This window comes from Chenopodium album, chromosome 17, assembly GCF_948465745.1.
Source record: "Chenopodium album chromosome 17, dcCheAlbu1.1, whole genome shotgun sequence".
NCBI lineage: Eukaryota > Viridiplantae > Streptophyta > Magnoliopsida > Caryophyllales > Amaranthaceae > Chenopodium > Chenopodium album.
Genome location: NC_137850.1, coordinates 50,127,377 through 50,244,820, shown reverse-complemented (window position 1 = coordinate 50,244,820; position 117,444 = coordinate 50,127,377). Strand labels below are relative to the sequence as shown.

Below are 117,444 nucleotides of genomic sequence, written 5' to 3'. Positions count from 1 at the left end.
AGGTCCCATTATTTTTACCCGAAACAACAGCTATATGAATTGAGTAAGTTTGAATCTTGTATTAGTTGTGTACACGAGATAGGACCAGACGAGCCATCATATGATAAAATATACCTAAAGATGTGATTAGAGATTTATTGTTATATGTTTAATTTTCCATTTCAGAATCTCATTAGATGAGACTATCTCATCCTAGAAGTACCAAAGAAACTATATAATCCAAGTACTTTGTAAATTAAAAGCGGTGCATATTTGATCAAGTATACCTAATTATATGACCAAGTCATTGACATTAAGCAAGGCAAATAAACTTGAATGATCACTATGATACTGTCCAAATACAAAATGTTGGCTTTGATTGCATTAACTTGCATGCTTTGACATAAATTGGTAAATAACTTAATCAAATATTACGTTGAAAATGTGACTTGTGCATCCAAACACGTACGGAAGGGAATAATAATGAACGTATTGAAATTGTCAATTTCCTAAATAAATAGCATTATATCATCATTAAGTCTATTTTCCATTCTAATTAAAACTAATAAGCATCACTTAATGTAATGATTATGAATAAGTATAGTAGTCAAATTTCTAAAAAGTCCTAGTTTTTGGCCAATTACAAGCGTTGAAGTTAAATATTGCATGGTCTTAATCAATATTGCTTTAGTCTACGACCTTTCCTTCTTCATTTGTAAGCGAAGTTTGAAAAACAATTTTTTTTTTTTATTTTTTTTATTTTTTTATTTTTTTTTTTTTATAATTATTGTTGTTAATCTATGGATTGGAGGGAGGCTAATAAACATTAGACTCAGTCTCTTATGCTTCTTTAATCCATTGACTTGCTCATTGAACTAACACTGGTTTTCTTTCATATTTTCAAAGTTTCCATTTTGTCTGTTTTGTTTCATTTGAGAGTTCATTATTTAATTTGCATAGTAACTGGAATTTTAAGGAAGATATCCACCACATCATAATTCACAAAACAAATATCTTCTCGGTCGTGACTTTAATTGTTGTTAAAATTTGACTCCTTATCATATCATATATGGAGTGTATAATTAATTAACTACGAAGTACATGACTATATCCACCATCATGTGCTCTCCCTCTAAGTGAATTTAACCTAATTTGATATGCCTCTTTAGTCTATTATTGCATTCTTTGTTTTTAATATGATTGCAATACGTTTCATAAAAAGCATCTATTATACACAACTAGTATGATTTGTTCATTCGTGTTCAAATTATTTTAGCTAATTTATTTATTTATCTCATAATATCACATATGTCAATCTATCATACTGTTAATTATTAATATTACTACGCATTAGATGGTGTATTGATCGAATAATAGACTTTTTATTCTTTTGATGATTGCGAATAATAGACTTTTTATTCTTTTGATTGTTGCCTATAATTCAAGTGCATATCAAATGATGGAAATTGATGGAATTTTTTTGTTTGTTTTTAAGTGGGGGAGATCAATTGATGACAATGATGGACATTTGCAAGAGCAACTTTAAATATTGGTAAATGACTTGTAACCCATTGTCATTTGTTCCATCAAACATACCTACATACTTAGACTAGCTGTAACATTGATTATCATTTGGCTGAATCAAAACAGCCCCGACACAATGAAAATATGGTTAAAATCTTTGTCCATAAACAATCCAAAAGAATGCAAGCAATTTTGGTTCTTACTCACTTCACACTTACCTCCTTGTAAGTTTGAACAAATACCACCAATGAATTTGAAAGAAGAACTGAATTATGGAAAAGAGGGAGTAAGTTATTACGTTATTTTTCATATTATGAGAAAGAAAGTTATCTCATATGGCCACTAACTTAAATGGACTATCGAGAGAAGGGCAAGGTAATATTACCTCATGTTATGTCAATTGCTTGGTATGTTGGTTAAACCTTTATTACTGAATTGAACCCAACCAACGTACATGGACGCCATCACTAATAGATTTTTTTACTTTTGATGACTTAGGCCTTGTTTACTTCACCTTATTTTTACTTATTTCAGAAAGAATAAGTTCAGATCAGATCAGAAAAATAAATTTAGATCAGATCATTGTTTTATATGTAGTTTTTTATCGCTAAATATCTTTAATTTCGTAATGAAAAAAATTTATGAAAATTACACATTAATAAAATACACATTATTACGAATTTAACAAGATCCCACCTGATATATTTTTATCATATCATATTAGACCAGATCAGATCAGATCAGATAAGTTCAGATAAGCAAATATAAGACGAACTAAACAAGGCTTTACATGTTGCGTGTTTTATTTAAAATATTATTGTTATTATTCTAATTCAACATTTATGATTGTAGTAACATTATATTGTCTCAACTCCCAATCCTCATAATTTAATTAATAATGTGATATACTTTTACATAAATTGTGTTATAGTATGATAAAATCACAGTGTATTCTACGACCCCTCAACAAATTTTCTAATCAATGACATAAAAAGTACTATAAAATCCAGTCCTAAATCATTCTAGTTTTAAGAAGCAATACAATCATACAACAATACCAAGTGTCACATTTTTAAGATTAAAAAGGTTAATTCATACCCCTTATAGAGTCCGAGCATTAATTTCACTCTAAAAATATATATATAATAATATTGTATTAATCCATAACTCAAAATAAATAAATAACCAAAGTTAATACATACTTGCATATAAAAAAAACCATGAACTCCCAAAAAAAAGTACTTACAATTCTTTCAAAAAAAAAAAAAAAAAAGTACTTACAAAGACAGTAATTTGTGGGGATTCGGGATGGTATTCTTTTACATACTTAACAAGTAGTTACAAAGTTCAATCCCTAATTCCCCACTAATGACAGTAATACATACTTTATTTACAGAGTTCAATCCCTAATTCCCCACTAATGACAATTTATGGGGATACGGGATGGTATTCTTTTACCTTCCCCCCGCTCTTTAAATTGTCTAGTCCTTTAAGGCTTTAACCCTGACTGGGCTAATGCATGAAGGGTGCTAATGCATGAAGGGTTCTAACTCGATAGAACCCTTTTTCTTACTTAAAAAAAAAAAAAAAATTACTAATGGAGTAATTTAAATCCTAAATTCTTCCAAAGAAAACAGTAATTTTATACTCGTACGAGTACTGCTTTGTAAGTTGGTACATCACGAGTCCATGATTGCCCAAACATATTCTAGGGTTGTCCAACACCGAGTGGGCTCGTAACACCTAACAAGCACATAATCACATCTCTTTTTTCGTTGTTCCCTCCCAAACTCAAAACGACACCCATATCAACCAAAACGACACCTCTCCTTTTCCTCCACTCCAAGAAATTGGCAAAACCAAAAATCTCCTCAAAAAAAAAAAAAAAAAAAAAAAAATCACAGTAGTAACACATCACACCTTCCTCCCTGAAAAATTCCCAATCTCTCTCTTTCTCTCTCCTCTTTCTTCTTCTTCCTGTAAAATTTTAAAACCCCCTCTTTCTCTCTCTAGGGTTTGTTTCCATTTCTATCGATCGATTTCTCTCACTTTCTCCTCCTCACCTCCAATGTCATCAATGGCGGACGATTCAATCCCGCCGCCATCGCCACCACCGTCTACGGCGGCGTCGTTAGGGCAGTCGGTGATTCCGATTGTGAACAAGCTTCAAGATATTGCAGCACAGCTTGGAAGTAGTCCTGCGTTTGACTTGCCGCAAGTCGCCGTCGTTGGAAGCCAAAGTAGTGGTAAATCGAGCGTTCTAGAAGCGCTTGTTGGCCGCGATTTCTTGCCGCGAGGTTGCGATATTTGTACTCGTCGTCCGCTTGTGCTTCAGCTCTTGCAGACAAAGAGGAGTGATGAGGAGTGGGGAGAGTTCTTGCATCTTCCTGGAAAACGATTTTATGATTTCAATGATATTCGGAGGGAAATTCAGGTATATTTATGTTGCCTTTTGAATGATTTTAGTAAGATTTTTTGTTATTTTTTTTAGTGAGAATTGGATGCTTTGATTTTCATTTTAGCTATGTTTATGGAATGTGATTGGTAAATTATGTGTATAATGCGAGTTTGAATGCTTAATTTTTAAAACTGAAGTCGTTAGAATTGTGTGAGCAAGAGTTGAAATGCTGCATTATAATCTAATTTTCTTTGATTGATAACAATAATGGAAAATGATTGATAAATCATGTGTAGAGTGCGAATTTGAATGCTTAATTTCGAATTCGAAGGCATTAGAATTGTATGAGTAAGAGTTTAATCTGCATTATTTAATCTGATTTTCTTTGCCTATTTATTAGGACGAAATGAATGCAACTAATTCGTAAATTAGTGGTAGTATTTTAGTGGATAGGGTACGGTTATGTTTAATTGATGGTTGTTTCGAAGCAGGATTGCCTCTTTAGTGTTATTATTCTGTATAAATGTATGATTGGAAGAATACAAGTGCAATTAGATTTAACCTAGTGAAGTTTGAGGCTTCTTGATCATGTTACATTTAGTCCTTTGGTGCTTAGTAGAATGTTTAAATAAGTGTTGGGAGGTGTTTTACATATATATATATATATATATATATATATATATATATATATATATATATATATTAGCATGGTCAATCAAAGCTTTTAATGGTGGTAAACAACATAATGTGCTAAGGAGTTCAAACCTAGTGTTTTGCATAATGGTTAGTGACAGCAGCAAGTATGGATACTACGTTTAGGTGGAATGTACTTGGAAGTATGTATTCTATATGTGTGGTTGTGTGAAAGACTTTTGATGTGGTTTGAATGCAAGAACCAAGCGATGGACAGGTCCTAATAGACTGCACAATTTTAATTTTTAAAGGAATAAAAATTTATCAAATTTTGGATTTACGAGAGTATAAATCTAGGGTAACTTTATATCTTACTTATGAGCACAAAGCAAGACTAATTTAGAATCTATGATCAATGCTCACACACAAACCACAACCACTAATTCACCTTCAAAGATTAACACTAAATACTTAAAAAAATATTATCAGCTCTGAGAGAGTGGAAGTTGGAGATGTTGCTCAAGAGTTGTGCAATCTATGATCAATGTTCACACACAAAGTAAGACCACCTTTAACAGTTAACACTAAATAATTACTTACAATGAAATATGCATCAGCTCTCAGAGAGTGTAGTGTGGTTTTAGGATTCAGGATTTACTCCTTAAGTTATCTATACTGATTGGTAAAACCAAGTTTTCTTATAACTTTGAGGATGATAGTGAATAGTATAGGATGGAAGTAGTGGTAATTTGAATAATATTTAGTGGTATTAGGATTTAGTTCTTATGATCTCTGTTGATTGGGAAGAGGAATCAATTAGCTACTTGATTTGTTATACTAGAGGATTCTCACACTTTGGAGCTTCTACTTGCTAGAACATAACTCATGACTCCCTTGCTTAGGTTATAGGCTCAAGGGACCTCATGTAATTTTTTTTTTTAATTCATCCTTTATGAACACAAGTTAGTACTCAGTGTTGCAATTATGAACGGATCTATTGTAGTTAGTTGGTACATGCTGTGAACTGTTGCTGTATAAGTGAAGAAGAGTTTTATACTACTATTTTCACCCTCTTGTGCATCATATTTCTATCTCTCCTATATTAGTGTTTTTTTTTTCCTTGTTTGGATAACTATTTGTTGCCGGAGTGGCATTCACTTGCTAAAGGACCATTGAAAAAGGCTGGATTATCGATTTGGTAGGTTTTTGCACTGCCAAATGCACATTCATAATGATCAATGGTTTTCTTTCTTTTGTTCTGCCATTGAAATCATGCACGACTCAGTTTGCCTCTTTTTACATGGCACTAAGTCTTGATGTCTTGTAGATGAGACGTTCATTGGAGAGTCCTTGTCAATGCTTTCCCTTTAGTTCTTTGGATCTAAATTATTTGGTATATGCATGCGTCACTCATTTACAAAAGGGTGAATAGAGCAGATTGGGGGGGGGGTGGTGGAGGGTCAAAGCTGTTGGGTCCTCAAAGGAAATGTCAATTATATATAACAACAGCCAAAGATTTGGAAAAGAACTATTTGCTCATGTTTACCGAAGGGCTGATGTACAGAGCACTTGGCTACAAGCCTCTCATCTTACAAAATTCTTAGAAAATGGAACTTGCTATTTTAAACCGTGAAGTACTCTCGGTTAATTCCTTTTAAATGTATGATGAACATTGTCTTGGAAGTTTTAACGAACTTGTACAACTAGATTGGCCTGATTATGTTCCATTTTTTCTTCTGAATCTTCCTCCATGCTTCAGATTGATGCGATCAAAACTTAAGAATGACATTTTGTGAGACTTGAGCCAGTAGAGTTTTCTTGGTTTGATTTTTGAAATTATAGTTCTGTTGATGCATTTGTCTGCTGCATTGTGCGAGTTTTTTTAAGTAGAAAAGGAAAATGGTTAGTTTTAGAGTTCGTGGTTGTGCATTGTTGCGCACTTGCACTGTATGCTTCTGTGGCATTCTATCTGGAGTAGTGTATAAAAAGTTGCGCCTAGGCGCTAGGCGATTAGGGTAGAGCACCTATTTTGCTCTAGGTGAGGCACATTCAAAGAAGCGCACCAGAAGTGCACATAAGCAAATTTCTCTAGCTGTTATATACTGTGCGCCTCATTTCAAATTGGCGCACCAAAGCGCGCCCAAGGTGCACCTAGTCGCAGCAGGACCTTTACTGATTCAATGTGCCTTTAGCTTTTTTATACATTGATCAGGAGGACCAAGGTTATATCAAGTATATTTTCACCTCAAATACAGCATACTGACCTGAAAGAACCTCTATCTACTATACACTTGACCTTAGCTTTGATGTTTGAAGATAGTCATCTTGTTTGCAGTTGGTTTGTTTTGTGCTCCACAATCTAATATATGTTCACATGCAAATTCTTGATTAATTAGTTCGAAGAAAATTTTGGTTGGTATTACTATTTCACCTTGCTATGCTCTGTTTATAATCTCTACTTGTTTTAATACCATATGTGTGATACCTCTTTGAATTGGCCTATGGATCTAGTAGCATTAAAAATTTCTAATGACTAATTATTATTATATTGCAGGCTGAAACCGATAGAGAGGCTGGAGGAAACAAAGGTGTTGTTGACAAGCAGATTCGTCTGAAAATATTTTCACCAACTGTTCTTGATATTACTTTAGTAGATCTCCCGGGGATAACAAAAGTTCCAGTTGGTGATCAGCCATCTGACATTGAAGGACGGATAAGAACTATGATAATGTCCTACATCAAAATCCCTAGCTGCTTAATATTAGCGGTCACCCCTGCTAACTCTGATCTAGCAAATTCAGATGCCTTACAGATGGCTGGAATTGCAGATCCTGATGGTAAGTTAAGCAAATAAAAATTCTTGCTCAGTTTTTTTTTTTTAATTAATCAACTTGTTATTGTGCAACTATATTAATCGATTTTTATGGCTTATTATGGGCAGGATATCGAACAATTGGTGTAATCACAAAGGTGCATGGCATGTTAGCTAGTTTATTTTACGTTAAATGCTACTGTGGTTTCTGCTAAGATGTTGGACTCTTTTATGGTGTTTCAGCTAGACATTATGGACAGAGGCACAGATGCTCGCAATTTTCTGCTTGGAAAAGTTATACCGCTACGACTTGGTTATGTGGGTGTTGTGAATCGTAGTCAAGAGGTATACATTTTTTTTATAGAGTTTGATGGTTTTGACCATATTCTCAAAAAATTATGTTTTAAGAAATCTGGATGTTTGGTCCATTCATCTTGTCTTATAGAATTTCTATTTATTGTCAAATACTCCTTACGTTGGAGGATTAACTATTGGGTTCCTGGACTCTTAGCTTTTGGAATTTTATTGCATTTAATGAATTCTCAAAAATTATGTTGCAAGGATTTTTATTGCTTTTAGTGAATTTTAGGGGGTTTTTACAAATCAAGTTTTTATTTATTTATTTATTTATTTTTTTTATCATGTTTCACCTAAACCTGCTTTCGTTCCATTATGCTGTATCTTTGTTGAGTTGAATCAGAATTGTCTTTATTTCTCATATTAGTGGTAGATGGTGGATGATTTTGCCAATGAAATGATTCACTAGTGATTTGACGAGGAGCCAAAAGCAAACATATCCATTAAGTTCGACATTGACATAGTCATATCTTTGTAATTTACATGATGAAAAGGCTAAAGAACATAGCATGGTGTAGGGAGTTAGAATGTGATTGATGAACTTTTAGAAAATGGATGTATGGGGTGGTTAATAGGACTGAAGAGGAGGTTACATGAGAATTGTTTGTTTATTTTAGTTGTAAAAATAACTTACTGTCTGGACTCTTTAGAGAAGGTGAAGCTTACCATAGTCCTGTTCCCTCATGGTTGGGATTGCGCAGAACTTACAGCAAAGTAGTTTTGGTCATTGTCAGAGGAAAATGGTGGTGGTTGTAGCGTACTTGTGGAAATAACAGCTATCATGATAAAAGTATGGATAATAAATATAGAAATAATGATGATGCTTGATTGTAAGAACAAAAGACAGCATTTATATATAGTAAAATACAATGTATCAGATTATAAAAATATATAGAAGCAAAGATAGGCAAGGAAAGGCTTTAGTGATAAATGAAGCCATTATGAAGGCATAGGCAGGAAGCATTAGGAACCAAGCTATACACACATATCGGGCACCCATTGGTGGTAATGATGGGCAGCTGTCTTATGGAGTATATATCTGTGCCACTAAATGTTGTGTCAGCTGTGTGAAATACCAAACGACTTTTGTAATGGCTGCTAACAATGCACATGCATGAAATAACTTAATTGACAGCATGCATCTAAAATTCATCATTGTCCTTGTTGTTGATGACTTGAAACTTTATGGTTTGATTTATAAGGTTAGTTGAGTTTGTTGATTTGTATATGGTCTGTAATTGGTTCCAAAAGTAAGGAATATTTCTTTCTTTCCAGTCAGTTCTACTTCTATTGATAATGCCTGTTGCATTCAGGCATTACTGGAAGACTGACTTTAGTTGTTCCGTGTGTTTGGTCTTGCGTTATAAAAAGTTACATTGGATCTTGTAGAATAAAGAGATCTTTTTAATAGGTATTGAAACCATACATATTATATTTTTAATCACTCTGCTGTGTCTTATCAAAACAGGACATCGCGAATAATAGAAGCATAAAAGACGCCCTAGTGGCTGAGGAGAAGTTTTTCCGTAGCCGTCCAGTATAGTACCTCTAGCCTTTTGTGTTTTTAGCGTTTTATTTATTTAATTGAGTTATAGGTATATTTTGTTCCTGATCTTTCTTTTTGGGTTTCACTTGGGTTATGCAGGTGTACAATGATATTGCAGATCATTGTGGTGTTCCACAGCTAGCCAAAAAGTTGAACCAGGTGAGAACTATCTAGTGCTACTGTGTCGAATCTCTAATCTATTTGGGTTTATGGCCGAAGGTTAATTTTTTTTATTTTTTTATTTAATCATTTTGAAGATTCTAGTACGACACATCAAATCAGTTCTTCCTGGTCTGAAGGCGAATATTAGTGCTCAACTTGTATCTGTTGCTAAGGAGCATGCCAGCTATGGAGAAATTGTTGAATCTAAGGTATGATCATTGTGTATCCTGATTATCTGTTAGAAAAGCTGGAATATTCTCAATCACTTGGTTAGTTTGTTTAGAATTACGCAGGATGTCTTATAACATAGCATGGTTTGGACTTTGGAGTGCTGTTGAAATTTCTGCTTCAAATTAGCAGTTAGACTGAATGTTGTGGACCTATAAACTTGCATGTTGCTAACTTTTACTTATATGTCTTTGCTTTTCATTGCTGCTAGGCTGGTCAGGGTTCTCTCATCTTGAACATTCTATCTAAGTACTCAGAAGGTAGGTCTGCTATCTGTTTGTCTGTACATACATCTTATTTACTTTAGTGCTCATGGTTAATGCTTAATTGGTAAGATTTGTTTGGACAGCTTTTGCTTCTATGATAGAAGGGAAGAATGAAGAAATGTCAACATCTGAGTTGTCTGGTGGTGCAAGAATTCATTACATATTCCAATCAATATTTGTAAAGAGTTTAGAGGTTCAAAAACTGAGTTTACTCCTCCCTCTCTTTTTGGATTTCTGTTTCTATTGTTTTGTGTGTATTCTTGCTGTGATTACCTGTTAGAAAACTTATTTTTATCTCGTAATTTTAAGTAATAGAGTACTTTTATCAATTACTATTTTTCTTATTAATAACCTTTATTATAGGAGGTGGATCCTTGTGAGGATTTAAGTGACGATGACATCCGAACAGCTATTCAGAATGCAACTGGTCCTAAATCTGCATTATTTGTTCCCGAAGTAAGTTCTTTAATAATACCGAATTGAGGAGTTTTTTTTAATTATGTGTTTTGTTATTTGACTCCCCTTTAAGTGTTTTAGCGTCAAATTTTTTTTTTTTTTTTTTTTTTTTTGGCCTTAATATTTTTTGGATTTAACTGTTGGAAATTTAGGTACCATTTGAAGTTCTCATCAGAAAACAAATTGCCCGTTTATTAGATCCAAGTCACCAATGTGCGAGGTTTATATATGACGAATTGATAAAGGTAGTGAAGTTTTTCTGTATCGTCTGGCTTATAATAAATTTTCAGGTGCTAAAATGTTACAGAATATTCTTCATGTAGATGAGCCATCGCTGTCTGAATAGTGAATTGCAGCGCTTTCCTATACTTAGGAAGCGAATGGATGAAGTCATTAATAGCTTCCTGAGAGAAGGCCTCCACCCTGCTGAGGCAATGATTGGGCATATTATAGAAATGGAGGTAATTGCTGTTGAAAGAATGCCGATTAATCTTTAATTCATTGGGTATTTTCCTTTTTCATGTTTGTAGCTGTCTCTATTTGTATGTACTTCAATTTGTAATTTGTTGTGTAATACTATTAGTGACTTCACTTCCTGTAGTCCTTATTCTTACTTGTATTAGGTGATCTGTAAAGTGCGTTGCTTATTCACTCATGATTATCTGTTGAGAATAGGATTGCTTAATTGGAAGCTAGATTGGAGTCTTATTTGACTTGCTGAAGTTCCTACTTGCATTAGTGATTCACTGATTAACATGGCAACGCTGCATCATATAATGTGTTTGATCTAGACTTCTTGCTGAGTCATCCCCCCTCTCTCTCCTTCCTCGAGTTATGTCTATGCTGTTACTGTTGTTACATTATTAAGATAATATTGATGATTAACTGTATTAAATGTATAGCCATTATTTTCTGTTAAACGTATGGTAATATGTTTTATACATCTACGGTGTGATTTGCTAGTGGACTAGATCAAGCCCAAAAATTCCTTCTGGTTAGAATACTGAATTCTTGTTTAAATTTCATAGATGGACTACATAAATACTTCACATCCTAATTTTCTTGGTGGAGCCAAAGCTGTCGAGGTTGCTTCTCAACATATCAAGTCCTCAAGAAATTCAGTATCTATCCCAAAGCTAAAGGTAACTGTCAAGGCACAGTTAAGCAATGAGTTAATTTTTTAAATTTTTTTTTTTTTTTTTTTTACTTCATTACATAGTTGGTACATTTTGGCTGTCAGGATGGTGGGGATACAGATAAAGCACCTGCATCTGAAAGGACCATCAAAACACGGGCTATTCTTCCTCGAAATGCGAATGGAGTCGTGACAGAACAGGTATGAAAACTCAGACTTGATTATATCTGCAGGATAATAAGTTTCATTTCCCTTTATAGGTCATTTAATTATTGGAAATAAGACAGTGTCACTAACTGATTGGTTAGTATGTAGATTGAGTAGCAAGTACTATTTATTTACATGCTTGATGATTTTATTGCAAATTTTGTCTGATTGACAGAGCATTCGGTCTGTAGTTGACGGTGAAAAGCCTGCTCATCCTGGTAAGATTCTACCCATAATTGTTACATTAGATACTTCAACCTAGTCAAATTGAAATAAGACAATAGCTACCATGTTCAGAGGAAACCTTGGGTTTTGTGACTTTGATACATAGATAATGTCTGGACAGGAGGTGCAGCCAACTCTAGTTGGGGGATTTCATCAATTTTTGGTGCTACCGACAACCGCATGTCTTCTAAAGAAACCAACATTAACAAGTCAAGTGAGCCTGTTCATATCCTGGACCATGCCTTTTCGATGATACATTTGAAGGAAGTAAGTGTTTTGTAAATACTGATAATGCTCCCATCTTTGCTTTGCTTTGTCAGCTTTGAAGTAGTAATTTATTTTTCTGTCTTGAAGCCACCAGCAATACTAAGGCCTGCAGAGGCTTGTACAGAGAATGAAGCAATTGAAATTGCTGTCACCAAATTGTTGTTGAAGTCATATTATGACATCGTCAGGAAGAATGTGGAAGACTCTGTGCCTAAGGCTATCATGCACTTCCTGGTGAGATTTTGACTACCCTAAATAAATTTCCACCTAGAGCTGATCTTTAGTTTTGCCTTTTGCATCATCTCTATATGGTTGTAGATATGTAATTTTTATAAGTTTGTAGTCCGTATTTATTCTCTTAGCTATCTATGGCTTTATGCTTCATGCAAACTTTGTGAATATAGAGATATAGACATATATAGCTGTGATTTGGTAAGGATCTACCTCTAATCTAGTTTGTAAGTTTCCCTCCTGTTTGGTGTGTGGGAGCTTCAATCTTTAATCTATTAAGTGGAGAAGAGAAACAGGTGGATTACTGATTTGCTGTTTTTGTAGACTTTTATCTACTTCAGATGCCCTTGAAACTCCTGATTATACAATGGTTTGGTTTGGGCATTGGACTTCTGTTACTTTGTTTTAATGGTTTAGGAATTGACTCCTTTAAATGGTCTTGAAGCTGCTAACATATATGAGTTTCCTTCATCATGGTATCACATCGATGTGGTATATACCATCCATGTATGAACGTCATACTTTGGCATGTGGTTTCCTTCATCATGGTATGAACGTCATCGTTTCATCAAGGATAGTTTAAATCTATGTCTGGGAGTGCATTATTTCTCCTATAGTGCTTTGGTTGAAGAGTTATACCAGCATGAAAAAGAACACTCAGTGGCCTTGCTTCTATAACTCGGTCAAGTTGGAAAGTATAATTAATTTTCCCCGTTATACTTGTCGATCTCCATATTTTTTACATGAGTATTGACTGAGGCTTCTGCTGGCCTACTTTATGTTCTCTTCCAGAAAAAAAATATATAATTGAGAAAATTATAGCATGTTTGTTTATTTTGCAGTGACTTGAAATTTAATGTTTTGTAGTAGGTTAACAATTTGAAATATGAACAGGATGATAGATTGTAAAAGCTGTACTTCAGTCTGGCATTTCTGTTCTAATACGGTCTAGTTATACTTTGGCATAGTAACAAGTAACAGGTAGTGGTAAAATGGGTTATTGACTTATTGCTGTCATTATCTCTGTAGTTGATATATGATTTTGTTATATATTGTGCAGGTAAACCATACAAAACGAGAGCTTCACAACGTGTTTATTAAAAAGCTCTATAGGTAATATGAAGCTTCCACAAAATGTTTAAAGTTATTATTTATAGTACTATCTAACAAAAAGCATAAGATATATTTTCAATAAACCTGATGGCACTGCTTTTCCCATGATACAGGGAGAATCTTTTCGAGGAGATGTTGCAAGAACCTGACGAGGTTGCAACAAAAAGGAGGCAAACTCGAGAAAAATTACGCATTCTCAACCAGGCTTTCCGGGTAAGTTTCTGTAAACTTCGGAAAACCCTAAGAACTGTTACTCATTGCATATAATTTTTCCACTAAAATTTGGAGACTTCATCAATCTGCCTTTGATGAAGTTGGAATTTGCTTAATAAAATTCACTATGGATGTGTGTGATGTTTAGGAATTGTTGATATGTGGTTCAAATTTGAGTAATTACAGCATAATTTGTCTCTCTCTGTATGGAAACTTTGAATTAATGCTTATAAATAAAGAAATGGATTTTCCAAAAAAATGTGACTCAGTTTACAGTCCTGTCAGTCCAGTGCTTTGACAGAAGATTATTAAGTGGTATCGGTTTTTTTTTTTTTTAAAAAAAAAAATCCTGGAGGTGATCATCATAAATTGCACTTGAGAATTTTTGGTAGGCACACAAGAATTTTTCTTTTTTTTGGAGGTTATCATCATGAATTGAATTGTATGTTGTCCTTGCTCTGTATGTATGCCTTTTTTTGTTTTCATGTTTATTCATGGCTGCCAAAATGTAATCATCTATTTGTTTTTACCTGTTTGCTTATGGGTTCTTTGGTCTCCGGATACTAAATTTGCAAATTCTCGTTTGTCTTTACACCCACTTGGAGCTCGACGAATTTCTTCAGCTGTTAGTGTTGAGAGTGCAATTCTGTAGACTTCTAAGCATCATTTTTTGACTTGCATTCTTGTTTTTAAACTACAGGTACTTGATGAATTGCCACTAGAGGCAGATACAGTTGAGAAGGGATACAGTTTGGGTACTGATGCTACTGGTTTGCCAAAGTTTAATGGGCTCCCGTCATCTGCATACTCAAACAGCAGTCATTCAAGTGATTCCTATTCGGCCTCTCCTAAAACCCACAAGTCAAAAAAATCATCCCACTCAGGCGAACTACAGTCACCATTTTATGGTAATACTGATTCTAATGGTGGTGGTGGTGGTGGTGGACGTAATTCTCTACCTGGTTTGTATCCAACTGTCCATATGTAGTTATATGGTCAGTCTGCTCAATCATACCAATTTCATTCATTTCTATTGGTCTGTCCAGTATGTCCAGTATCATTGAATCTTCGGTGAAAGAATTTCATAAGAAGCCTTTGCACTGTTTTGTCAAGATTCATTTCAGTGATATTAAAAGTTGCATAAGTCATTGAGGTGATAAAATGAAATCCGCTGATTCGTGTAACATATATCTTATTTATACTTTTGGCCTATCAGTCAAACGTTTTTTGGTGCATTTAATTTTCCGTCATATAACACTTGTCTTAGCTAGTACGCCTGAAGTCGATTAGGTATAGTAGAGGGAATGTTTTACCTCTGTTCAGTTTTGCAATATAAATAATTTTTGTTTGTTTGCCATTGAAAGTAGATGATGGAAGTATAGATATATTGTATATTCGGAAGTCCTGTAACTGAACATATACTATTGCACTGAAGCTATTACACTTTATGGTCTTTACGATTCGTTTATTAGCTATTGTGTCTTCAAAATTTGCCTATTTTTTTTTAAAAAAACTTGTACAATCTCGGTAAATGTAATTTTTAAATCACTTTCAATCATCACTGAGATCCTTGATGCTGACCATTTCCTGGGGTACAACTGCTGACTAGTTCTGAGTATTGTGATGCGAGTGCGAAGGACTAGTTTATATAAACATATTGGAATTTTTATCCCTTCCACACCATGACACAACAGCCCACACCATGACTAGTTTATGCACGGATTTTAAAACCGAGTTCTATAATTAGATGCAGGCAACTTTACCTTAAATGGGTGCTTGTGAAGTCTAACACTTGGAGCATGCTTGGTTAGTGTACATTTTGGGTTGGAAACGGATTTGGATAAATCATTATTGTTACCGAATGTTTGGCAACAATTACCATTACCTAAGGGTAAGGGATTCCACCCATTTGTTACCTCTCCAAAACCCAAGGTTTCTCTCCTCAAACACAAAGTGATTTCTTTCCATAGCTAAACCAAACGAACGAAAAGGTAACAGTTACATGATTCCTTTCTCCCTTTTTATTTGTTTCCTTTCCACTCCGTTTCCATTGTTCTAACTGAACGCCCCCTTAATGTTTCATAACAATTCCCCAGTTCTGAAATCATTACCTGAGAATTCAATTGGCCAGTCCTAAGCTGGAACGATCATGTAGATAGAACAAGAAACTGTGCTATGTGTCTTGCATCAATGAGCGTCAATGACCAAGAAACACCTGAAGCGGAAAACTTTTACACAAACCTTTAGGCTCAGTATATGAAGGTTAAAATTGGTAAACAAGTAAATCTTTTGTTGTTCCATACAGCCTTAAATCTATTGTTTGTAATAAGGACAGGTAGTCCTCTTACAAACAACAGATTGGAAAATTTGCTTCACAAAATCCTGTAAGTTGATGAGGTGTTAATTACTAAATAATTACATGAAATAATTACATGTATCGACTACTTGTGCAGTGCTAGCCGTTGCAACCCAGATGAAAAATGTGTTCCCAATAAGTTTAAGTCAGTAGAAAGCTCCAATTGACTCGTCAAAGCCAGAAGGAATCTCAAACTCTGTTCCAGAACCATAGGTAACTTCTTCTATAGCTTCCTACAAAATAGAAGCAACTTCAGGTGGTCATTGATGGCCATGAAAACGCATAAACAACAATTCCAAAGAAGTGTATGGGAACAAAGGAGAAAGCACTGGACTTGCACTTAATACATCAGAAACAAAAATTACAGCACAAACACAAATTTCAGGACGTAAGTTTGGTTGAAAGCAAGGTTATCCAAACTTCCACTCTCATCAATATGGCCATACTGTTTCAGGACAAATTACAGCACAAACATAAATTTCAGGACGTTAAGTGCAAAGTCTAGGTTTAGTTCACATACTGTTTACATATTCAACCTTTGTTGTATGGAAACACCTTAAATCAATTAATTACTTCATCAAAAGTTCGAGTAGATCCAGTGATCAAAAAGTCACCAAAGCGTGGAAGGCTTTTAGTATCCACGTTACTAGGCCTTTTCTCCCAGTTCAAAAGTTTTTTTTGATAAGTTAGTAAATGTCAAAAAGGATAAACTTTTTCAGAAGAAACTAAACCTTTTCCCTTGTAAATAAACTTTTTACTTACTGAAAGTAATCCCTCCCTTTCAGAAGAAAAGGCATCCAAGCTTTCGATTATTCTTGTTTATTTATAATAACATATTTTATCAATATACTACTACGTATGCGGGAAAAATAAACAGTCAAGATTCAATCTTGAAACTGTGAGTGCCTTTACTTTAAAATAGTAGGGATTACTTCAGTATCTATTCTGTATCTGTATGAGGAAACCTACTTTTCAAGCTCTATTTTTCCTATAACAACTCCTAATTTTAGATTGCCACTTAGATCAATAAATATGCCAACAATTCAAAAACCTATTTGGCCACATGGGGCACATTCTTTTTTCATATCTATGCTTATGTAAATCTAACAGGCGGATAGGGGAAAAATAGTAATCCTACTAGATGATGACATCTGACAAACGTCCTTAGTATTTCATATTTGTCAAGGGAGTTATACCTTCCATATGCATTCAATCACAAACGTTATTGCATGTAAATTGAACTACCTGCTCAGTGACACTGACTGATGCATTTTGCAATGAGACAGCAGAATCATTTGTTACTGCTTCGTCATTCTCCAGCAAATCCTGTACAGAAACAGAAAGATGTTAGTACTTGTAAACACAATATCCAGACAGAACTCTAATAAACTATTCTATTCATGATACTGCTGCACACTGAAAAGGGGATTTTGGTTGATGATGTGGCCTAAACTCCTTTAATATAACCAAGATTAAGCTTTTCACTCATGTGAATATGGTAATCCAAACTAAACAAACAGAAGATAAAAATAGGACATTTTTTTTTGAGTTTTGACACACAAGATGATCTCGATGAAGCATGGTGATGATGTCATCAACTTGCAGGATGAGAGGATTAACTTGGGTTTAGAACCTAGAGTCAGACTTTCACTTGGTTACAGAATCAAAGCGAAAAGAATAGGGCTGGCATGAATCATTCATATTTCATACCTCTGATCATCTGTCAACAGCCTCTTTGCAGATGAACAGTTATAATTATAAAAACCTATTATATTCAAGTATCCAACCCAGAAAACCAGATTTTCATTTAAGAATTTGTACCTGTTCATCCTCCCTAGTCGAGGTTTTTCCTGATTCAGAAGTGAAAGGCTTTGCCTCCTCTGGCCTTTTCTGCAGTTAAATTGATATCAACGTGAACCATGAGTCTTTCAAGATACAGGGCTTTGTTAACACTTTTATATTTAGAAATGTGAACTTTTATCATATGTCCTAACAAGCAAATGACAATAGTTAGATTGGCCCTCTTATTGACTTATAACTCACTAAAGCCTTTAAACTAAATTAAAAAAAGTTAATCATTTTTACATATTAACAGTGTGTTACCTAACAGCAGTCTAAAACAACGAAATCAAACAGTTCTACCAGTACTTCAAACAAGCCAAGAGAATCAGCCAAGTTGGTTGCCAGCAAGAACTACTTGTGTGCTAGGACAAATTTGCTCCCTAACTACCAAATATTGACCTAATAATTAGATGCACATAGGGGGTGATCCTTAATAGTATAAATTGTAAAATGAGATATATTACCTGCGTTTCTTGATTGCCATAGGAACTGTCAGGCTCAATGGCCAGAGGCTTTACATCACTAGGAGTGTCCTGAAAATGCATCATGAAATCTAAATAAAGCATAATTACTTCCTCAACACAGGACAAAGGTGCAATAAAAAGAGCTACACATCTCAACAGAATCCATGTGGCAATAAACCCAGTACTGATACTGCGCTTTCAGGGCTATTTCTCCTCCAACTTACTCAAACAAGTTACAATAAAATAAAAAAAATAAAAAAAATAGAAGATAAATTAAGCAAAATAAGTTATTTTTAGAAAATGTTAAGCAAAAGCTCAATAATAATAAATAAAAAGTTACAAGTTCAGGAAAATATTTCAGAAATTAAAGCTATGGAGAACAAAGCCTCAATTTTACCACATCACTAGTCTTTCATATATCTAACAATCAATGCAGGAAAAATAAAAAAAAATTTACATTACTCCACATATAGAAAACTAAGTTCAATACTAAAGAAAATGTATAAGCTGCAGATTACATACCAGGTCACCCTGAAATGGTATAATCCTCCCTGCCTTTGAAAGATCTCTCAGTGTTCCCTAAACAGGCACAGATATCTCAAGCTCTTAATATCACTAATTCATGACAACAAGTCTTAAGCAGATTGATGGAATTAAAAATCCACCTTATTTGCCCACATAAGCCCACAAGCATTACAAAGGGTTCTTGGACCTGATGGGCCTCTACGCATAGCTGGTGTAGACTTTTCATTGGTTCCACAGTGCTGACAACTGCGTGGGCTGTTTGGAAATGCATGCCACGTCAGATCTATCACTTAATAATAGAATACTTCACACAGCATGAATATGTCATCTTTCAATAACTTGCAAAGCCCTTCCACCTCCCAGTCCCGCCCCCCCCCCCCCCCCCCCCCCCACCCACCCACCCACCCAAAAAAAAAAAGGGAAACGTGGTAGAGGTTGATTCAAACTTACACACATTCTGGAGGTGGTGTACCATCATTAGGATCCCAATTTACAGCAGCCAAGTTGTACTGATCCTTCAATGATACAAATTGTCCATTTTTCCGATGCATCCTATAGAGTATAAGATATTGTTGATTTATGTAGAAATTAGCATAACACCATATTTTCAAATCACAAAATGTGCTCCAACAAAGCTTTTAAAATTGCACAAACTTTATTAAAAATAATGCTTAACAATTATTTTAAATTGATAATCTTACTATCTTCTTCAACAGACACACCATATTCACATAGCCCAATTCATAAAACAGCATGATAACGTAAAGACACTTATTCAACCAAAAAAAATTCATTATTGTAAGGGTGTTAAAGGCCCAGGTTAATGCATCTCTCCTGTGAGGGAAAGGAAGGGGAATTTTTCCTGTACATACATCAACAACCAAGAAGCAACAATGGAGAGAAGATCCTAAGAAGAAAAGAACATCCCACGGTAAAGCCATACATTGAAAGAGTAAGCCAATTGACAATTTAGATATTCTAGAAAAGTTGAACCGACAGTTTCTTGTTGAATAGAAGGCCATACATATATATCTCCAATGTCATTCTTGCATGACAAAAAGCAAAACGTCCTCCAAAAATATACAGTAGGCATGTAGGTGCACGCCGCCTGCACTTACCAATAAAATGTTCAGCTCTGCGTGTATGACAAATAGAACCAAAACAATGATTCCAGGAGGAAACCACATCCAGACTTTCTATAATATACTTCATATGGAAATTTTAAAAGCAGCCATAATTTCAGTAATAATATTTAAACCAACTACCCACTTGTTACAAGCAACAACAAAACAAAATCTCTCAAGTGCAATAAGAAACAACAGAAACTTATGCTAGTCAAGGTTTCAGAGGGCAAGACGAAAAATGTTCTTGATACTTCAAAAAGGACACGAAAAGATCACCTTTGAGCAACTTCTTTCCGGCATATGTAGCGAATTTTCTTATCATAGCATCTTTCTTTCCTCTTTTCTCGAAATCTAACCAAAGACGCAATTCTATGAGAGATTTTTTGGCCACGTGAAGGATCACCTAGTGCCTGCATCATTTTGCAAGCATATAGCCTCAATTAAATTGATAGAATAACATATAATTAGCACATACATCGCTTCAATTATACCATATGATGCTGTTGGAGTAGAAATTCTGATGTAGGTAGACTGGTGGATGCGTCACGCCCTCCCAAGAGTAATAAAACAGCTTGCACCTGTCAAAAACCACAGTACAACATATAAATAACCATATGGAAGCCTACAAAAGAAGTGAAACACATGCTCAAAGTTGCAGGAAAAATCAACTTAAACAACTAAATTCAGTTTGTCAAGTAACAAATTACATCAAAACTATCCAGAAAATCACATGATCATAGCTTGAAAGTTGAATAGCTAATCTTACAAGTTCACATCAAAAATCATACCATCAACTTGAACTTCTTACAGTTTAACAGATATTCATGCAAAATCATTGCATAATATATACTGATATATTCCAGTATTTCTGATCAACACCTATATCTGATCATTATTACGAGTATTAACTATTATATCCTCTGTTATAATACAAAGAAAATGCAACATCATCTAATCTTTCCTTTGAAATCCGAGAATGTCTACTAAATGTCTATTATACACTCGAGCGTGTTACACCTACCTTCGGCTCTACCTAAATGAGCAAAAAATAGCCTCGGGTTTATTACACTCTAGGTACACCCCGGTGTATAATTGAAACAGTCTGTTGCATGTCCTTGAATCACTATTCTACAATTTGCTTCCAAAAACACAAAATCAAACCAAAAATCGAAAGAGGAGAGAGAAAATCACCTTATCAGGTGTAACAGCAGGGAAAACATACACTTCGCCTTCGAACGCGATTGTAAGCTCACTAGTTCTCCTCCGAATTAGCGGAGATGAAGATGAACACCTCACTGCAGCAGCAGCAGCAGCAGCAGCAGCAGAAGAAGAAGAAGCAGGTCTACTCGCATTACCAGGAATCGCTATGCTAACATGCGCATCTTCGCCGGCGCTATCACCTCCGGCGCTGAAATCGTCGTCGTCGTCGTCTTCCTCCATAATCGCAAGCTGATTTTGATCTTCGAATTGCTTCTTTGAAACCTCCATTACAACAACATTCGAAGAGCATAAATCTCTCTGTAAAACCCTAATTCTCAGGAATTTGGATTTTTTTAGGAAGACGAAGAAGAAGAGAGAGAAAGTAGAGAGAGAAGTAATGCTAAAAATGGATAATTATAAATAAATAAATGAAAAAAGGGGAAAATTAGATTTTGTGTTGCAGAGCAAAAAGTCGTTTATGAAGAGACCATTTTACAGGTTCTCAAACCTCAAGGGACAATTTTCTGATTTTTTTTTTTTTAATAATTTATTTTATGCTCCTTTATTTTTTTTTAAGTATTTTGTGTTTATTTGGGTGTTTCGGGCAGAAAGAAAGGATTGACTAAGCCTTTGACTCTTTTTTGTTTCAAACACAAAGAATTAATGCGAAAATTGAGAAATAAAATGGAATAAAAATTTGGTTGTAAGCTTGTATTTGTGGGCTTAACGAGTGTTAATAGAAGACATGGGGGTAGTATTTAAGCTTTTGAGGTGAGTTTCAATCATTGTATAAACAAATAAGGTTAAATATTTGACTTATTTAAAGCTATGTAATTTGTAAACTCATTTGAATTTGTAAGAAAAATAAAATTATTTAATCATATGATGATGAGGTAAAAAAAAATATACTAATTAATAAAATTTCCAACATTAAAGGAACTTAATTTTATATGTATAGCAAAATGTGAATGTTCACAATGAAACTTTAGTTTATTTATAATCCAAGTCACTAATGTGATTGGCAAATGATTCATTGAAGGGTAGCAAAATGTAAATGTTCACAATGAAACTTTAGTTTATTTATAATCCAAGTCACTAATGTGATTGGCAAATGATTCATTGAAGGGTTTAAGGATTTTTCAACTCCCACAAGTCCCTCCTCAATTCTTTAAGAAATTCCATTTAAACTGACAAGAAATAAGTTTCACCTTAACAATAGTTTTACATTGCATTTTTTTATTTTAACAAGTAAATTTCATCTTTTTCACATGAAATTATTTCCATCATACAACCATACGAATATGCCTAACATGCTACTCCTTAATACTTCTTCCGTTCTTTTTTTATTGCACCATGAGGGGTTTCGCGCTTGTCAATGCATTACTTTAATTATTAATATCTTCAATTATACTTTTGTAAAAATTATAAAAAATTGATATTTGAAAATTAGATTTCAAGACAAATCTAACTACATCCCACATGTCTATATTTTTTCTAATGGATAAATCACAAATGATGGTCTAAAAAGATTAAGTGAATAGTGTAAACGTACTTATGGTGCAATAAAAGAAAAACAGAGGAAGTATATATTAACATACTTCGTACGATTTAAGTGTTTTCATCTTATTTACATATTCGTATAATAATAAGCATTTAATATATGTAGCCCTTAGGGTTATATATAAGCATTTAAATACTTCCTAAAATGGAATTAAGATGGAAATTCATGACAAATCACGCGCATATCGATGTAATTAATGTTACTTTATCCTCAATATTTCCTTTTTTAGCTTCTTATTTATAATAATAATAATAATAATAATAATAATAATAATAATAATAATAATAATCTTCCTTAAATTTGTGCCAAAATCTGTCATATGACTTTCGGCATTTGACAATAACACGGTGACACATCACATAATAATCCTAATGTGGCATAAGCAATTATTGCAATTTGCAAGTAGTCTAATTATCAAAGGCCTAATTTGAACAGAAGTGGGGAAACACTTTTATTTGTAATAGGGCAGCTAACGCGCGCGATGTGCACGCATAGCTAGTCACATCTAGAAGTTCTTTCGGCTTGGGCTTAACATCACAAATTTAGTTGTTGACATAATTAATGACAAAAAAAAAAATATGTAAACAAATATGTTTATGGGTATAAATGTCCAAGACAACTAACATTAAAGCATGAGAACAAATAAGTACATAATTAAAAATTTTAGGGGTATAATTGTCCAAACACTATTCATTAAAAAACATTGTACATATTAATGAGGGTATGATTGGCATTACACTATTCATAAGAGTAATTTTCTACTTTTTATAAGGTAGGGATAAGTCCATTATTATCCTGTCTCTTCGGCCTCAGCTTTAGCTCTCACAGAACAAACAAAGAAAGAGAAAATCATCAGCCATGAATGTTGAAGAAGAAGTTGGGAAGCTTCAAGAAGAAATCAAACGCCTTGGTCAGATCCAAGAAGATGGATCTTATAAGGTCAATTCTTTCTCTAAATCTAACACATTTTTACAAATTTCTTGTTTTTGTATCCAATTTCACTGAAATTGAAAATTTTCATTTTTTAGCATGATCTGGATTTCTGGGTCAATCTAATTTTTCTGCCAAATTATCTGTATCAAAGTATAATTGATCTAATTTATTGATCCGGGTAATCTGACATTGCTTTATATTTTTTTCAATTTTGGATTTTGAAATCGTAGGATCTAATTTCAGTAATTGGACATTGTTTATTAATATTATCAAATTTGACAGTGAAATGAGCATACATATATTTTTGGAAATGTGCTAAGAAAGACCAACATTTTTGGATGACATTATATCTTTAGTATATGGTTGGTAAACTTACATAGTTAATCTTGTAATTATTGTGTAATGTGACTAATTTAATTTCATTATGTGAGATCACCGAGAATCTCCTGTCTTATGGATTGAAAGCTTTAATCACAACTTAATACAATGCGAAATGCTTGGAGTAACAAGACTAATCCCGGCGTTGTACTCCAAAATTACCCTCCAATTTAGTTTGGAAAATCGCAGTTACACATATCGACAATCAAAATATCGAAAAGATTGCATTTAGGTAGGACTAAAAAGTTCAGTCACCATGAGTGTTTTCGATTTTCAACATTGCTCGAAAGAGTGCACCCCAGAAGTCATTAGTCATCTGTTAGCTTGCTGAATGAGAGAACAAGAAATTAACTGATGTTCTACTGAATGTCAGGCAATACATTCTATGTAGTTTGTAGTCCACTTGTCCTACACTTAATCCTTAGCCTTCCTTTGAAATTTGCTCTATGTATTCACTGTTTTTTCTGCAAAATCAGGGCTGCTTGAATCTTATTTGATCCTTATATATATATAGGTCACCTTTGGTGTCCTATTTAATGATGATCGTTGCGCAAACATATTTGAAGCTCTCGTTGGAACACTAAGAGCTGCAAAGAAGAGGAAAATATTGACTTATGATGGAGAGCTGCTTCTACAAGGTGTCCATGACAATGCAATTATAACCATGAAACCTTCTGCAACAGTTCCTTCTTCTACTGACGTCGCAGAGAAGAGTTGATCAGCTTCATGTTTCGACTTCCTTTAATTCTATTGAGGACGAATCTTACGTGCTGTAATTCATTCTCTCATCTGTATGATTACTCTTTTTTCTCTTCCTTATATGTAATTTTGCGCTACTTGAGATGTATGTGTATCTGGGCTATTGAGATTTGCCTGAATGTGACGCTTTCTGCTAAACCTTTGCTGTAAATCTCTATATAGTTGGAACTTTGAGCTCTCATCTTTGTCATCAGCAAACCATCTGTTTACTGATAATACAAAGTTTCATACTATTGGCCCGTTTGGTATCCGATTATAAATAATGATAATGAGGATAAAGCTATACGAGTTGATCGAGACATCCCACACATTCTCTTTAATTTTGGAAAAAAATTACCAAAATTGTTTTAGAGAGGTGGACTTATGATCTTCCGTTTTAGACAATTTTCAACTCAGTCAGGCCCGAAAAGGAAAGAGGTCAGAATATTTGACCTCTTTCACATGGACCTCACAAAACCTTGGAAGGTCATTTGGGTGGTTTGTTAGAACTAGCTATATGCTAGTTCTTCAAAAAAAAAAAAAAAAAAAAAAAAATGGCAATAATGTGGGATGCAAATAATTGTAGAAAATAGGATTTACAACAGAGAATTTTAGTGCTCAGTCTCTATATACAGAGTACTTAGTACTATAATTAACACCATGTAAACTTTTATCCTTGTACCTTGCAAACGATGTAAACTTGTTTAATACATGGTCAGAAACTAAAAAGAGAAATAATTACAGCCTTTTGCAATTTCAACATGTACAATTTTCCGGATCCACTCTACAACGGCTACCAACTAAAAGTTAACCAAAAGTGAAGTAATTCACTCAGGATGACCCAGTAAGAATGAATGCATGGATGAGGCTTTGGGCTGCCTGTGTCTGATCAGGTGTCCCAGATATTACGACAGTCCTACTTTCTATTCCAGACACCGCTTCATGCACTATAACCTTAGCACCTGATATCTGAATTAGTCCGAGAATACCAAGTCAAAACAAGGTCAGGGCACACCACAAGAAAGGACCAGAAGTAAAAGAAATCATAAGTACAACAAAGGTATGCTAGTAATTGAATGGCTACACCAATTACAAATACCTGATTTCCACAGCATTATGGCCTTAACATATTACAGGCATATTATACTCCTAAACAAGCACATGTTGGTTTCTCACATTTACACAAATGAAAAGAATCGTGATCCAGTTTACTATATTTAGGAATCAAGAAAATTATTTGGGGGCAGCAGGAGTAAGAAGATCAGACTCACGGATATGAATACTACGTAAATAAAATTTTCACTATACCTGTCTTATACGAGTTAAATTGCTCCCATTCTCACTATAAACAGAGCTAATAGAGGTTTCAGGAACCACGATCTCCACTACTGTATTTGTAACAATAGCTGGACTGAGTGTCCTGAAACAAAAATGTTGGTTATTAGTAGTGAAAATACACAACACTAAAACATACTTGTATTAGTTAATACATTCTTTAATCACATGGCTGTTCATGCAATCAAATTCCCTATACTAAATATAAAGCATGCAGCTTTATGAATGCAATTTGCTAGATCAAATAAGTATATCAACATTGTCAAATCATGGAGCAAAAGCTTCATAGATATTGCTCCATTGTTTTATAAGCTGAACATATAATAATACACAACACCGAAGTACAAAAAAAATTTGTTACTTCCTCCATTTTTATAAGTATAACACTTCCTATAAACAACTTTTTTTTTCATTTATTTATTTATTTTATACTCCGTAGTATATATATATATATATATATATATATATATATATATATATATATATCCACCTATCATACCCACCTTCCTCTCACATCATTTCTAAATAAACTATTTAGCCACTCTTTATCTATAGATATATATTAAAAAGCGTTCCTAAAATCGTTTATGTGCCATGTCATTCCCCTCTCATGGGTTTCAAACACTAGACCTCAAAGAAACCAGATCTATTTCCTTACCATCTTAGCCAATAACAATTGATGTCATCTATACATATAAATATAACTATAAATGACATGCATAAATTAAAAAGAAAATATGAGATAAGCAGTTTGAAAAAAAAAATAAGAGAAATAAAATCAACATTTCACAAACAATAGAGTGTTAAAAATTATCTTTCTATATACTTTATCAATTAGTGACATTATTTTTAACAATTATGCATAACATACATAATCGCTCATAATATATTTCATTTTGTCAAAAAAGAAGATAATATATTTCATAAAAAAACAATTTAATCCAAGTGGTAACCTGGTGCAACGCCCGCACAACATACTAGTTTTCAATTAAAACAGAGTATAATATAGAAGATGAAATTAAAGCCATTATTTTCTCTTTAAAAAAAAAAAAAAAAAAAAAAAATTAAAGCCATTATTTGAGGTTTTTGATCTTCAAGAAATAATAATAATTGAAAAAAAAATCTAAAAAAAAAAAGCAATTTGTAATAATACACTACCAACCTGCCAAGTTGTACTCCGCTATTAGCAGAAGCCAATCCTCCGTCAAAAGTCACAAAATTCCTTGGATTTACGCCAGCAGGCTGTAATCACCACAACATCATTCAAAAGGGTATACAAAATACATCAGGGGGTGAGAGAGACAGAGAGGAGTTAGAAAATAAAAAGGAAAGAGGGGGTGGGGGGAGCAATCCCCTACCTCATTTGTCTGAAGGCCCGTTGAAGGTGAATAATGAGATATATTAGGACGTGGCAAAGGGCCGTATCCCTGACTTAAAGTAGCTTGTCCACCAATAGATTGATTTCTCCCAGAAGATTGGCGCAAACCAACTGTTGTCGCATCTTGGATTCTTCCAGAAATACTAGTATCTGATAATAATTTACCAGTCCCGCTTCCTGGAATGTTCATTGCTTTACTAGTGAATAGGTTATTTCGAAGCCTACTAGTTACATGATACAAGGCATCTTGTATGTTTACAAATTGCCCTGAGATCTGGCATTTAAGAAGGCAACAAGGGAAACAAGTATGAGAACATCAAAGTGTCTGAGGTTTCAAATTTAAAAGGGGAAAAGGCTATTATGATTTGTGAATAGAGATGTATTTGATCAACTTTGGACAGGCAGAAAAATAATACAAGCACTAGACATTAAGAGGAATTTCAACTAATACTATAGTTACGGATGAAAAAAGGAACATTACATTAAATTACACGAAGCACGTGAGAGCATAATATACCCTTTAAAAAAGAAACAGTTAAGAATAAAAAGGCAATTCTCAGTCAAGGAATAGAGAATGAGAGAATTAAAAACTTAATTGTAACACAAATCACATGACTTAGTATGACATTAAAGCTTGGAAGGGAACAAGAAAAGAATTAATATTACCTCAACTACTTCGCTATCCTGTGCAGCACACTTCGGCACCTGGTCACCATTATGTATACGAATGTAGGCTCCAGTTGCCTTTCTAATCTCAGAAATTATAGCACCTCCTTTACCCAATAAGCAACCAACTTGATTTGATGAGACTACAAGTCTTGCAGTGACTGCGGACCCCTTGTTCATGCCTGCCTCAAGTCCCCTCTCTGCCCCGGCTTCAACATACCTGGTATAGACCAGAACTACAGCACGCTGAGCAGGGGAATATCTTGAGTCAACATCCTACAAAGTTAATACAAGGAATTCAGTGAGTTAGCACATCCAAACACATAGTTTCCATGAACATTAAGCCAATTATAACCAGCAATCAACGCACCTCCATCGAATAAACAGTGACCAACCGCTCATTACAATTAGCAACATAAAGTCCAACATCTATACTAGCCCCTGACTCTTCTTGAAGCGCATGGATAATGGATCCTCCTCTTCCAATCACCCCACCAACTCTATCATTGGAACAAAGAATTTTAAATATGACTTCTTTTCTGGGGAATTTTGACTCTGAGGCTGGAGGCCTAACAGACTCCAATGCTGGCCTCACAGCAGGATTGAAAGTGGTAGTTGCCACAGATAATGGCATCTGCTGAAGAGAATGATCAGCTGAATATGAATTGGATTCCAAAGGTTTGTCCTCCTTGATGCTCGACTTTTCTATGTAGCATTCTTGCAATTGGCTACAAATACCAACAAGAGCCCTTTTAACAGCCATAACATCCCCCTCAATCTAGATCAAACAAGGATAGAAAGCAATAAATCAAAAGTCCATTCATCATAGCAACACTTAGCAAGTGTATTAGACCTTATTGCGTAATCAACATGAATTACACAATCTACATATATGGCTATATATAACACATTAATCACACTAAATCGATATAAATGACTTTTGATGTAGCTGGATTGGATCGTCACCTTCATCATTCGATAAAAATATCACCTTTTAATGATTGGCACGGATTATGAGTAATCTACCCACTCGGTAATTTAGGTTTTTTCCCCAATCACAACGCGTTACATCAATGCCACATCGAACACAGCATCGTTTTCATCAAATGACTTATATAATGGTTAATAAATAATTTACAAACTGTCCTCTATTGGATTTTTTTAAGATGAAATCTAGTCCTTAAAATAATAAAGTCACTTACTTTGTACACAAGTATGTCTTAATTTTAAATTATTGCATCATTACTTTAATCACATATAAAACAACACAAACAAAAAAACAAAACATCCAGCAAATTCAATAGTTAGTCAAATTAATCATCTTGATTAGATTAAAAAGACAGAGCAAAAAATAAAGCTACCTCAACAACTTCATCAGGAATAGAAACACCAGGGGGCAATTTATTCCCAACCAAAACCCTAATTTTCGCTCCACTCTCTCTCCTCAATTTCGCCACAGTTTTCCCGCCTTTTCCAATCACAGAACCCGCTTCATTCACCTCCACCAAAATCCTACAAATCACCACCGCATTACCCTCCCCAGAAACTTCTAGAACCTTCTCGAAAACTCGAACCGCCGCCTCTTGAAACGCCGAGACCTGAAATTCAACCTCCGCTGGAGAATTCGACAACTTCATCTTCTTGAATGGGACATTAGGAGCGACAATGACGATGACTTGGTGGTCGGAACCGAGTTGGAGAGAGTCATCAACTCGGATTTTGGAAGCGGTTTGGAGTTGCAGGTGTTTGATGGAAGAGCCGGATTTGCCGATGAAGGCGCCGACGGAGGAGTCGGGGCAGAGCATGCGGAGGGAGGCGTGGCCGGCGGGCGGTGGTTGCGGAGTGGCGCGGTTGGAGGCGGCGGCGGTAGCCATTGGAGGGGGTTTGGAAGGTTGAGTGGGAGAAGCAGTAACTGCCATGAATGAGGAAAATTGAAGTGGAAGAAGAAGAAGAAAAAAGAAGCGTGTTTTTGACTAAATTGACTGGTTATTCTCCTCTATGACTTGTTTCGTAGTTCCTTCCTTTGTTTTTATCTTTTTTCTTCTTTGTCTTTCTCACTTTCCTTCTTCAAAGGGGTGAGTTTTATCTTTTGACGTAGTCGTATCTTTCCTGATTTGTTTTTTGTGGGCGTATGTACGATTAGAAGTATCAATTCGAGCATTTAAGTCGGGTTATCTTTGTCTAAAAAAAAGTCTAAGACTTACTACTATTTGAGCTGTGCTAAATTATTACGTTTATAGAGTCAAAATATAAAGCATATATTTTTCGAATTGGTTTCGAGTTGGCCGGGGTGCATAGGTCATGAGTTAGGCACGACATTAAAAAAAATATATAAAAAAAAAATAAAAAAACGTAGTAAAAAAATTTAAAATAAAAACCTAATCCAATATTAGTATATCAGTTTGACATGGGACGAGTGACAAGCTAGTGAGCTGACTGTGTATTGACATAAGTTTAAAATTTTAACACAAGTTTAGCATAAGCATGAGATCATTTATGAAAACTACTCAAGAAGTTGACACATCACTTTTTCTTAGCTTATTTTGAGCACAAGTTGCTTGAACATAAGACGAGCTATCACGACACATCATTTTGAACCCAAACATAAGACACGCTAACATGACACATGAGTTTACATAATCCATCCCAAGGCCAACTTAGTTAATAGCGTTGAATGGATCGGATGTTCAAACAAATATAACACTACAAGTGATTACTATGAATTGAGCCGTTTAGATATCCAATTTTATATGGTGTATCAGATGTCTAATTTAATATCCAAATTTTGGACGAAATAGCTTTAAAATTTACTTAGTCATAACACTATACAAAACTACCTTACAATTTAATATCCAAATTTAAAACCTCATTCAAAACTACTCTATAATCTCAACTACGTTAAAATACAATTACTACCTCCATCACACCAGTTTAAACAACACCCTTTTACTTTACCTCAAAAGTCAAAAAATCTTTTGATCACTAGTTACAAATTTCTGGCATGTACACACATCAGATATTCAGATTTCATAATACTATTATAGTATTTTGTTTTCCTGCATTTGGGAGCAAAAACTTGCATTTGCACTATTAACAGTCCCACCAGGTTACTTAGGGCCATACCAGCCAAGTTTACTAATGCAAACAACTAACCAAACCAAAAGTTCATAACATAATCTTCCAGTATATCTTAAGAAGAAAACAAAGGTCAGATTCCTGGTAATAGACAACAAAGTGACTCTAAAATTTATTCTGCACAGAATTTGCAGAAAATAAAAGTAAATATACCAAAATATTGGACAATACCAGTGACACAAATATGCACTGCCGATCATACTTCATATCCGGGATTAACAGTCTGTTGAATATCTTCGTAACTCTCCAACTCATCAATATCTTCAGGACTACCTAGAAATAGAGGTAATCTTTGGTGAAGCTTAATAGGCTGGATGGAAAGAATCCTACTTTTACCATCAGAACCTTTCCCCCCAGCCTGTTCTGCAACAAAGCTGAGGGGGTTTGCTTCATATACAAGCCGAAGATGATCCCTTGGATTCATTGCCACTCCACCGTATAATAAAGTCCTATGAAAATCAGCAACCAGTGAGCATATATAGCGGGCAGAGTATTTCTTTGGATATTTTCCTTTTCCTTGTCTAACAGTGTCAATATACTGCCTCAAACCTTCCGGCCAATCAAATTAACGGGCATCATTTACAGAATATATCTGACCTGAAAGGTTAGACATCATCAGTAGAAAACAGACCCTTTTTAACCAGTTGCACATTTTTTCAACAAAGAGATTTGCCTACTTTGCATGACAGCAAAAGAGAAAATAGAACCAGACACTCCATGTAATTCACTCAATAGAAAATTCTAAACAACATGCATTCTTAGTGAGTTTGAGCCACAGTCTGATATGTACATGAAACATTATATTATTAAAAGATACAAGGATAAAATCTTTCCTGTTCTCATGACTTCCATGCTCATAGAAACCATTAATAGAAAAGGACTGCACAATCTAAGGTGAAGAGCTTATTTAACAAGTAGAAAATAGATTGGTTATGAATATCAAGAACCTTAAACTTGTCACAAATTCAACATGAACTTCAACATTCAGCATACCTCGAGGTGGAATTTGGATACTAGGATGTGTAAGTATAAAATCGCCTGTTGAACGATCCAGAGTGAATGAATGGACTCCAGAGCCAAAAGTGGCACAGAAAATAGTGGCTGATGAATAGAGAACATAACCAGCAGCAACAAGCTTGGTACCACTTTGAAGTGAATTCAACGATGCCTTCTCATTGTGAGGTAGGTGATCTAGTTCCTTGAGACGATTGTAAATGCCAAAAATTGTTCCAGTGGGGATTGATGCATCAATATTTCGTGACCCATCAAGAGGATCCATAACCACCACATATGGACCATCATCAGTCAAACAAACTGGGGCATCATTTTCTTCAGAAGCCACAATTGCTACTTTTCCTGATCGTTGAAGAGAAGACAAAATAATTTCATTCTGCATAACCAAGTGTCTTCATCAGAGTAATACTATCCATTTGACTTTATTCAATCAATAGAAGGTATAAATCATGTTATCCTCGGATGAGACTCATGAGATTTAATGCTCATTCCCAGAGTTGCCTGACAGTACAGATAACATGTGGTCGTTGAAATTCATATTCAGAAGTGGCGGGAGGTGATCACTTGAGGTGATGCCCCAAGATCCCATGCTTCTATGATAGTATGTCCGGTTAATAGTGTTCCTCTCTGCAATCTACTCTACGAATTTCATCACTTACATTTTTAGTACTACTAATCCCAAGTTCACAACACCCCAATAGGCCAACAACTATCAAAAAGAAAGATGAAAATTTCAGTCCAGTATAATCGGTGATATAAATCATAATCACACAAGGTCTCAAATTCACTTGGGCAAACTCTAAAAAGAATTGTTTTAACAAAAAAGGCATATGTAAGCATAACCTGGACTATAACAGCAGACAAATGTTAAGCTAAAGGAAGGTACAAGGAAGTCTTTGCAATCGCCAAGCAAAGACAACCTGAGTCCACTTCAACATTGTGACAAATTATACCCAACAGCATTTGGCACAGATTCCTGTAGCTTCTAAAACCAACCTTGCTCCCATATCATCTCAAATCCATCTATACCCAACACTTATACCATCATACATTGAGAGATAATACTCACAAATTTGCTAAAAACAACTAGCTGCAATAGGGTCAGAAACATGAATTCTTCTAATATCAAGCACCAAAACAAAATACCTCTCTCTACTAAATTAATCCATTATCAAACAGGGCAAAGTGAATTCAATCACCAAAATCATGAGCTATGAATATATGATAGTATGTTTTACTCAATCCGGTCACTTTTATTAAACACGGGTACATTTCTAAGCGTAATTGATCATACTCATGTCCGAGTGTCAAGAATCCAACACAGGTAATTAATAAGAAATTGAACTAAACATACAAGGTACACTTAAAGAAATAAAATCATACCGAGACAATATCAAGGGGTTTAGGAGCATTTCTATCAGACCCAGAACTATTTCCAGAACCTTCCACAAATTTTCCAAGACTAGAATTGTAAGGTGAAGCTATAAGAGCAGCAATTTTCTTGCAAGCATATTGTAAATGATCGATTAAGACCACCAAATCATCACCCACATCAATTCCTCCTTTACCCACATACTCAATTAGTGTTTTTGGTTCAATTTCACCACTCACTTGAGCTTTTACTGAGAACCCACCAAAATTTGACATCTTTGGGTTGCAAATTTTGGTGGGCAGAGAAAATTGGGTGGATCTTGGCGGGAAAATTTGGGGTTTTGGCACTAAGAATGAAGTGGGCTGAACGAATATGGTGGATGTAAGCATTGGATTTGTGGTGTTATATTTTGAAAGATGGCATTTGGTGGAAAAAGAGCATATAACTTGGCTTTCTTCTAATTATAGACTCTATCTACTCTATCTACTCATTTTTTGTTTTGGTTTTGGCCTTTTGGGGCAATGTATCATGTAGTCGTGTGTTGTTTTGGCTTCTAATTTCTCCTTCTTTATGATCGCAACACTTTGATTGATAACTGATGAACAAAGTCAACGCAGTATAAAAATTAAGTAGGCATTTTTATAAATCAGCATTTACTTAATTATACTTTGAGCATCTAGTTCTTGAACTGAAAGTATATAATTGGTGGATTATACCAAAAATAAAATATTCAAATAATTTTGGAATTGATTAAAATAAAGAAAAGGGAAAGAAAAAATAAAGAAGCTAACGAGATTAGATTTTTCATATTGGCTTCAAAGATTATCTCGGACCAATCAAAAAGTCATTAATTAACCAAGTGTATAATTTGACTATTGGGTTGCATCAAAAAGCCAAAAGTCAACTATAAAGAATTGAATGATCATTTATCATATATCACTACATATCCATATCCGGTATATGTTGCAAACGCATAATATATGAATAAAAACAGAGATACAAGTAAAGTGGAATAGAGTTGTTAAGGAGCATTTTAAAGTCAAGAATTGTGATTAATAAAAGTATTCAAGATCACTTATTATTATTATTATTATTAGCAAGAAATCAGTCAAGGCTCCTTCTAGACAAAATGGTGGATTTTCTCTATTTGAAGCTTCTAGATTTTTGAAGTATTGAGTTATGACATCAAATATCAGCAATATATTTAATCAATGTGTGACATCATCACTATTACATCACCAGAAAATTTACATGAAATAATTCTAATGTACAAGCTAAGTGTAATACTTGTAATATGTTGCAATATCTTTTAAAAAGATTAAAACAAATAATCTTAACTTTGAGTCTTGGATTGCTTAAACAAAGAACAAAAAAATCTAGTTATTTATGTCATGCTTAAAAAATCTGAAGAAAGTTATGCAAAGTTAAATAGAGATTTTTAATTATAAATAACCAAATAAAAATGAATCCAATTTGCAACGAACTAACATTAGTTAAAATTAATTTTCAGAGTGATAATAAGCCTTTTTTTTTTAACAAAAATGAACCGAAATTACAACAAACCACAAAGTTAGACTTTACTAGATGAACACCGTGCGATGCACGGTTTGTTTGAATTTTTTTAAATATTATATATATATATATATATATATATATATATATATATATATATATATATATATATATATATATATATTTGCTAAAATTTGTTATATATTTAGATAAAATTACTGATATCAAATGATAATATTTTATATTTAATTAATTTAAACTGGAAAATCTCATTCGCCAATTTTGCTTACGTGTCATTTAAATTATTTAATTAGAAAAGAAATTAATAATCTCGTATTTAATTGGCTACTACTAAAATTTATTATCCTACATGGCGTGCTGAAAAAATTAAATCCTACGTGGCTCTCTAAAAACTCGGGAAAAAACTCCCCTTTATATATATATATTAGATTGTAAGAGTGATCAATCAATAACCCTTATTTTTATTACCATAATTAGAAACTTTTTGAATTAGTTTAGTCATGCATTTTATATTGTCCCTCCATTTCATAATATTAATCCCATTTAGAATCTTTTTAACTTTTAAAAATTAGAAGGAATATTATAAATTTCTCTCTATATATAATAACAAACATAGTCATATGAGATCTTTTTTATTCGTATTGATGAGTACTTTATTAATATCTAATTTTTATAATTTTCACTAGTGTAAGATTAAAGATATTTGTAATCAAATATTTACATCGATAAAAGTATAAAACAAATGAATAAAGTACTTTAAGTTCACCACAAAAACAAGAGCAATCAAACATATGTTCAGAATATCCTTATCTATGACCATTTCTTAACTCCCCTCCAAGTAATTTCCACATGCATCACCCCTTATACTAAATTACTAAACCCCACTTCCCTCTTTCCTGCTCATCTACTTCTCTTGAAAATAACCTTTGTTCAATAAGTTGAATTATTGGGACCCCAAAAAAAGGGATATTAATGCCCTAGAACAAATTTACACGTACCTATCATCAAGGATAAATCACATTCATATACAAGTATACGCCTTTCTTAATTTCATCAAAGAACCTTCCTAGTTCCTATTCAATTGGCTTGACCAAATCTTTTAATAAAATCCACAAAATTGGCTATTGTTGAATTTATATATTTATTTTATAAATCAAGGTTTTTGGTCTTCATAGACTGCTGCTAAAAGTAACGGTCCACTTTATCTAACCAATCATTTTTGATTGCTTATCTTTGCTTCATTCTATTACTATATAATGAATCATCTAATTATTATAAAATTTCCCAAAACATAAAAAAGCTGAGAATTTTTTTTTTATATAAATCTCAAAAATCTTAGCTTAACTTTCCAAAGAGTTAAACACTTGTTAAAAGTGATTTAACTCCATGTCCAGTAGATCAAAATTAAGGCAGCCTATGAAAGTTGTGCATATAAAGACACAATATGTGGAAACTGATGCTTGTAGTTTCAAGTCTGTGGTTCAAGATCTCACTGGGAAGGACTCCACCATAGCTTACGCGCCTTCAACTTCACGGGTTATGAAAGTAAGTAAAGAAAAAATTAGTGCTCGGCCTCAATCGAGGCTAGCACGTACGAGTCATGGCCCTCAGACGACGCCTGAGGGCCATTTCATGCTTGATTGTTGTGAGGGAAACAACCTTCAAGATTATATGGGTCGAGGTGGTGGTGCTGCTGGTGGTGGTGGGAGTTATTCGTTTTTGTCTAGGAATTTGTCTTACAAAGAGATGGATAGGTTGTTAAAAGAAATGCCTCCTTTGGATGATTTGCATAAAGTTTTATCTTTTGATTAGTACAAATGAATTACTTGTCTAAGGTAGGAAAAATGGGGAAGATATTGTTATATGGTTCAAAATGGGGAACATATTGTTATATGTAGCTAACATGGTCTAACACGACTATAGTTATTTAGTGGCAAGGGAACAACACATTAAAAGGGAAAAAAAAATATTGTAAAACCGATATGTTCTACACCGTGTAGCTAGTAAATCTTTAGTGTGTAGGTAATTTTTGTTTTATTAATTATTTTGATTTATTTTTCATCAAAAAAATTTTTATTTTGATTTATTGATATTTCACAATCAAGCAGTTGATTTTACATTTTTTTTTTTTATATTTTTCGTGTTCATGTATCTATCATGAGCTTAAAGCATTTTATGTCAAGTGTAACTACAAACATGAATTTGATCATAGAACTTTATTGACCCTATAATTATTAGTTTTTTTTAGAAGAAAGAAATTACCTAATTAATCCTTGTTTTCGGAATAGATAGGCAAATTGTTGTTTTAGAAGAAAGAAATAATTTTACTTAGTCCTTGTTTTCGAAATAGATAGGCAAAGCTACGATCAAATTTTAGAACATGACAAACAAGGTAAATCATGATTAATGAGATTGAGACCCATAAAATTTGAACCCTAATATAATATGAGAAGCGATACTACTACTTCACTACCACATCCTTTTTAGATAGCTCAATTTATATCATCCTGTCAAAAAAAAAAAAAAAAAAAAACTTATATCATACTCCATGATGTAAACGATATCACATCAGTAGAAATATTATGAAGGAGTTGTACACTTGTACAGGATGTTAGAATACTTCGTATTATATTAGTACGTCATGTTCAACATACATCATTCATTCCGTCAAAAAATAAAAAATTACATCATTCATTATGTCATCCTAAAAATAAACTATTACATGCGAATGTGGCATGCATCACATTACAATCTCTCAACGGGTCAATTCTTGTCTTAAAACTGTATATAGTCATGACATGATAAAATCACGTATAACATAATAACTTTGAAACAAATGGAGTGCTTATATTTCATTATTCACCGAAAAAATTGATACTTCGTATCATCTCAAACTACTCTTTTCCATACTCGAGTCCACATCTCAACAATCAACCTTAACTTCTTTCGGTATCTCCTCTGAATCTTCAACACTAACTTCTTTGAAAATCTCTTCACTGCCTTCAACATTAACTTCTCTTAATATCTTCGCGGCATCTTGAGGAAATACTGGATTAATGTGACATCCAGTTGCGATTTCAAATCCAGCTAACACAGTCAACTGAGGGACTATCTGTAGAAACCAGTGACTGCAGCTCAATTGTGAATCATCAATTCGCAAAGGAGATGTGTGAATCATATAGTTAAATGGTGGGTTATTTAGTTGCAAAGCCATCTTTTTCAGCATAAGTTTGAGTAATCCACCAAGGTCGTCTGCCTGCATACAGAGACCAAACAATGTCAGAATCTTAATATAAACATCAATGATTGGATGAAAATGACAGTTTGGTACTGCAAAGTTGCAAATGTAGTTTCGTGAAAGCTGAAATAATGTACGAGTACTGTTTCGGTAAATTACTATCGAAATATCAATTTCAATTGGAAATCAGGGGGGGGGGGGAGAGAAGGGTATGAAAAATACATTTAGACTTGAGCAATAAGAGGATTATTGATATTTCTGTCTCTGTTGCCAAGCTGTACTCAACTGGACTCATTCCTATGCATCAGCACATCTCTTAGTTTTCAACAACGAATTCTAAAACTTGTGCTTATTGACATGGAAGGACCTCCCATGAGTCCCATTACGAATTCATGAGCATAACAATGATGAGAACATCGGTTATACACAGACAAACCAATTTATACTAAAGAATGGATGGATAATCATGAATCAGCAGGATATGTAAACCCCATTCCTCTATAAAGTAATTTCCACAATACAGTATATTGTAACTCTCAATATACCAATTTTACTCTTTGCTAATAGCTAAGCTAATCCTCATTATTCAACAACTTATTTTTGTTACAATACACAATCTTTGAATTTTCGAAAGTACTCATCTATTCAACAACATTATATCTGCTCCGATACACAATTTTTGAAATTTCAAAAGTACTCATCTATTCAACTTTAGAACTTTATAAGATTGTAGAAAGATCTTAGTCATTTAGTCAAGATGTGAACTTAATTTAGTGCAAAAATAAAAATTAAGTAATTTTTTCCTGGCTAAAAATACAGTCAACACAAAATGAAAACTAACAAAATGAATTACTACGTATAAGGGAACAGGAGCAGTAAATATCACCTTTTCCTCATCTATATCATGGAAATGGGCAGAGTGAAACCGCGGAATAATCCAAATCTCAAAGGCATAGCTTGCAGCATATGGAACAACTGAAACAAAGTGTCTTGATCCATAAATAAGAAGCTCTTTCGGTAACTTCTCACAAAGGATGCAGTTCCCTGTCAGCTCAAAATGCTCTTTCATAGCTGCAAGGCGAGTAGATACAGAAGGGGGAACAATGGGAAGAGCTATTATCTGACTATGAGAATGGCTCATTGACGCTCCAGCAGAAGCTCCATGATTTTTGAACACCTACTCAGCATCAAATGGTTGGTTTTAGCAAGCAAGGAAGGATAGGGAGAAAGTTAGTCAAACATGACGGGGCTCAGTTTAAGACATTTAGGCCATCAAACTTGGACTCTTCGATTTACCTCAACTAGCCAAGTCAAATTCTCTACACTTCAGCTTAAGAATGAGACTATGGACACTTGAAAATATATTAATACGAAAATACTTCATTGAATAGCCAAGTCACACTTACACAGATACCTGTATGGGCTGTATGCCTGTATCCAACCCATCTACTTGAGTGTAATTAATATTGAAAACAAAGCAGATCAACAATGGCCATCAAAACTTAAATGTTCAACATCCAAATTGAATGCTTCTTGTTTACACATTTGAAAATTAGAAAGAACACTAATCCCCAAAGTCTCACAATATCCTAACAAAAGCCCTTTCTAATAATAGGCAACATCATATCTAACAAAAAGGACACATAAATTATGTATCACTCGTTACTATTTTTCAACATGAACTTTCTCCCCTCTTTTTCCAAGTTCAACAAGATTACAACTTTATCATACAACCAAATATCCACACAAATACAAAACTATCACACCCTTTACCCACACTACCAAAAGTCCAAAAGTAGTAATTTTTATTCCAATTGCACCAATTTTGGAGCTAACACTACCAAAAGTAGTAATTTTAGTTTCAATTCACCAAATTTGGACCTAACAATACTAACAGTAGTAATTTCAGTTCCAATTGCACCAATAATGAACATACTCTTTAAACCAATCATATCAACCAGTTATTCTTTTGCAAAATTAGTAGTCTCACATCCTGGAATAAATTCCACGCACACTTCATTCAGGACAACATTATAAAAACTTTTCACAAAATAGCCGAGTTGGACATTCGGACACGGATATATTGGTGATAAACCAAATGCAATTATCAACATTAACACTAAAAAAGGACATAAGAGAAAAACCAAACCTGAATATATTGAATGTCATCAAAAGAAGCAATTTGAAGCGCCCTCTTTTTATAAGCCATCAAAACCTCCCCAACTCCGGACCCGGGAAGATCAGACAAATGAACCGGGTGGGTGGTTGTCTCAATCACAACATCATGAAACCCAAACCCGGGTACAACCCCACAATCCGGGTTTACTAAACCCGGATTGTGGGGTTGTATATCCCTGCTAAGAGCGGGATATAAGTTCTGGATGACTCTGATCCTCCAATTAGAATAAGAATCCGAGTCATCCAGAACCCGGAAAATCTCCGGGGCACATTCGTGCTCGTGCCCAATACAAAAAGGGCAAGTCTGCGACTGAGTTAGATTGGGGTCTGAAACAGGGGATTTGGACTTGAAATCAGAAGGGCGTTTGGATCTTGCTGGAGAAAAAACAACCCATCTGTTGTTGATTTTGTCTTTCCTTAATTCTGGGTTTTGAGGTGATGAAGAAGGAGGGTTTTGTGATGCCATATTTTTCTGGGATTTGGGTTTTTGCTGGTGAAATTGGTGGCAAAAAGTGGGTTCCAAAATTGAAGGGAAAGAAGAATAAATAGTGTAAAGGTTGAAGGTTAGGCTTTGATTACTGTAATATGAAAATGTAACGATGTTTTTTGTGGAATAAATATGTTTTTTTTTTTTTTTTTTTTTTTTTTTGTGGATTAGAAAGAATATTGTTGATAATTTTTTTTTTTTTTTTTTTTTTTATCTTTTATTTGGAAAAAATTGCTTTCAAAATAAAGCTATGGTAAAAGTTTAGTGCAGTTCCTTTAAAAAAAAAAAAAAAAAGTTTAGTGTAGTAGTTAGGAACGGTTCACATTTACTGAAGTGATCTGAAATGATTGGAGATAAACTGAATTAAAATGAAATTAAGCTAAAGTGAACGGGCCTTTAGTTACCATATTCGAATGATTAATTGGTGGTATATATAAGTGAGATTTTTACTTAATTAAGCAGATGCTAATCTCATTGATTTCTTTTAATATAAATTAGCTTGTATTTTTCCTACAAAAATATTAAAGTCGGTTTATTTTAGTAAACATAAAGTTAATACAAATTACATTAAAGGATTTGATGTTTTAGCTCGAGGCACAAGAAAATACATTGAGAACTGGAGGCGCGGGCAAAAACTAACATGACATGACAACACAACACAATGCCAACCGAACATTAAAAAAAAATCAAGTTAGTGACTTAATGTCAAAGTTTTCGACACATTTGATTAAATGGATCAACATATACTTGCTTGAGCATCAATAAGTGCAGACCCCCTCCCCTATGTTATTAAAATTTTATTTTACTTGGAAATATTTCAATTTATCTATTGAATGTTTTTTTTTTTTTTTTTCCCCTCTTTTTTTTACACAATGTCCGAATGAGCAACAAAAAATGAACATGGAAAATAAATTGAGTGTTCAATGCTTATTTGAATATATGAGTAATAATAAATTATAAAAGCGCACATTGGTAGCTCATTGACCATTTGAGCATAGAAACATAATACTGCTCATTTCATAATGTACAAAGTGCGTCACACACTGAGACACGCAGCTTATTTTCAAGACTAAACATAAAAGCTAAGTTTCAAAGGCAGTAATAAGATCAACATATTTGCTTAGGACAAGTAACGAGACATCCATGACTGGAAGCGAGACCATGCAAGCTGGACATTAGCTTCATTTAGATCATTCAATCCCATGGCCTTCCTCCTCTCTATTCCTTCTGGAGACAGGTTCATGAAAGCATGTCCACTTCCTGGGTAGATATGAACCTCATTTGGCACACCGGATAACTTCAACTTTTCCTCCAAACTTTTGGCAGTCTGAGATTTCAAGTAGATGCCACCAAAATATATATTCAGAAAGTCTTAAAAGATGCATTTACCCAAAACACCAATTCACCATAACACACTAATGCATTCAAACCTTAGTAAATATTGACACATGGCTGCTTTTACAATTATAATTGTAATATGAAGAGTATAATGAAAAAAAAAAAAAAAAAAAAAATCAGTTTTTATATTATAGACAATAAAATCACATTGAGCATAATCCTGAACTATGTTTTGGTTTTTAAAGCATTTCCCAGTTTAATTGTCATGGAATAACATATAATATACTCAAGTTGATCTACATGGAAAGCTTGCTGCTCAATCACATATTTGTATGCCATAATTGCCATCTTTGTGAGTACAGATATTAGGAATGAAACTCTCAACCTATTTAACTTAACTAATCTTTCATTAATTTTGGGTGCATGTGAAGTAAATGCAACATCCAAAGACAAAGGGCCTTGACTGTGCAGAGTTGGACCACAGAAATGCAGAATTTTTTGGATAACAAGTTGTAGTGTGACTATATGATGCTTGGGTTCGTAATCAAATACGACATACTTCGTACCATTTACAGTGTTCACTCATTTATTTTCTCTATACAAGATGATAAGAGAATTGTTTGTAAGTTCTCCTTTTCTGGTCAATAGGATCTGTACTCCGATAGCCATATGCGACCAACTGTAGGAGCTTAGGAGGGGATATAGATGTATGCTGTAAACATAAATTAGGTGTAAAAGGGCTTCATGTCAGTGAAGCTAGAGTGAATATCAGTCAATTTTTGACAAAAAAAAAAAAAAAAAAAAAAAGGATTCATATTCCTCCATTGTCTACTACCAAACCCAACGAACGGGATTTCAAAACACACTATTTCTTATCGTTCTGAAATAATAGTTGGCTATTGTATTCAAGGTGGAGGGTTGTGAAAGGTGGGGAGGGGAAATTTTGGGGAAGAGACTTACTGCCACATCTGAAAACCCAGCAATGTTATCCAAATCCCCAAAATGAGCTTGGACAGGAGCTTTAGCCTGGGCAGGATCAGCAAGCTGTGGTGAAGGAGTTCCATAGAAGCCAACAACAGCATCAATTCCAGGCACTAAGACAGCACTAGCAATCGAAAGAGCACCTCCCATACAATATCCAGTTACTCCAACCTACAAAACGAGTTGGTTCATTAATAAAACGCGCCCATAATTTGTACATGGAGTGAACAGTTTTGTATAACAATAACATGCCTAACTAAAGAAAGCAAGAACTTTTACAATTTTTCCACAGCAAAATCAAATACCAGACCAACAAGCGCATACCTTCTGCGAACCATTTGCCTTAAGCCAATTGACAGAAGCTTCAATATCCTTAATAGCACCTGCCCAGTCCAGACCTTCCATCAAATGCTGAGCTTCAGCAGCATCTAAACCCACCTTTCCACGGTACAAGCTGCAATAAACAAACATGACGAACAAGTATATATGAACACTCAAATTATACTCTCAAAGATTCATAAAAATCAAAGAAACCACAAATTCCTTACTCTGGAATAAGTGCCTTATAACCAGGCTCCAGCTGAGATATTTTTATAGCATGGTTCTTAATTTCATAGTCTACTCCCCACCATTCTTGAAGCACAACAATCCCAGGAGCATCGTCTTTTCCAATAACATATGCATCAAAGCTCTAGTAATTCGTACAAACAATACACGAAAAATTAATCATAAATCTTTAGTGAAAACAGAACCCTTGAAACGCTCTTATGCTTTAAAAGTCAACAACTCAAACCAAAAGATAGCTCCTCCCTAATCTCCCAGTAACATAGGTTATTATTAATATAATGAATATAATGGTATCTAGAATTTCTCGAATCACAAAATCCAATTAGAGAAATGCAAAACCCAGAAAGCATTAACAATTAACATAATTTACTCATCAAAAACCCCCAAATAATTGCCCTCTGAAAAAAACCAATAGCGTAATTAGATAGAATCCCATTTCATTTCTCAGCTAAAATATGCTAAATTATATCCAAATTTTCATAAAAAAATCAAATAATAACATGCAGAAAATACAAGAAACAAAGACAAGAAATAATACCCATCTAAAAATCTGGTCAAACTATAAGAAATAAGGAGAAAATAAAGTATAAAAATCAACGATTATAAGATGATGAAAAACATACAGTGTCCTCTCGCTTAATCTGGATTTTGTTGAAGGCAGAGTCAGCCATTGATCGAATTTGAAGGCGAATAGAGAAGGAAGAAGAAGGGTATTTGTATTTTACAGGAGAATATCTGATGAAGGAAGATGATGAATCAAATAAGGTTCTGGAAGCTCTACAAGCTAAAGACCCTATCATTTTCAAAGGGTTTATATAAGGTTTATTTTGTTGGGTGAATTCTTGGTGTAGTTTAGTTTTCTACCTTCACCTTGTGTGTTGTGTCTTTTTTTTTTTTTCTTTTTTTTTTTCCTACAAATAGCTTGTGTTTGAGAATAGTCCATACATGAAAATGCCTACCCCGACTACATATTTCCGGAAATGAAAATGAGGCAATATGAGCGCTATACTCCTATACGAATTATGATGTCTGAGAGTGCACTAACACGCGTGGGTATAAGAGGCAGTGTGAGGCCATAAGCTGATAAGCTACTACACTATGTGATGGGAGTGTACTGGTGTACAGAACATTTGTACATGTTTATTATATCTCCTTGTAGCAAGTCTATATATATATACTCCCCCCGTTTTTTTAATACTTGCTTCATTCTCCATGCGCGGAAATTGAAAAATAAAATAAAATATAAATGTAGTGGGGTTGGTGGAAGAATAAAAAATGGTAAAAAGTAAAAGTAGTGGGGAGAATTGGAGGAAAGAAAATATGAAATTAATAAAATATGATTTATGTTGAGTCCACTAGTTGAGATAAATGAATTAATTATTGTAAAAGGTTTCCAAATAAAGAAATGGAGCAAGTATTTAAAAACGGCCGTAAAAGAAAAGATGAGCAAGTATTTAAAAACGGAGGGAATACATATATATAAGAAGAAGGATCCTGATCGAACCTCAACCCTCACTCTTAGAGTGAGGGGGAAAGTGTAAGGGTTGTCCACTCTCAAAGTGTTTCTACTAAGGATTGAACCTCCAACCTTAATGTTAAAAGATGCAATCTTTTCCGTTAGACCAGGCTTAGCTTGGTGTTATACTTTCCATATGAAATGTGACCCAAACATATAGGGAGTGAGCCACATAAATATACCATAATGTTAATATAATGCTTTACATTTGATATCTTTAAAATTAACCTTTTAGCAATAGGGAGCATAATCTATCTCACTACAAAATTCTATTAATCATAATCTCTCAACCAAAGCTTGACTTTTTTTTTCCTTTTTCTTTTAGTTCTCTATAAAGTGTTTTATATATAATTCTCTATTACAGCATGACCAGATGTTTGCAAGTTGTAACCTGAAATCGTGGGTCTTGTTCTTTTACTTTGACTTGGAAAAGCAATCGATCCCCCTCCCTTTTACCCGTTTATAGTTTTATATTTACTAAAATGACACACTTTTTTTATAGTGTTGAACGACAGGCTAACCGCTTATAATTAGAGATCTAGCCAACCTCGACGATGAAATTTTTTAGACTTGCACTTGCCAAAATATCAATACTAACACATTCAATACTATTTGCCCTTCATTGTCAAAGCAACTAAATGAGAATAGTGTGGTTTAGCTTAGTTAAGAATATTCAAGGGTAGTATATAGGATCTAATAATTGAATCACATATCCAACCGACATTGATGACTATAGACCCCAAAATATAATTTCCACACCCCTTGTCAGATTAGTCAAGGATAACTCTTTTCCACAGATAATAACTTTTGACCAAATTGCGCATAAAGCCACTTACTCATCAATAATTGTTGTGATCCATCCAATAGAAAGACTAACACTATCTCACTTCTCATCTACTATAACAATTGCATATCTTACCAACCTCAAAATCATACATTAAATTGGCAAAATATCAAAAGAAAGAAAGAAAGCAAAGATGGTTTCATCCCCAATTACTGATCTTCTGAAGAATCAGCTGCCTCTTGAGCAGGAAACTCTAGAGCTTAGCGAAAACGTTCGCTATGGTCTGGTTCTTGTAGACATCATCAATGGTTTCTGCACTATTGGAGCTGGCCCTTTGGTAACATTAATTAGTACTCTTATATTTCCTAATATGATCATATCCTAAAACTGAATCAATATTTGATCATATAATATAATATGCACACATATATATATTGGGTATTTTCACTTTTCAGGCTCCTGCAGAACATAATCAGCAAATGTCAGACATGATCAATGAAGCAGAGAGGCTAGCAAGGCTTTTCTGTGAGAAAAAGTGGCCAATAATGGCCTTCATTGATTCTCATCATCCTGATGTACCTGAGCATCCCTATCCTCCCCACTGCTTGGCTGGATCAGAAGAATCAAATCTTGTTTCCGGTAAGTAGTTTTTTTTTTTCCAACATCAATAGCAGAGCGTACATGTTTCTGTAAACGTAGAAAAGTATAATACTCCCTTCGTCCCAAAAGTATCATACATGTTCCTGTAAACACAAGTACAATACTCCCTCCAGTCCAGAAAGTATCATATATGTTCCTGTGAACCTATATATAACTATGTAGTTGTATATCTTCTGCTCTTGCAGCTTTGAGATGGCTAGAGGAAGAATCAAACGTGACAATTAGGCATAAAGACTGTTATGATGGATTCATAGGCTCCATCCAAAATGATGGCTCTAATGTCTTTGTGGACTGGGTGAAATCCAACAAGATCGAATCGGTAAACTATAACGTTATCTTAATGTTAATGGGCATACAAAAGATCTCAGACCTACATTTGACAGTAGTTCATTCTTCTGTTTTTGGTTCTTGAAGCTATTGGTAGTCGGAGTATGCACAGATATTTGCGTGCTGGATTTCATCTGCTCAACATTATCAGCAAAAACTAGAGGTTTTCTCTCTCCATTAAACGATGTGGTGGTTTACTCTAATGGCTGCGCCACATTTGATTTTCCCGTCGAAGTTGCTCAAACTAGTAAACATGGTTTTGCTCATCCACAGGTAAAATGCTAATACTCCTCAATCTCCAAATAAAAGTCTTAATAACTTCATTGCTAAATAAAAGTCCCTTATCTGGGACAGAGTAGTGCTTTGAGTCACATGAGCACCAATTGTACGAGTAATACATTTTTCAGCTTACACTTCAAATCATTGTTGAATCTTCTATATTTACAGCAGAACCTAAACATCACTGATTTGGTTACAGGAGATAATGCACCATATGGGGCTTTACATGGCTAAAGAGAGGGGAGCAAAGATTGTGAGCAACGTGTTAGCAAGAGGACCATGAAAGCAAGAAAGCGTCGAGCTTATTCCCAAAATTTGAATTCCAAAAACCACTTATTTTGTTTCTATATCACACTATCACTTAATGTATAAGTGAAACTAAGCACCCAGAGTATTTACTCAAACATCAAGTATTACTGTATTAGTATCAAAATTTTATTGTCCAGTCTGCTAAAATATAAATCTTGTCCAGGTGTCCTTCAGCAATACTTTAATTCTCCAGACAAATTATAGTTCAAAGGTAAACTTCTTGTGAGTCTCACCCATGAATTGGATGAGACAATCTCATTCAAGATCAGCTGTTTTCATTAAGATCATCTCATAAGCTTCCAATTTACAGGGGTTCATGTAAGCAAGCAGACTGACTATGACAAGTCCAAACGGCCACAGGAGTCAGGAGAGTGAAGCTAAAACAATTAACCAACAAGATTATTGTATTAAGTCTCAAACTATACTTGTCACTAAAAAATGCTGGTCTAAGATTTACAAGCATACAAAGCTCTCAAAACCTAGAAACAGAAATTGCAGAACCAACAGCACCGATCTTAAAAAACCATGCATACAGCTACACAAACACAAATCATGCTACATTTATTAGCATATACAGAACCATAGCACAAGTTTGTGAGCTGAAACAGGTATATTTACATGCATTTGCAGGGCAAATTTACCCATAAAAAACCGAGGTGCTGATAAGTCTTGTATAGTTTGAAGCCCTAGGAGATGCATTCATCAGCCAAAATTGCTTACAGTCTGTCAGTGATGTCAGCATAGGAAATGTACCCTGCTACAAATACAATCCTTTGCGCTCCGCAATCCAGAATGAAAGGCTTCTTACAAATAATTACCTAAAGCTGCAGAAAACAATAGGATAGAATGATAACACCATAGCCTGCAGATGAAACAGCTATAATCTCACCTGCATTTGAGCAGGTAACCAAAGTTGGTGTAATACAATAGGCACTTAACAAAAAAAGCATATCAGCGATTGTGTAGTATACTTTCAGCCTTTAAAAGAGTGTCCTCCCTTGTTTTTGTATCAAACTTTGCAGATAGACGTAGGTGCCAATTACAGTTAGGAATAATAGAAATCATTGGACACAATGTTAGGTTATCCCATTCTCAATAAGATAAAAGAATTAAGATGCAAAATTAGCAATTTTTTTTATGATAAATGATCATAATTATTCCACTACTTAGATCAGCAGAAAATTTCACAATGAGCAGTATTAGTAACTTTGGTTGTATTCCCCCAAGTGAGAACACCCCCCCCCCCCCCAACCACCACCACACACACACCCACCCCCAAAAAAAATCAAGAAATACCCATTAATGATACTCAAGCCACATTTTTATTGGAATTCATTGATCAAAAAAAATTGCAGGCCACATTTTTATTTTTTTCATCCCAATTTTTTTTTTTTTGAAATTCTCCATATTACCCTTAATGATACTCTAGCAAGCAGAACTGTAGGCTGCAGCAGTATGGTGGAGAAGAATAATTAAACATAAATGTAAACAGAGAAGAATAATTAACAGGACTGGATAAACAAGCAGTACAGGGTTCCTCACCTTTTGATCTCAGGAAAAAGACAGAAAAGACAGATCCAACTTCCATATACAAAAAACACCTATTCTTCGATCCTTAAGCGGTTGAAAAACACTAGGAATTGATACTCTGGAGCCCAATAGACAAATCCTACTACAGGCCCTCCCTTAATATACTGCAAAATTTCAGTAATTATGTTACAAGGCATTTTCAATAAGTGGCCACAGGATTTTCCTATCCTGAAGCCAAGAATTGTAATTTTAAAAAGCAAGTGAGATGGTAAAAGAACCTTTCCATCAAGAATAACAAGTTCACCATCAACCCATCTTGGATTTCTGAATCCTGGCTCAGCTAGCCTTCCTTGTCCTTTATACCGAGCAACCTGGCTCATCAAAAAAGGAATATTTGGCAAAAAGTTGGTAAGAGGGCACTAAATTAATTGGTTAATGACCACCAAGTTTTAAATACGCACCACTCCAAATTCTTCTGGAATTATCCCTTTGTGAGGAAGCTGATAACTTTTGCCAATCTTCGCACGAAATGCAACCTGTAATATTGACTTGGCGCATCAAAGATAAATCTAAGAACAGATACACTTGAAAATTTTAGGATACTCTGCAAAGAATGAGTTTTAGACTGTGTCTTAACTCTTAATATTTAGTACATTAGCACCCCCAACACCCCCCCCCCCCCCCCCAAAAAAAAAAAAAAAAAAAAAAATGCAATCACAGGTAAAACCTTTTTTCTTGTTCTTTCTTTGCTACATCTATATTTCTGGGCTATGCTTAGAGTGAAAGGAAATGATGGTTGCTGGGGGTAATGGGGATTAACTAGGGGCTAAAATAAGGAAGTGGTAGATGCTGGAGGTAGTGATGGTGGTCGGCACAGAAAGGACCCTAATACACCCAGCTAAGAGTTAACCATTTTATCGGCACTCTTGGGCAGGGGTAAGGACATCTGAGAAATTTCTGTTTATCATTATATCAATTTGACATAATAATTGTACAAAAGTTCAACGACTGAAATTACTATCTAACTATTTATCATACTGAAAATTGAGTGATTCATTTGGCAAGATAATAATTTGTATTAGATAAATATTCCTAGACTTGGTACCTATCATATTTACTGTAAAAAAAAAAGTAGATTGACACCCATTTTTTTTTCATTACCAGGTAAAGATGATCAGCCAAATTCAATCGGTATTAGCCTTAATATATAAGTTTGAAAACCATGCATCGCATGAGTGCTATACCAGTAAGCATAACAGATTTGTACATAAGCCTAAACTACAAGATGCTACCTCTCCTTTTGAATTAGTCAAAATTTACCCTACCCCATAACTACACAGAGATCTAAACAAGGCTTCCTCCAAGGGTGGAGTATAGGCATATCTAATCATGAACCAAAATAAAAATTTACCTGACCAGCAGGCACATAAGGATCTCCTGTAAGCTTTACAGCCTCAACGTATTCATAGAATTGGAGATTTGAAGGCCCCTTGCTCCCACCATCCTCTTTCCATTGGCCAAATTTGCATCTTAACTGGATGACTTCTGAGGTGTATGGTCCATGGGATCCAATATAAAGTCCTAATCAAAGAAAATATACTGAATATCTCCACAGTAAGTAAGGCTTGAATTTAGAAAGGAAAAGACTTTCTCAAGTGCCCAATAGTGACATATTATTTGTGACTAACATCATTAGTTAATAAGAAAGAACTTGTCCTGAAATTAATCACCATTTAGGGGATCTGGATACGATGGTAAATCAATGCGATTGAATGTCGTAGATCCAGACAAAGGCTGGCGATTCTGAACTTGGTTCAGAGTGAGACTAATCAAATCTCCCACGTCCTTAAGTACCTGCAATATTTCAGCGTAGGTCATAGTCGTAAGTACTACTTGAAACTAAAATCATAAAAATAAGACACCAGAAATAAACTCAAAAAGGAAATGAAAGTTTACCTTTACAGGTATTTTTTCTCCTCGGCTTATAGAATTGACAAGGTCAGACATTACATGGTCGATACTGCGCCGGCCTTTAGCATTAGCCTTTCTTTTAGACGAAGTCTGACCTTTTGTAACAGATTCTGGCTTACTTTTATCATCCTGTATACAGAAAGAGAAAGATTTGTGTCCCTTTGACTTGAGTTTTGCTGGAACACGAACCAGATCTTTAGAAGATGTTGTGCCAGATAGGTTCTCCACAAGACCACTAACTACTACATTGACAGCAATTTCACTTTGCTCTTCCTTATCTAGGTCACTGCTAGTAGGATCATCTTCATTATCATCCTTTTCTTCATCACTTTCTCCAGGAATATCGTCATCTGTATCTTCTGTGTCTATACTGTTCAACTCAGCCTCAATATCCTGATCTTCATCTTCTTCATCTATTATCTGCTCAACCACCTTAGATATCAGATCTCGATCTACTTTTCCTGGTGCAGTTACTTTCAAGACTTTGACTCTTACACCAGGGATCATATCTTGTAATATATTTTGGAAACCTGATAGTCCATCAGCTAACTCTGGATCATCTTTATCTTCATCATCATCATCATTATCTTCAAGCACAGGAGTAAAAATATCAGTTTTCCCACCTCCAGGACTCATTTTCATACTGCTTGGGGAAGCAGGCGACTTTGGGAACACTGATGGAAAAGTTTCAGGAACTGCTTTTCTCTTCAAGTATACAGCCTAAACAGATAAAGATTTACCAATAAGGTTCATATTTAAGAACATATACCTGCCCAAAATCAAAAGCAGGACTTGAAAAGAATATGTTTCACAAGTTCACAGCATCTTCTAAAGGTATATCTTATAAAACTCAAGCATCAACTCTCAAGATATATAAACTCTATCAAACGCAAATTTATTTTAACTTGGTAAAGGGTTGCCTCTACCATCAAGGCAAGGAATCTATCCCTTTCGTAACTCTTCTTATAACCTTTCGTTTACAAATGCAAATGCAACTAAGGATTATTCTCATTACACCACGACCCGGGAAACAATATCTTGCTTGCTTAAAACATCAAATGTTCTTCAAATAAAAAAGGAAGACAAAACAAACAAAATCAAAAGAAAATAATTCACCTGTTGTCTGTAGTCACCTTCCTTGTTCAGTGTTACATAGATCTCAAACAAGGGAGCACCAGCAGTTGATGTAGCTAGCTGCCTGAAATAAAGTGATTAGCCCTACAGAAATAGTGGCTAAAGCTGTTCCCATACTGGGCTAATTGACAAATAATCCTAATATACAGGAGAAAGAAAACAAAAAGCAAAATATAACATGTTCTCCACTTGAGCACATGTCACAAAGTGGATACGAAATGGTTCATGAGGCTATGAGCTCCTCATGTTTAATCCTAAACACATCTATGAAGCTTAAAGAGATATAGTCATCACTGTGAACTTTGGAAACATAGTTTAAGAATGCAAACAGATTGGGCAGGTAACAATCAGAATAATTGGAGCCTAAAGCTTTCCCAAACTCTTGTCTCCCAATAAAAACCTGGAACAGAGTAATAAAAGGCTTGCAAGACGATAAGGTCAAGCATTTTATTTGTCTAGGTGAGGTGATTTAAAGGAGACGCAACTGATGCACACACCTTTCTTCAACATTTTTTAATTTTTGTTAAGTGCAGCTTGCTTAAGCATAGATAGATCCCTATCACAGTATCATATTAGTGCGCAGCCTTTTGATACATTTCGCTAAAGAAAATTAAAAGCCCCAGCCCAAAAAGTAATTCATTACTTTGTTGATTATTCAGCTAAAAATATCACTAATAGCAAAGCACTTTCCACCTGTTCCCTACTACTAGCATAAAACTCACATACCCTTCCTCTTGCTTCGACATGGGCAGCCAATGTTGCCTAAATAGATGCCTAATTGAAGACTACTTCCTAGTCCCTTTTCTCTTGTAAGTTGCTTCAGACACTACCAACAGATAGTAAATAAAGTTAATCATCCAAAATCCCACAGCATAAATTGAATAACCTAGATATAAACAGGATCGGAAGGCACGAGCCCACCTAAGGGAAACCAACAGTCAAGCAGGGAAATGATTGAGATGAGATAACACTCTAACATTATGAGACTAGATCAAAGGATTCTGAGGGAAACACATAAAGCTATAACAATTTGTCTGAAGGGAACTAATCAACAAGAATAGACAAGAATTTCAAACCATGATTAAACCTACTTCTTCTCAATTTGATAGACTCCAATGATACAGCCAGAAAAGTATTTAGTACTACTTCTGAATCATACCACAGTGATTAAATCTGTTCAAAAGGACTTGACATTGCAAATCAGCTTACATATATACCATACTATATATGATCATCAAAAAAGTCCAACACCATCCTCAAATTGCTAGCATCCACTTCATAAGTATAGTATGACTTTTGATGCTCAATCCACAAACAGTCCACCGTAAATGAAAAATCTATGGATCTTGTTCATACTGCACATTGAACAACTTGCCTCTCCAGCCAAATTTTCTTCCTTCTCTGCTATGATTCTTTTTAATACTTTGGGGTAACCACTTCTTCAACATCCTACCAGGCTAACACCTCTCATTATAGAATCTACAAATATACCTAATACGATTAAGACTAAGAAACTTCACAACTTTGTATATAAGCAATTTGTCAATCATAAAGAAGTAAGAGAAGGGTGTTAAAATGAGAAGAATAAAAAGGATTTCATTTGCATATGTTATGAGTTAAATGTGCACATTTCGTTTAGCTGCAACTTTTATAACTCAACTATTGTGTACATCTTTTTATTTTGCAATAAATTTTTTTTTTTTCCTACAATGTACATGGTTTCCACTGTTTTCCACATTATGAGATGAGATTACCTAGGACTATAGCTTCTTGCCACATATCTACCATGCTCTGCACTTATACGAATTATACAGCCATGGGGATCATTTCTATCATCGGAAACACCAGCCCACCAGCCAACCTGAAATGAAACAAAAATTGAACTACATTTAATATTCATCAAATGTACTATCCTTAGTAACAGAAAGGCGTGAAGAAATTTAATGCTACTGGGAAAACACACAAGTAGATATAATTTACAAGCTCATGTTGAAGTAAGGTGCAGGAGCCCATACAGACACACATGCACACAATAGATCACCTATTCCAAAGAAACCAAAAGTTCTATAGTAATGCAGTAACAGATTAATCCATTTCCTTTTACTTACTAGTCCAGCACCAGCATTATCTCGCACAAATACAGCATCTTGGTAGCGCTCCTCCTCAATGGCATTCTGCAATCAAACAGTTATTCAGGCAACGTAACTAAGCGTAATAATATTCCAAATGAAAACTGTAGGACAAGAATGGAACCTTTAAATAACACATCACGCTTCCAACAGCATCTTTTGTCCCAGCAGCTGCAATGGCTACCTTGAGTCTTGCAGCAGCCTCATAATCCTCTTTCTCAATGGCATGTCTAAGTTGAGACTATAAAGACAAACAACAGGAATTGCTTAGAAAAACAAAAAGGTCAAACCAAAAATACCTTTTTATTTCAATCCTTTTCTACCACATAAATTCATCCACCATTGGTAATTTGGCATCAAATTAGAAATTTCCATATAAACAGAGATATAAACACAAAAAATTAAATAAATAAATAAAACAAAAAATAAAAAATTATATACACACAGAGGCCAAATTAATTAAAAAAAAGGTAAGAACCACCCTTCCAGCCTCCCTTTCCCTTACCCTTCCTGTGCCTCAACAAACACTTAACATGAGATTTGTCAAAGAGTTTGAAAGTTGAATCTTTACCCTCTAACTAGTGAGAGTAGCTTTCACCTCCCATGATTATATTGAGAATAATGTTATACATGAGGTATATATGACTCATCTAGGACCATGATCTCTAAAAGAGTCAGCAATGCACCAAAAAAGCAGACAAACAAAAAAAATCAATAAACCCAACTTGAAAAACTTCTTAAACATAAGCACATTCTGGGAACCAAAATTCGTTCATTACTTCCATGCATAAGCACATTTCAGGAACAAAGATTTGTTCTTAGTTCCATGAATAAGCACAATCCAGAAACAAAATTCGTCCTTAGTTCCATGCATAGCCACAATCCAGAAACAAAAAATCGTACTTTACTTCCATGCATAAGCACAATCCAGGAACAAAAATTCGTACTTCACTTCCATGCATACGCACATTCTGGGAACAAATATCCAATCTTTACTTCCATGCATAAGTACAATCCGGGAACAAAAAAATCGTCCTTTGATCAACCAAAACTCAAAACCCAAACAATTACTCATTGAACAACCTACCAAGTAGTATTTAATGCCTGAAACAGGGCAATACAATTGTTGAAATTATCTTAACAAAACCAATGAATGATCTTTAAAAAAAATATTGAGGCACTACCAGGGTTGATTTTTCCAGGGATATTGTCCATGGAACAATAGAATATATGATCATGAGTTATATTCTAAAAATTGCAACTCTCTTTCGATTTAATCAGTACAATTCACATAATATTTCCAATTTGATAAAAAGATAACCAAATACACCTCAAATTCAAATTCAACTGAATTGTAACCTAGTAATAACAATTAAAATCGAAGCCTATCAATTAAATTCTAATACAATAACGAAATTCAAATTAAAGCTAATCAAAACTGATTACCTTGAGTAGATTAATCAAACGTTCTTGTTCTTCAACCTCCTTGAAATGCAATGACCAGCGTTCCCAATCCCAACCATCAACATCAACCTCCAAATTACCACCTTCCTCCGATTTCTTCTCCCTCACCACCACTTCATCCTTCTTCGGCGAAAACCGCGAATTGACGAAATCCTCAACCGCCTGAGCAGCAGCAACGAGAAATTGCTGCAACGAAGACGAAGGCGAAGGTGACGGCGAAGGAGAATCGGATGAACTACTGCGACAGCAACAGAAAGAGGAATTCTGAGGTTTAGAAATGGAAATTGAGGGGATTAAATTAGGTTTTCTGAGAAATGGAGAATTGAAGGAGAAGGTGGCACAACTATGGAAGTTGAGATTAGAATCGGAGAAAATTGCAGGCGAAGTGAAGGGCGTCGGAGGAGAAATCGGAGACGCCATTAATGGAGGAGAGAGAAAATGAAAGAGGGTTTTAGGATTTAGGTTTGTGGATGAGAGAGAGAAAAAAGGAAGTGAGAAAGTAGAGCAAAAATTGAATGGACAAAAGGAAGTTTTCTTGGTGTTAATGATGTTGATGGATTGTTTAGACTTTAGAGGCTCAACCATTTATGTTTAGGTGGTGCCATGGTGGTTACTAATATTGTGGATAAGGAGGAGGATATTTGTTAATTCTAATTTTTAGGTTTTTCGTCTCGGCCATCAAAAATAACACTTTGCGAAAATATTTTTGTATTGGATTGCTTTAATTTCTTTCACGGAATTAAATTATGTTCACTTTATTTCCTCTTATCTAAGAAAAAATTAAAACAAAAAAAATGGTGGATTACAATTTATAAGTTCAAATAAGATAAATTTAGATCGAATATTGCATTATTATTGAGTTTGAAATAAAGTGTATCTTTTAGAATGATATGGCGGTCTCATGTAAAAAAAACAACATTGTGTAGCCAATTTACCTTTGCTAAACTAGTCATATTTAGTTTAAACACAAACTTAGAGACCATTGCCTTCGAAGATCTCTCTATACGTACTCGTGAATTCTTTGCTCCTTAATTAACCACTAACCCAATTTCCCTAAAAAATGGTTTATATAGTGGTTACTATATAGTTCATATAAGCATAGTCACTGTATATTCAAACAAGTAAAAACCAAGTGAATATAATTTACTCCCTCCGTTTATTTTTTAAGTTAGAGTTGAGATTTTCCACTAATCATATGTCATCATTGACTTAATATTTTTTTACCAATATATAATATATAAATATGATCATATAATATATTGTTGGATTTGTCAAATGTCTACTTTTATAAATTAATTTTTTCATAATTTTTACTAATCTCTTATAATAAAATATTGATGGTCAAAATTGTATCTTGACAAAAGTGCAAATTTGACTCTAGCTAAAAAACAGAGGGAGTACATTTTTGTGTATGATGTTTTGAGAGTTTGAGGTGACTAGACTAACCTTGAACTATTAACTTTTGAAAGCAACATCACCAACATGAAGTAATTCTCTACTTTTAATGGCTTGAATCATTAATAATTTTAATAGCACACAACATTAAATTATGCTTAGATAATACTCCATGATATTTTGTATCATTCTATTAAAAATATTTTGCGTTATTTGTTAGGGTTTGTTTACATTCACTGAAGTGAACTGAATTAAATAGAGTCAAAATGATATTTTATGGGAGAAGGAAATTAAGAGCTGAAGTGAAATTAAACTAAAGTGAAGTAATCCTTACTCATGAATCAATATTTTAATACTCCAACGAGAAGTCGAGAAGTAATGAGTTAAGGACTCGCGTTATTAGAGCATGAGCATTGGTGAGGTTACTCACCATTATCCACCTCACTTTCAACTATCTTTTTTATTTATTTTTTTCCAAATCATCTTCCACCTCACCTTCCACTATCATAAGCTACTAGTGTGAGTCACCTTATTTATTTATCTACAATGGTGAGGTTACTCACCATTCTCTCTCCTAACTACCCCATCATTTTCTCTTTCTCACTCTTGTTTTATTTTATATTTTTTAAAACATGTATTAATCTCTATTATTTATTTGTAATTTTTGAACTTACATAATTAATTAAAAAAGTTAGACATTCTTTAGTGCAATATTAATAGTCATTATAAATAGTACGATATTAATAATCACTTATGTATGTAAATTGAAACAATTTTTTTATCTAATTTTGAGAGGAACCACTTCCGTAATTAAGATCCATAATCACAAATTATTTTTATAATGAAAAAAAGAAGAGTGAATTTTTAAGGGTGAGAAACTATATCAATATTAGGCTCTATTATAGATAAAATTATAATTATACCGTTGGTGAAATTATTTTTTGGAAATATGTTTAAATGAAGTGAGAAACTACCGTTGGAGCATTATAGCAATACTAACTGTTAAAAATTAATATAGCCGTTGCATTCTACAGCAAACATCAAACACAAATAGCAAACATCAAACACAACTTGCAATATTCATGACAAGTGTCATGTGATAATTGGACCTAAAAAAAAATCAGATTCTTTGGTTTAGAAAGTCAGCAACTCACGCTCATACTCAGTGCCGCTTCAGACGTTGCTACCTCATACTGTGAGTAAGTAATGAGTCAGATATTTCAATGGTAAGCTAACTCAAAAAAAGTGAGAGATAGTTCTGAGGAGGGTACTGACTCACCGTTGTACATGCTCTTAGAGACTGCTCAGAGAAAATTTCTCGCCAACATGTTGTGCAGCACTGTAGCTATTTCTATTGAATAGCAATACGGCGTCGTCTAGTTTCTCCTACTATTCTTCCCAAAATCCCAGCCGTAGGGTTTAACACTTTAACTCTCTTTCTTTCTTCTGTCCGCACAAAACCCCTCTAATGGTGCCATAAAGTAATCAAGGTAAAAACTCTACCAAACCCATCAAAATCACAACTTTTCTCTGTTTCTTCAAGGTTTGATAACTTGACTCTCACTAAATTTCAATTTCCCAACTATTTTATAGTTAATTTCAAGCTTCATATACATGTTAAATTCACTTTTATTTCTGGGTTTATGGTTATTTTATCTTAATCATACATTTACTTTTCTCTGCTATGCGTTTTTGTGCAATTCATACATTATCCCATATACGCAATTTTCCCAAAAGGTTCGGCCTTTTTCACCATTATTACTATGTAAATCATTCAGTCTCATGTGTTCTTCAAAGTTCTGATACTAGTGATGATAATGTTAGTGATGGTTCTAGTTCTAGTCATTATTGTGATTATAATGTTGTACATAGAGAAATGAGGGATTATGCTAAGATGGGTTGTGTTCAAAAGGCACTAGAGAGTCTCGATTCCATGGGGTATGTTGGGGGGAGGCCGTTGGTTTATGATTATAATGCTTTGATTTGTAGTTATTTGAAATCCCGAAATGTGGTTTTCGATGAATTGGGTCGAATCTATATGCATATGAAGGAATCCGGGTTGTGCCCTAATGCATTGACATATGTTGGCCTCTTTAATGGAATGTTATTGTTGAATTGTTTGTCGGATGCGTTGTTTATCATTGGGGAGATGCTTAGGAGTGGGTATGCACCGTCCTTTGCTTCTTTATCGCGGTTGTTGAAAAGATTATTGAGAGGGGAGGATTTATTGGGTTCGAGGTATGTTATAGAGTTGATGCTGGCACTGGACTACTTGCCGACACATCTGTCATTGAGTAGGTTGATTTTGAAGCTTTGTAAAGTGGACAAGATACATGAGGCTTATAGAGTTTTGAGTGGTTTGCTATGTAAAGGTCATTTTTGCACTCCGCTTGTATATAATCCAATTTTGTGGGGTTTATGTAAATGTAACCAGAGTTCTATCGCATTGTCGTTGTTGTTTTCTTTGAATAAGAGAGGATTTGTACATAATGTGTGCTCATACACGGCATTGGTATACGGGCTGGGTAAGGAAAAGATGTGGAATGGACTTTTCCAGGTGTTAAGGGAAATGGAAATTGCTGGGTGTAAACCAAATTTAATAACATACACTGTCTTAATTAAGTATCTATGTGAGGATGGGAGGATTCAGGAGGCTTTTGTCATTCTTTCAAATATGGAAAAAGAAGAATGCTACCCGGATTTGGTGACATTTAACATCATTCTTCGTGAGCTCTCTCATCAAGACAGGGCAGTTGAAATTAGTGAGCTGATGTCTCTGATGGATCAGAGGGGCTTATCTCCCGATCCATACACTTTAACTGCACTGGCTGCTGGCATGTTGAAGAAAGGAAAGCTAGGAAATGCTAGTAATTTTTTGCTTGATGTTATTTCACAAGGGTACAATGTGGATATTGCTGTGTATAACATGTATCTACACTCCTTGTGCTTAGAGAGTGGATACATAGAAGCTTTATCCGTGACAAAGAGCATGGCTAGTAAAGGTTTCACACCGGACACCACTTCATACAACACAATTCTGAAAGGAATATGTTCTGAAGGCAATTTTGATGATGCACTCAGGTTCCTAGACAGGTTAAACTTAGCTACAGATGGGCCTGACATAATTTCTTTTAACACAATTTTGTCTGGAGCATGCAAACTAGGGAATTCTTCTATCATTCACAAGCTTTTGGATTGCATGGAAGATAAAAAAATAGAGCTTAATGTTGTAAGCATGACTTGTTTGATTAAATATTTCTGCAGAGTTGGAAAAATCTTTGAGTGCTTTAAATTGTTGGAGAAGATGGTGGGTGCTGGTCCTACTCCAAACGTTCTAACTTTTAATGCAGTCATTGATGGTTTATGCAAGAACCACTTGCTCGGGACAGCTTGTATAGTTCTTAAACAGTATAAAAACTCAGGAGAATTTCCTAATACGAGTACATATGATATTCTTATACATACAGCCTTGAGTGCTAAAGAATATGCGATGGCTGAGGAGTTAATCACTGATTTGTACTCCCAGGGATTGGAACCTGGTGCAGTTGCGTATAAATCCTTGGTTAGTTCCATATGCAAAGATGGGAATATATGCGCTGCTCTTGAGCTTTGTAACCGAATGCTTGCTGATGGACGCAAGCCTTCAGTTGACATCTACAATGTGATTTTGAAGGCAATGCTTCGGAAAAGGATGCTTAAGGATGCTTTTTTGTTACTAAAGGACATGGTAATAAATGGTTGTGAACCTGATGACATGTCACATGTTATTCTGAAGCAAGCACTCTCGGAGGATGCAGATAAGAAACAATTTCAGGCCAAAAATCTACCAGATTATATAGTGGTGTAACTGTATAAGAGAGTTGCAACTTTATATAGTATTATGCAGAGTGGTCTGAAGTGTCAACCTTCTCCGCTTACCCTCCTCGCTCTCCAGAGTAACATATGTAATTCTGAAGCAAACTCTTGCAGAGGATGCAGAGGAGAATCATTTTCAGGACAAAATCTCCTGGAGTATGTAGCAGCATAAATGTATAAGAGTGATGCAATTATATAGTACTATGCTGGGTGGTCTGAAGTCTCAGTATTCTCCACTTACGCTCCTCGCTCTTCAGAGTAACATAGTGTAATCCAGGTAACCAGAAGTATCATTATGTATATTTAATCTTGCCATTTGAACTAATTTTGTCTATAATGTTTGCTCGTCAATAATTTATCTGGAGTTTATAGATAAGCTGCAATTAAACTAATATAGGCACAATATGTTTGCAATTATGTTAGACTTGACATTTAATGAATGTGACTCTGCATATGATGGATAGAGGTAATTGATCTATTCTGGCAACAAAGGCATTAAGATGATGCAGACCTAAAAATGGGAATTAGGTACCCCTGAATTCAAGCCTGTCCTTCAGTTCTCGAATCCCTTATCCTTGACCCAGACATCACCTGAGTTTCCTATTCAGAGTACATATTATTACATTAAATTGTGCACCGACTCCTGGTTGTTGAGATTTATCCCTCTAGACTGAAAATGCATACGTGAGTGCTTCACTGCCTCTTGATCTCACAGTAGTCAACTAATCCTAGATTATATAACTAGTGACATCCCTTATCAAGCTCATTACCAGCTCTTTCAGTTAGTGTCCCATCTTACAGCTTCAGATGGCATCCACACATTCCCAACCACAGTCTTGGGTTTCGGTGCTGCATGTAGGGTTTGTGTGTCCAATATGAGTTCAATCTGGAAGTTTTTTTTTTTTTTTTCCTTTTTTCCTAGCTAGAAAAAAAATTGAGGTTAGCTCAAATCATTTTAGATATAAGGTTAATAAGTTCAGATTAGTTCAATGTGAGACTTGTAAATTCGGTCCACAGCTAAAAACAAGTTCAGTCTTTTAATTATTATTTTTTTTTAAATCTTATTTGAACTGTTAAGTCCAAAACCTTTTTTGTTTAAGGTGGTAGATTAGGAGCTCAAAGAAAGTCAAGAAACTATCACTGTAAATGTGTTATGAATTTTTTTTCAGAAGATCTAAACTTCTACCTATTGACCTTTATGGCTTATTTGGTAGGTGCTAATATATGGTGGTATCCTAAAATAATTATATCTTATCTGTGAATAAACTTTAGCCCAATGTTGATGTTAACGCGACTCCATCCCTAATGTGTTTTTTCTCTATTTTCCAATGATCACTTTAGAGTTGATATTTATTGTCAATGAAATTTATAAAGATATACTTGGGGTGGATTTTCCTTGAGAAATTACATGTATCTTACCAAAGGTCATGGCCATTAAAATGGCCAAACCCTCCTGTTTTTGTGCCTGTCAGGCTGATCTTCTTTGTTTCATCGTTTTTGTAGCTTGTGAGATAACTCATAAAGCAGTAGCAAAGCTATGGAGAGACACAAAGTCAACAAATAAGTGTCATTCCTTTCTGGTAATTGGCAAGTTCCTTAGTTGCCAAAATTTGTTTGTCGCTGCTTTTCAGTGGGATCCCTTGCTCCCTCAGTTTTTGAATAAGATAATTTTGCATGTTTAACAGTTCAGATATGATGTCCTTGCCCTTGTCATGGACTTGACATGCGGAGAGCTTATTCTTTCTGGTGGACCATATCGTCTGCCTTGGTACAGATTAGAGAAATTATGATCCAATGGCTTCAGATGCAGGTATGATTTTAATTCATAAACCCTTGATCTTATATATGCTGTAAAAACTTGAGGTAATGATGATCTGCGTCAGGAACTCAGGATGTAACTAGGACAAATCTTGAAGAAACTTAGTATGTCGTGTGTTTATAACAAAACAATTGTGAGCATAATATAATGTTTATATGTTATGGTGGAAGTGTGGAACAGCTAATAATTACCTGCAACTCTAAAGACCTTGACATACAAATACAATTAATATTAGGGCTTGCTTGTTTGAGGATAATGTATTAATGGAATAAAAATGAAGAACATGGGATGATGGGGGTAGATGAAGGTGGTTGGAGAAGGAAGAGGTAGTGATTGTACAAGGAGGATGGGATGAAGGAATCATTACCCTCACTGTTCCTCACCACCATAGTTGGGTATTGTGTTTTTATCATAATGAGGGTAATAGGCCCTGTTTTCTTTTAGATTTCATTTAAAAAGAATTCACTTCGGTAAAAATAATTTCAGTTCAGCAAAAGTAAAATGAAGAGAACATGGCATTAGCATACAATAATTTGCACTCCTGAACCTAACAATATAGAAGAAGATATTCACTCCTTTCAGATCTTTTAGTTTGCAGATCTTTTAGTTTGCACATCAACTGAAAAAAGTAAAGTCTCGCATGCATTTTCTCAAGTGACCAGTAGCTGGATCTCTTCCATATATCGTGAATAAGTAATGTCCAAACATCTGCCTTTTCTTTTTATTGATAAAGTTATGAGGGAGTGAGGGACAAAGGCCAACCTAGAGAGTTCCAGACACAGATACAGCCTTGTCAGCCAGTCTAGCTAACATACAGAGAATCCGAGAATTTGTACATTGGCAAACTATTTCATCATGTGGGTTGAGTTGTCCATGTGCTAAATGTTATCAGAACTTCGGAGTTGACTGAGATACGTCTCTGCAAAAATGGTGTGTAATGCTGCTCCGATAGGAAGAACATCCTCATCAAGGAAGAAGTAAGGAGAATGTGGGGAGTGTACTGCACCAATTTCCTCATTTCTTATACCTATGCCAATCAAGATGCCGGGGATCTTTTCTTGGTAGAAGGAAAAGTCTTCACCTGCCATTATTTTCTGCCCCGGCAGGACATTCTTAGGACCTAGCAGAACTCCACCAACAGCCCCAATATGATGATGCAAAGTATTATCATTGTTGACAGCTGGATATGGAGGGTAATTTTCTTCAATGAAATCAACATATGCTTGACCTCTATGTAAAGCAGCTCCATGCTCAACCACCTTCAAGGATTCTTATCAGATACATCATTCAAGCCTAAAGCAACTAATTGGATAGAATGTAAGCAATCAAGAACAAAAGCCACTGTGTAGACTGAACAATGTTTACAGTAAAATCTAACTAAAGTTTGAAGCTAATCACATGTATTTGCTTCAAATTATGTTCTAATTTATTTACAATGTTAGAAGCTATTAACATGATATAATCACAAATATAGGCAATTGCTTTAGCTATGCTTTTGACTAATTACAGTCACTTTTGTTTACAGAGCATGAGCAAAATTTAAAGTCATAGTTTCATATGCATATAAAGCTCAAATGATGTCTGATCTTTAAAATTTGGATTTAACAGAAGGTTGCAAGCTAAAATTTACAGTTCACTAGACTACTGGATGAAGGTGGTGGATAAAACCATTACAGCAGACTGCAAGGATCAACAGAGTATGTTCAGAATTGAGTATACCTCTTTTAACCTCCGTTGAAGCCAGTGCAGGCCATTCGTGGTAAGACTCCGAAGTGTCCCTCCAAACTCCACAGATGGACGAATGATGTTCAAAGCTGTACCACCTTTGACATATGTGACAGACAGTACCTTCAGCAAAAGTAGCTGTTAGCATTTCATTTGCACAGATCTTCAAACAATTCACTTGTGCTATTACTTTTCTCTTTATTTTACCTCAAGTGCCATTGTTAGATTTACAACACTCCAAAATTTGTATGGACGTTTTGTTCAAATTATAACATGAAGATTTTGTTAAATACAAGTTGGTGGGTATAACTCTTGGGCACATATCTGTTTTTCAATTCTGACAGATTGACACAATTATCTGATCTAAGTGACAGGCTGATAGCGAATATTTGAAGAATTAAAATTCTATGGGATCTTAATCAGAAAGTAAATATGAAAAAGGTTTTAAGAATCATTATACATGGCTTTCAAGGGGATTTGCTTCTCTTGATATGACTTGATGCAGTGCCAAAATAATGAATGATGTTGACACTACTGGATCAATGCTTTTATGAGGTTCTGCAGCATGTGCTCCTTGTCCTTCAATTTTCACTTTGAACATGGACGTTGCTGCACAAGAAGGTCCTGAGACATAAGATATGCTCCCTGTGGGTGTCATAAAATCAACATGCATTCCGAAAATTGCCTTGGCTTCACCAAGGGCACCATCCTGTATCATGTGAGATGCACCTGCACCTCCCTCTTCAGCAGGTTGGAAAAGCAGTCTCACAGTACCCTTCAGTATTTCAAAATGCAAAAACACTGCAGTCAAACTTGAAAGGACATTGACCAAAAACAAAAACAAAACTGTTAGGACAAGCCTATAGAACATAAGATTCTAAATACTAATGTCTACCTATTTTTGGTCCTCAAAAGGAAACATTCGAAAGAACAAAACAAAATCAAATCAGGGTTCTACCAACCAGAAATTGTCTAACCACAGGAGCACCCAAACTTCAAATTTCAAATTCACTGCATAGAACATAGTTAATAGAGACCGAACCTTAAGTCGGTCCTTCCTTTTATTCAGCAATTTAGCAGCAGCAAGGAGCATTGTAGTGTGAGCATCATGTCCACAACCATGCATTCTTCCATCGATTTTACTCTTATGCTCCCAATCTACAAGTTCCTATTTTCAGCAAAGTTAATATAAACCTTGCTTATGGCCTTATGATATCAATAGCTACATGCAACAGCTTAATCAAAGTACTTGTGTCACATAGTACAAAGCAACATATTTCTATTTTTTAGCAGCAGAACAATGACAAACCCATAATTAATACACCAAATTCAAAATTTTGGAAAAACAATTAATACCCATGATTAAATAAGCATAATAACTGCACAAATTCACTCAATTCTAGTTCTAACATTCCAACTGATCAATCAAATGACAACCAAACAATTCATATAAAATTATTCTTCTTGGAAATTTAAAGCAACAATATCAGTTTCCTACTTCCTCCGTCTCTAAATTTCTTCCTAGACGGTAATTGTCACACGAAAAAAAATCATAACACGAACAACTTTTAGACACGAGGGAAAATGTACTAAAAGAAAACCAAACATACAACCTGAATCATCCTCACATCAAAATGATTTGTGATCGGCTAACATAAATCATCCACGCGACAAACATCATAAAACAAATTCAAGAGATTATTTAATTAAGAGAGAGAATTAAACTACCTGCATAGGAAGAGCATCCATATCAGCCCGGAGAGCCACAACAGGTGAAGAACCCGACCCGATGATCGCAACAACACCAGTTTGAGCAAATGGGTATTCATAATAAATGCCAAGTTTGTCAAGTTCAGACCTAATTAGAGAACTGGTGTTGAATTCTTGGAATCTGAGTTCTGGGTTTTCATGGATTCTTCTTCTAACTGAAACCAACCAATCTTTTTCTCTCTTTGCATCTTGTAATACTTGCTTTGCATAATTTTCCTCCAAATTGATGCTACTACCAGAGCAAGAAATGAGATTAATGGCTGAAAAACAGATTGAAAAGATTACCCAAATTGGAAACATATTAATAATCGAAGAAAGACTGTATTGCGTCACAGTAGTCATCAACTACTTTATAAAAGCGAGTTTATACGTAGTAGAATATTTGGGGTGGGTGTTAAGGAATATTTTATACTCCGAATTTATCATCAATAATCATCAATATCAATCCATAACTATATACTCTGTATTAAAAGACACACCAAAAATGACACGTGTAATGTATAAATAATCTCCGGATGAGTTCTTATTTTTTTTTAAGTATTTTTTTTATCTATAAATAAAATTGTAACTTTTAAGACCGTTATTTTAATTTGTAAGGAAAGCTTAATTTTATTGTATGATATCTTTTTTATTATAAAATCCTTATATTTTTAAGTACGAGTAATGTTTTTGTTAATTAAATTATACTTTATAATAATTTGTCCTTTACGTAAAAGTATTTTTGGAAAAAAAATTGGTTAAGATAGTTATTTTTTTAAAAAATAAATAAATAAATTACTCCTTTGTTATGACTTATGATGCAAGCTTAAGTATCTTATATTAAAAAAAATATAGAGATAAATAATATAAACAATGTCATTTTAAATTGAGCAAGTCTTATTTCAATTGTGATTTTGACTTATTTCCAAATTTTTGCTTCTAATATATTCAAAATAACATATAAATGTGATTATTATTGTGTACATGTTAATGGATTAGTCGGGTTTTATTTATTTATTTATTTTTTAATTTTATGTTATTTACTTATGAATTTAAAATATATTAATGGGCATATGTGCGGACAAGGTAATCTGATGCACTTAAAAATGATGAGGGTTGTGTTGTTGTATGTTGTTTTAACTAATTAAAATAGCTTTCCGTGCATGACACAAGACATAAACTAGTAATACTATTAATATACACCAAACTTTTTTTTTTCCCTTTCCAACGTGCCTTTTTTTTTTTTTTTTTAGTTACACTACTATCTCATTGACTCATTCCTTACCTAAAATCTTTCACTATACTTTTGATTTATAGTACAATTTCGTGTTTTTAAAATTTGGTGGTAAAAAACAATTTCGTGTTTTTTCTTGGTGGTAAAAGTCAAAAAAAAAAAAAAAAAAAAAAAAAAAAAAAACCTTTTAATATACTACATGTTCAAAACTTGCGATTGTTCATATTTTTTTGCTAAATGTTCAAAAGTATAAACGTGATGCACCTAGCACCAAGACGCACCTTAAAATTTGCGTTCAGTTAGAAGGGGTATTTGTTTTATTAAATACCCGATTGTTACAAATATGATAAAAAGTACATTATAGCAACATATTACAAAAATTAAGTCAAAACGTTTCTTCTATTGTGAAACAGTGATAGTATATACCTAAATACTTATTATTAAATGCATTGAAATTATATAAACTTGCATACCAAATTTTTTATTACAAATTTGCCTTTTGATATCTGTGCTATTACAAACGTGCAAACTTGGTAGATTCGTATTTTAACATCTGAAAAAAAATATATGAAATGAAAGGAGTACTGTATGTCCGAGACTGAAAGAGTTAAGCTGGATTCTTCTTATCTAGCAATGGATCAAAGACTATCTGAGGCTGAAAATCTGGCTTTATATAACGAGCTAGCATCTCAGCATAAAGCTCATACCTTGCAGTCATTCTGAATCCCCACTTATCTTTGATCTGCCTACAGAGGTTTAAATCCATATCTGCAACCATCAAACCATCTCTGTAACGAGAGAGGGATGGACTGCAAGAAGCATCTGGAGCAGAAAAATGACTAGAACCATAGAAATGACCGAAATCCTTGTGCTGTGGCTTTCCATCTCCAGAGGTGAATGGATTCGGAAAGGTCTCAGTTCCAACACGATTTATTGAGCCAACAAAATAATTATTTGCTATTGCAGCATTACGTGCCTGTACAAAAATTCATCATAAACCATAATAAATCACACAAAGTGGAATATGTTACTGAATTGAAGTTGCCAGATCCCATAAATAGTCTCTCAAAACTGTTTTAGGATGTGAAGGAATTGCTGTCAACTTCGTAAATGCAGCTTTCAATCTGAGGGGTGGCACACTGGCTAGGTTAATCCTAAGCGATACTAACACTACAAGAATTTACCACCAAAACAAATCAACAAATTAAGTAAGACCACAAATATTTAAAGTACTATCAAACACATCCAATGTACCAATTATAAAAGGATTAGACTGTTTGTTGATAATCTGAGACCACATAAAAGTGTCTCCCTCGGTTGCTAGGAGGTGTGATGCATGTACATATATATGATGGTCGGAGAACCCTAAATGTATACAGGTCAGCAACCTTGTTCAAAATGAGACGATACTTTTAAACTAGTTACTATGGAATTGTTGAAAAAAAAAAAAAGTAAGATAGGGATGATACTAGATAGATACCTCAATTGGCCACATAGGTTCACTGAGCTCACCAACAGTAGCAGATGGGTTAAATACTATCTCTGCTCCATTCAAGCCAAAAGCCATCCAATTTAAAGGATGATGCCTACCATAACATATGTTAATGGCAATTTTGCCAAATGCTGTCTCAAAAACAGGGTGTCCAGTGTTTCCTTCCATATAATATGTGCTCTCATTGAAGTCCCCAACCCTAGGAATATGGTTCTGCCAAACACAAACATGATTATGACCATGCTGAGAGAAGTTCATAACGAAAATTGATCAGACCATACTGAATTACCTTTCTATGAGCGCCTATAATGTTACCCTGATTTCCAATTATAACAGCGGTGTTCCATATAGTCTCTCCATGTACAACATCCCTCTCTAGAATGGGACTTACAATGACCATGTTGTACTTCCTAGCAAGATCTTGCAAAAATTGTGTCGACTCCCCATTGACAGGCTCTGCAAATTCACACCAACTTTTCTCTCGAGTACAAAAGGCAAATGGCATAGTCCATGCTTCCTGTATAGCATGCATGAGTTACTTAGAATGTATTATACTTTAAAATCCACAATAGTAATTCCGAAGCTCTTACATCTTGTTTCGTATAAGATAATTTGTTTTATGATTACATCAAAATTTGTTTTCAATCATACTATCAACTGAACTACTGAAGTTGGTATGAGTCACCATTGCATAATTCATCACCACTTGTTCACATGAAGCATTCCATAAGCTTGCAAACATACTTCATTTTCAATTTATTAGCATACAAAAACTTCATACCAACTGAGCAATTTAAGTAAGAAGTATTTTGTTACCTGAAGGCATAATATGTTGACTCCCGAAGCACCTGCAGCCTCAATGATGGGCTTCAATTTCTGAAAGATGGCCCTTCTCTGGTCTAAAAATGGTTCTGTTGTGGGCAGGGCGATAGAATTCTGAATAAGACCCACTCGTACAATTCGAGGTTCTCTTAGAGATTCCTTTTGACCTTGAAAGCAGTATGCCTGTAAAATTAAGTGAGCATGGAAAAAAAATTCTTACTTCTAAAACACAGAGTTAGCACATCTAGTTGTAATTCAATTTAAGCTTAAGTAAATTATACAACTATACAGGCCACGAGGGCTCTGCAGGCTGAAATGCGAAAGAGGATGAAAAATTGACAAGGGGAATACACAGTACACCAGGAGGAACAGAAACCACAAATGGATAGTAAAGGTCTTTCAGACAAAGAGTGCCATCATCGCCACACGTTATGGGATTGATAAGATGCCTACAAAGGCTCATTTCATAACTACTCCATCCTGAAATTCGCTTCCCATTTGACAACTTGTGGTCAAAATTTGATAATAGTATCCATAAATTTGCTAAAAAAATAGCATGATCACATTGATTATACTATTATCAAAAATGTATTGCCTAAAAAAAACTTCCAAAGACAGCAAAAGATCAAGCATCAAGTTAATTTTTGGTACGAAGTTTGTACTTTGATCATAAAACCACTTAAAAGGAGCCTAACATAATATTCTTCACCAATCCAAGACTTTCATGATCCAAAACAACAAAAATTTATTTTTTCTGTTGCATTCCTTACAAGTGTTACAAATTCATGAAACTACGATAGCACAAATTCATCAATTCAACAATGGAGACAAAAGAAGCTAGCCAAGACCCGAACCTGAAGATCGAAATCGTGGTCATTGGACAAATTGGTAGCTGCAGCTGGAAGTGTTACAGGATCAAGTGATTTTCCACAGTTCAACCCATAAATCAACCTGCTCACTTCCTGTCAATTTAACCCATCACAATTGCACAAATTAAATCAAGTTGATATATATATATATATTATACAGCAGCAAATTACAACTATAGAATAAACATTGATTTTCGTTATTAATCCATATTACTACTCAACATGATCCATAATATTTGTTGTTCCCCGATATACAAACCCTTGTCAATATCAATCAACAAATAAAAAGTTGCAACCTTTTAAGTATTTTGTTCAACTTTATTTTATGTCACCTCTACCTTCGTTTTATAAAGTTCTTTCCCACGGTCCATGCTAATTAAAATAACAAACCCGTGTGTCTTTTAGACCGTCTGATACAAGAATTTGCGGATTTCAAAATAATAGCTTAAGTAAAAATGAGAACAAGAAATTGAAAAAAAAACCTGGAAGATGGGAGCAGGAAGAGAGGAACTAAGGAGGTGATGAAGAGATTCGCACCCAGAAATTGAACCGTTTGGAGTAGAAATAACCCCCTTTGTTGGGTTTTCTTGTTGATCATTTTTTCTATCTTCATTTTCAATTATGCTTTTATCTTCCATTTTATCTCTCTCTTCTAGCTTGGTAATATGATTGGATCAGGATTAGATGAGATGATGAATAGATGATTGATCAAACTTTTCGAGTTGGGAAAACTTTCACGTTTGCAGTCACTTTTATTTTATTTATTTGTACTTATTGAATCATCATTTATTATCAATAAGAATCTTTTGGTGGTTATGGAAATAAATAGCTGGATTATTAGTATGCTCAAACAATGTTTTCAAAAAAAAAAAAAAAAAAAAAAAAAAACAATGGGGTAATGGGGTTTGACCGTTTGAGCCGTTTGAGGCCCCGTTCTTTAGAGCTGCTCTGCTCTGCTTTGCTCTGCTAAAATCTGCTCTGCTTTGCTCTGCTCTGCCCTGCCCTGCTTAAAATTAATACTTAATATTGAATTATTATAATAATAATGTATATTTAATAATAATAATAATAAATAATTAATACTTAATGATAATAATAATTAATATTTAATAATAATAATAAATAAATAATATTTAATAATAATAATAAATAAATAATATTTAATAATAATAATAAATATTTAATAATAATAATATATAATTAATATTTAATAATAATAATATATAAATAATATTTAATAATAATAATATATAATTAATATTTAATAATAATAATATATAATTAATATTTAATAATAATAATATATAAATAATATTTAATAATAATAATAAATATTTAATAATAATAATATATAATTAATATTTAATAATAATAATATATAATTAATATTTAATAATAATAATATATAATTAATATTTAATAATAATAATATATAATTAATATTTAATAATAATAATATATAATATTGAATAATAATAATATTATTAAATATTAATATTTAATAATAATAATATTAATAATAATATAATTAATATTTAATAATAATAATATTAATAATAACATAATTAATATTTGATAATAATAATATTAATAATAATAATATAATTAATATTTAATAATATAAATATTATTAATTATAATTAATATTTAATAATAAAATTTAATGATTATAGTAGTAGTAGTAGTAGTAGTAGTAGTAGTAGTAGTAGTAGTAGTAGTAGTAGTAGTAGTAGTAGTAGTAGTAGCAGCAGCAGTAGCAGTAGTAATAATAATAATTGTAGTAGTAATAATAATAATAATAATAATAATAATAATAATAATAATAATAATAATAATAATAATAGTAAAAATAATAATAATAATAATAGTAATAATAATAATAATAATAATATTAGTAATAATAATAATATTAATATTAATGAAATCTGCTCTGCTCTGCTCGGCTCTGCTTTGCTCTGCTCTGCTTCAATCTGCTCTGCTCTGCTGAAATCTGCTCTGCTCTGTTCTGCTCTGCCCAGAAGCTCAAAAGAACAGGGCCTGACTCATTTAAGTCCTTGTTTTTTAATTTAAAGAAAAAGATAAAATATTATTAATTGAAAGCCATACGACATCTACAATAAACATTATAGAAAAGTAAAATACAATCTAAATTAATCAAGCAAAAATCCTATTTAAAGAAACTATGATAATGAGAAACTAGATGTGACGATGAATCACAGTTCTCGATTGTTCGCTGAATTATGCAGCTTTCTGTGAGGAAGTCCATTTTAGTTTACATACCTGTAACTTTGTAGTATAAATACGAAGTTTAAAGTACGAATATATTAAGAAAGCAACTACAAGTATTGATTTTAGTATTTTGATTGTATTGTTTTAGGGTATATTATATGCACAACTTATAAATTGAACTTATTCGAACTTATCAGACTTTAATCACCTTAGTAGAATTCTTTCTAGTTTTAAACTGACCTTTAGGTACCTGACAACAACTTATTTGGAAACAGATTAGGGCTTGAGAGTTTTGTTAATCTACTCCCCTATAAATATCCAAATTCTTTTGTTGATAACTCATACAACTTTACAAATGTGGATCAATTTCAATAACTTTAAATTGGACAAGTCTCTGTAACAAAAATAAAAATTAGTAGTAGTATAAATAAGTTTGCTTCCACATAAAAGCAAATGAGTTGATTATCATATATTTGATGCCAAATTGCCAAGTTAGCCAACTCTTCACTACTCTTTTAATGATAATGTCAACCCTCTTAATGCTATGTGAACTCTCCAAATTAACAATAGTAAAATGGTAGAGCATAAAATCGAAAGCACACTCTCAAACAGGAACTTTGATGAGTTCTGAAAATCACATCCCTAGGATGCAGAACAGCCTGCTAAAACATCGATTGCAGCCGCTACAGTAAAGTAATATGTTCAGAAAGAGAAAGAAGAGAAATATCATTCTAATTCATCTAAGTTTAGATCAACGTGGAAAACAATCATAACATGATTTATCAGAGGGAAAGCCTAATCATGAGACTAGATTATTTTATGAGGGAAAGGTAATCTGCGACAGGGCATATCACTTGCGTTTTTTTCTTAATTTCGCAGATTTTTCGGTTCGCAGCTTCACTCTAGGTGTCGAGGCTGCTTGCACAGCTTCAGAATCTTGAGGTGTGCATAGCAGAAACTTCTTGTTTGAACCTATCTGCTGGCAAACCTGCTTCAGCATCCTCTTGCCTCTCATCCATTTCAGTAGTATCTTCATGTGTGTTTTGCTGGCTATTCCACTGATACCAGCTTCCTACAGCAGCAAAATTTACCATTAGAAAAACGGAGCCTACACAGAGCACACTTACTACCTAGCTATTCATGATACCACTATACAATATTATATATATATATATATATATATATATATATATATAACACTTTTTATCTGTAGTCAACAATCGACATTATATACTTAGGACTCTAAATTCACCATCAAGAGTCAAGACCCAGATCGAATAGCATAAGCGCTAATCAGATCCATCATTCATAGCCTTCTGGTGCCTACAGTTATAAGCTTATAACTTAAAAAGCATGAGACACAAGCCCTTTCAGGAATATATACACAACTGCTTTAAGTTTTTACCCCTACATTTCATCTCAATCCTCATCATATATTTGAGAAATGACATTGATCCAACAGAGAGAAAAAAAATATCATTGCAAATATGGGGAGGGAGCGAGAGGAAATGGGAGAGACAGAAATGAACAAAGAAGAAACATAGAGGAACAAATGGAATTCACGAACAAGTGAGCAAACATCAGTATCAAAAAAAATTGAGCAAAATTATAGAGCTGGAAACAACATAATTTAGCTTCAAATCCAATTACAAGCATGCATGCTTTTGCCAAGCCTAGCATCCCTTGGACAAAGGTTACGACAGCTAACCAGAGAAAGTTCTATCATGCCTTGGAATCCCAAAATGCCATGTGAATTATAGCTTGAAATTTGCAACATAAGGTCCATGTACTTTAAGCTTAAAATAGTCTCATGGTCACCTAGTAGATAATGTCACATTTTGTACTAAACTGTATACAGAAATTATAACTACGAAAAGTTTTGGATTATATATTAATCAATCAAAGCCTTAATCCCATAAGTGGGGTCGGCTTTTGGATTATATAGTGATCACAAAATTGTTTCCTGAAAAATTAGTCTAAACATGAAGTAATTGGGAAGAACTAGACTACAATGCAGAGATCTCCATAGTCCATACCTTTAATTCTTTAAACCCCTCAAGATTTTTTTTATTGGAAACGAACTATACCAAGAACCATTGTGCTTTATTTGTTGTAAGAAGAAAGATGCCTTAAAGCTTGACTGATTATAGGCTGAATTGCATGGCATTTGACTTACTTCTTATTATCATTTCTATGTCCAAAATCCTGGAAGTAGAGACAAAGTGAGGCAAGATAGTTCATGATATATATATAAATATAGGCTGTCTGGCTCCCATTCCTAAATTAACAGGATGAAAAAGAATAGGTGGATACTTGTTAGATTATACTTCGTTGCAATGCTTCTTCCTATGCTCCACTCTAAATGTCTTGCTTTTTAAACAGGGTTACTCCACTTTAAATACTCTATTTCCTCTAGTAGATGAAATATTAAGGAGTATATTACAGTCAATTTTCTTTTCCTTAAAACTATGACATGATAACATTGAAAGGAAAATGAGACGATCTTGGAAGAGCTTCACATGAAACAGTTTATTCCAAGGGTTTTTTTAGGGTAAGAAGGAATCTGAATTATGATTCCCAAAGATTGTTCATTTTTAGTAAAGTGCTACCCTTATGACAACTTCATATGGAAGTATTGGTAAATACACTTATCCATTCTCTATGTATGTCACTCACCACGAAGCATAATAGCTAAAGCCAAGGAACACCATACCTATTCTATGTAGGAAAGGGGAGAACTACAATTCATTGAATTTGCTACAAGAACAGGTAGACCAAGGTTTTAGATGCACATTGGTTCATAAATATTATTGATAGATTTAACAGGGCAACGCAAATAAGATTAAAAGTCACACCTTTTGCAGTTTTGATTTATATCATATTGACAAATCAGTGAGCCCCCAGTAACCACGATGGCACAAAGGACATTAGATAAGACACTCAATCGCTGCCACAATCCACATCAAATATTCCTCGTGGATGTGCCATCTTAAATGTCATGTTATAATCTAACAATCTAGAGTAGCCCATTTAAACTAGTTGGGAAGCTTTTAATCACAATTAGCTTCCCAAATCCTAACCCAATAACATTCAACTTCCTAAATCCTAACCCCCCATGTAAACTATTTTAGCCACCTTTTACCAAATATCATCCCATGTAATGTATAAATTCAAACTCGAGACACTTGAATTCTTGATCCACACTCAAACTCACACCCAAACCAAACCCTTAAATCCTCGATCTAAATGACAGAACAGTTGGACAATCATTCTATGATTACAAATTAACGACATTATAATTCAAAACAAAGTATAGTTCAGTACAATCCAACATTTCAATTCATACCAAGATTATCCAAAAATTATAGCTTCAAACACCCACAAAAACTCACAAGTGCAGCACACATTAAACAACTAATTAAACACAAATCTGAACACAATTCATCAAAATCATCAAACAAGCTGGCAAATAACATCAATACATATTTAAAAAAAAAAAAGGGAATTTGGAGCGCGATAAAAAGAAGATGAACCTGTGCGTTAGTCCAAGCACTGCCAATGGTAACAGGGCCACGATTCTGGATCAAATTGAAGAGATTTTGAGCAATGGAGGTAGCTTCAGAGTAGGGAACTTTAGGGTTTATCTTCCTCAGATTTTCAGCTCGTTTCTTCGACATATATCTCACACATTGCATCATCATTGAGCTACCTCCCCCAATTTCTCCTCCTCCATTGCTGCTGCTCCAAACCCTCCTCCACATTTCTTCTTCTCTCTCCTTCAATCGAATTCAATTTATGAAAAATTGGGGAAAAATTGATTCATATGATATGCGTCGTCTTGATTTTGAAACTGAAAATTAGGGTTTTTGAGGGTATTAGAGTGCGAGTTCTTGAGTAGAAGAATATCACACGGTCCGTATAAGCTGCGCTTAGTTCATTTTTTGTGTTTACTTTATTATAATTACTTCGTATAATTTAATTTTTTTATTTTTTTTTTTATTTTTTTTTTTTTTCTGATGTATTCCGATCTAGACTGGACCAAAATTAGAATTTTAAGAACCAAAAACCGAATCGATTAAGTTCGGACCAAACTCGGATCGGATTAAAAGAATTGGTCCAAAATTCAGACCGAACCGCTTTGGATCGATTTAAGAATTTTTTTAAAAAAAATTCAATTTTTTAATAATTTTATGAAAAACTCGAAAAAAATAAAGGAAAATATTCATTTTAATTTCTTTTTTATTTTTATTATTATTATTATTATTATTATTATTATTATTATTATTTTGTATATTTAGTACAAAAAAGCTCATAAATTTAAAGTTTTCTAAGCTTATTAAAGATAATCTTAACCACTACTCCCTCTGTCCCTAATTGTTTGCTCTACTTTCCTTTTTAAGGTGTTTCTAAAAGATTGCCCCATACTACTCTTGGCATGTTTTCCCACTTGCACTCTCTCTATCTCTCTCCTCATTGATATTTGTATCAAGTTGTCAACCCATGTGCACCATTTTTTGCCTAAAGCTAATAAAGTGGATTTATGGTTTGGGGTAAACAATTAGGGACAGAAGAAGTATTAAAGGTTTCACGAATACTTTAAAAAAATCGATCCACTCCAAGACCAATTTTAAAGGGTTTTGGACCGGATCGGACCGAAGACCGGAAAAATAAATTTCTAGACTCGAAGACCGGACCAATTAATTCGGTCCGGTCCGGTCCAAGGTGGTTCGGACCGATTTATGGACACCCCTAATTCCTAATATACTAAATTACTAATTGTCTGACTTGATTAAACTTTAATCTTATCTACATACAGAAAACTTTATCAAATAATTAGATTTGGAAAGTGGAGCAAGTAATAAAATACACCCGTAAAATAAAAGTAGAGTAAGTAATAAAATACGGAGGGAGTAAGCAATTACTCGTATGCTATAATAGGAAAAGTTTGCATATCACAAGTTCACAACCATGAGTTTTGTGAGATCAAACCCCCCACTAGGAATACTTTAAGGTGGGGACGTGTAAATTTGGGTGTCTTGGTTGGATTTAATAGCGTCCATTGGGGTTAGGTTGGATTCTTATTTGGAATTGAATTATACTAAATTGTAATGCACATACTCCGTATAAATTAAAAATCTAAATAATACATTCGAAACAGTTTTTTTTTGTTTTTTGAAAGCACTTTTAAAACAGATTGGATCAGGTCGAATTTGGTGAAATTGGACTCTTTTACCCTCCCAATAGTCCCATACTCCCAAATAGGTTCGTGGTTCTCTGCACTTCATTTTTTAAAAAAAAATTATTTAGTGGGCATTATTTAAGACCACCAACCAATCAACCATACATCAAAATGTGAAGAAAACGAACGGTCCATAATCATTAGATTTCCCACCTTTTTTTCCTGTTGAAAGAATGATGAAGAAACGAATATCCCAAATCAGCCAATATGAACACACATAACTTGAAAAAAACTTACCGAAAATAGAAAGAAAATTAGGGGGAGAGAGAAAATGAAGAAAAATGGCGGTGAAACCTCGCAACACCGTAACTCGGCCCCTGCCTCACCTTCCGCGCCACAGCCTCGTACCACGAGCTCGAATTCCGACGCACCTTTGAGGCGCAGAAATGCGCCATTTTTGATCGTTTGTAGATGTTTCAGCCTCATCACCGCCATATCTGCTATTCTTTGTATTGCCGTCAATATTCTTTCTGCTGTTCGATCCTTCAAGCATGGAGCTGATGTATTTCATTATGCTTTTTATTTGTCGATTTTGTTGGTGTAATTGTTGGTTGATTTAGGGTTTTTGATATGATTTCAATTTTGTTTAGGTTTTTGATGGGATTTTTCGATGTTATGCGGTTGTGCTAGCGATTTTGGTGGTTTTGGCTGAGACTGAGTGGAGTCTCATTTTCAAATTCTGGAAGGTACGATTTCTGTTTTTTTGTTTTTTTTTTTTTATTTTATTGGATTCGAGTTGAATGAAATTCTTTGTTTTAGTGGATTTTAATTGCTTTATTGAATTGTTTCAATTATGATCCAGTATTGAGCTCATTTTATTACTCCTTTATGAATTATGATAAAGTTTCCGGTTTCGAGGTTTCGGATTAGCGAGTATTGAGCTCAATGTAATACTTGTAAGAATAAGGCTTTTGGGTTGTGGATTGATGAGTATTGAGCTCAATGTAATGCTTGGTAGTATAAGTGCATAAGACACTTGTACACTATAATACTTGGGCTTTTGGAAAATTTTGAGAATAACGCCACAAATTTTACAAAAAATGGATTATAACACCATAAAATCTTAAACTTTTATTATAACACCACAAAAAAACAAAAAAATTGGATTTCACCACCATCTAACAGAATTTTTGGATGGAATCCGTTAATGGGACCCATTAAGCACACGTGTCATTCATTGATTGATTTAAAAAAAAACAAAAACCCTAAACCTTAACCCAGCCCTACCACTGGCAACCATGAACTGCCACCGGCAGCCCCGAAACCCTAACCCAGCCCCACCGTCGACTCCCCCAGCCACCGAAAAACCCACTGGAGCCAACCTCAAAACACCCCAACCACCGAAAAACCCACCTAATCCATCCTTGAAACACCCCAGCCACCGAAAAACACCCCAGCCGCCGCTAGCAAGGAATGGGGTCGCAGACTAGGGTGGGGATCAGGGCGGCGGTCGTCGCGCAGGTGGAGTTCTGTGGGTCGTTGAGCAGGCGGTGTTCGGTGGGTCGCTGTCTGGGTGCTAGAGTCGGTACAACGTGAGATAATTGCGGTGGCTAGGGTGGTTTTTAGGGAGGAGGAAGGATGGATTTGGTGGAGTCGGCGGTTTTTGTGGGGTCAGGGGTTCCGGTGGGAGTTCAGGGGGTTTTGACGGGTTCCGGCTGGAGGTCAGGGTGTCCCGGCAGGATGTCGACGGCTTTGGCTAGTGGTTCTGGTGGTGGGGTTGGGTTGGGTTAGGATTTAGGATTTTTTTTAATTTTTGTTTTTATTTTAATTTATTTATTTTTTAAAACAAATCACTGAGTGACACGTGTCCACAGTTAGCCCCCACCAATGGATTCCATCCAAGAATTCGTTAGATGGTGGTGAAATCAAATTTTTTGATTTTTTTTTTTTTTGTGGTGTTATAATAAAAGTTTGAAAAATTGGGGTGTTATAAACCATTTTTTGTAAAATTTGTGGTGTTATTTTCAAAATTTTCCAGAAAATAATTCACCAAGCTAGGTACAATACAAATGTTGGGTATTTATGTTATGCATTTTTTACGAAGCTAGGAGTAAGATGTTGTTATTGTCTTGTTGGATTTTGGAGGTATGTTAGATCTTAGCTATCATCTATAGAAATTTAATGGAGATATTGCAAGCTAAATTTCTAATACCATAAAATAAATTTATTGGAAGTATTAAGGTACTATCATGCTATTTAATAGCGTACTGTTTGTGCATATTTCTATCATAGATATTGTTCAATAAGTAATACGAAGTACTCCGTAGCATGTAGTATGGAGTGCTGAGTGGCTGCCTTCCATAACTACATTGTCATGACAATCGTGTTCTACTTTCTATTCTTTCTCCTTTCCTTTCCTGCTCTCCAAATATATAAGCATGTATGAGCGATTTTGCTGCAGTAGTCGGCATTCAGCCAGTCAGCAGCCAATTTGTATGTTGCGCAATTCACTCCTCAAATATTAATTTGTTCTGCTCGTGTTTGAAATACTTAAATGGCTGTCTTGGTTGTCTATAGTTGTCAATCTTGTCATATACTTGGTCTCGTACTTGCTTTGTGTGTTTGTTTGGACTTGAAAGATATAATCTGGTGCTATGCTGCAGGTGTTGGAGTATTGGCCTGGCAGAAGCATGCTACAAATCTTGTATGTATACTAACACCCTAGACAATTGAATTCATCTCTTCTGAACTTATAGAAATTTTAGCATTTTGTTTTCATAAAAATAAGATTGACAAGGACTATGAATACAAAGGCAGCATGAAATCGATTTATTTATTAGAGTATAAGCTATGACTAAGTAATCGTAGTAATTCAAGCTTCAGTTTCTGGTGTCAGAAAGCCTTTTTAATTTCTGGAAGCTACCACTGTCCATGTCACTTTACTGAAATGCTGATGTAGGCACACTAGAAGTTGTTTTAATGCATCATTTACCGGTAACAATGAATATGAACTAACATCCATGGCCTCATTGATTGTTTTGTGTAGTGTTGCTGTTATGACTAGGGCATTCTCTGACTTTATTGGCAAGCAACGTGATATAGTTCTTCTTCAGAGTATAGCAAGCTATCTGCTGCTTTCATGTGGTGCTGTTTATCTTGTATCGGTAAGAGGATGAGCTGAACAGTTTTTTTCCCCTCTTTTAATTATGTAAAATTGCTTTTATTGGTGTAAAGGTATGTCCGTACGTCTGGAGAATTTTGTGCTCGTATGTTTTTGTGACGTACATATATAACTTAATGGGTTCAATGGGCTCAAATGCTCAATGTTCACAAGATTGTTTATATACTTGAATGAAATAATTATTATTGAAAAGTGTAATCCCAATGGCAATTAATTTGATAAATGTTGATGAGAGACTTCATTATAGTATGTTGACAGAATTTAGACTCTTTAGATTTTAAAATTTTACAAATAGTGCATGATGAGAAACTTGAGCTAATCCACTGCTAAAATATTAATCTAGATTTAAATACACAGGTGTTGTTTATTCAAGGAATGTTCAATGACATTTTATTTCATGTTGCTTCAAATCAACAATATTTCAGGGAATCCTTTGCATAGGTATTTTGAAGCGTTCCCTAGAACAGAAAGAAATTTCAAGGGATCAAGCAGTTAAGGATCTACAGGTATTTAAGTGTCTGCTGTCTAGCTTCTTTTTACTTCTGATTTATATGGTTAATTGGATTGGTTGCTTCAGATGAAGGTTTTTATTGTGATTAACTTAGGTTTTGCTTCTCTAATTTGCTATATTCCATGGCTCCTTGTTTGTGAAAACTGTACTTAATCTAATGTAGCTACTAGATTAAGGTAGCTAACCAAAATCAACTACTTCATTAGTCATGCCAATTAATTAAAATCCATCCATTTTTTGTCCTTCATAATGGGAAGTGCATCAATTTCATGCAAAGCTTGAGAAGGGAAAACAAAAGTCTAGGGTCGTTCATAGAATTACAACTAGCAGTGAGGACTGAGTTGCCTAAGATTTATGCTAGATAAAGAGATGTCTTGCAACACATCGAGTCCCTTGCTCAATAATATCTCCAAGGATGCTTCATTGAGAAAAGCAGATGAGAGTTTACAGCTGATGTGCCAGGAGCCCAGGACTGATGGGCTCTTAAATTTCTACTAGAAGTAAAGTGGTCTCCTTGTTGACTAGTAATACTCTAGTCATTTTTTCATATTAGATTTGTTAATATTTGGTAATCGAGCCTAAATCACGTAGAATCAGAGTTTAAATCAAATTTTGCTCTTTGTCCTCAGTGCTAAGCAATTTAAGATTTTGAATTGACATTTGAGTTACTCTGAACAGCATATTTGGATTCTTAAAGGAGATATTTTGAATACTTTCCAGATTTAACATAGCCAAACATTATTTTTCGGATAAGTGCAAAGTGAATGCTAAGTGAATGAGCGAGTTAAGGTCATCTTTTACAAATACCATTGGGCCAGCTTAGTCCCTGATTGTTGTCATGTAGACTTTTTCTATCTACTTCCTTTTTTTTGGATTCTGAGATGAGTTGTTTATTTTCTTTCAATTTGATTTAGTCCCTAGAAAAAATTGTTGAGTGAGAATCTTGACACTTTTAGGTCTGTTACATTAACTTTTGTCCCATTGCAGGAGTTGGAGAAGAAGCGGCAGGAACTTGAAGCTTTGTTAATTGAAGAAGAACACGTTTGAAAGAGAATTCATATGTTGGTTTGTCACGGTTCCTTATGGAATTCTGGATTTTCTCTAGAATATTGAGGAACACAAGCCTTGTAACTGACCATTTGATCGAAACAATTGTACAGGAAGACAAGTCTTGAAGCTTTAGCACTTAGTAAAATCTTCTTTTTTGTTTTTGTCTTTGTGGCTTTATATTGTATTCATTTTTTTCAATTCTCAATTTTTGTTGATAGAGAGTGTAGCTGTTTGAAAGAATCTGTAACCAATGTATGTAGTATGGAGTACTTGCTAAACTTGAATAACTACGGGTTATCTTTTTCCTCGCTTGAGTAGGCATTTTTGCGCCACTTGATGAATTTTTGGCCAGTTTATTTGTCTATGTTATCTCAGGCTTATTTTGAAGCGGAGTAATTTCCATCATAGTGAGCCAGGCTGCTATTTTTTTGGACAACCAAATAAACAGTAATTACAAGCCTTTTCTTGCTGTTTTGGCCAAAATAATGAGCCTCAACTATTTTATCTCATCCCATCAGACATGACAATTTCTGGTGATCTTCATTCAATAAAGACATGCCTTGTGTTTCCAAAAAAATGGGTGTGTTCATTTTAAAACATGTACCTAGAATATACTACTACATCTGTAGCAATTAGCAAAAAAATCCCTAGACGCTAGGGTGGAAGGAGGGCCTCTAAACTCTAACTACTTGACCAATCTTAAATCTCGTATGATAATACAAATTAGTAACATAACTTAACTTAAAATTTAGCAACTTATCCAAAAAAAAAGATATAATGAACTAAATATCCATCATAATTAGAGAGGGTTTCGATTCTCACATTTAATAAGAGTATTATCGACGTATTTTCAAAATGGAAAATTTAAAAAGTTTCCTCATATAGGTCCTTCCAAAATTTCTCTTCTTTCTCTTACTTTTTTTAAAAAAAAAAAGAAAATACAGAGTACAGTATAAAGAAGTTATAGCCGTACTCAAAATTTAAACCAAACACTCCCGCTCTCTCTCTCTCTCCTCAAACTCAAATCTCCGTGTGTTCACCCAGATTCATCACAACGCATTGCTCCTCCTAGGTTCTCTTCCTCTCTTTTGCTTATTTCTTTTAATTTTTCTGTAATTATGCTCACGAAAAACCCTAATCTTCTGTACTATGTTTATGTTAACAGCTATACTGCATTGTATATTTATTGATTTTATTCTTGCATTTCATCTTAGCTTTGTGCTTTATAATTAGTAAATTCTTGTTTTGGATTTGTTGTTTATTAATGATTTCTAAAGAACGCAAATTTCTATTATGATGATTAAATCTAGGGTTTTTAATTTTGGGGGGTTTATTAAAAGAGTAAGGGGTTTTTTTGAATTTTTTTTCCATGAAAATGTGGTGAAAATCCAAAATTGATGGTGGATTTTTATGATGATGAAAGATGGATGACCTAGTAATGGTGAAATCTTTGAAAGTTTAGTACTTTGTAGTGCACATAATTATAGAAATATTAGCCAATTTTTATTTAATTATAATTTTTATTCAAAGTGAATGATTCTTCATGTTATATGATGTCTGACCAATTGACAAATTTATATGAGGGATAGGAACACAAGATACATAGCAACTTTACTGTCACCTAATGCGATAGTAATATAGATGAGATTTGATATGAGGTCCCAAATACGGAGTACTACCAAAGACTTACCAGCGAATTGTAGTTGTATGTTTGTATTTTTCAGTTTTCTTGGTCGCTTGGAGCCCCACCTATTTTGAGCTGAACATTGAGCTTTATGGTTTGTTTATCTTAGATCCCTACTTTGCATACAAGTTTCAAATGGATTTTGTAACCAAGATAAGTTTATACAGACCATTAGGCTCATTTACCTTGTCTTTTTAGATCTTTATAACTGTTCAATTTCTTTCTGTGTTCCTTTTGTGTTTGTGAGTGCATTTCTGTAAGTGTGGTGCGCTTACGCACAGAAATGAGCGCACATATATGCTAGCAAAAACAATTTATGATTCTTTGTTGTACTCCTCACTTGCCTAGCAACTGGCAGTAGCTTCTTTGATTTTTTTGTTTGTTAGTTTATGAAATCTTGATTCAGTATTCTCTTGTCAAGCAGCACCTCATTTTTTGTATTCGAAAAACAAAATAATGATACCCTTCTCTCTTACTTTCCATACATATAATGAGGTTATTTGTTTTTCAACTCAGGTTAATGAAAAATCATTATCATTAGTACATTACTGAAGTGGAAATTGGAGCAGTTCAGTTTAAGCAAAGAAAAATGGATGGAGTGTTCAAGGAATTGGAAGAATCGAAAGCAGAATTAGAGAGGCTGAAGGAAGAATATCGAGTCAAAGCTGAACTTGCTGAGAGTCTAAGGAGAGCTCACTCAGACCAACAAGCAAAAAGTCAAGAAGCTAAGTTGCAGATTGATAAGCAGGCAAAGGAACTGAATGAAAAATCAGAGGAGTTGGCCGAATTGAGACAGCTTTATGGAGAGGTCAAATCCAAATTGAATGAAGTGGAATCATCACTTAAGCAAGTCAGTTCTGTGAATGATAAGATTCGGATGGATTCTGGTGAGAAAGTGCAGAAGTTGGAAGGGGAAAACAGAAAATTGGTGTCAGCTTTAGAGGAAGCAACAGGAAGATATGATGAATTGGAGAAGAAGCTTTGTGCTTGCAGTAAAGAGAATGAAGGTTTGAAAGCCCTTCTATCAGAATCACAGTGGAAGCTCTCTGAAGCAGAAGAAAAAGCCAAAGCAGGAAGAGAATTGATGCACCGAGAGGAAGTTATATTGAAATTGGAGGAGCAAAGCATGAGTGTCCAAGATCAACTGAAATGGAAGAAAGAGCAGTTCCAACATCTTGAAGAAGCTCACAAGAGACTTCAAGACCTGTTCCAGTCCAGCAAGAAGGAATGGGCATCTGAAAAATCAAATATGTTGGATGAGATGACAGCATTACAGTTCAAATTGGATTCTCAAACTAGAATCACCGAAAGCCTTGAAACCCAGCTAAAGATGTGCAATCAAGCTCTGGCACATGAAGAAAGCCGAAGGAAGGCATTGGACGTTCAATTGTCAGAATCAAAACAGCGCTTTGAAAATGTTTTATCAGAGTATGAGGATGTAAAAGAAAAGTTTGAAAGCCTCAGCACAAAACGTGATGAAGATATAGCAGTTTTGAGGAACTCTCTTGGGACAAAAGAGATACTATTGAAGGAGATGGAGTACAGGACTACTCACCTTGATCAAGAGAACAAGGAGCTCCTTGGATCTTTGAAAGAGCTAAGGGAAGCTCAAATTAACAAGAGAAAAGTGGACCCATCTGTCAATAAGATTCGCAACAAGCTGAAAGAGTTGGAGCAGGTGCACGGCAATTGTTCTTTGGCTTTGAAGGAAAAAGAAGCTGAATGGACATCCAAAATGGAGAAGCTGATCGAAGATACAAAATGTTATGAATTTGAGTTAAAGAGGCAAGGTGAACAGCTAGAGCAACTGATGATGCAATTGGATGATTGTCACTCTGCAATGGAGGTTTCAGGTGAAGAAACATCCATTCTGCTCTTGATGATGAAGTCAGAACTTTCTGATGCTTACTCAAAGCTCTTCAAGTCAGAGGATCAGATTAAAGCATTCAACAAAGAAAAAGGAGAAAAGATTGCAGTTTCTGCTCAGCGTTTAGAGATGGGAGATTGCTCTCCTGTGAAAGCCCTAGCTCATGGGGCACAGGCGCATCAGGAGATTGCAATGATGGCTGAAAAGCTGGAATCAATAAAGCTATTGGAAGAGCGTAGTAACTTTTTGGAATGCACTCTTGCAGAGCACAAAAAGATGCTTGAAGAGTCATCTAACTGCCAACTACACTTGAAAGAACAAGTTTGTCAGATGGAGGTTGCTCTCAAAAATCTTTCCACTGCTCTAGAAAAGTCGAATTCTGAATTGGCGGCAAAGATAAGTGAGGCCACACAAACAGAGATGGAACTGCAATTATGGAAATCTAAAGCAGAAAGCTTTAGAACGTGCCTTGAACAAAGCCAGGAGGCCTTTAAGCAAATGGAGAAGTCCCTTCTTGAACAAGTTGAGACAGAACAATGTCTTAAAAAAGAGAACAGTGCTTTGCAAAGCAAATTGAAAGAAGAAGAGCAGAAAATTATAGATCTCCAGCAAAAGATTGATTCTCTTGATCAAAAGTTGATGCAAAAAGAAGCAGCTACAGAGGCAATGAAATTGGAGGTGTTAGAAGCTTACAACAAAGGCGAGCACTATATCAAAATCCTAAAAGAAAGGGATGCCATAGTTGAAAACCTTCAAAAAGAGATAGAAGCAGTGGAAGAACAATCCATGAGAAGGGAATCAGAAGCAGCTAAATCTGCCAGGCTAGAAGCAGAGTGCAAGTACGAACTTGAAAAGGAAGCACTGTGTAAGACCATCACAGCAGAAAGGGATGCTGCAGTTAAGTACCTTCAAAAAGAGATTGAAGCACTGGAGGAACAATCCGTGAGAAGGGAATCAATAGCAGCTGAATCTGCCAGGCTACAAGCAAAGAACGAGTATGAACTTGAAAAGAAAGAATTGTGTAGGACCATCACAGAAGAAAAGGATGAGCAGATAAGGTGTATCCAGAGTTTTGCTTCATCTTTACAACAGGATTTCATGGAATTGGTTCTCTATACCTTCTCACAAGGTATAGAAAACATGGTTAAGATTGTTGCACTTCAAGATGCTTTAGAGAAGTCTGAATCCCACGTGAAGACTGAAGTGAAAATGAAGAATGATGCAATTGAAGGACTGAAAAAAGAGGTCAGTACTCTGCATGGAAGGATTTTGCTTCAAGAGGAGTCTTTACTTCACTCAAAACAATCAGCTAAAGAGCTTAAAGCTCAGTTAGAGTTTAAGAAGCTGGACACCGAGAAATTGTCAAACATGTTAAAGGAGGAGCAGGATAAGTGGAAAGAACTCATGGAAGAACTCAAACAAGAGAAAGAGGTTGCTACAACTAGCATCAAAAGGCTGTCTTCTGAAAGGGATAACCTGCTCATGTACTCTGAAGAAATCTGCGAGCAAGTTGGCCATTTTTGTTCAGAAGATGTAAAGCTTGAGGGAATGTTGAGAAAATTGTTGCAGACTTCTGATTTAGATGATATTTTGACATCAGTTGATGACCTTGATGTAATATCAAATAGAATTTCTGACCCTGTGCTTATAGAAATGAAGAAGGAAGTCGAAGCAACCCGTGATAGATCACCACTACGTGAGATTAACCATTAGTAGCTTCTGATACGAAATTTTTAAGTCATTCTTTCAATGCCTTATCTGTATAACAAGTTACTGGATAGTTGTTGTCAGACACTTAATGGTAACAAGAATATGTTGTTTTTCACTTGTATCAATATTTGAACGAGAATTTTACAATTAAATGAATGCTTCTGTACTTGTCGCTCAATCAAATTTGCTAGTGGTTAAAACAAGCCACAACATAAACAACTACAAGAGCTCTGGAAAAATAGCAAGGCTTTGTCACAAACGCTCTATCCATTGGAAATCATTGCTCACATTTTACACATAGTAGCATTGTTTTTTTTTCTTCTGGTCAAATAATATAATTGCATTCCTCTGTAACAAATAATAATACCAGTACTTCATAGCAATATCAAGTCACAAATCAATATCGTCAAGACGTCAACGCTGTAAGTTGATTCAAAATGACAGCTCCAATTCTCCTATCGCCCTTCTATTAAATCTGAGGGTTGGATTTAGCTCACTAAGAACAGACAATGTCACTTCTTGTTCTTTCCAGACGACCCTGCTTTATCAGATGCCTTAGATTTTTGAGAAAACTCCACCAAACCTTGTCGAAATGCTTGCTGATTAACCCCATTAGCAACTAATATGCTTGTCGCACCCATATTATTTATCTGGATTTAACAATAAACTAATTGATATGAGGATAGGGAACATAAACAAACCTCAGTTACTTAAGAAATTTGATCATATAATGTACAAAGAAGTGAGTAAAAGAATGAGATGAGGGAAAAACTTTACCGCTTTAATGTTCCTATCTTCATCATCAAAGAAAAGCATGTCAGTGTAGGGGATCCTCGTCCTCCTATGAATTCTCTGAAAGTGTTCCGTCTTGTGTGTCCAACTGGAAAAAATTTCCTAGGTTAACAGAGGAGAAAACTATTAATTGTGAGAAAGAGAACATAAACTCCTAGTAATTTATCTTTGACCATTTAATCAGACAACTATGCAATGAACATAATACCAGTACTGAAGACAGAATTGGACAAAATATTATTTCACTCTCACCTGAGCAACAAACATTGACTGGATGCCTAACTTGTCAAGAAAAGTCTTGGCTATGTCAGGAGTTGGTGATCTAGAAGCTATAGCAACATCAATACCCTTGTCCTTCAGAGCATACAATATACCTTTTACATGAGGATACAATGATGGCATTTCTCTTTTGGAGCGGCATTCACTGTGATAAAAATCAGGAAAAAAAATTACTAAATGTCTATCTAATTTTAAAATTTTCAACACCGAGCATGCACATAATCACAAAAGTAGGACATTAGAAGACATTTAGATCTGATACATAGTGATCTTTATCCTCCACCCCAGGTAAAAAACCCTGTATATGCTGTGCTATTCTGATCTGATATGAGAAATAGAATGCTAAAATGAGAAGAAAAAAGTAGATACAGGTCCAAAAGAGAAGCAGAAGGGCATCATGCAAAGGAAAATAACGCCTCACTGAAATACTTCGTATTAATTACTTAGCGTCTTAGTGAGATATGTTTTCTAAAGCACAAAAATGAAAAAATTTGCACACTGGCTATCTTTCATTCTTGAATATAGTTACTTATATTATACATATCAAATATCAAAGGTGGAAACAAACCGAGATGCAAAAATTAGGATAGAAAAATGCCATGCATATATTTCTAGAATAAAGGTTTGACCAATACCATACAGGGCGAAAATACAAATCAAGCAATTACTTGATAGTACTGTAAGAGAACCCTCCAAACCAGGAAAGAAACAATTTATAGCTTATCGAATTCCAAGTTGCCAATTGCCCTAACAAAACTATCTTCAATATTAGATTCTTTGTAGTCAAAAGAAATGGAGAATGCTTATTTCTTTGTCCCCCTTTCCCCAAGCTCTCTTTCCTTCTGTCTGTTAGTGCCACCCACAATGTATTGAGAAGCCAATGGAGAATACAAACCTTAGCTGGATACATCATTGTCACATCATGATTCGAAAGCTAGGTTACCCCTTACCTTTTCCATCGCTAACTACAGAAAACTTTCACACTCTACGCCCCCGCCCTGACTCCCCCCCCCCCCCCCCCCCCACCCCCCCTCTCTTCCAAATTTCCCAACAAGGGCGTGAACAAAATAAAATTCACACCTAAGATTCTTATGTCACAAATCAGATGTGCTCTTCCTTTTGGTCACTTGAAACAACTGTTATGAACACTTTAGACACGAACCACATAGAACCACTAACTAGTCACATGAACCAATTGACCTACAACTCCACAATAACTTTCCTGTATTCCGTTTTCAACCAAAACACGTTTACAAGTGATCAGTTTTAGCATTCCTTTATCTGAAGGGTTTGCATCCTAGGAATATTAAGTTGTAAAGTTGTCATGGAGGATTACAAGTACTTCATGCATATATTTAGATTAGGGTCTTTGGGGTGAACAGCCTAATTTTAGGAGTTAGATGTATCAAGGTGTCATAAGCAATGAGAACATTAGCCTAGGCTAGGCCACACTCCAATATGCAAATTTTAATACTACCTCCGTTACCCTTTTAGTTGTAACTTTGGAATATTTTATGTCTCACAAATAATACCCCAAAATTGCAAAATAGTTGCACCATTCTGACTTCGTGCACGGTTCCTATTCAATTTTGACCCGTCTTTTTACTAATAAAATATAAATAAAAAATGTTATGATACAAGAAGTTCATCACTTTCCTATCAGAATAACATTCAACTTCTCAGATTATATTTCTCTAAAATGAAGCAAACATATGAAAAAATAACAATTGAAAAAAATTGAAGCATTAATATTAGATTGTCGGGAAATTAACAATTTGTAAGATTTCACCAACATTCCCAAGATTTCCAATAATCTGATAATAAGAACTCAAATTAAAAATAAAATGAGGGAATCAATGCAAAGAGAAAGAATTACAACTAAAAATGAGAAATTATAGAGCAAAATCCTTAATTTGAGTTATTTGTAATCTCATAATTTGATTATACAATGAAAATCAAAAGATAAACAAGTTATAAAACAAAAAAAGTGAAGAAAGTATACCAGTAGAAAGGCCAGATAGTATAATCGAGATCAAAGACAACCAATTTGGGAAGAACTTGGAACAAATTTATGGTTTGCAGAACTTCTGTTTTGACCCTTTCATCTCCCATGGCTATCTCTGATTCTCCCTCTTTCCCAATTTTCTGGGCTTACTTCCTACGGTCAACCTCCAAAATGGTAGGTCGTCAAATGTTAATCTGTATTGGATAGATAAATTTTGGTAAATGGCTTTTCGGCTTTATTGGTTATGATTTTTTTTAGCTATATCATGGGATTGAAAATTTCATTGTATATTATATTAGATTAAACTCCATGCAATGCACGGTTTTCAAATAATGTTTTCAAATAATTATAATTACAGTAAATTTTATCAAAAAAAAATATAACTCAGTATTAAAAAGTATAAAATATATTTCTTCAAAAAAAAAAAAGAGTATGATTAAAAAGAAAATAATTAAATAATTAAATTGTACATAATAATTATAATGGGCAAAGTGCTATTTAAAGAAGTTTATTTTATATTTTGTACAAATCAAAAGTCAAACTTTAGATACAAACATAAAAATAAGGTTTTTTTAGTAAGTTATTTTGGAGGGAAAACTCTTTATATTATATTGCAAAGTGTCCCTTTGAATTCGCCTTTATTATAATGTCATTGATTGATGGTGGATAATTTCTTATTGGCAGAAATGCGGAATTAAGATCTCACATAAATAGAGATAACTAACAATCACAATTTATGATTGATTGAATTATGGTTAAACAAGATGGTATTATGGCCAAAAGGATTTAAATTGTACCCTAGATGTATCTATACAAGCACTATGTATGACATTATAAGAATAACTTGAAAAATGTTTGCTATCTTTTTCACAGATCATATGGTCGTTATAAGTTGGACTAGTCAATTAAAGAGTTTACAAGTTACAACATAAAAATGGTTTTTTTTTTTTTTTTTGAAAACAATGCTTAAATCTTACACTCGAGAGCATGCATGATGCATATTATGCTCTGAAAATGACACATATTCAACGAGTTAAAAATTAAAAAAACAAAAACCCTAACATGAATAAAAAGAACATTGAGTTTATGTCAATAGCACATGAAACACATAAAGATGGAATATGTTCTTTTACTAGTATGTTTAATTAAATGTTCTCTAGAGAGCTAGATGCATCATGCACTTACTTGTACAATCTAATTAGCACTTTACAAAAGTGTTAAACGAAATCTTGATTTGAGCTTTCAACTAAATTATACAAGTATGAAGTATTGAAGTATATAATAAAGTTGCAATACATTAATTAGCAAAGCTTAAGTTTTACAGAATCAAAAAAAAAAAAAAAATTAACATACATTTTATCTAGGAAAAGGAGAAAGGTCAATTTTTGTTTAAAAAAAAGAAGGCAAAGCCATCTTGGGGTACTTTATGCTAGCTTTTAACACCAAGAATAGCCAAGATTACTTGAGAAACCCCTCATTCTTCAGGAGTGGCACTTGCAGCATTGAGATCCACAGTAAGGTCAAGTTCCTGAGACATGTTACAGACCACATGAACAAGGAACAAACGAATGCGCGAGCACACACAATAACACAGACAGTGGTTAACAATGATAATGAAATTGGTAGAACATTCACCTTTCCAGTAATTTTGCTGTACAGCGCGGTCACATCCTTCACAGTAGACTCAAAGTGTGTTGTTGCATCATAACTCTGCAGGAAGTTCAATCAGTATATGTACTGCTTAATTACGTATAACAAATTAAAATTTCTTACTCTAAACAATAAGAATGCTGTTATATATTATACAGGTCGTCTGTCAGGTTTACAACTTACAGTAGATATGAAGCAGCTATCAGATTCAGGCTGGTTTGTAGGCTCATATCTATCATATGTATCGAAAAATATCTCATCTACCGGTCCAAGAAGATCGATGCCAGGCTTTAGCTCAGCCTCTGGGTTATCAGTCTCCGCTTCAGTTGTAACAAATGCAATGTGTTTCCCATTAGCAGCAACATTATGAGTGTAGGAGCAGCAGAATACGTACCTGAAAAAATACCAGTTAATATTAGAATGGTCATATACTTATCTACACAGGACAATTAGGCTTCATTCTTTCCACTTGAAAATATGTTGTCTGAATTTATTAGCCCTTGTACAAACTTGTTTTTCCTAATTAGAATTTATTGAGCCTTAATCATCGGCACTCATTTTAGTTGTGACTTGAACTTGGGTAGAAATTACTCGTATATCATAATTCTATGAGATAACAGTCATAGCACACAACATACGGCCCTTGCTATGGAAATTTTCTTGAATATAGAACATAGAAGTACTACAAACTCCCCTTGCAACACAGGAAATTGAATTGGTGAGCAAAATGATTTCAGATTTCACATACATGTCGGATTTTCGACGAAGTTGCTTCTGTGGCAGGATCACCTGAACTGAGTGTGAATCTTTGGTTTCTGGGATTGGGTGACTCATTATACATATAGCACGCGTTACTCTTCCAACCTTACATACCTGTTGCATCCAAAAACAGAATGCATGTCGAAATTTTCATCAAGTGAACACTTCAGAATTGAATGATCAGAATATTTGCCCCTAATCCTGATTAAGAAAATCAAAAATAGTATCAATTAAGTTTGAGATTTTGCCTTATCAGGTAGATATGATGGATCACAAACAACTTTCTTGCATTTAGCAGTTTCTCCTTCAGATGATACTCCAATTGCCTTCCCACTATCATCAAAAACTACCTGTCATCCAAAGCAAATCATACTCCTTACTATACTGTAGGTTACGGAGTATCTTTCATTCAGACTAGATATACACAAATTTTCCGCGAAATGATGTTGCTTAAAGATCAAATGTTGTAGCACAATATATACCGAACAATCTGGCTTGTTGAGCATGTAAGTTCCACCATAAACTGCGCTTAAACGGGCAAATCCCTGTCAGGGAAAGCAGAGAACATCAGAGTTGAATTACATAAAAAATATCATGGCAGGAAAAAAAATATAGGCTTAGTTACCTGAGGCAATTCTCCAAGTCCATACAGTGGATAGATGTAAGGAGATCCTCCTTGAAATCGAGCCAAAGACTCTGCATATAACTTTCGAAACAAAAGTCCAATATGATTAGCAGCAAATCACATTAGTCACTCAAAGTCAGAAACATTACAATTAAGTATCTGAACACAGAAATTCAAAACAAACATTCATATTGCATAAACATCAATAAATCTAATATTGCATACAAAATTCAGCATAAACAAGCAAATTCTTTAACGGTAGCATCAGTTCTTAGACCGTAAAAGTCAGATGAACACGCGCATGACATAAATACTATACATACATATTAACCTTGCTAATCAAAGAAGTAAGCTTCTATGAGCAGAATGAGCTTTTTAATGACAACTTGAACACATTATTCTGAAGAACTAGAAAAGTTCTATGCAAATTAAAATCCATGATTATGTTGCTTAAACATGAACAATGAAAATGAGTAATTTAGCTTAGTGCTCGAAAAGGGGAACGAGTGTCACCTTCATTCTCTTCACGAAATCGATGGCAGGTTGATCCAAGTAACTATCATCCAGATAAAGTGCCAAGGCATGACCAATGAAATCAATTGTATCATCCTCTAACCCATATTTTCTACACCAAACAAGAAAAAAAATTAGGCAAATAAGGTGATTTGCTCTTTTTCACAAACAATATTATTAACATTGGAACTATTAATTAACATTTCTTTAGACTAATAGTTACAATTTCATAGACAAAAGAACAAAATTCAAAAATCAAAGTGAAGGATGAAATATTACGAAATAAGATCTCTTGCAGTAATCTTGTTCAAATCCAACCCTTCGTGAGACTTGGGATCATTATCTTCATAATCTTGCACATAAATAAAGAACTTTCTAGCTCGTCTCTTTTCGAAAAGCCCCATCAAAGGAGACTTCAGAGCTTCAACATCTGTAGCAGGCACCTTGTAAATCTGCAAGAACCATTTTAAGTTAGAATTTCGACATTTTACTTTGAAATAACACAACATCAGGAAAATTTTTGCACAATGTACCTTGCCCTTATTGTACACAAAGCTACCATCCACTGCCTTAAAATTAAGATATTTAGTAACATCGGTGTGGATGAGTATACGAACCAATACTTCATTCGCCATCATGAACTACATGTAAAATGAGCGCGCTAATAAATAACAGATACAAGGTAGGAAAGATTACGAACATGTTACATGTTTATTACAAGTACATGTTACGAAGAATTTTCTTAGGTTAGATGATCAAAATTGATGTTCGTATGTGTTTAATCAAAATGATGTTACGTACGTACCTTAGGTATCATGTCAACATTGTACTCTTTGCTTGGACCTAAGCTTTCCGGAGGCTTTTCATCACCCCTAAAGCGCTTCCAAAGCTATTTTAGAAGCAGTAAAGAATTAATATTGGTGCCTAAACATAAATGTCATAGGGAATTTGCATTTTGTAAAGAAAATGTTGACTTCATTACGTTCGACTTCATAATGGTGCAACTAGAACTAATTTTTACTCATTTTATCATTTTAGGGAGCCCCGTCAATCAATTACATTATACTAAAGGCGAAACTTAGAGAACACTTGGCAAAATATTATAAAAAGTTTTCCCTCCAAAACCACTTACTAAAAAAAACTTATTGTAATTAAATTATGACTTTTAGTTTGTATAAAATCTAAAATAAATTTCCTTAAATATCAAATTGTCCATTATAACTATTATATGTTTAATTAATTTCTTTCACAATATTTCATACTTTTTACTACTAAGTCTATTTATAATATTTATATCCATTATTTTTGGTAAAATTTATTATCATTAGAATTATTTAACAACCGTGCATTGCACGGGGTTTAATCTAGTGTGAACAAATGAGCAAATAATGAGTGAGATTGTAACACGTACATGGTACAACCTGTTATATGTGTATTATGTATAATCACGCAATTAGGGGACATTATTAAGGTGTATTGGGAAATTTACCTGATTGAGATTGAGAGAAGTTGAAGCTCCTCCATAATAGTCATTCCTGTCCATATGTAAGACCTGTTTCAAGTCCAAATAAAGAATTTAAATTTTAAAATGTTCAAGATTTCATTTAAACTTGTGGTAAAGTTTTTCTATTGTTTGATCATATACATTATGATTATTCATCCAGGGTAATTTTAAGCTTTACAAGTTGATATTTAAAAAAAAAAAAAAAAGTCAATCAATATTAACATTAACATTACCCCAATACCTTTAAAAATATTCCGCCATTAATAAAGTTGGATACTCTAAATCATACCCTTTTTGTCTTTTAAAAATTATAAGGCCCTACAAAATATGATTGTACATTAAGAATTTCAAATCCGCTTACATCATTACCCCTATAAAACTACAAATAAAAAAAACTCCCGGAAACAATTACATCAAAATTCCAATAATAATGATAGGGTATTGGTTGAGTTGGTCCATTAACAAATAATAACGACAACAATAATATCGAAGATATATTGAAGTTGAAAGGATATAGAGAATTACTTTAAGGCCATCAACGGAAAGAAGACCACTGAGAATGCATTCCTTAAGGCCAGTACCAAGAACAATTACATCGTACTCTTCATCCATGATTACCAATTCAGCTTTTTTCTCACTCTCAATTAATTATTAACTAGCCTTCTGGCCCGTGCAATGCACGGGTTATTCATATAAAATTGTATTGAGAGATAAGTGAAGAAATATCAGTAAGTCATTATAGGGTATAATATGTAATCGAAAACATGATTAAAAAAATAAGAATTATGGAACTTTATTCGAAAAAAGGCTTAAATAGAAGGTGGAAGGGCTAAAATTAAAGAGAGAATAGAAAAAGGTTGAATTAAAGGGGAGAGATGAAGATGAAGAGATGAAGTGTGTATGAAAGATTAAGTATAAGTTTAATGAAAGAATTAAAAAAAATGGTATAAAAAAAATTAATAGTGTAAGATGACATGTGGCACTATGGTTAGAGAAGTGTAATAGAATGGATAAGGACATGTGTCTTTCTTAGTTTCTTGGTTATAGTTTTTAAATACTAAGTATAGATTAAACTCAGAGAATCAATTAATGATAGGATTAAAAATGTAATTATGTTGTTGACTTGTTGAGGAATTAAGGATTAGTATTTTGGATTAATTGATGTAATCCAAAAAAAAACAAAGGAAGAAATGGTGTAGGAAAATAGAAGAAAAACGAGGGGTGTAACGAAAAAAGCGTTACATCATGAAAGGTTGAGGAAAATTCTCAAATACCAAAGATGACCTATCCCTTTGAATGTTTGGCGTCAAATCAGCCGTTTTACTACCCTTATTTTACTCATTATCTTTTAAATTTACCATCTCTAATTTGAGGCTGATCCCCCCCCCCCCCCCAAACTATGGACCTATAGTAGATTAGTAGTCATGTTCGACAAAATGTAATTGAAAAATTAATTATTTGTCGTGATAATAGATGTTAGATACGAGAGTAATTATATTTGTAAAGATAGATACAAAGTATGTATGGAGTAAAAATTAGACAAGGATCTCAACTCTAGTTGTTGTGATTTAGGGTTCATATCGGATTGACCATATGCTTGTGATGGATAATAATTAAACAATATGAATTACCATTTACAATGAAAAAAAAAATATATATATATATTAGCAAAATTCTTGTGATGGAATGCAAGGTTTCAAAATGAGACCATACTAATCTGCTATATGAAAAATTGTGTATGTCCTAAACTCCTACAAACTACATTACATCTACGAATATATGATGCAGCTTCAGTTCACAAATCACAACTATGGTTAACGTTTAGTAAGAACTCAAAAGTCAAAACCAAGGATCAAGGACTTGTTCTCTTCACCTGAAACAAATAGGTCTAGTCTGAATTTTTTAAGGTCCGATCTGGTCTGATCTGAATTTTTCTGATCTGGTCTAGTTTGGTCTGATTTAACAATTTGACTAAACTTTAACCGCATTTTAATACTAATCTATAAAGGAAAAATATTATCAAAATGGATCTTGTTATATTCGTTTAATCATGAACTTTTTAAATATGTAATTTTTATAAATTTTTTTAATACGCAATTAACGATATTTAACGATAAGTGAATGATAATCAAAAGTTCTGATCTGGTCTGATATGAATCTTTCTGATTTGGTCTCATCTGATCTGAATTTATTACGAAATAAATAATAAGTATCTGAAATAAGTTGAAGAGAACAAGTCAATCTCACTTGCATTATTATTGTTGCCCTCTCTTTCTACAAAGTACAATTTTATTGGTATAAATATACATACACCTCACCTTATTTTATTGCATTAAAGGGGTTGAAAAAAAATACATGCAACTAATTAAGTGTTGAATTCAAGGGTATTAAATAAACCCTAGTCTAAGATTAGTGTCAAAAGAAACACTATTATTCGGAATGTGATTATGCTCAGGAAATAGTGCTAATTGTTGCCCCGAAGCATGTGATTTGCCTTCTGTGGCATTCTTAATCTGCACATATTAATTTAATATTAACATGAGCCTTGACAAAATGATTAATTTTGAACTGAAAGTAATTGAACATATTCACAACATTACCTTCTGATTCAAATCCTTGTTGTTCTCAATCAATGTGTTTTCCTGGAGTTTTTTAGAATAAAGTTTAAACATATCCCACTAAAAGACACATTTTTAATAGAATCTACTAATTAAAATATAAGCAACAATTTGCAGTTATGTAATCCTTAGAGATAACACTACCAAAATCTACTATTGTATGAGCCATCATGAGGAAATGTACTCGATTGAGTTAAAAGTTAAAATTCGTGTTAATTGTAATTGGTGCATAATTTTTAGGACGTAAAGTGTGTACAGGATGAAAACTATAGGAGCATGGGCAACTTACCTACCCCTAGGTATGCAACATCCATAGTTTCGAACAAAGTAGGTGACTTAGCTTGTTATAATACAGCCATATAAGAATTTTGCAAGTACATACACCAACACATATAAAATGCAATTTTCTCTTAGCCACAGCTCCAACAGAAAAAACTACCACAGTCCAAAGAACATGTAATATCTTCTTTTAGACAGTTCTAATTATCTTATTCATTTGCATTTGTAACAAATCAAGGCCTTAAAAATACTTGTACTCAAATAAAATAGGTATAAGTATTATTCAAGAAAGGAGTTCACCTTTCGTTTAAGATCTTTGACCATTCTCTGAAGCTTGTCATCCTATAATCAATAACAAAAACAAGCTTAAGGGAATAGAAAACAACCGCTGATTATCAATGAAACGCGTATTGAAAAAATGAAATAATTCGGAAAAAAATGCATTAATACATTCTTGATCTTTCTTTAGTCTAGTTACTTGAACTAATGAGCTACGGAGTACTTGTTAAAAATGTGTGATTGCAAAAGTGTTCAGAAAACAACACCAAACAATTAGTGAAGAAGTCTGTTTTCTTATTTATGACTTTACAACTCACAAATAATCAACTTTAACCGCATTGTTCTACTAGCAGCATACAAATCAAGCTAAGACATTGTATATATATTAAGTGTGTTAAATATTGTTAGATTTTAAATGTAATTAAAAATCTCCAAAAAGCAACTAATCATTATAAATTATGTGTTGTGACAAGTATCAAAACTAATATATATGCAACTATGGTGAGAGTGAGGAATAGCTAAAGTGGTTAGTGCTTTCTTCTCGGTTTCAGGTGATCCTGAAATCGATTCTCACTCCTATCCTTGTGGCTCTCTAAACACCAAAAAAATATATATATGCAACTATGGTAGAAATTCACTAGCTAGCTTACCAACCTTCACTCGACGAACACGAGTAAAAGCTTTCTCAATTTGTCTCTCAAGCTTAGCAAGTTCTTCAAAACCTAACCCTTCTAGATCTTCTCCTTTCAACTGTCTGTCATCAAACAAAAGTTAATCGCAAATGTGCAATGTTGATCTATGAAACTAAGTGCAAAATATAGGAAGAAAATCAAGAAATACCTTAATTCTTGCCTTTTGACTTCAACTTCCTTGCTTACAACAGCACAATCATCCTCCAAAAACACAGGATAAGGATCAAGCTGCTCATCATCAGGATGTTTTTCTGTGTGTCTCATATACCTTTGAATAACTCGAGTCGCCCTTATTTTTGGAACAAAGATTAAAATTGTTAGTTAAATCTATACACTGGAATCAGTATCAAGTACTGTATTCAATTATGTTTCTACAAACAGAAATGGTTGTGCACATTTTGACTACTCCGGTCTGTACAAAGATGTAAAGTGTTATCTTCGTTGAATTTTGACTTATCTGATCTTATTTATACTTTTTAACCGGTCTAAAATTTGACTATATACCTTATTTGATCTATTTAAACTTATCTTTAAATATTCATCTCTATTTAGCTCTGCTTTCTTCACCTTAAACAAGGCATTAATTAATTAATTATAGTCTAATCAAATCTTTCAAGATATATTGTAAAACGCCTAGGTTTTGGTTTGGTTGGATCAAAATCAATCTTTCCGGGTTTGAATGTTTCCAGTGTTACATGATTCTTTTTGGTATATTCTAATATTATTTCAATAAGAAGAAATAAGTTTCTAAAATAAGATGAAGTGAAGTAGTGAAGTAATCTTTGATCAAAAAATTTATTTACAGCCATAATTATATTTAAGTTATCAAAAGCAAAAAAAAATAAAAAATCTGATCTATCTTTCTGTTTTTTTTTCTCTCCTTAAATTATCAATTGTAATAGGTGAAGATTCAAATCCAACCTTAGATTTTGTACTGTAGAACAATAGGGTAGCTAGTACGGACTTACTAAATTAAAAAATAAATACTCCGTAAACAAAACCTAGATTAGCTAGCTTCATTTCCAGATTTTCTACTGTATACACATTAGGTGAAATCATCATACTACATACATTCTGATTTTTCCCAGATTTTCCTCTAAAGTTTTTTCAACTTTTAATTTCCTCTTCAACAACTCCATTTCATGATGTTTTTCTTATTTTTATTTAAGAATATAAATAAAGAAATTATATTTCAGACAAAAATATAGATGAAAATGCAAATCATAAAACTTTTAATAAAAAAGTGAAGGAAAAAAAAAAAAAAAAAAAGGAGAGAGAGAGAAATTAAACCTTGAAGTGGAGAATTCATAGAGTTTGTGAGAAGAAGAGAAGACAATGAGAGCAATTTCAGCATCACAAAGAGTTGAAAGTTCTTGAGCTTTCTTAATAAGACCTTTTCTCCTCTTTGAAAATGTTACTTGCCTTGCTGCTATATTTTCTATCTTCTTGATCTCACCATGTTTTTTTTAATCGGCTTGACGGCTCCTACGATTAATTAATTCATAATTATACACACGAAAAAGAAAAAAATTAAGTTAATTAATGGGTTTGAAAACAAAGAATTAGAAAAAAAATATATAAAATACATAATAACTGCGTTCAGGATAAGCTAAGTACTACCACAAAGAACAACAATAACAATAACAGTAACAACAAATTGTTGACGTGTTTAGTAACGGTAATAAAGAAACGAGCTGAGGTTGTTTTCGAAAGACTCGAATATATAGAAAAGTAATTGAAAGATTTATTTTGAGCTAGGTAGCTATCTTTGCAAAATCTAGATCTTGCCATATTTAAAAGAAAACCAAGAAGAAGAGGTAACCCTAGGAGGAAAGGAATGAAGAAATATGAGAGGAGCATAATCAAAAGCAAAAAGGTATAATGGGGCCAATGAATGTCACATTGGTATAATTATATGATAAGGATTGGGCAAAGTGGTCTGATTATTAGGGCAAAAAGAAAACTATTTGTGTTTTTAATTGGCCCTTGAACAATCTAATGGAGCCACAGTATCATTGGACTCGATCGTTGAGTCGTTATACTACTAGTGACCTAGAGGAAGAAAGGGTTAAGGGAGGAAAGATGACAAGGAGAATACTTATTGGTGAGTCCAAACAACGGGTCGATTCTTATTTATGGTGTACTGTATCATAATTTTTATTTTTTCTTCTCAGTCATCATACCATTGTGTATCAAAATTTTAAATTCATTAATTTTATATTTTTACATACCATTGTGTACCAAATTTTTAAATTTGTTCCACATTCCATGAAAAGTTGTTGGTTAATTGGGGGTATATTGTTTTGGTCATTAAATCTACTACTTGGGGTAGGAATGTAGGATCTATCAATGTTTCTCTTTCTAGTTAACTCAGTTGAATAATATTGCACATTACGCGGCTGGTTCATCCTTTTTGTCACAATTGTCGGCGTGTCGCTTATTTAAAGTAAAAAAAAAAGTGTATTTTAGATATGATTTCAACTTTATGTATGAAAATTTAAAACAAAAATCATCATTTTAAAAAATGACTTTCATTATAATCATCACCAAAAAAGTGACACTTATATAATCACTTATTACTAGTTCAAATGTTCGAGTTTCAAATCAATTATTTAGCCATGTATTTATACTTGCCCCGTTTATTTTAGTTGCTCCACTTAGTACCTTTTATCACTGCTCGTATGTTCAACTTTTACCATATACTTGGCCTTTTTATTTTAGGAGTACAATCCAAACATACTCGATTACCGCCAACCTTACAAATTTCTCTATCTATAAGACTATAACTTTTGATAAACAGTTGATAGAAGATATGAAAGCCGTACAATAAAATGGGGCATGTTTAGAGCCTCCAAAAATTGGCACGTTGTAGTCCACCTATACCATACCAAATTACCAATATACCCTCGATTGTTCTTGTTCCCCGCGTTTTTAAATACGTCATACGACTGATACGAGTACGATTACCAAAAATAGATTTACAAAATCTAACATGAATAATGAATTTATATTTGTACTTTCACTGCTCCGTAGTTTGTACATGTGTTTATACTTTCATGTGTATTTCGGTAACTAAACTATCTATCTGTACTTAATTTGGGCCAATTACACTGATATTAGTTTTGGGCCGATGGTTTCCGGTCCAAATGTAAGAATAGCCTATAGTTTCTATTATAAACTCTCCAGAACCTTTTTTTTTTTTTTTTTTTTTTTTTTTTGGTGTTTCAAACAGATCATCCTTTGAGGTAATTTAGATTTGGGGTTCACTTCTGAGTAGATTAGATTTCGATCCCTTTCCAATTGTTGTTGCGAGGGATCAAACACGCAACCTCCTGACTAAGTCCACCAACACTTTATTTGTATCTTGATTTATTATTATCTCCTCTCCAACTCTTTAGCTATGAACTACTCCGTACAATAGTACAATGTTACATCGCTGTAGGGAAAGTGTAGAACTATATACTATTTATACTAATATATATTTCCTCCATTCTTTTTAACTTGACCCGATTTGACTTTTACACTATTTATCACCACTATATTGACCGTCTTTTCTGAATAATATGTAAGGAAAAACATATTCATCTGAGATCTTTTAAATTCGTTTTAATAAGTATTATCATAAAATATAACTTTATAATTTTTACTTATGGAGAATTAAAATTTTGCATTGACAAGTGGATAAAAGAAACGTGTCAAGTAAAAAAGAATAGAAGTAGTAAATTGACAACTTACCGATGTAATAGTTTGACTATTAATATATATAATTAGACATTAGTCTCTTTTGACATTAGTCTAAATTACAACGGATTTCTATTCAAAAAAAAAAAAAAAAGTTACTTCGTACAAAGGATTTACTATTATAAGACGTACACTAATACTGCATATTGATACTTGTATTTTACAACAGTTTACACAGTATGATTAGCTTTTAATACAATTAATGAAAACTATAATCAAAATTAATATAAGAATACTGCAAAATGTCAATTATATTGACACTTGGGAATAGTTAAATATAATAATGGTGGTTTTAATAATGTAAATAATGCAAAAAAAAGAAGAATATACTCCCTATTATATGAAGTACTATTGTACATAATATTTTGGGTGGGATGGGGGATTGAATATCTATATCTATAACTAATACTAAAGTAGCAACCGTTGATGTCATCTTTTTTTTCAAAGTTGTACACGTGATGCTATTTCATGTAAAGATTTCCCGCTGAAATGCTATTCTTTTTTTTTAAATAAAATGCTAATTAATTTTAAATAGGTAATAGCTATTATTTAGGTAATGAATTTAAAATAGATACAATATCAATTATATTGGTAATTTATGTTGATATTAGGTTGTTGGAGTCTTTATAGGAGTTGTTAGCATAGTTGAGGTCAAATAAAAGTGAAGTTATGAACATTTTGAACTCAAAAAAATATGAAAATAAAAATTTACAAAAATTCAAAGATAAATTATTGTGAAACCCGTCGGGTGCTATCTATTTTAAAGTTTGTACACACACTCAAAAAGATCAATTTTGAGTTAAGTTTGATTATTTTCAATTTTTCATATATAGAATCCTAATTTAATTTCATACACAATAATCAATTGTAACGTGTTGATTACAGATCAAATTAAAGTTTACTAATTTATTGATATCATAAAAAATAAAACAACACATCGGTTAAATAATTGAAATTGTCTCTTTGAAGATATTTGTTATGTGACAATAAGATAGGCATGATATATAGTTAGAGGCCTTAGAGCTGCCAACAACAATTTGCAATCATGCATATAGATCGTACCTCTTCGTTGATTATAAAAAAATGAAACTCATGTACTCGAATTAAAGGGTTCAACTAATGTCTTTGTCAATCTAAATGCACGATTAAATGATTCAAACCAATGATCAATCACGCCATTGTATATAAATATACTTATCCCACCTATATATATTGGTCCACTATAATTCACATGTAAATTATTGTACATTAAATTATGTATACTTGCCTCAAATAAAAGAAAAAAAACATGTTACCTAATACTTAATAATTAGGCAGTTAAGCCTAACACGGCCCAAACTAATAATAAAATGTTACCTAAAGGTTCATAAGAACAATAAATCAATATTACATAATATGCGAATATACTACGAAGTATTTAAGCATTATTACTAACTCTATTAAAAGAGTGACATCTTTGTTTAGGCATGGTAATAGTTTTTTTTGGTGTTTAAAGAGTTACAAAGACGAATAATGAGAATCGATCCAAAGATCTTCTGATATCGAAAAGGAAGTTGTATCCACCTAGCTATTTCCTCACTCTCTAGGGTTGGTAAATAAGACTCCTAATACTTTGTAGCTTGGTATCTACTATGAGTGGTAAATAGTTATGTTGAATGGACTAGATATCCCTTTCGCCAAATCTTCATGTGGTGGAATTCTTTAAGTTGAAAAAGAACAATAGAAAAATATACGAAAAATACATGATCTATTGGTCAACCGATATACTTCCTTCATTCTTTCATGTTTTCCCGTTTATTTTTCTCTATATTTTCAATGCATGATTTTAAACCAACATCATCTTCAGATATGGAGCTAGCTATGGTCTTGATAGGGCACAGGCCAGGAAAAAAAAAGGTTTAAGAAGTTCTTTTAGTTAAAAAGAATATAAAGTGCTTAATTATATCTTACCTTACCAACAACCTAGTGGTAGAGCATTAGTTTTTCTATCAAAAGGTCATGGGTTCAAGTCTTTTTCCCAACATTTTCTCTTATTTTTAAAATTATTTTTGGTTAATTTGTGCTTAATTTTCTATTTATCCAATGCAAAAATTCTTACCATGAAAGTTAGTTATATCACATTGAACAAGATTACTTTTCCATTAAGATAATGGAATTGATGAAGTAATACCATTTCAAAACTTGAAGATTGGTCTAGTTTAATTGCACCCGCAATTTTTTTTTTTTTTTTCAATATTTCTATTAACGTACGCACACTCAAATTATTAGTAGTAGTTGCTATTTTTAATCACGCTATATATTTGACACAAAGAATGTGTTTAGTGATTCCAAACCCATACATAGGATGAATATATATTTTTTAAATGGATGAGTCATTGCTGAAAGCCTTGACTAGGCCGGTGTAATATTTGATGGATTTTAGAATACTCCGTGATTAAGGTTTAACAAATGTGATTGTTAAATAAATTTAAATTTTAATATTAAGAACATCCTTTCACTATTAATGCTATGTGATAAGTAATTTATCTTGATTTCTTTAATTGAAAAGTTTAAGGAGATAATTTTTTTTATAAGAGGATATTTAGATGGTGCGGTTCATTGAAACAATCCTGGCTTTGTCACAGATCATGTTAAGCATATATAATTAAAATTCATGGTAAATTAGACAAATCTAAGAAGATCACGTGTGACTGTGTGAGTGTATTTCTTTATATATATGCAAATATAAAGAGCTAACATGATCAAAATTATTTCTCTCTATTCAAATGAAATTCTCAATTGGGACAATATATGGAAAAATCAGGAAGAAATATATTATAGTAGGATGGCCTTGTGAAGTTGTGAGCCAAATTTGCCATTCCTATGTTGCACAATTAAATAGCAAAATAGAAAGGAGGAAATATCATTTAGCTAGTTCATCTTATTTTCCCTAACTAAGGGTTAATTTGTAAAATTAAGATCATACAAATTTAGTTCAAGAAAAATAAGGACCGCCCAAGTTCAACTCACAATAATAATTACGGGGTAATATAATTTTTAGCTACATTTGTGTATAATATATAGGTTTTATTAGTTTGATTAAAGTGAAAAAACAAGTAACTAAAACATATACTTAGTTTGTAATGTTAATAGTTAGAGTATATTGTTGCGATCTATTTTGAAATGGAGGGATTACACACATCGTGGATGCTTCTAGGGGACCTCAATGAGGTCGCTACAGCTTCAAAAAAAAGAGGGGCGCACGACTCGTTAATTTAGACTTTCACAATGTGTTGATTAGAATCTTCTAGCAGATGCAGTGGCTTTGGTAGTTCTAGGGTTTAATGCATATTCGCTAAAGGAAAAAGGGTAATGTACATTTAACTTTTATAATAATAAATTCAAATTGAAATAATAAGGTGCTCTAAAAAATTATTACTCCGCAGTAATTTACATTTATACCCACATTTGTTACTTAAGAAAATGGACTAGTTCATGATCTCAATAACAAATTAAAATTTTTCTTAATAGTAAGACAATCTTACATAAATGTTTCGTTATTATAAATTATACATCGATCCGAGATTGTAATATCTAAGGGGTCAAAGGGTTTTTGAGAAATTGTGAGTTTATTACATCAAATATTTATTACAAAAGTAATTATTGGTGGAAACTAGCTTAAATTCTTTTATCATAACTAATAGATTTATTCCTTGAAAATATAACTAATAAAACGATCCCGTTTTTTTTCCTAATAAATCATAAAGACTTTCACTCCGTTATCTGAAGCTGATAAAATATTGATGAGGGAAAAATAGAAGTGAATGACTTGATTATTATTGATGGCCTCAACCCCAATATATAAAATACAAGCTAACCCTAATTTGATAGGATTAGAAAACTACCAAAAATATATCTTAAAGATATTCTAGGCATAAAATATGGAACCAAATAAATCCTAAAATATTCCCAAGAGTATTCCCAAAATATATCCCGCAATACCCCACCTCAAGTTGGAGCATGTGGATCAAAGATGCCCAACTTGGAAAGAAGGTGATTAAACTGAGTCTTCCCAAGCGCCTTAGTGAAAATATCCGCCAATTGTTCCTTAGTGGAAACATAAGATGGAGCAATTAAGCCCTCTGTAATAGCATCACGAACAATGTGACAATCAATCTCAATGTGCTTTGTTCGTTCATGAAAAATTGGATTTCGAGCTATATGTAAAGCAGATTGATTATCACAAAACAACTTGATCGCCTTAGGATGTTGAACACCCAAACTCAAAATCAAAGCCTTCAACCATTTCAACTCATGTGTGGTTGCATCCATGCAAAGATACTCAGCCTCAGAAGAAGAAAAAGAGACCGTGGGTTGCTTCTTGGTCTTCCATGAAATAGGAGATTTACCAAGAAAAACTAGCCAACCAGTCAACGAACGACGAGTAAGGGGACACGCCGCCCAATCTGAATCACACCAACCCTGCAAAGTCAGGTCACTATCTGCACTCAACAAAATACCTTGTCCCGGGGTACCCTTTAAATAACGAACCACCCTGATAGCTGATTCCCAATGCTCAATCCGAGGTTCGTGCATAAACTGTGAAAGAATATGAACCGAATATGCCAAATCTGGTCTAGTAACCAAGAGATAAATTAACCGTCCTACCAGTCTGCGATAAGACTCAGGATTAGTAAGTAACTCACCACTAGCAAGGCTAAGCTTATGGTTTTGCTCAATCGGAAAGCCACTCGGCTTTGCCCCTAACAACCCTGCTTCCGAAATGATATCCAAAGTATATTTGCGTTGACATAAAAACAATCCTGATTTACTACGAGCTACCTCAATGCCCAAAAAATACTTTAAAGGACCAAGATCCTTCATCTTGAAACAATCACCAAGATAAGCCTTGATCACGGCTAATGCAGCGGAATCATTCCCAAAAATAATAAGATCATCAACATAAACTAAGACATTGATCTGAACATTGCCTTTAGTGTATGTGAAAAGAGAATAATCCGAGTAAGATTGAATAAAACCGTACCCTTTCAGAGCCCTAGTGAGTTTTGCAAACCAACACCTTGGAGCTTGTTTCAACCCATACAAAGCCTTTCTCAAACGACATACCAAGTTCGGATCCGAGCTCTCAAAACCCGGAGGTAATTTCATATACACCTCCTCTTCTAGATCACCGTGTAGAAAAGCATTATGAACATCCATTTGATGAAGCTCCCAATTTTTAGAAGTAGCTATAGCGAGAAAAGCCCGAACTCTAGTCATTTTTGCAACCGGAGCGAAAGTCTCACTATAATCTATACCTTCTTGCTGATGATTACCAAAAACAACCAAGCGAGACTTGAGACGTTCAACATCACCATTAGCCAAAAATTTCGTCTTGTACACCCATTGACTGCCTAGAGCCTTCTTACCGGGAGGAAGATACTCTAAAGTCCAAGTCCCATTGTCTTCTAATGCCCTTATTTCTTCTTTCATAGAACGTTGCCAACCTTCAGATTTCATGGCTTCTTTAAAGGATTTTGGATCCTTTCCCAAAACAACGGCTGCAAGAAATTTGCGATAATTCACAGAAAACATGTCACTGTTTATATAGTGTGCCAGGGGATACGGAGTACCTGCAGTGTGATTGGAAGTAGGAGACGGACTCTTAGCAACAGCCGTGTGTGTAACAAAATCACGGAGCAAAACCGAAGGATATTTTTCCCGAAAACCACGACCCAACTCACGAGAAGCCTGCTGTGTCGTAGGAACTGCCTGGTGGGAGGACTGCTCGGACTGACTGGGTTGGTCCGTGGCAGTTTCTGAACCGGGGGAGTGCTGCTCGGAATGCACTGGCTGGGCAGTTTCTGCCTCAGGTGGCAGCTGCCCTACATGCTGCTGCTGTACAATATCTGTCTCAGTTTGCTCTACGGACTGCTGCTGTGCTTCAACTTGCTGTTGGTGCTCTTGAAATTGCGGAGTAGGGGTGTTGGCAGGGGACTCCGCACCCCCCCTGCGGCCAGCAGCATTATGCCGCGGGTGGGGTGCGGAGGAAACTGTTTCCTCCCTTTCATGAGATGTAAATGCACTTTGCTCAACAATATTATTATATGTGTCATGTACGGCTGTAGCATTGTCATCATAGCTCAAATTATGATCATCAAAATCCATATGAACCTCATCCTCTGTATTTCCCAAATTGACATCAATATTTACATCATCCGGACTTCCAAAAGGGAACATATCTTCGATAAATTTCACATCACGAGAGACAAAAAATTCCTTTGTTTCAAGATCAAATAGCTTCCATCCCTTTTTCCCGAATGGATACCCCACAAAAACACATTTACGACTCCTACTAGCAAACTTATCCCCCCTCGTCTTTTGATTGTGTGCAAAACACAAACAACCAAAAATACGAATAGCACCAAAAGAAGGAGGTTTATTGAAAAGAATTTCGAAAGGTGATTTGTTTTGTAGAATAGGGGTAGGAGTACGATTAATCAAATGAGCCGCGGCTAAAACACACTCACCCCAAAAATAAATAGGAAGATTTGCTTGGAATCTCAAGGCCTTACTAACATTAAGAATGTGTTTGTGTTTTCTCTCTACCCTCCCGTTTTGTTGAGGAGTCCCAACACAAGAGGTTTGAAAGAAAATACCAGTTGCAACAAAATAATCATTCAAACAATTAAATTCAGTCCCATTATCACTCTGCACAATTTTAATTGTTTGATTAAATTGTCTATCAACCATAGCAACAAAAGCCATAAACATCCGAAAAACCTCAGTTTTATCAAGCAGCAAATAGATCCAAACCGCACGGGAATAATCATCAACAATAGTCAAGAAATAACGAGCCCCACACGAGGAAACATGACGATATGGACCCCATAAATCAAAGTGTATTTTTTCAAAAATTCTAGAAGCTCTATTGTCACTCAAAGGAAATTTGTCTCTAGGATGTTGAGCACGAAAACATACTTCACAACCTTTTGCTAAACTAGTGTTAGTTTTGCTAATGTGAGGAAGCAACTTAATTACCTTCTCAGAGGGATGACCCATTCTTCTATGCCAAAGATCCAACTCAGAAGTCGCTCCAACCACCGACACACGTTGCACCCCATCCGGTTTGCTAAGATAATAGAGTCCGTCTTGCCTAAGACCCGTGCCAATCAACTCCTTCATTGGGTTATGTATAGCACACATATGCGAGGTAAATTGTACAACAACTTTCAATTGATCACTAAGTTAAGAGACGAAAATTAAATTGCAATTCAAATTCGGAACAAAAAGAACTCCAGAGATAGTAATTTTATTGGACAAACAAACAGATCCGGCCAAAGTTGCAAGTACACTGTCACCATTGGGCAAACCAACAGGGCATTCGATGTTGTAAGAGTCAAATAGCCAAGATTTATTTCCGGTGACATGATGAGTTGCACCGGTATCAATAATCCAACAAGTGTTGTCAAATTTACCATTAAGACGGATTTCTGGGACTATTGTATTACCCAGAAAACCGGCCATGGTTGTGTGTTTAAAAAAAAATTTAACCTGCTCTTGATACCATGATAAAATATTGATGAGGGAAAAATAGAAGTGAATGACTTGATTATTATTGATGGCCTGAAGCGCTATATATATTAACTAACAAATCTTATAATTTTCATTTTGTTACTTAACTACGAGATGCTATCCATGGATTTGATACTGGTTTGGAAAAGGAAATCAAGTCAAACTCTTATCCTCATTTCCATTTATTTTAAGAAAGATACATAAGTTTAGTTCAAGAAAAATGAAAGTATAAGTTTTACTAAGATTAGAATATAAAATGAGAAAAATATGAATTATTCTGTACATTACATTAATCTTTTGTAATTCTTTATTATAGTTAATTTATGTACGAGTATTACTAAAAGTCTAAAATTTATATTACTCCATATTAGAGTGCATCTAAAACTACAATATTAGCAAAAAAAATTACTCCATCAGTATAATAAGATTGCCTTGATATTTTACAAGTTACCATATAAAATACTTTAATACTCCATTAGAGCTTATTTTTGCTTTTAGGGAAAAAACTGTAAAATATAAATAATACTCATACTCCTATTAATTATCCAAACCAATAAACACTGAAGTAGTCCACTAAACTAGTACCAGTAGTTCAGTACCAAACAACACTTAAATTTATTAATTTTATTTACTCATAAAAAACAACAATCAAATTAAAAAATGACAATATTACCCCTGTTCACCCACCATTTCCTCAACTAATAAGATGAAAACCCCTGTAATTTTTCCCAATCCATAGCCCCCCTTAAACCCTTCTTCCTCTTCAACCTTATTTCACCACTTGAAAAACAAAATAAAAAATATCAAAAAATTTTAGAGAGAGAAAGTCAAGCTTTTAATTTTTTTAGAGAGAGAAAATCAGAAAAATTGGAGTTGGAGGAAAAAGACAAAAATGGATCCGCATACTCAGAGGGCGGAGGCGGAGCGGTGGTTAGGGATTGCGGCGAAGTTACTGACGGCGCGTGACTTTTTAGGGAGTAAGACATTCGCGATCCGAGCGCGTGAAGCTGACCCTAACAACGCTGTTTCCGACCAGATATTGGCCGTCGTTGATACCGTACTCGCCGGCGAGAAGCGCGTGAACTCCAACCAGCAACCGGACTGGTATGCTGTGCTTCAGTTGCCGAGGCTTGTTAGAGACCCTGAGTTGATCGCCGACCATTACCGACGGCTTGTGCTGTGTTTGAATCCCGAGAGGAATAGGTTTCCGTTTGCGGATTACGCGTTGCAGATGGTGATGGACGCGTGGTCTGTGTTGTCGGATCCTACGAAGAAATGGCTGTTTGATAACGAGCTCGCGCTGTATTTGCAGCAGGGCGAGCCTGTTGTTAGTGCTGCTGCGGCGGCAGCGGTTGGGGGTTCGGGTAGTGCTGCTGCTGTTGCTGCGGGTGGTGGTGGTGGGAATAGTGATGGGAGTCAATTGAATACTTTTCAGTTTTTTCAACCCCAACCGCTGCCGCCGCAGCAGCAGCCACCACAGCAACAGCAGCAGCAGCCACAACAACATCATCAACAGCACCATCATCAGCAGCAGCCGATGTGGCAGCAACATCAACAGCAACAGCAGCAGCAGCAAATTAATCAGAGAGAGTTTATGCCGCTTCCGATTCAACCGCAGCAACAGCAGCCGCCGCCGCAGCAACTTCCGCCTCAGTGGCAGATGCGAGACCCAACTCCTACCAAAGGAGGAGGTGGAGGTGGAGGTGGAGGTGGAGGAGGAGAGAAAAATAAAGGGGTTATGAATGGGATTGGAATTGTGGCGAGAGTAACAACTACTGCATCTCCGATGATACCGACGCAAACTACACCTCGACAAGTTCCACCATTACGGCCACCATCGCCGCCACTTCCACCTGTATCAGCAGCACGAGTATCGCCGCCGCTGCCGTCTGTATCGGCAGCGAGAGTATCGGTACCAACTGCGATTCCTATTGTTGATGGTAATGCTGGAAATGCTCCTACTAGTGCTGATGTTATTAGTAATAGTATTAATGATAATAATAATGATAGTAATATTAATGGTGCTGGTACAAATGCTGCTGCTGCTAATAATGAGAATAATCATGAACATGTTGTAGAAGAAGAAGATGATGATGATGATGATGTTGTAGAAGATGTAGAAAGTTTTTGGACTGCTTGCCCTTACTGTTTTTACATATTTGAGTATCCAAAAGTGTATCAGGAATGTACTCTTAGGTGTCAGAATTGTAGGAAGGGGTTTCATGCTGTACAGATTCCGAATCCCCCTCCGATTAGTCCTGCTAATAATGCTGGTGGTGCTGGTGGTGGAAAGGAGAAGGAGAAGGAGAAAGGCAAGGATAATTCGTTCTGCTGTTGGGGTTTTTTCCCATTAGGGTTTTCGATGACAGCTTGGAAAAAGCAAAATCAAGTTGGGAACTTGAATGGGGCGTCGAATTGGGTGCCCTTTTCGCCAATGTTTACTTGCCCGGTTGAAGATGGGGGTAAGGATTTTCAGTGGTTTGACAATAATGATGGCAATGCCAATGTTGGACCGAAGAATGTTGTGACAAAGAATACTCCTCGAGTTTATATAGATGATGATGATATTCTTGAGCTCTCTGAACCTAGTGATTTGGATTCATCTGATGGTGATTGGAGAACTTATAACCAGGAGAAGAATAAGAATAAGACTAAGAATAAGAATAAGAAGAGGAGAGGGAGAAGTGGGTTACAAAGGCGAGGTAGACCCCGCAGAGGAGCTGTGTTAAATCAAGTGAAACAAAATGTAGCTAGTGGAGGTGGAGTGTCTGTTGGTGGTGATCATCTGGAAGATGGTTCTGAGGGGCAAGTTGTTATCGGTTTGACTGCTGATAGATCTGATACAGGCAAGACAGTTACTGCTTCCGTTACCAGGAAGCAGACTAGAAGAAGTAAGAAGGATGTGGGAAGGTTAGATCTGAATGTGGAATTCAACAATGATGGTGAAGAGCATGCCCCTACAGTAAGTGCAGTAAATGGGGAAGAGGATGGGATCGAAAATATTGCATTTTTTGAGGGACTTGATGAATTTCTAAGTACATTGCCCATACTAAATGTTGGCGGGGATGAAAAGGCTAAACCTTCTTAGCAAGACCGAGCCTCTACTCCAATTCAGATGCCCCTGATTGTTCTTTTTTGCAGTTTTTGTATGCAGGTAGCTAGTCTTGATGTATGTAGAGCAGCTAGGATTTCTTTAAAGCTTTTTCCTGGCTGCCATTATCTAGTATGTAATGTTCAGGGATTTGATCATCAGGTCTAGTTTTCTTTTGTTGTTAGAATCCTCCTCTGTAGATTATCCTGCTGTCATGAATAATTTCCTGATGTTAATTTTGGTACATTTATGGGTTAAGCAGGGTAAAGCTTGAAACTCTTCTGTATATAAACCATCATTTTGTAGTTTTGTGCTTTTAATTGTGCTGGTTTTCCATGAATCTCTGCTGCTCACCCTCCTTCAAGGAGTCGGGAAAGTCAAAAGAGATGGTGGAGAAACTAGTAATGCATCATCATATCATGCAATATGAAATGTCAATCTCTTTTCAGGTCAGTGCTGGAAAAAGCAAGGAAAAGACACGGTAAATTGTTGTTGTTCGGCTCTAGTGTTCTGACTCTTATTCCTTGTGGAAAAATGAAATTCAGGGTGCCCGTAGCAGTACTTTATTAACCTTGTCATGGTAGATAGAGAGAGCAAGTCATGCTTCAACCTTCATTCGAACGTGATCATTCAAGTTGCTGCTTCACTTGTCTTCTGGAAACTGGAGTATACCGGCTGGTTATGACAGTAGTCATAGCACTGAAGGTAAGTGTGTTTATATGTTCAGTTCTTTCAGGAATGCTAATAATCCCAACAGAATGCTAAGAGTAAATAATGTAAGACATTCTCTTAGCAATGGCATGGTGATTCGTTGTACAATGAGCATAATTCATTAATTTGGCTAACAGAAACCATGAGTGAAACACTGCTGCTACTCCCACGACCTATATTAATACCACAATGTCTTCTCTTATTGGCCTAACCAGAACTGTAATTATGATGCTATGTTTGCTATCTAATTACTACAGTAACATGTCCAAATTGGCACCGCTTACTACTACCTTGCTTTACCTTATCCATCCATAAACCAACACCATACATTACAAAGTACAAACTATAATGATCTGAAATCTGTATTGAACATTGTTATTGTATTGCACATGATGAAGTACTCGTATACCCTTTGAACTCAAAAGTCAAAAATAACAAATTAGGATATGGCTGCAAAAATCAGAAACTGATAATTGAAAGCTAGTACTACATATAATTTTTTTTTTTGAGACCTCAGTTTACCAACCTTTCTTCCTTCTGCTGACTTCTTCCCTGTAGTATTTGTTAACTTTCCAGTGTGGGTATTAAGATCAAATTGGTTTAAAGATTGTTATTGCCAATTTAAACTTCCCCTTTGCTTACATAGTGGAGCATGAGCTCTCTGGCTTCTGACTGTTGTCTAATATTTGTATGCTTATGTTATGGATTCCCTCACCTGTATATCTTTATAGAAATAGAATAATCCAATTATATTAATCATGTCTAGATTTGTTTTATGTTCCTAGATATATATACTCTCTGGTATGCTGTCATTTTCAACTGATTTTGAGCCTTTATAAATGTATAGTCTACACTATAACATAAAATGAAGCTGTATATCTAATGAGCATCAATCGACCTGCATTCTCAAACCACCTAGACTCTGTCAATTGCCAGTGTACATCAAAGGCCTTCCACTTCAGACCTGGGACATTTGTCCTGTCTGTTTGCATGTCCTGATGTTCTTAGTCTATGGAGTATGGAATAGGCAAATGCAGCATATATTTATAAAATCCAAGGGAATTTTGGTGTTAAGTATCTTATATTTGAGTTTATGCCCCCTCTTTTAGACAGTTTCATTCTTGCTTGTGTATGGCTAGCAATGAGTATTCAACTGAAACAAAAACAGAGTCTTGAACTGGAGTGGGGAGAAATGAAGAAAAAGAGGATTCAGGGAGCTGTTACTCGGTAAAAATGTGAGGTATGAACATTTTAAGGACTTTCTCTTTGCAGAAAAACTGTGGAGACATTTGATTGAGTGTTGATGTTGGATTTTAGAAGGTGAAACTTTTTGAAGGTCCTATGTAGGTTGAAATGCGAGTATGAACAAGCAATTGAAATTTAGAAACTGGCTGTCAAATTGAGACATTAACTTATGAAACTGGGTCTGCAGTAAAAAATCAAATGATCTTTGATTGAATCATTAGGAAATTCTTCTTAGTTGATGGTTTCATGCCCTACTGAAAAAATATATAAAAATAACAAGAGTGCATGTTCCTCCAAGGCACCATATAAACAATGCCATTTTATGCCTGTTGCAGTTTTGCCTCAGCACCTTGTAGCCCTGTCTTTTCATATACTGATCTTAATGTGTTATTTTAGGCTTAATATGAATTTGAAATCACAATATCTGTGGTGCTCTGAGGCTTCAGTGTCCATGTTTTTTGCCCTGTGTGTGCTCCATACTATAACGCTCTGTACCAATTAGGATGAAATGTAAGTCTGGAATACTCTTTAGATTACC

General features: G+C 34.3%; 19 protein-coding genes and 1 pseudogene across 21 annotated transcripts; 8 read left to right on the top strand and 12 right to left on the bottom strand.

Annotated features, from left to right (window-relative positions):
• Positions 1-3,256: 3,256 nt before the first annotated feature.
• Positions 3,257-15,223, top strand: LOC145590112 (dynamin-related protein 3A-like). Its single transcript, XM_081646856.1, has 20 exons — positions 3,257-3,937; positions 7,089-7,371; positions 7,476-7,504; positions 7,590-7,691; positions 9,172-9,240; positions 9,349-9,408; positions 9,507-9,620; positions 9,851-9,899; positions 9,989-10,098; positions 10,269-10,361; positions 10,514-10,606; positions 10,685-10,822; positions 11,390-11,503; positions 11,602-11,697; positions 11,879-11,921; positions 12,050-12,195; positions 12,283-12,429; positions 13,487-13,539; positions 13,653-13,752; positions 14,453-15,223. Exons 1-20 carry the CDS (start codon positions 3,572-3,574, stop codon positions 14,738-14,740), a joined length of 2,493 nt encoding a protein of 830 aa, XP_081502982.1. The 5' UTR covers positions 3,257-3,571; the 3' UTR covers positions 14,741-15,223.
• A 786-nt stretch (positions 15,224-16,009) lies between these two features.
• Positions 16,010-21,794, bottom strand: LOC145588442 (GATA transcription factor 19-like). Its single transcript, XM_081645089.1, has 10 exons — positions 21,255-21,794; positions 20,555-20,641; positions 20,340-20,473; positions 19,390-19,491; positions 19,080-19,194; positions 18,937-18,993; positions 18,415-18,483; positions 17,930-17,998; positions 17,354-17,434; positions 16,010-16,341 (listed from the first exon to the last, which is right to left on the bottom strand). Exons 1-10 carry the CDS (start codon positions 21,549-21,551, stop codon positions 16,255-16,257), a joined length of 1,098 nt encoding a protein of 365 aa, XP_081501215.1. The 5' UTR covers positions 21,552-21,794; the 3' UTR covers positions 16,010-16,254.
• Positions 21,795-23,589: 1,795 nt separating this feature from the next.
• LOC145590111 (costars family protein-like) lies at positions 23,590-25,075 on the top strand. The gene is made up of 2 exons (XM_081646855.1): positions 23,590-23,763; positions 24,650-25,075. Exons 1-2 carry the CDS (start codon positions 23,683-23,685, stop codon positions 24,851-24,853), a joined length of 285 nt encoding a protein of 94 aa, XP_081502981.1. The 5' UTR covers positions 23,590-23,682; the 3' UTR covers positions 24,854-25,075.
• A 364-nt stretch (positions 25,076-25,439) lies between these two features.
• Positions 25,440-30,266, bottom strand: LOC145590110 (KH domain-containing protein HEN4-like). The gene is made up of 7 exons (XM_081646854.1): positions 29,614-30,266; positions 28,623-29,030; positions 28,253-28,528; positions 27,567-27,860; positions 27,371-27,450; positions 26,182-26,293; positions 25,440-25,842 (listed from the first exon to the last, which is right to left on the bottom strand). The coding sequence occupies exons 1-7, from the start codon at positions 30,169-30,171 to the stop codon at positions 25,705-25,707; spliced, it is 1,866 nt and encodes a 621-aa protein (XP_081502980.1). The 5' UTR covers positions 30,172-30,266; the 3' UTR covers positions 25,440-25,704.
• Positions 30,267-31,383: 1,117 nt separating this feature from the next.
• Positions 31,384-34,284, bottom strand: LOC145588441 (fructose-1,6-bisphosphatase, chloroplastic-like; annotated as a pseudogene). The gene is made up of 3 exons (XR_014101590.1): positions 33,785-34,284; positions 32,381-32,777; positions 31,384-31,984 (listed from the first exon to the last, which is right to left on the bottom strand). The product of XR_014101590.1 is annotated as a fructose-1,6-bisphosphatase, chloroplastic-like (transcript).
• Positions 34,285-36,692: 2,408 nt separating this feature from the next.
• Positions 36,693-37,118, top strand: LOC145589262 (VQ motif-containing protein 10-like). The gene has a single exon (XM_081645791.1). It carries the CDS (start codon positions 36,693-36,695, stop codon positions 37,116-37,118), a length of 426 nt encoding a protein of 141 aa, XP_081501917.1.
• Positions 37,119-37,915: 797 nt separating this feature from the next.
• Positions 37,916-41,232, bottom strand: LOC145590108 (ADP-glucose phosphorylase-like). Its single transcript, XM_081646852.1, has 3 exons — positions 40,694-41,232; positions 39,431-39,721; positions 37,916-38,562 (listed from the first exon to the last, which is right to left on the bottom strand). Exons 1-3 carry the CDS (start codon positions 41,186-41,188, stop codon positions 38,230-38,232), a joined length of 1,119 nt encoding a protein of 372 aa, XP_081502978.1. The 5' UTR covers positions 41,189-41,232; the 3' UTR covers positions 37,916-38,229.
• A 946-nt stretch (positions 41,233-42,178) lies between these two features.
• Positions 42,179-44,963, bottom strand: LOC145590109 (uncharacterized). Its single transcript, XM_081646853.1, has 5 exons — positions 44,719-44,963; positions 44,077-44,219; positions 43,853-43,982; positions 43,508-43,699; positions 42,179-42,536 (listed from the first exon to the last, which is right to left on the bottom strand). The coding sequence occupies exons 1-5, from the start codon at positions 44,893-44,895 to the stop codon at positions 42,330-42,332; spliced, it is 849 nt and encodes a 282-aa protein (XP_081502979.1). The 5' UTR covers positions 44,896-44,963; the 3' UTR covers positions 42,179-42,329.
• Positions 44,964-46,470: 1,507 nt separating this feature from the next.
• On the top strand, positions 46,471-48,147 carry LOC145590107 (nicotinamidase 1-like). Its single transcript, XM_081646850.1, has 5 exons — positions 46,471-46,732; positions 46,851-47,034; positions 47,241-47,374; positions 47,470-47,655; positions 47,861-48,147. The coding sequence occupies exons 1-5, from the start codon at positions 46,589-46,591 to the stop codon at positions 47,942-47,944; spliced, it is 732 nt and encodes a 243-aa protein (XP_081502976.1). The 5' UTR covers positions 46,471-46,588; the 3' UTR covers positions 47,945-48,147.
• A 353-nt stretch (positions 48,148-48,500) lies between these two features.
• On the bottom strand, positions 48,501-56,755 carry LOC145590106 (protein EXECUTER 1, chloroplastic-like). 2 transcript variants are annotated; one of them, XM_081646849.1, is made up of 12 exons: positions 56,181-56,755; positions 54,859-54,975; positions 54,714-54,779; positions 54,360-54,466; positions 52,588-52,669; positions 51,457-52,191; positions 51,231-51,354; positions 50,912-51,081; positions 49,962-50,036; positions 49,779-49,871; positions 49,513-49,664; positions 48,501-48,859 (listed from the first exon to the last, which is right to left on the bottom strand). In XM_081646849.1, exons 1-11 carry the CDS (start codon positions 56,616-56,618, stop codon positions 49,572-49,574), a joined length of 2,100 nt encoding a protein of 699 aa, XP_081502975.1. In that variant the 5' UTR covers positions 56,619-56,755; the 3' UTR covers positions 48,501-48,859; positions 49,513-49,571. The 2 variants fall into 2 exon arrangements, with proteins under 2 accessions (XP_081502975.1, XP_081502974.1); XM_081646848.1 differs by having other exon boundaries at positions 48,501-48,794; positions 56,181-56,753.
• A 2,259-nt stretch (positions 56,756-59,014) lies between these two features.
• LOC145590102 (uncharacterized) lies at positions 59,015-65,276 on the top strand. Its single transcript, XM_081646845.1, has 4 exons — positions 59,015-61,725; positions 62,952-63,028; positions 63,134-63,258; positions 64,876-65,276. Exon 1 carries the CDS (start codon positions 59,278-59,280, stop codon positions 61,438-61,440), a length of 2,163 nt encoding a protein of 720 aa, XP_081502971.1. The 5' UTR covers positions 59,015-59,277; the 3' UTR covers positions 61,441-61,725; positions 62,952-63,028; positions 63,134-63,258; positions 64,876-65,276.
• On the bottom strand, positions 63,765-67,103 carry LOC145590103 (IAA-amino acid hydrolase ILR1-like 3). The gene is made up of 5 exons (XM_081646846.1): positions 66,721-67,103; positions 66,035-66,160; positions 65,453-65,767; positions 64,987-65,115; positions 63,765-64,526 (listed from the first exon to the last, which is right to left on the bottom strand). Exons 1-5 carry the CDS (start codon positions 67,060-67,062, stop codon positions 64,146-64,148), a joined length of 1,293 nt encoding a protein of 430 aa, XP_081502972.1. The 5' UTR covers positions 67,063-67,103; the 3' UTR covers positions 63,765-64,145.
• A 1,160-nt stretch (positions 67,104-68,263) lies between these two features.
• Positions 68,264-71,913, bottom strand: LOC145590104 (beta-ureidopropionase-like). Its single transcript, XM_081646847.1, has 6 exons — positions 71,641-71,913; positions 71,144-71,251; positions 70,284-70,472; positions 69,757-69,984; positions 69,456-69,680; positions 68,264-68,951 (listed from the first exon to the last, which is right to left on the bottom strand). Exons 1-6 carry the CDS (start codon positions 71,794-71,796, stop codon positions 68,583-68,585), a joined length of 1,275 nt encoding a protein of 424 aa, XP_081502973.1. The 5' UTR covers positions 71,797-71,913; the 3' UTR covers positions 68,264-68,582.
• Positions 71,914-73,965: 2,052 nt separating this feature from the next.
• Positions 73,966-77,318, bottom strand: LOC145588440 (uncharacterized). Its single transcript, XM_081645088.1, has 2 exons — positions 76,921-77,318; positions 73,966-74,459 (listed from the first exon to the last, which is right to left on the bottom strand). Exons 1-2 carry the CDS (start codon positions 77,146-77,148, stop codon positions 74,238-74,240), a joined length of 450 nt encoding a protein of 149 aa, XP_081501214.1. The 5' UTR covers positions 77,149-77,318; the 3' UTR covers positions 73,966-74,237.
• A 1,407-nt stretch (positions 77,319-78,725) lies between these two features.
• On the top strand, positions 78,726-83,638 carry LOC145588439 (uncharacterized). Its single transcript, XM_081645087.1, has 6 exons — positions 78,726-79,128; positions 79,217-79,312; positions 81,230-81,270; positions 81,613-81,730; positions 82,173-82,253; positions 83,246-83,638. The coding sequence occupies exons 1-6, from the start codon at positions 78,898-78,900 to the stop codon at positions 83,303-83,305; spliced, it is 627 nt and encodes a 208-aa protein (XP_081501213.1). The 5' UTR covers positions 78,726-78,897; the 3' UTR covers positions 83,306-83,638.
• A 663-nt stretch (positions 83,639-84,301) lies between these two features.
• LOC145590100 (uncharacterized protein At4g38062-like) lies at positions 84,302-88,579 on the top strand. The gene is made up of 2 exons (XM_081646843.1): positions 84,302-84,380; positions 85,509-88,579. The coding sequence occupies exon 2, from the start codon at positions 85,582-85,584 to the stop codon at positions 88,570-88,572; it is 2,991 nt and encodes a 996-aa protein (XP_081502969.1). The 5' UTR covers positions 84,302-84,380; positions 85,509-85,581; the 3' UTR covers positions 88,573-88,579.
• Positions 88,580-88,661: 82 nt separating this feature from the next.
• Positions 88,662-91,814, bottom strand: LOC145590101 (uncharacterized). Its single transcript, XM_081646844.1, has 4 exons — positions 91,643-91,814; positions 89,614-89,785; positions 89,347-89,463; positions 88,662-89,219 (listed from the first exon to the last, which is right to left on the bottom strand). Exons 1-4 carry the CDS (start codon positions 91,750-91,752, stop codon positions 89,082-89,084), a joined length of 537 nt encoding a protein of 178 aa, XP_081502970.1. The 5' UTR covers positions 91,753-91,814; the 3' UTR covers positions 88,662-89,081.
• Positions 91,815-93,119: 1,305 nt separating this feature from the next.
• Positions 93,120-97,308, bottom strand: LOC145588438 (guanosine nucleotide diphosphate dissociation inhibitor At5g09550-like). Its single transcript, XM_081645086.1, has 13 exons — positions 97,222-97,308; positions 96,682-96,744; positions 95,998-96,081; positions 95,726-95,833; positions 95,472-95,644; positions 95,193-95,304; positions 94,680-94,760; positions 94,537-94,599; positions 94,303-94,404; positions 94,044-94,168; positions 93,479-93,689; positions 93,281-93,355; positions 93,120-93,173 (listed from the first exon to the last, which is right to left on the bottom strand). The coding sequence occupies exons 1-13, from the start codon at positions 97,306-97,308 to the stop codon at positions 93,120-93,122; spliced, it is 1,338 nt and encodes a 445-aa protein (XP_081501212.1).
• Positions 97,309-98,919: 1,611 nt separating this feature from the next.
• On the bottom strand, positions 98,920-102,445 carry LOC145588437 (MADS-box protein AGL24-like). Its single transcript, XM_081645085.1, has 7 exons — positions 102,185-102,445; positions 101,855-102,049; positions 100,713-100,853; positions 100,527-100,626; positions 99,894-99,935; positions 99,297-99,338; positions 98,920-99,209 (listed from the first exon to the last, which is right to left on the bottom strand). The coding sequence occupies exons 3-7, from the start codon at positions 100,826-100,828 to the stop codon at positions 99,084-99,086; spliced, it is 426 nt and encodes a 141-aa protein (XP_081501211.1). The 5' UTR covers positions 100,829-100,853; positions 101,855-102,049; positions 102,185-102,445; the 3' UTR covers positions 98,920-99,083.
• A 10,139-nt stretch (positions 102,446-112,584) lies between these two features.
• LOC145590099 (uncharacterized) lies at positions 112,585-115,255 on the top strand. The gene has a single exon (XM_081646842.1). The coding sequence runs from the start codon at positions 112,752-112,754 to the stop codon at positions 114,945-114,947; it is 2,196 nt and encodes a 731-aa protein (XP_081502968.1). The 5' UTR covers positions 112,585-112,751; the 3' UTR covers positions 114,948-115,255.
• Positions 115,256-117,444: the final 2,189 nt, after the last annotated feature.

Excerpts from the sequence above, each read along its gene's own strand:
- LOC145590112 (XM_081646856.1), top strand. The coding sequence starts at position 3,572 with ATGTCATCAATGGCGGACGATTCAATCCCGCCGCCATCGCCACCACCG. Across the intron at positions 3,938-7,088 it reads ATATTCGGAGGGAAATTCAG|GCTGAAACCGATAGAGAGGC; the intron begins GTATATTTATGT and ends ATTATATTGCAG. Across the intron at positions 9,241-9,348 it reads AGTTTTTCCGTAGCCGTCCA|GTGTACAATGATATTGCAGA; the intron begins GTATAGTACCTC and ends TGGGTTATGCAG.
- LOC145588442 (XM_081645089.1), bottom strand. The coding sequence starts at position 21,551 with ATGGAGGTTTCAAAGAAGCAATTCGAAGATCAAAATCAGCTTGCGATT. Across the intron at positions 19,492-20,339 it reads CGGAAAGAAGTTGCTCAAAG|GATGCATCGGAAAAATGGAC; the intron begins GTGATCTTTTCG and ends TATACTCTATAG. Across the intron at positions 16,342-17,353 it reads CAGTCAGTGTCACTGAGCAG|GAAGCTATAGAAGAAGTTAC; the intron begins GTAGTTCAATTT and ends TCTATTTTGTAG.
- LOC145590111 (XM_081646855.1), top strand. The coding sequence starts at position 23,683 with ATGAATGTTGAAGAAGAAGTTGGGAAGCTTCAAGAAGAAATCAAACGC. Across the intron at positions 23,764-24,649 it reads AAGAAGATGGATCTTATAAG|GTCACCTTTGGTGTCCTATT; the intron begins GTCAATTCTTTC and ends ATATATATATAG.
- LOC145590110 (XM_081646854.1), bottom strand. The coding sequence starts at position 30,171 with ATGGCAGTTACTGCTTCTCCCACTCAACCTTCCAAACCCCCTCCAATG. Across the intron at positions 28,529-28,622 it reads TCACTGTTTATTCGATGGAG|GATGTTGACTCAAGATATTC; the intron begins GTGCGTTGATTG and ends TTAACTTTGTAG. Across the intron at positions 25,843-26,181 it reads ATTTAACTCGTATAAGACAG|ATATCAGGTGCTAAGGTTAT; the intron begins GTATAGTGAAAA and ends GGACTAATTCAG.
- LOC145589262 (XM_081645791.1), top strand. The coding sequence starts at position 36,693 with ATGTCCAGTAGATCAAAATTAAGGCAGCCTATGAAAGTTGTGCATATA.
- LOC145590108 (XM_081646852.1), bottom strand. The coding sequence starts at position 41,188 with ATGGCATCACAAAACCCTCCTTCTTCATCACCTCAAAACCCAGAATTA. Across the intron at positions 39,722-40,693 it reads ATGACATTCAATATATTCAG|GTGTTCAAAAATCATGGAGC; the intron begins GTTTGGTTTTTC and ends GATGCTGAGTAG. Across the intron at positions 38,563-39,430 it reads ATGATATAGATGAGGAAAAG|GCAGACGACCTTGGTGGATT; the intron begins GTGATATTTACT and ends CTCTGTATGCAG.
- LOC145590109 (XM_081646853.1), bottom strand. The coding sequence starts at position 44,895 with ATGATAGGGTCTTTAGCTTGTAGAGCTTCCAGAACCTTATTTGATTCA. Across the intron at positions 44,220-44,718 it reads AGATTAAGCGAGAGGACACT|AGCTTTGATGCATATGTTAT; the intron begins GTATGTTTTTCA and ends ACGAATTACTAG. Across the intron at positions 42,537-43,507 it reads CTGGGTTTTCAGATGTGGCA|ACTGCCAAAAGTTTGGAGGA; the intron begins GTAAGTCTCTTC and ends TTGAAATCTCAG.
- LOC145590107 (XM_081646850.1), top strand. The coding sequence starts at position 46,589 with ATGGTTTCATCCCCAATTACTGATCTTCTGAAGAATCAGCTGCCTCTT. Across the intron at positions 46,733-46,850 it reads CTATTGGAGCTGGCCCTTTG|GCTCCTGCAGAACATAATCA; the intron begins GTAACATTAATT and ends TTCACTTTTCAG. Across the intron at positions 47,375-47,469 it reads AATCCAACAAGATCGAATCG|CTATTGGTAGTCGGAGTATG; the intron begins GTAAACTATAAC and ends TGGTTCTTGAAG.
- LOC145590106 (XM_081646849.1), bottom strand. The coding sequence starts at position 56,618 with ATGGCGTCTCCGATTTCTCCTCCGACGCCCTTCACTTCGCCTGCAATT. Across the intron at positions 51,082-51,230 it reads GTATCCAGATCCCCTAAATG|GACTTTATATTGGATCCCAT; the intron begins GTGATTAATTTC and ends TTCTTTGATTAG. Across the intron at positions 49,665-49,778 it reads TTGTTATTCTTGATGGAAAG|TATATTAAGGGAGGGCCTGT; the intron begins GTTCTTTTACCA and ends GAAATTTTGCAG.
- LOC145590102 (XM_081646845.1), top strand. The coding sequence starts at position 59,278 with ATGCGTTTTTGTGCAATTCATACATTATCCCATATACGCAATTTTCCC.
- LOC145590103 (XM_081646846.1), bottom strand. The coding sequence starts at position 67,062 with ATGTTTCCAATTTGGGTAATCTTTTCAATCTGTTTTTCAGCCATTAAT. Across the intron at positions 66,161-66,720 it reads TGGATGCTCTTCCTATGCAG|GAACTTGTAGATTGGGAGCA; the intron begins GTAGTTTAATTC and ends TGCTGAAAATAG. Across the intron at positions 64,527-64,986 it reads TTCAACGGAGGTTAAAAGAG|GTGGTTGAGCATGGAGCTGC; the intron begins GTATACTCAATT and ends GAATCCTTGAAG.
- LOC145590104 (XM_081646847.1), bottom strand. The coding sequence starts at position 71,796 with ATGGAAGATAAAAGCATAATTGAAAATGAAGATAGAAAAAATGATCAA. Across the intron at positions 71,252-71,640 it reads TTCCTGCTCCCATCTTCCAG|GAAGTGAGCAGGTTGATTTA; the intron begins GTTTTTTTTTCA and ends TTAAATTGACAG. Across the intron at positions 69,681-69,756 it reads TTATAGGCGCTCATAGAAAG|AACCATATTCCTAGGGTTGG; the intron begins GTAATTCAGTAT and ends TGTGTTTGGCAG.
- LOC145588440 (XM_081645088.1), bottom strand. The coding sequence starts at position 77,148 with ATGTGGAGGAGGGTTTGGAGCAGCAGCAATGGAGGAGGAGAAATTGGG. Across the intron at positions 74,460-76,920 it reads GTGCTTGGACTAACGCACAG|GAAGCTGGTATCAGTGGAAT; the intron begins GTTCATCTTCTT and ends TTGCTGCTGTAG.
- LOC145588439 (XM_081645087.1), top strand. The coding sequence starts at position 78,898 with ATGAAGAAAAATGGCGGTGAAACCTCGCAACACCGTAACTCGGCCCCT. Across the intron at positions 79,129-79,216 it reads CCTTCAAGCATGGAGCTGAT|GTTTTTGATGGGATTTTTCG; the intron begins GTATTTCATTAT and ends AATTTTGTTTAG. Across the intron at positions 81,271-81,612 it reads AGAAGCATGCTACAAATCTT|TGTTGCTGTTATGACTAGGG; the intron begins GTATGTATACTA and ends TGTTTTGTGTAG.
- LOC145590100 (XM_081646843.1), top strand. The coding sequence starts at position 85,582 with ATGGATGGAGTGTTCAAGGAATTGGAAGAATCGAAAGCAGAATTAGAG.
- LOC145590101 (XM_081646844.1), bottom strand. The coding sequence starts at position 91,752 with ATGGGAGATGAAAGGGTCAAAACAGAAGTTCTGCAAACCATAAATTTG. Across the intron at positions 89,786-91,642 it reads ACTATCTGGCCTTTCTACTG|TGAATGCCGCTCCAAAAGAG; the intron begins GTATACTTTCTT and ends TTTTTATCACAG. Across the intron at positions 89,220-89,346 it reads AAGATAGGAACATTAAAGCG|ATAAATAATATGGGTGCGAC; the intron begins GTAAAGTTTTTC and ends TGTTAAATCCAG.
- LOC145588438 (XM_081645086.1), bottom strand. The coding sequence starts at position 97,308 with ATGGATGAAGAGTACGATGTAATTGTTCTTGGTACTGGCCTTAAGGAA. Across the intron at positions 94,600-94,679 it reads GACTTGGAGAATTGCCTCAG|GGATTTGCCCGTTTAAGCGC; the intron begins GTAACTAAGCCT and ends TTTCCCTGACAG. Across the intron at positions 94,169-94,302 it reads CATCATATCTACCTGATAAG|GTATGTAAGGTTGGAAGAGT; the intron begins GCAAAATCTCAA and ends TGGATGCAACAG.
- LOC145588437 (XM_081645085.1), bottom strand. The coding sequence starts at position 100,828 with ATGAGACACACAGAAAAACATCCTGATGATGAGCAGCTTGATCCTTAT. Across the intron at positions 100,627-100,712 it reads GTCAAAAGGCAAGAATTAAG|ACAGTTGAAAGGAGAAGATC; the intron begins GTATTTCTTGAT and ends GTTTGATGACAG. Across the intron at positions 99,210-99,296 it reads ACAAGGATTTGAATCAGAAG|ATTAAGAATGCCACAGAAGG; the intron begins GTAATGTTGTGA and ends TAATATGTGCAG.
- LOC145590099 (XM_081646842.1), top strand. The coding sequence starts at position 112,752 with ATGGATCCGCATACTCAGAGGGCGGAGGCGGAGCGGTGGTTAGGGATT.